Raw genomic sequence first — 144,179 nt, 5'->3', positions numbered from 1 at the left:
CTCCCCAACATTAGAATCAAAACCCCTTTAGGTTAGGGACACTTTCATTTTTCCCCCTATACCCAGCACCTAGCACAGTGTCATGTGTGTATATTGTTTACTTGCTCAGTCTTGTCTGAATGTTCATGATCCTATGGACCATACTGTGTATAGTTTTAAATTTTTTTTATAAGGCATTATTAACTGACTTGTCCAGGGTCATACAGCTAGGAAGTGTTAAGTGTCTGAAGCCAGATTTAACTTAATTCTCATGACTACAGGGCCATTGCTCTGTCCACTGTGTTATCTAGTTGCTCCCCCCTCTTTTGGCAAAGATAATGGAGCTGTTTACAATTACCTTATCTAATAGATTAAGGCAAATAGAGTTTAAAAGACTTTCCAAGGATCACTTAGCTAGATTTGAGCTTACTTCTACCTGATTCTATGCCCTGTACTGTATTCACTGAGACACTTGGCTATGTCTTATTCTTGGACATAATAGGCATTTTTAAAATGATAACTTGCTTATCTTATCTGAGCTTCCCAGTATCTGTTTGAAGTAGATCCTACAGAAATAATTTCCTCATTTTATAATAAAAAAATTGATAGAGAAATTAGGTGATTCATTCATTTTTTGGGCAGCAAAGAAATATTGTGGGAAGTATCTGAACCCAGGTTTTGCAGTGTTATTTATAGTACAAAATACTTAACCTTGAGTTAGGAAGTCAGGAAGTCCTAAGTTTAAATCTCAATGCAAACAAAATATTAGCAAAGAGATTATAGCAAGTTATTACCAGGATAACATACCATGACCAAATAGGATTTATATTAGGAATTCAGGGTTGGTTCGATATTAGAAAAACTATTAGCATAACTGACTATATCAAAATCCAAACTAACAGAAATCATATGATTATCTCAATAGATGCAGAAAAAGCATTTAACAATATCTAATACCCATTCCTTTTAAAAACACTAGAGAGAATAGGAATAAATGGAGTTTTCCTTAAAATAATCAATATCATCTATCTAAAGCCATCAGCAAGCATCATATGTAATTGTGATAAACTAGAAGATCAGGGGTGAAACAAGGTTGTCCACTATCACACTTGCTACTTAATATTGTTTTAGAAATGTTAGTTTTAGCAATAAGAGAAGAAAAAGATATTAAAGAGATCATAGTAGGTAATGAAGAAACAAAATTATCACTATTTGCAGATGATTTGATGGTATACTTAAGAGATTACTAGAGAATCAACTAAAAAACTACTAAAAACAATTAACTTTAGCAAAATTGCAGAATACAAAATAAATCTATGTAAATCATTAGGATTTCTATATGTTACCAACAAAATCCAGCAGCAAGAGATACAAAGAGAAATTCTATTTAAAATAGTTGTAGATAATATAAAACATTTGAGAGTCCACCCATCAACACAAAGTGCGGAACTATAAGAACACAATTACAAAACACTTTTCACATAAATAAAGTCAGATCTAAACAATTGGAAGAATATCAAGTGCTCTTGGGTAGGTCAAGCTAATATAATAAAATTGACAATTCTATCTAAATTAATCAATTTATTCAGTGCCACATAAACTAAATGGCCAAGGAATTACTTTAAAAAGCTAGAAAAAATAAGAACAAAGTTCACCAAATAAAATTGTTTTGAATTAGTGACTCTAAGTTCAGCCATCTTGCTTTACATTCCTCTATTTTTTATCTTTTACCAGATCAGAATTTCTAGAACATCACTTTCAGAAAGTTTATCCTCAATTTAAAACCCTTCAACCACTCGCCATTGCTTATGGCATCTATTTTATCTTGCTTTTCAAGATACTTCACAATGCAATTTTATATATCTAATATTAGCTTCTTTTAAAAACAAATTAAATCTATGATTTTATTGGTATGTAGAAATCCTTAATGAGGAATCTTCTTCTTCTCTCAATTCAGGTTAGCACCCATTTTGTGATTTATCATCTTATAAAGTTGCCTGGAAAACTAAGGAATTAAATGATTTGCAGAAGGTCATTTAATCATTATGTCTGAGAGTCAGAAATTAAACTCTGACTTTCTGGACTCTGAAAACTTCTCCATTTACAACTCCATGTTGTCTTAATCCCTATTTAACACTCCCAATTAGCCCTTTGCTCTTGGGAGGTTAGTCTCCTGACTGCTGCCAAATACATACTTATTTTCACCTATATTGTTTTCTTTCCATCTGAAGAAAAATAACAAACCAAAAACAAACATAAAACAAACAAACAAAAAATCCCCCAGCCTTCTTCTGCTTCTGCACCTGTCTAATTACTACCAGTTTTTGAAAATTAGATCATCTTACCTCATTCAAGATACTTTTACTTAGCAAATCTAAACCACTTTGATATTTTTCTTTGCTGATCTTGTAGAAATGTTACTTTCAATATTTTGTTACATCTGATCATTGTTTTTAAAAATTGTTCTCTAGCTCTGCTATATATATAAATCATGTTCCCACCAACACTGCAAGTTACTCAGAGACTAAGCCCAGTCTTATTTAAAATTATATTTTGCATATAGTAGACAATCAATAAATATTGAAGAATCCGATTGAAAAACATGCATTTCAGATGTGATTGTTTTAAATGATAATTTATGTATTCAGGCAAGTTTGGCAAAAAAAGAGAGCGAAAAAGGAAAAATGAAAGAAGGATGAATATATAAAAAGAAATAGGACAAAAAACAGCAAGAGAGGAAATCAAATCAAATCAAAATTAGAGTAAAATGATACAATTTTGCAGTTGTCACAGTGAAAAGAGATTGAAAAGTCTCAGCGCTGGACCTAATTTTCCTTGCCTGAAAAATAATGAAGTAGGACTATCTGGATTTTGACGGACCTGTATAATTTAAACCCTTTGAGCAGATAAAATAAATTCAGAGAATGGGGAAATTTCAATGTTGTTTGTGCATAATTCAAAACACGTCCTTTGAGTTTGAGAGGGAAATTATTTGATTCTTACAGGTAAAGAGGGGTTAGCTATCCACTTTGTTGCTGCTCATTTCTAGAATAACTGAATATCAACGCTTAGAAAGATGCAGCAGAATGTAGTACATTTATGGATTTATATAGACCTGCATTCTAGTTCTACTTCTGGCACATACTAACTGGGTAATCCTCTCAATGTCTGAGTCTTTCCCAATTTGCACAGGTAGAAATAGTTTCTTCTAAATTGGCTAATGTGATAGGAAAAGAAAATGAAAAATGTTCTAAGGGATGTGGAAAAAATAGGCACTATTAGACTAATGCACTATTAGTAGATTTTGAACTAATATAACTATTGTGGAGAATAAATTGGAATTATGCTTCCAAAGCCATCAAAAGCCAACAATGTCACTATTAAGTCTGTATCCCAAAGAGGCCAAATAAAAAGAAAAGGTATCCACATGTAGAAATATATTTATAGCAGCTCTTTTTATGATAGCAAAATTTGGAAAGTGAAGCAATGTCCATCAACAGGAGAATGATGTTGTGGTATAACATGGTGAAGGAATGTTAATATGGTGTAAGAAATGATGTTGATGTCTTTGGAAAAATGTGGGAAGCCATATATTGACTGATGAAAAGTGAAGTGAGCAGAACCAAGAGAATATTGTATACAGCAACAACAATATTTTAATGATGATCAACTGTCATTTAGCTGCTTGATAAATATACTGATGTGCAACACTTCCAAAGGACACATAATGAAAAATGCCACCCACCGCAGAGAGAAGTGAAGGACTCTAAGTATAACTAGAAGCATAATTTTTAAACTTGGTTTTCGCTTTTTTGGTAACATGACTATTATAGAAATATTTTTCATGACTTCACATGTATAGTTAATATTATATTGCTTCTCTATTTAATGAGTGAGGGAAAATTAGAGGGAGGAAGAGAATTTGGAAATTTGGAAATTAAAATGAACAACAGATGTTTAAAATAATGAATGTGAATGCAAGTTTAAAAATGTTTACTCATAGGAAATTCTACATGTGTGTCATTAAAAATATAGTTTTCTCAAAATGCTTTGAAAGGCAGCATGGTTTTGTACTATTGTAATAAATGTAGAACTAAGAATAATGGAGCTCAAATTCCTTTTCTTATAATGTTAATTATTTGGCCTTGGAATTTTCAATGACATCTCCAAAGTTCAGGTTCTTTCTCTGTACAATGGAAATAATCATATATTTAATTATTACATAATGCTGTTGGAAGACTCAGGCAAAATAATGTATATAAAGTGCTTTGGAAAACTTAAAATGGGTTATATAAATATCAGATATGACTTAAGTTTAAAAATTTAAAAGCCTTAAAAAAATCCTACACTAAAAAAAGCACAAAAAAAGTATCTGGCATTTCAACTGCTACTAATAATCTTTTCCAGCTCCTTCCTTCCTTCCTTCCTTCGTTCCTTCCTTCCTTCCTTCCTTCCTTCCTTTCTTCCTTTTTTCCTTTTACCTTTTGAAATTACAGCTATGTATGTATAACATATCCATCCCTGAGGTTAAGAGAGCCAGCTTGTAAAATGTATTCAGTTTTTGAATGGTTTTTATATGCTTTAGAAATAAATAGAAGTTAAGGAATGACCAATAAACTGCTGCAAGAATTATAATGGGATGAACTTAAGTATCAGGAAATTTCAAAATAATTCTCCTGTATTCACAATCATCTTTGTAAGCCTCCATTATCAGTATAGAGCCTAGTAAAAGAAGAGAACAAAAATAGCAATGCTTTTCATGTTGTCTAAATGTTGTCTAAAAAAATCCAACAAATCACAAGTCATAAATAGCAAATAATGCTCAATTTGGCAGATAAACTTAACCACATTTTTGACCCAATTACCATCTTAACGGGTGACAGTAGAATATGGGCTATATTTAAGGCCTTTCGTTACAATGTTTAATGCTAAAATAAAAGTGATAGGCTTCCTTGTGTACAGATGGCCAATATTAATGAACTTATTTTAGAATATAGTAGAAAACATAATGTTTTTTGTGAAACTACATTTCTAGCTTTACAATATTCACTTATTCACAGTTAAAATACATTCAGGGATGCCACATTTTAAAATAAACAGAATTTAAAATTAAACTGAAACATATTTGAAGGTTATCAACAAAACAATTTTAAAATAAGTTATTTTCTTTTTCTTTTTCTCTCTTTCCCTTTCTTCATTTTTTCCTCCCTTCTTCTCTTCCTCCCTCACTTCCTCCCTCCCTCCTCCCCCTCTCCCCTTCTCTTCAACACACGCAAAGAAGAAAGAACAGGGGTTAATGCCCAAAATAAGCCGATTCATAATCACAAAGATAATATGAAAAATAGGATTTTATTTTACTTTTAAAGGAATTATCCACTGTTTTCCTGGTATCATTAAACAAAGTGTTATCTATGTCTGGTAACTTCTGTGAACTATAGCACAGATTACAATACATTTAAAAAATTCAAATTCACTTCTTTGTGAATATTAATGACATCATTATATTTGATGTAATAGCTAACATTTATATAATGCTTCTAAGTAATTAAATTAGTTTATATACATCATGACTTTGATCCCCACAACAATTCCATGAGGTCAATATTATATGACTTATATAGGAGGAAGTTGATAATCTGAGGGTTGAAGTGCCTTTATCTATGACCATGATACTGGGAAATATCAGAGATAGGATTTGAATTCAGATCTCTTTGACCTGGGTTCTATTATCCTATGCTATCCTTCCTTCAAATGACTCTTAAAACCAAACTTTTTGCTTTCTGTTCCATGTCCTCTGCAATTTATAAATTCTTTAAAGACATCATCAATGGGAGGGGATTCCTAAAGCATAAAATAGGAAAAAAAACACAATTATTTATGAATGCTGGTCGGGGCAAGAAGGGAAATAACAAACCAGAATCATTTAATGTCTTCTTAGAGATTCAGAGATGTTTCATTAAGTGTATAAACTAGCTAGTACCTATAAAGAAATTTTATTTTATGTAATGTATTTTGTGTATAATTAAAAGAGCAGCAAAGGAAGTACTTCTGGGAGACAAGATTGATAGAGGAAGTAGCAAATTATCATGTCAGCCATAATCACCTCCCCAAACCATAAAATAGTGCTCCCAAACAAATCCTAGAAATAGCAGAACCAGCAAAAATAAGGGATGAAATAATTTTTGATCCTGAGAAGCTTGGAAGAATAGGAAAGGTTTGCCTCACTCATGTCAAAAGAGAATGCAATGTAGGACAGGAAGCATCCTGGTAGAAGAGTAATAAGTTCCAAACTCATCAAACAAGCGGTGGATCCTGAGCTCTCATGTGGTGGACTTAGGAAATGCCAATACAAGGACCACAATGTATCTGTCATAAGTGTCTATCAAAAACTTCCATCAAGCATTATCTGTAATGAAGATAAGCTAGAAACTTCCTAATACAATCAGGACTGAAGTAAAGAGGCTCATCATCACCACGATTATTCAATATAGTAAAAAGAAATGTTAGTTATAGGATTAAGAAAAGAAAAAGAAATGTAAGGAATTAAAATAGGCAATGAGGAAACAAAACTATCACTCTTTGTAGATGATAAAATGGTATACTTAAGAGAACCCTAGAAAACCAACTTAAAAACTACTTGAAATAATTAACTACTTTAACAAAGTTGCATGATATAGATAAACACATATAAACTATCAACATTTTTATATGACCAACAAAGCCTAGTAGCAAGAGATAAAAAGAGAAATTTCATTTAAAATAACTGTAAATAAAATAAAATACTCAGAAGTCTACTTGCTAAGGCAAACCCAGGAACTATATGAACATAATTACAAAAAACTTTTCACACAAATAATGCCAGATTTCAATAAATGGAAAATATCAATTTTTCATGGGTATGTCAAGTTACTATACACAACTGACAATCCTGCCTAAATTAATTTACTTATTCAATGTCATACCAATCAAACTACCTGAAGATTATTTAATAGAACTAGAAAAATAACAGCAAAATTTATCTGAAAGAACAAAAGATAGAGAATATGAAAGAAAATAACAAAAAATATAAAAAGGGAAGTGGCCTAGCTGTACCAGATGTCAAACTATATTATAAAGCAATAAATTATCAAAACTATCTGGTATTGGCTATAGAATGATGGATTAGAGAATAAATTAAGTACACAAAGTATAATAGTCAATGATCATGGTAATCCAGTGTTTGATAAATCCAAACCTTTTGGGATAAGACTTCACTATTTGACAAAAACTGTTGGGAAAACTGGAAAACAATAGGATGCAAATTAGGTAGAGATCAACATCTCATACAGCACACCAATAAAGTAACAAAAGGGTGCATGGTTTAGACATAAATGGTGACAACACTGGACATTTATAAGAGCAAGGAATAGTCTAACCTGTCAGCTCCACAGAGAAGAAAAGAATTTATGAGCAAATAAGAATAGAGGGAGTTGAAAAGTATAAAACAGAAATTTTTGATTAAATTAAATTAAAAAGCATTTGTATAAACAAAACTAATGCAACCAAAATTAGTAAGAGAATAAAAATCTTGGAAGCAAGCTTTTAAAAAAAATTATTTATTTTTAATACGTATTGCTCTATGAAGCATATTGGGAGAGAAAAATCAGGACAAAAGGGAAAAATCATGAGAAGAAAAAAAACAAAAAAAGTGAACACAACATGTGCTGATTTACATTCAATCTCTATAGTTCTTTTTCTGGATGCAGATGACATTTTCTGTCCAAAATCTATTGGGACTGGCTTGGATCATTGAACCATTGAGAAGAACCAAGTCTTTCATAGTTAATCATCTGGTTCTGCTTGTTTTGCTCAGTATCAGTTCATGTAATTATTTACAAGCTTTGCTAAAATCAGTTTATCATTTTTATAGAATAATAATATTATATTAACTTCATATATCATAACTTATTCAACCATTCTCCAAATGATGAACATCTACTCTTTTTAAAATTTTTTGTTACCACAAAAAGAACTGCTACACATATTTTTGCACACATCGGTCCTTTCCCCTCCTTTATGATTGTCAGCATCTGAGAGGTATGAGGTAGTACATCAGAGTTATTTTAATTTGCCTTTCTCTAATCAATAGGGACATAGAGCATATTCTCATATGACAATAGATGGCTTTAATTTTGTCATCTGAAAATTGTTCATATTCTTTGACTATCAATTGAGGAATAACTTGTATTCTTACAAATTTGACAAGTTCTTTATATTTTTTAGCAATGAGAAATTTATCAGAAACACTGGGTATGATGTTCCCCCAGCTTTGTACTTTCCTTTTAATCTTTTTTCTGTTGGTTTTGTTTGTGCAAAACCTTTTTAATTTAATGTAACCAAGTTGTCCATTTTGCCTTTTGAGTTCTTCTTTGGTCATAAATTCCTCATTCTTCAAAGCTCTGATAGGTAAATCATCCCCTTGTTCTCCTAATTTGTTTATAATATTATCCTTTATGCACAAATCACCTACCCATTTTGAGCTTATTTTGGTATAAGGTATGAGATGTAGGTCTATGTCGAGTTTCTGACTTTATTTTTCAGTTTTTTTTCAGGAATTTTTATCAAATAGTAAGTTCTTATCCCAGAAGCTGGAATTTTGGGGGTTTATCAAATACTAGATTACTAAGGTCTTGGTTACTGTGTTGTGTGTATCTAATCTATTCCACTGATCCACCACTCTATTTCTTAACCAGTACTAAATGGGTTTTAATGACTGCTTTATAATATAGTTTAGGTTAGGCACTGTTAAGCCCCCATCCTTTGTATATTTTTTTCATTAATTCTTTTGATATTCTTGACCTTTTGTTCTTCCATCTGACTGGGAAACAATCTTTACCTAAAAAGTCTTTTAAAAAATTCTCTCTCTCTCTCTCTCTCTCTCTCTCTCTGCCTCTGTCTCTGTCTCTCTCTCTCTCTCTCTCTCTCTGTCTCTCTGTCTCTCTCTCTCTGTCTCTCTCTCTCTCTCTTTCCTTCAATAATTAATCCTCTTTGAATAAGGTCCTAATTAATCTGCTTCACTCATTTCTCCTCTCCCCCCCAATACATAATCCACACAGTTGACCAAATGATATTTCTAAAGCATGGATCTGACCATTTCATTTCCACACTCAAGAAATTCCTTGGTTTTTTTCTTTCACTGGAGAAGGTGAAAGCAAAACCGAATTTCTCTTTTAGCAACTAAAAACCTTTCCAAGTCTGGTTACACTCTAGACAAGTTCCTATGAATATGTCTACTTTTTAGTCTACTCATGACGTTCATGGATTTGACAGTGTTGCTACTATTTTACAAAGCAAGAAAAACAATAACAGCATAGATTATGAAGTATAAGGGCCTTTTAAACCCTCTGGTCCAACTCCCTCCTTTTATAGTTAAAAAAATTGAGGTGGAAATTAAGGGAAATTTTTCAACTTCACACAGCTAGTAAATAAATTACGGTCAGGTTTGAACACTGGTCTTACAATTAGGAATTTAGTGCTCTTTTAACTATATTTCTTTGGGTAGGAAGCCAAGAAGTCTAATCAGGGGCACTCAATTGAAATACTTCAACATCTCCCTCCACACAAGTTTAAAATAATATCTCAAATCAAATTTTGAAGAGACAGAGCCAAGAGAAACTTAGAGTAAGACATTTTTGCAGCTTAAGAAAACAAACAGTTGGCAAAAATCTGTGACAATGGGGGTAGAGACCTTTCTGTAGCCCAGACACTCAGTGAAAGTAATAGAAGCTACAGCCCAGTTTCAAGAGCTCTCATTCCAGAGATGGTAAGGGGATCAGTCAACTGGTCAGAAAAAGATTACTTTGTTTTTACTTGATATAGTCAGCTGTGACTGGCAACTTTGTTGTTCACATGCAGTTTTAGGTCACAGTTCTAGAGGAAAGTAGGAGAATTGGTAGTTGTTCACAAAAGAGCAGGGCCCCTGGGGTTTTAAAGCAAAGATGAACATGTGTGCTTGTGAATATAGTGCAGCAGGGCCCCTTCTGCATAAAGGTCAAAGTGTTCACTAGGAGAACAGTAGTCCTCTCTCCCAGTATCACATTACCTTGGAAGCACCAAAATTGGAGACCCCTAAAACTACCTCTGAAAACAGCAGCATGAAAAAGTCTGAAGATTGAGAATATTTCCTCTCCCCATCCTTCAATCCTCCCACCTTCAGTGAGCAAAGCACAACATTAACATAAAGTTTAGAGAAATAAGTTGGGGAAAAACAAACAACAAAAAATATTTGGCCATGAAAAACTCAAGGGTGTGCTGGCTCCTTCTTGTTCAAGGCTATGTCCTGGTATGATATGGAAGATTCCAAATAAACTCTAAGAAAAATAACAATATGAAAATAGACACAGAAACCCTTAAAATGCTAATTGAGCCTAAACCCAACAAGAATCTGTGGAAGAGTTAAGAATGAGATAAGAGTGGTAGAGGAAAAATTGGAGAAAGAAATGAAAGTGATTCAAGAAAATTATGAAAAGAATACATAGCTTGGGAAAAATACACACACACACACACACACACACACACACACACACAAATACTGAAGAGCATAACACAAGCAGAATTTTCCAAATGGTAAAAGATGCACAATAATCTTTTGAAAAAAAAAAAGAATCTTGAAATAGTAGAATTGACCAAATACAAAAGTACAAAAATTAATTAAGAAAAGGATGCCATAAAAAAAGTTTTGAACAAATGGAAGAAGAAGTACAAAATCTCACTGAAGAAGATAATTTCTTAAAAATAAATTTGAATTGGAAACAAAAAAAATTGAATTGGGGTGGGCAGCTAGGTGGAGCAGGTGGAGAACTAGCCCTGAAGTCAGAACTGAGTTCAAATCTGAGCTCAGACAAATAATACTTCCTAGCTATGTGATCCTGGACAAGTCACTTAACCCCAATTGCCTCAGGGGAAAAATGAATCAGGCAAGTGAAAGGTAAAACATCAAGAAACAATAAAACAAAGACAAAAGAATGAACAACAACAACAAAAAGAAAATGTGAAATATCTCATCAGAAAAACAACCTGGAAAATAGATCAAAAGGAGATTATTTAAGATTTATTAGAGTACCTGAACATCATATTTCAAGAAATAATCAGATTGTTTGCCCTGATAACATAGATCCAGAAGATAACATAGAAACTGAAAGACTTGGCTTATCATTTCCTGAATGGGATCCCCAAATAAAAACTCCTAGAAATATTATAGTCAAATTTCAGAACTCCCCAGGTAAAAAGAAAATACTTAAGGCAACTGAAAAGAATCATTTCAAATGTCATGGAGTCAAAATCAGTAAAACAGAAGATTTAGCATCTTCTATATTAAAGAAGTAGAGGAGGAAAAATTCTGGGAAGATGGCAGAGTAGGTTGATAAATTTCAAGCTCTCCAGAATAAATGTATGCCTCTTGGTGAAACATAGACTAGTAAAAATTCAAAAAGTCTTGGAGAAGAACAGAGGTCCTCCTGGGACAACCCAAAAAAATCTGAAGAAAAACCCCAAGGTGGGGATTAATCATGTGAAGTACAAATACCTCCTGGCTAGCTCAGCAGACACATCAAGTGGGGAGTCCTGGGGAAAGCTGTATGAGGCTGGAGCCTTAGCAGGAACCACTGAAACTCTCATCTCCTGGACAGTGTAAGGAGCAGGGGATCTAAGCCTGGGAAGACTGAATAAACCTCAGCTAATTAGGACTGCCAGGCCCTCCTGTGCTGGAGGGACATATCCTTGAGCAAGAAGGAGCCAGAACAACTATGAGTTTAGAGGCAATAGGGCAGGAATGCTGTTACCTGTGGGCACTTGTGTGAGGGTAGAGCTTTTGGTTTGGGGTTCTTGATCAGAGGGGAGAGCTCAAATGAAGCTAGAAGCACTATCCCTCTACCTCACAATTAGAGGTATTTATACTAATACCACTTAAAAAAAAAGGAACCAGCAAAGAAGAAAGACCTTGACCTTAGAAAATCCCTATGGGAACAGATAAAACCATGGTTCATCTTCAGAGAAGGACATTGAAGTAAAAAAAAATTAAAGCTTTTATCCCCAAAGAACAACATAAAATGGCTCTATGTCCAGAGAGAAATTATAGAAGAACTCAAAAAAGAATTTAAAAATCAAATAAGAGACATTGAAAAAGACTAAAGAAGTAGAAGACTTAGAATATGATATTCTGGAAGGCAAAGGAGCCAAGATTTAAAATAAGTATAACCTAGCTGGCAAAACTAAAAATAATCTTCCAGGGGGGAAAAATAAACATTTAATGAAATAAAATACTTTAAAGCACTCCTGACGAAATGACTAGAATTGAATAGAAAATTTTACATTCAAGAAAATCATAAAAAGATAAACATGAAAGAGAATCACAAGGGACTCAATTAAGTTTAACTGTTTATATTCCAAAATGAGAAGATGTAACTTCTAAGAATTTGATCATTATTGGGGGAATTAAAAGAAGTTTACATAGAAAAGAGAGTAAGCATATAAGTTGACTTTGTTGGAATCATCATGGAAAAAAGTGAAGGGCTGAGAAAAAGGAATCCAGTCAGAACAAGAAGTGAGAGAGAATATTGGGAATTTTTTCTTATATAAAAGAGGTTCACAAGGAAAAGCTTTTACATTGGAAAGGAAAATGGGCTGGGTGGGTAATGATTGACTGAATCTCATCAGAATTATTTTAAAGAAGAAAATATGTCTATTGAAATATAATTTATAAAATTGGCAGGGAAAGCAATAAGAGAAAGGAGGAGGGTGATATGAGGGCAGACAGATTAAGAGACACAGTAGTTAGAAGTAAAATAAACTTTTAAGGAGAGAGTGGGGAAGGAAAAAACAGAAAAAAAATAAGATAGAGGGAATACACAGTAATCATCTCTGTTAATGTGAATGGGATGTGTTTATGCATAAAACAGAAGTAAACAGAAGAATAGATTAGAAACCAGAATTCAACAATATGTTGTTTATAAGAGACACTTCAAATAGAAAGACACATATATTGTTAAAATAAAGGGATGAAAGGGAATATAATATGCTTCAGCTAAACTTAAAAAAAAGGCAGAGGTAGCAATTATGATCACAGACAAAGCAAAAGCAAAAACAGACCTAATTAAAAGAGATAATCAGAGAAACTACATTCAAGTAAAAGATACCATACCATAGACAATGAAGAAATATGAAAATTTACAATCAGTTTTCCTGATAAAAATGTTACTTCTTATATAGTAAGTATAAAATTGAGTCAAATTTATAAATATGATAGACATTCCCGAATTGGTAAAAGGGGGGATATAAATAGGTAGTTTTCAGAAGAAGAAATCAAAGCTACCTATAGTCACACAAAAATTCTCTATATGTTAGAGAAAGGCAAAATTAAAACAACTCAGAGATATCACCTCATATCAGAAATAATAAATGCTTGAGAGGATGAGGAAATAATAGGTACACTAATGTACTGCTGCTGGAATAGTGAACTATCCCAACTATTCAAACTATATTCCAACTATTCTAGAGAAAAATTTGAAAGTATTCCCAAAGTGCTAAAAAGCTGTGCATACTCTTTGATCTACAAATGTCATTATTAGGCCTGTTACCCAAAGAGATCAAATAAAAAGGAAAAGAATATATAAGTACAAGAATATTTTTAGTAGTTCTTTTTGTGATAGGAAAAACAGAAATCTAGGGGATGCTCATCAATTAGACAAAGACTGAACAAGTTGTGTTATATGATTATGATGGAGTACAATTGTTTTATGAGAAATGATTGGAGGGCATGATGGTTTCAGAAAAAAAGTCATGACAATATTTGTATGAACTGATGCTAAGTGAAATGAGAAGAAACAGGATATCATTGTGCATAGTAATAGCAATATCGTAATGATGACTAATTCTGAAAGACTTGGCTACTCTTATCAATACAATTCCAAAGAACTCATGATGAAAACTGTTACCCATCTCCAGAGAAAGAACTTATTTTCTATGAGTGAAAATTAAAATATTTGTTTCACTTTCTTTCTTTTTTTGCTTTTAAAAATATGACTAATATGTAAATGTATTTTGCATTATTTCACATGTCTAACTGATATCATTTTGCTTGCCTTCTCACTGGGAATGGGAGAGCATAAGAGGGAGGGTAAAAGAGAATTTGGAACTCAAAATTTGAAAGAAAAGAATGTGAAAAATAAATAACCATTTGAAAGTTAAAAAAAGAAGAAAGCAAAAACGAAGCCTTTATACATAGAAAGTTAAAGTTGGATTGCACTCATCATCAAGTCTATTTTATGGATGAGAAAATTGATACCCCAAGAGGAGAAACCACTTGATGAAGGAAAACAAACTAGTAAGTAAATGAGATAGGATCAGAGTGAAGTTCTTCTGCAGGCCATATTTTATTATTCCATGTTCTGTCTTAAGAGGTCGAGTGATATTATACATTGTCAGGTACTGATACAGCTGTTATTTACTCCATAAATAAAGTCCTTTTCATATTCTTATGCATGTCTTTGTGTAGGCTGTACATAAAATAATCTATCTTGGCCTGAATTGAGAATATAGGAAAAATCTAACCTTTTACAAGAATATTGATATGGCATTTAAAAACGATCTAGTGTAAAAACGTTTTTTTAAAAATCTTCAATTGGAACATTATCTCATTGATTAAATACTAGGTGAAGAATTATCAGGTCAATTATTCACTTATAAAATTGCATGTGCAGATAGATTGTGGCAATCATGATGTGCATGGCTGCAGGGTTTGAGTTTAGGTCTCATTACACTTGATAGCTTTGTTAATGATCTTTCCAGGGCCCTTTTAATTTAAACATATAACAAATGACAGGTTTTGAAAATAGTGTCCAAAGATGGACAAAATAAAGAATCCTTAGAGTGAGGAAGATAAAGAGGTAGATGGATTTATGTCAACCTTGAAAATAGAAAATTAATGCCTTAGAGGGTTAATGAGACACAGATACTCAATGAGAAGGAAATACTTGGAAAGCAATAATGCTGAAACAGATTCCAGGGTGAGAGTGGACAGCAAATTAGATGGGAGCTCACAGCGTTACGTGCCAGGAAGGAACGCCAATGTTATTTTGAGCTACAGAGGCAACAGCACCATGGCACAAAATGAGGGCAGGTGGCCTCCCTTTCTATATTTTTGGAGTTTACATATAAAACAGCATATTCACATCCAACCACTTTAAGCTTAAAATAGACATAGTGAAGATGAGAGACATCATAACCTAAATACAATGGAGAGGACAGGATGATGCTGGCTTGTAAATCTCCACATGATAGTCATTTCCCTGTTCTTTCTTTATACAGAGCATAGGCTCTGTAGAATGCCAGCATCCTTCATGAAACACATGGAGCTGAAGAAGTTGCAAGGAAAACACAAGCTATGATGATATTCAGAACTTCCTTTACTAGTGCTGTGGTGGAGGAATTCTTGCTGTTTTCACTCTATCAGATCAAGAAGCATTCAAATGTGACCTTGGGTTGCTAAAATCCAGGGAGGTTAAAGGAATCACAAAGATCTGGGATTATTTCCCTAAAATACAAAAATTTTGGTGGTGCCAGTAATCAGGAGAGGCAAAATAGTAAGCAGAAAAGCAAGAAGGAGACACAAAGGATAAAGACATAGAATAAGTGATAAAGGAAATAATGGACACATGGTAGAAATGGGCTGGAGCTAAAATAAGGTTTAACCAAAAGTTGTAACAGTCTGTAGGAGTGCTGCCCAATCAATGTGTTGGGTGTGGTTTTTTCCACTTATTTTCTCAAAGCACAGTAAATGACAAATTCCATTCACATTTAAATATCAATTGATTTATTCAACAATTTAACCTTTTGGGAGCTGAATGGAAGAAAGAGACAAAGGGACAAAGAGGAGACTCTTGCTCTAGGCTCCAATATAGCCTTCTATATGGTGTTAAAATATTATTTTATGGTTCCTTCTTAATACAATTAACAAATGACATGACTATTGGCAGTGATTTTTTCTTAGCCTGCAGACCTCTAGTTTGTGATTGAGATAGGGCAGGGAAGAAGGCAGATTATTGATTTTCCCAGGAGATGAAGGCTGAGCCAATTAAAAATAATTTCTGACATTTCGTTAATTCTGAGATAGCACAGAGAATACCAATCATATTGCCAAAGAGACTGGAGACCAAAAGAGAAAAAATTGATAAACAAGCCAGTGACAGAAATTGGTGGATATTGGTAAAGCAATTCCTTGAATATAGCTGGAAGGCACTGTGTTATACATCCAAACATCAGATCAATATACAGAAAAAAGACAAAAGGATGAAGTTGGTCAAAGAAAACCACAGAAATGGACTAATGCTGTCAAAGAAGACAAAGTCTAGTGAAGATGCTATTCAGAAGTCAAATTTAAATCACAATTCATAGAAATAGTTTAAAAATTCTTTTAAAAAGAAATGATTGTATTGAGCACTTGGGCACAGATAGTGGAAATTTATCTACCATTTTTATACATGTCATACAATGAATATGGATAAATTTTCATAAAACTGTAGCATCTCTTAGAGGAATAAATAAGTAGATTTGAAGTAGGTACTGATTAGGGAATTTAGAGGCATAGATTCCACTTCTGGCTTTAGTCATTACTTAAATATATGACCCTACATAGGTCATTTAAGACTCTCTGAATCTTAAGAATAAGAACTTTAATATGATAGAAAGCAAAATGCAAATGATAACTTTAAAACTAACACTTATTCTTTGAAATCCAAAATTTTTTATTGTTGCTTTTTTTTTTTTTCTGGACCAGACCTTTGATTCTATGGTATAGGGAATTTTCACAGAGAAAATTATTTCTATGAATGTAAATCAATATCTGGTCTTCATCTTATACTCTTAAAGAATTGTAATAAATCTGAAAAGTTATTTTCCTACAGTCAAAAATGCAGCAGATATCAGAGATTGGCTTCAAACACAAGTATTTTGAGTCTCTATCCATTGTAATCTGTTTCCTCAATTTTGCCAATAATCTACTTAAAACCATGAATCTCTATCCATTGTAATGTTTCCTCCAATAATCTATTTAAACCATGACCACAGTTAGCTAAAAAAAAAAAAAAAAAATCACCAGAATTCACACTTCAATTCAAAGAAACTCTTGAAAAACAATATAATATAATTTTCTTTTTTTCTCCATGTGATACTTTACCATTTTGACTAGAAAGTATGAGGGGATAGAGTAGAAAAAAAAGTGTTTCCCACTCTTTTGTGCTGAAGATGTTAAGTTCCTATTAATCCTTTATTAATATTGAATACTAGTAATATATTTCTATGCCACTAAAAGTTTACTGAATACTTACTATATGTACCTTCATGAGGCAGTGTAGTTTTATTTTAATCAATTTACAGATGAAAACACTGAGATTTAGAGACTGCAAAAATTCCACATTTAGCAAATATTGGTATTAAAATTTGAATCCAGATTTCTTTTAACTCCTAATTTAAGACTCTTTCCATTACACCACAGTGTCAATTTTGCCAAAGAACCAATTACCTAACAGGGTTCAACTCTTTAGGGGGAAAAGCAGGTTGTTACTTAAGATCTTGAGAATTAGACTATTTGATTACCCACTAGTGACATGAAAATACAAAAGCACAGAAATATTGCTCCATTTTTACTTTTTCCCAAATATAAGCGAGAAAGACAATTGAGAAAATAAAAACATCATATTGCATTACTGTATGTGAACTCTGGAATGCAATTTCTTTAAGACTGCTCAGGGTTTTCCCCTAGTCTTCGAATTGAATATTATATTTTAGAACAAGGCAAGATGAAGGGATCTTCAAACTTGAAATTCGGAATTCCCAAAATAGCCATTTATTATACAGATAAGCAACCAGCTAACACTAGGGTTAAGTGGTTTCTGAAGCTGGGAATATAGTGTTTCAAGGATTCATGGATGGCTGAAGCCTTAGTAGTATGGGGCATGCTTCTCAGTCTTTCAAGTGGACACAGTCACATCTGTGCAGCTTATTTCTGAAAGTCTTTGATGAAAACTTCTCTGTCATGGGGGATAAAGATCATAGACTCATAGATTTAGAGCTTAAAGGAATGTTAGAGGTCATCTAGATGGATCTTCTTTTTTGACAGATGAGGAAGTCAGGTTCCGAGAGATGATATAAAATACCCAAAGTCATACAGGTAGCAAAATTCAAAAAGAGATGTAGGTTTTTATAAAAGAACTGGAAGGAAAACAGATGCCTATTGCTTGGGAAATGATTCAGTAAATCATAAGGTATAATTCTAGTGTCAGGAGTCCATCCAGGGCAAATCCCTCACTTTAGAGTTGAGGAAATCAAGGCATAGAAAAGTCATATGACTTGCCTAGACTTGCCTAGCAGTTGCATAATGTAGGATTTGAACCCATGTCTTCCTGATAGCTGCAATATTATTGGGTTGGTTTAAAACAAAGCATATTAAGAATAGGAAATTTTAGAAAAAAGTTTATGAAATGTCACAGAAAGAAGTAAGTGGAACTAGGAAGAAAATTTATACAAAACAATAATTATATAAAGGAAAACTATACCGAAAGATTCAGAACTATGACTAATATGGTTCTAACTGCAGACTTAAACTGATAGTAAAACAGGTCTCCTGCTCATTGGTAAAGAGTAATCAAAAATAATTGTGGAATAGTCATTCTTTTTTCTCGCCACATGGCCAGGGTATTTATTTGTTTCACTTGTCTTTATTATTTGTTGCAATAGGGAGTTCTACTGGGGAAGGGTAGTTATTGAGAACAATGGTACAAAAATAAGTTTTAATAAAGAATTCACCCCTTCAAAAGTGGAGTGTGTATGTATGTGTGTGTGTGTGTGTGTGTGTGTGTGTGTATGTATGTGTGTGTGTGTGTGTGTGTGTGTGTGTTTGGAGATTTCTTGGGATTCCTCTCTGGAAACTTACTCTATTTTATTTTCATTTTTAAAAACAGAATCTTCATTCTCTACTGAATTTTCAAGTTCTATCCTTAGCATTTACCCAGATGCACTGAAGTCATCAAGAACTTGGCTTACCATTGAAATGCTCAAGCCCAGGAATAGTTTGTCCTGGGACACACTGGCACTGCAACAAAGACAAACTCAATTATAAAATAGAATTGTTGAAGGTTGCTTTTGACAAACTAGTGTTTCAGGATGGCTTTCAATTATAAAATAGAATTGTTGAAGGTTGCTTTTGACAAACTAGTGTTTCAGGATGGCTTTAGTGTCCAGATTAAAGAAGAGGAAAGAAAAATCTTACATGCTAATACTACTGGATAAGTCAGAGAAATTGATGTCCCCCTTTATCTAAGGATGTGCCTCCCTGTCTGTTTATATATTCAAACCTGATTCATTGCTTGATTATGGTGAAAAACCACAGCAGTCTAGATTACATTTTACATGCTACTGATGCATCCACGTGTATCCTTCCATTTGAAAAGCTTGGACTGAAATCCAAAGTCTATATGGGATCATTGAGCTTGTCCAGTGAAGACCATAACCAACTATTTTTTGTTGTTCTAGGTATGCTTTTCATCTTCAGGAAAATCAGTCTTATGCACCAGCACTTATTCACAGATCTAATATAATTCTGATAAAGTTGCCACTGGAAGGAAGCTTATTAAGATTACAAAAGAGCTAAGGGCTGAGATAGACCTTAGAGAAAGTGCAAAATCTGCACAAATCATAAAAAAAAGATGGGATACAATTAAAATTCAGTACATACTGTAACTGGGACTCTAGGACTGCACAGGGCTTTTCCATAATCTTAAAACTGAATATCATTTTAACCTAAACCACGATAAAAGCATTGTTCAAAACTCACTGCCTTTGTAGTAACATATAAGGGTCATATTATTATAGCTCTATAATAGACTGCACATCCTCCTCCATTCTGTTTCACATGCTTAGAATAGATTTCATTATCCTTTTCAAAATCTGTGTCCTCTAGCAAGTCTAACAAGGTCAAGTGGGAAAGGTAAAACATCATTGATTTCTACAATAATAATAATAAAAAGGCACAGCAGCCAATCAACTCCAGTATTTAATATATCCCTGATATAGATATCAAAGAAATTCAAGAAAGGAAAGAAAGAAGTTATGGAGATTAGGTGGCTTCTGACTGAGACCCATGACTACAGAATGACTAACACCTTTTCTCCAAGAACACCAACAGTCCTCAAAGCAATCAATCAGCCAATCAATCAAATAATAAATATTTATTTAACTTCTATTTATCTTCCATCTCTCTAACTATTTAGCTTTTATATGTGTGGCATTTCTCTATCACACACAATTCTTATTTCCATTAATCAGGTTAAGACAAAAATTAAGGCAGTCTACATATAAACAGTAATTAATAATACAAATATACATGTTTGTCCTCTCTCCCTTTCACCCTTCCCTCCTGGGGAGTGTTTTGCTTCTATCACCTCCCTTAGTCTACCCTCTCTTCTGTTAATTCCACTCCTTTACTTAAAATCCTCTCCACACACACTTGCCTGTCAGATAAGATAGATTTGTACATTCAACTGATTATGTATATCATTTCATTTTTGAGCCAATTTTGAAAATGATATTCAAATAATGCCTATCTTCCACCCTTCCATCTTTCCCTCCACTGTAGTAGGATTTTTGTTCCACTTTGGGTGAAATAATTTACCCCTGTTTACCTCTCTCTTCTTTCTGCACCCAGTGTATTCCTCTTTATCATCCCTTAATTTTTAAAATTTTTAAATTCCCACTTTTTTTCTGAGACAATTGAAGTTTAAGTGACTTGTCCAGGGTCACATATTTAGGGAGTGTTAAGTATTTGAAATCAGATTTGAACTCAGGTCCTCCTGACTTCAGGGTCAATTCTCTATCCACTGTACCACCTCGCTATTCTAGTTTTTAAGAATTATAAATATCATCTTCCCATGTAGGGATGCAAGCCATTCAGCTCCATTGAATGTCTTGTATTTTCTTTTTCCCTTTTCTTTAGACTTCTCATGGATCTTGATATTGGAAATCAATTTTTTTTGTTCAATTCTGGTTTTTCCTTATGAAAGCCTATAATCCTTCTATTTCATTCAATTCCCATTTTTTCTCTTGAAGAATTATGTTTAATTTTTCCAGGTGGGTGTTTCTGTAGTTCCAGTTCCTTTTCCTTCCATAATGTCATGTTCCATGAACTCTGATCTTTTAATGACACAGCTACTAAATCCTATATAGTCCTGATTATGGCTCCACAATATTTGAGTTGTTCTTTTTGACCACTTGCAATATTTTTTCCTTGACCTAATGGTTCTGAAATTTGGCCATAATGTTCCTTGGAATTTTTATTTTGGGATCTATTTCCTGAGATTATTAGTGGATTTTTTCAATGTCTATTTTGCCCATCAGTACCAGGTTATCAGGGCAGTTTTACTTGACAGTTTCTTGAAAGATGCTATCCAGGTTTGCCTTTTGATAATGGCTTTCAGGTAGTCCAATGATTCTGATATTATTTCTCCTGCATCTGTTTTCTAGGTCAGTTGTTTTTCTCATAAGACATTTTATATTTTCCCATTTGTCATTTTTTGAATTTTTTTGATTGACACAATGTCTCATAGAATTGTTAGCGCCCATCTGCCTCATTCATTACTTTTAAGGAGTTCCTTTTTCATTTGGCCAATTTTACTTTATAAGAAGCTTTTCCAAGCAGTTGATTCTTTTTTCATAACCCTCTTACATCAACTAATTTCTTTTTCCAATTTTTCTTCTACCTCTCATATAATTTCAAACTCCTTTTTGAGCTCTTCTATGAGTGCTTTTTGGGCTTGATATTACTTCCTGTTTTTCTTGGGGGATTTGTCCACAAATGTAACAAGATCTTTTTTGATCTTCCCTGTCATCATAATAGCTTTTTAGAGTTTGATCTATACTAAAGTACATAAAAATATGGCCACTGGAGGCTACCCATTTGCAGGAGTCCATCCTAAAACACATGATGAGAGTCTGATGATGGCAGCTGCTTGTTTGCAAGCAGCATATCTGTAATGTTGTCATCTACCTGTTTGCCCAGGGTTACATTGAAACACATAAAGTTCTCAGAGCTGGAGTCTGTCAATTCTTCTGGCTGTGCTGAGGCATGTGAGGTATCCTGGTGTTGGCATTTACCTACTCCACTGCACTGAGTCTCAGATCTGCTAATTTGCTGAGATGGGTGTACTGCTGACTTGCTGGGATGCTTCCTGTCCTGGACTGTGCTCCCCGTTTATGTGAGTAAAACAGATCTTTATGAGCTTCCAAAGTTTCTTGGACTAAAAAAAAATTACCCCTTCTTTTTCTGGTTCTGCTCTTCTGGGATTTGTTTGGGGTCACATTTGGGGTTTTTTTAGATGCGAATGTGGGAAAATTATTGAGCTTTATTGTTTACTCTACCATCTTGGTTCTCAAAAGTCTCTCTCTCTCGATGAATATTTTTGATAAAAGGCTACAGAATACCAAAGTAGTAGTCCCCTGTTTCTCTATCATATAGGTGAATACTGTTATGTTCTGAGATCAATATGGATTTTTCATATATTCAGTGTTCAACTTCCTTTTAATTATCCTTTCATTAATATTATTATAGTTATTGTGCAGACTTTTATTTTGGTTCTGCATATTTTGCTTTGCAAATTTTCTTATGCTTTTTAAAATTCCTCATAGTCCTTATTTTCCCTTTGTACTCTACCTTCCCCAAAATACCTACAATAGTACTGAAGCTATAATAGATTCTTAGTGAGTGCTAAACATTTAAAAATATGGTAAAAATAGCTTATCTCTTAAGTTCTTCTGTAATATAAGTTTTTTATATTACTTTTTCTAGTTGGTTAATTAGTACATGATAGTGTTAGAAATGTTGACCATGGAACTGATGTTGAGTATGATTGGTGTCTTTTAAAATTTACTATCAGTTACATGATACTGTTCCTGAATAATAATAATCATCAAATATTTTTAGACATCAAATTTATTTAGGCCTGATACAGCTAGGCCACCTTCATTTGCATTTTCATTAATTCCCTTGAAATTATTGATCTTTTGTTCTTCCAGAAGAACTTTATTATTATTTTTTTCTAGTTCTGTAAAATAATTTCTTGGGAGTTTGATTGGTATGGCACTGAATAAGTAGATTAATTTAGGTAGCATTGTCATTTTTATTATATTAGCTTAGCCTACCCATGAGCACTTGACATTTTTCCAGTTTATTAGATCTGACTTTATTTGTGTGGAAAGTGTTTTGTAATTGTGTTCATATAGTTTCTGACTTTGCCTTGGCAGGTAGACTCCCAAACATTTTATATTATCTACAGTTATTTTAAATGAATTTTTTCTTTGTATCTCTTGCTATGGGCCTTTGTTGGTAATATATAAAAATGCTGATGATTTATGTGGATTTATTCTATATCCTGAAACTTTGCTGAAGTTATGAATTTTTTCTATTAGTTTTTTAGTTGACACTCTAGCATTCTCTAAGTATACCATCATATTATCTGCAAAGAATGATAATTTGGTTTCTGCATCTTACTTCTTAAAGGAGAAGTTAGACGTTATAAGTAATGATCAAATAATATTGGGAGCACTGAAAACATAAAACAGATAATTTTAATTATATTAAATTAAAAAGATTTTGTACAAAAAATCTAACGTAACCAAGATTAGAAGGAGAGCAGGAAGCAGGGAAACAATCTGTATCTCATGTGCTTTTAATAAATGCCTTATTTCTCACATTTTTAAGAATACAAATCATTCCCCAATTTAATAGTCAAAGGATATGAACAGGCAGTTTTCATATAAAGCTATCTATAGGCATAGAAGAAGTTATATAAGCCACTTTTGATTACAGAGATGCAAATTAAAATAACTCTGAGGTACTATCTCACACCTATTAGATTGGTTAGTGTGACAAAAAAGGAAAATGATGAATATTGGAGAGGATGTGAGGAAATAGGGATATTAATGAATGTACTGTTGAAGTTGTTTACTGATTCAATCAATCTGGAGAGCAATTTGAAAGTAAGTATATGTACTCTTTTATCCATCAGTGCCACTACTAAGTCTATATCCCAAAGCAAACAGAAAACAGGGAAAAGGACCTACACATACAAAAATATTTATAGGAGCTCTTTTATGGTTGCAAAGAATTGCAAATTGAGGGAATGTCCATCAAATGAAGCCTGATAAAGCTGTGGTATAAGAATGTAATGGAATATTATTGTGCAATAAGAAATGATGAACAAGTAAAACAGAAAAACCTGGAATGACTAATATGAACTGATGCAAAGTGAAATGAGCTGGGAACTGGGAAAACATTGTACACACTATCAGCAACATTGTGTGTTGATTAATTATGAATGACTCAGCTTTTTGTAGCAACACAATGATCCAAGAAAAATATCCAAGAAAAGTGATAACCAGATAAAAACCTTGTGGATTCTGAATGCAGAACAAAGTATACTTTTTTCATTTACTTTATTCTGTTTTGTGTTTTTCCCTTTTGATCTATTTCTCCTTTTACAACTGCGACTTATATAGAAACATGTTTCACATGATACCACATGTATAATCTCTATAAAATTGTCTACCATTTTTGGAAGAGGGGAGGGAAGAGAAGAATGGAGAAAAATGTAAAACTCAAAATCATATAAAAATACTAACAATTGTCTTGACATGTTACTGGGGGAAAATACTATTATAAAATATCAGTAAAATATGTTGCACTACCTTAAAAAAGTACTTATTGTGATAGATGTTTTTTGTACTCTTTGCCACAAGAGAGTTTTAAATAGTGAGGTTGGGAAATTTCCTTCTCTTACTCTTAGAATGTATTTACAAACATTCCTACACCATCAAGGTTAACTAGATGGCTTAGTGGATAAGGTTCCAAACCTGAAGTCAGACAGACTCATCACCCCACATTAAATGCCAACCTCAGACACTTTCTACGTGTCTGAGCCTGAATGAGTTACTTAACCCTGTATTTGTCTTAGTTTTCTCATCTGTAAAATGAACTGGAGGAGGAAATGGCAAACTACTCCAGTATCTTTAATAAGACAAACCCAAATGTGGTCACAGAGAGTCAGACATAAATGAAACAACTGAACAAAAAAATTCATCACTAAATGCACACATGCTTGTGAATGAGTTGCTACCAAAGCAAAATGCATCAATAAGACATTTTTATTTATTTGTAAAGTTTTATTGATCTGTTTTGTTTTTATATCATATAGTTACAAATCAACCCCATTCATTGAGAAATCTTAATAAAACAATAAGCAAAGCTAAAAAAAACAAATAAGCTATAGTGATCTTTTCTGTCAGTTCTGTGTAACATCTGACATCTGTATCACCTCTGCCTCTCTATTTCAAATTGTTTTCTTTAATTAATAGAAATATATTTATCTGCTTTCCATTCCTCATTCTATTGAAAATAAAAACAGAAAAGAAATACAAATTCCTTATAAAAAATATGTATAGCAAACACAGCAAATTCGCTCATTGACAGTATGCAGAAATAAAAAAAAACTTCCTGTTATGAAGTAGATAGTGTCTTTCATCATCAGTCCTCTAGAACCACATATGGTCACTATTTTTATTAAGCATCTGGTAGTATATTAGATAGAGTGCCATAAGCCTATGGTCAGGAAGAGCTGAGTTCAACTCTAGGCTTAGATACTGTGTGATCCTTGATAAGTCCTTTGACTGCCATTTACTTCAGTTTTCTCAACTGTTAATAGGAATAACAGCACCCTTGTCCCAGGATTTGCAAAGAGATAATATTTGGAAAAGTGCCTGACACATTAGCACAGTGCCTGACACATAAGTACCATAAAAGCACATATTCCACTGCCTCCCCTCTGCACATATACTTTTTGTAGTTCTTATAGCTTTCAAATTTGTCTTTAAATTGTTTTTTTATTATTCTTTTACTTCTGCTCATTTCACACTTTAAACATTCATTAAAATCTTCAAAATTGTTCATTTTTATAACATTGATATTTTTTCATGAATTGGTCTCTCTGGTTCTCCTTATTCCACTCTGCATTAATTTGTATACAACTACATTTCTGAAATCATTTATTTCCTCATTTCTTACAGCATGGTTATATTCCATCAAATTCACATCACAATTTATTCATCTATTCCTAAATTGATGGGCATCCTTTTAGTTTCCCAGATTTTTTTTTTTACATCACAAAAAACTGCCATAACTTTTTTATATATGGGTCCTTTTCTTTTTTCTTTGATCTCTTTTGATATTGGCCTAGAAATAGCCTAGCTGGACCAAAGGGTAACTTTAATAACTCTTTGTGTATAATTACAAATTGCTTTCCAGAAGGGAAACCCAGGCCACTAGGGCCAAATGAAAAAGATAAAAATTATTACTAATTAGAGAAATACAAATTAAAGAAATTCAGAAATTCCACTTGATACCCATCAAATGAGATCTCTTTTTTAGCCTAACTCTGGAGAATTTGAATAATTTTAAAGAACAGGTAAATTCTTAGTTACAGACAAGCAGATAAGAAAATATTTTGCTGTAACTTTGTGGTGATATCCTTAGTCCCACTATGATTTGGGGAATAGATTTTTATTCTGCCAAATTTGAATCAGTTCCTTATATACTTTTGAAATGAAATTTTTATGAAGGAATTAGCTGTAAACATTTTTCCCCTAGTAAATTATTTTTTCTTTTCATTTTATCTTTATTGGATTTGTTTGGACAAATTTATTTTAAATTTTATGTGATATTTCCATTATTTCTCTGAAGATTCTTGGTATTTTTTTTTTGCCTCTATATGAAATAAAAGTACTTTAAAAAGTCAAGTGAAACAAATGATATAGATGTTGCCTTAAATATAGCCTCAGTTCTAGCTCTCTGGGAAAAGAAATTACCTATAAAAATTTCCTCATGATCTCCCTTAGAGCTATAGTAAGTCAAGTGTATCTATTTGGATCTCTTTTTAGCCTAACCTGGAGGCTCTGAATGCTTTTAGATAAGAGGTAAATCCCTAGTTACAGGCATGTATATAAGAAAAGGTTTTGAAAGGGCTAAGAAACATAAGTAGTTTGGAAGAAGGAAGAAAATTTGTTTTGAATGAAGGTTGCTGATACCCTGGGGAAATTATCCACAGAAGGTCAGAATGATGTAGCATGAGCCAGTTTGGCCGAAGATAAGCTGACTGTTCTCCCATCAGAAGGAGAAAGTGGATCTGCATAAAAGCAAATGAAATAATAAAAGACTGATAATTAGGAAGTTATAAATTAAATTAGCACCATTCCCTTTGGATTGTGATTACAAAGGGAAGAGATTTTGGTCTGAAAATGAATATATGGTCATTATGAGTTTTTATTTTTAATCACTTTCATTTTGTACATTGCCATATTTTACTGGGCATACTGAATCCAATGTGGAGCCACATGCTCCTTAGTAGACATGTAGAAGACAAAGTAGAATAAGATTTTTTTAAAAAGCAAGAGAATTACAGAGATGGAAACTAAAGGAAAGGAAAAAAGACTTTAGGAATCAGAACTAGCTAAGCATGTAAAATAAATTAAAATGGGGATCAATTATCTTGAAACTTAACAAGACAAAAAGGAATAAATCTAAGTTTACATCAGACAGAAAAAGTCTCTGAATAGGCAATACAGGAGGATGTAGTTAGAGGATTTTTTTTAAACGATTGTACTTTTCCCTTCTTATATAATGGGCTTTGAAGTGACATCCAGGTCAACATGTCCAGTTCAGGAGCCACCTTTCAACATGAAGTCTTTCTTAATCCTTTCCAACAGCTTCTGGTTCCTCTTCCTGGAACAATTACCTTTTATTTACTTTATATATACTTATGTAATTTAGTGTTTGGGGGGAAAGGTATGATGTTCAAGGTGATTGTTGTTCTGGACTACAACTGGGAATGCACTCTGGTCTACAGGAAATGCCCCAATCCAGCAGATGAAGTGTAGCATGAGCCAGTCTCCCCACTGATTGTCTCCCCAATAGAAATGCATTGTGTCCTCTGATTGAATGAGTCAGAGGCTGTTTCTATTTCCTTTTTCTTTGATTCCTAAGCACCCAACATAATTTCTGGCATATAATAGACACTGACTGATATGAAGTAAACAGAACTTGAGCAAGGACCTTTGCATGGAGGTGATAATTGAAGCCAATGGAGTAGAAGAAAATAGCTGATATAGCAGTTCTGTTTTATATCATTATAGGATATGAAAGGCTTATCCATGTGATGAAAAGGAAAAAGACCTAGATTTTCAGGAGTTCTAAGATCCAGATCCAGCTATACCAGTAAGAACTATGTGACCTTAGGTGAATTGCCTAAGTGTCTCAATTTAGTCTCCTTATGTGTCATATGAGGGAATTGGATTAACTAGATGATACTTGCAGAGACTTCATTTTAACTATTGAGCTCTATAATTGTATGATATTATCAACAATTTTAACATTGTTAATGGTTATGAGTAAATCTTAGATGGGATATAGATTCCTATAGCCAGGAGTTCAGTCTCCAATACATAGGTTAAATTATGAAACAGCATGGTATAGTCAAAAAAGGGCTAAGAAGATTTAATATAAATCTTACTTCAGTGAATTTTTAGTTATGTGACTTGAATAACTCATTTAATTTCTCTCAGCCTCAGCTTCTTCATTTGTAAGAGTAAGGAGTTGGACTAAATGTCCTTTCATGTTGCTTTCAACTCTCAGCTTATAATACACTTTAAAAATTACTACATTAAATATAATTATATGAAATAGTATTATATGGCATATTATTTTATATAATTGTTATATATTATATATCTAGATTTGTTTTTACATCATTTTCATTTTCAATATCTGACTCTACTTTTCTTTTAAGTTTACCATCCCTTGGAACACTGAATGATGGGGTGGAAAGAAGAGTAAGACAGAGTATGGGAAGGGAATAGGACTAGGATGAAGGAGAAAAAGTAGGGGGAAGGAGGAGAAAACAAAAGAGGATGAGAAGAAGGAGAGGAAGAAAGACAAAGAAAGGATGAGAAAGAGGAGAATAATGAAGAGGAGAAAAGGAGGAGAAAAAAGATGATAATAAGAAAAAGGGAAAAGAGCAAGATGGAAGAGAGAAGAGAAGAAAGAGGAGAAAAATAAGGAGAGAGAGAGAGAAAGGAGGTAAAAAGCAGTTTAGAAAAATTAATCCACGCAGCAGCCAAATCTGATAGTCTATATAACAATGTCCTTTGGCCATACTTTATGTTATTTAGAGTTTGTATTATTCTTAAATATTTCATCCCCTCACTTTAAGGTGTTGGTTTCACAGTTACCTCTTTTACATGAAATAAGATGATTTGTTGGGAAAATTACCATTTGTAAAATAGAGCACAGGAATAGGGTAGCCAGAGGGTCTTTGTGACAGAGCAGGTATGTATTTCATTCCTAAGGGACATGCTGTTTCTCAAAGCTTGATATCAAAGAAGATAGGCCATTTATCTATGTGAGTTAATTTACCACTACATAGTTCTTAGAAATAATAGACACCTGGATGGATAGAATGGAATAAATACCAGGTGGCTCCTGATGCTGCAAAAATCCATTGATTGGCTCCTCTGCAAATAGCATACAGAAATTGTGACAGCAAATTCTGTGATTCCAAAGGTCAGTGATGTAGATTTTGATTCAGATATATGAGTGAAACATAGCTCTTATGTTCCTTGCAGTTTAAACTATCTACTTAAGGATACAATTTGTCTTTTTCTTAACTTTTTTTTTTTATAAAGATCATTGATCAGCTAATTTTCCAATCTAACAGTTCTTTGATATGAAGACCGACTTAGCATCCTGGATACCTTAGAATCATCCAGAGTCAGGATAAGCAAAAGTCCTTGGTCTTTATTCTTGGTCTTTAGGGGTAGAAGTGAAGGGAATGGACACAGGATCTCTGAGACTTTCCTTTTCCACCTCCACTACCCAAGTTACTCTGGCTTGTCTTACTCCACCCCCCTAATCCTTCCCACAATTCTCTGTATACACCAAAAGACTGAACCAGCACAGAATAGTGGGAAGGGCCATTTCCCAAGCATATGCTAATAGAGTATTGTCCAATCGGTAGTTAGCCTTAAGTGCTCAGTTGTCCGACCTCAGTGCATCAACTCAAGAGTTTCAGTCCTTTACACTTTGAGGTTACTCTAATTATGTTCTAGGTCCTAGGGAAATCCAGGGAAATTTTCTAAAAACTTTGTTAAGTGTATCTCAGTGTAATTTTCTTTACATTCCTACATATGTTATTTTAAGTATTTAAAAATACCCTTCTCCCCCCAAGAAAGGATTTGCCAAAAGGTAATACAAAAAAGGTTAAAAAAAACCTTTACTGACTGAGGACATTCTGGAAGTATCTAATATTAAATGCATGATAGTCAACTTCCTAGTTATAGATTGTCTCTAAATCCAGGGAAAGCATAGTTCTTGGAAGCAAGATTCTCAGAATCCAATATATTTGGAAGCATGGAGCAATGGAGAAAATACTGGGCCTATAGTCAGGAAGATTTTGGTTCAAATCACATTTAGACACTTGTTTGTTAGCTGGGTGACTCTAAACCAGTCACTTACGTTCTTTTTGCTGGTTTCCTTAACTATAAAAGGAAGGAGTTTGATAGGCTTGCTTCTAAAATTCCTTCTAGTACAAATCTATCATGCTATGAATGATGTTTAAGGGGTACAGGACTAATTAAGGAACTGAAATCTGTTCTTAAATGGATTTAATCGAGTTAATTTTAAGAGATTTAGGATCACTTATCCTTTGTTGGAGGAAAATCAAATCCCTTAATTTTTTCTAGAAGTGATTTGATCTCCCAGGGGTCCTCTAGATATCCTAAGGGTGACCTAGGGCAATAATGAACATACCTCAGAACTGAATTATTTCCCCAGGCCTGCAGAACCACACTGGTCACTGGGAGATAAAAAAGAAAGTAGCTACATTAATCTAGGCATTTGTCTCATTTTTGTATTTCTAGGCTAGTATAGGTCAGTTGTATAATACAAGAAATTGCTATCAGAATTTTATAATGTACATTTTATTATCTAGCTTCTTGAGAGACACTTTTCTTTTGCTTCTTATATGCTTGGGATATATCACTCTATCTTTCCCTGATAAATGTTTCCATTATATAATTTTCTTACTCATAGATTTTGAAAGAGCCCCAAAGAGCTCTTAAATAACTAATTTATACCCCCAAGTATAGTCCTGCCCCTTTGGTGAATGATACCAGTTGCATCCCAGAATTCTCATTGTGCTTCATTTAATGTAACTGAATCTCTTATGAATAACAAAATGTTCTAAATACATAATCAGTGCCTGCCTTGTGCCAACATTTCTGAAAGCATGCTTTTCTGGTGAGAGAATATTTCCCATGATCAGGAAACATACATCTTTCAAAAGACTTGGAAAATCCTTGTCCACCCTTATTTTCCCCTTGTTCCTGAGTCTTTCATTGCATACTAAGGGTTATTAAGGGTATAAATCAGAGAGCAGTGCAGCAGATTTTTAACCTGGAGAAGTAGAAACTATTCATTTTCAGCTATATTCTTTCCTGCTCATGCCACTTGGCCACCCAGAGTCCATTTTTACAATTTTTTTGTCGAGTCTGTGCACACAAAGGATTAGATTACACATGCAACTGACAAACCCTCTCCTGCAATGCCATAGATATCAGCGCTGTAATCACCTGAAAGATAAGACCCATCAATCTTGCTCTGGAGCTATAATTCTCCCTTTCTTCTTCCTTCAATCTTCCTTTTAGCCACATACCCATGAACACCAAGTCACCTCCTGTCCTCCATTGCTCATCCCCCAACACATTTCCTCATCTATTAATGAATGTCTTTGAAGCGGTACCTTCTAAATGAGAGTTTGGTAGAAGTCCGCCTTTACAATTGTTAGCATGAGAGCTGCTAAAAATCCCTTCTCAATCATGATGGAAAAAAAGAAGGACATATCTCTAAAGTGGCAGCAGGAAAGAATTTAGGTGGAAAGATGGGGCATTTTTAGTCTATAAGGGCAATAGAATAATGGGGTTACTACAAGTGTTCCTCTTTTAATGTTTTAGAGGATAATTGACTGATGGTTCTAAAGCATCTTTATCCCTTGGCATCAACTGCATAAATATTTTCATAACTGGACATGCCATTCACAAACATTTAAAACCCATGCAGGATTTTTAAAGTAATAATTCTCAATCCTTCATCTGGGAAGAAGCAGAGTAGAGAATATTTTATCTCAGATTTTTTTTTCATTACTAGCTGCCATTTTGGTAGCTGCAGGGTCATTGCAAGGGGTTCTTATCTTTAAATGGCTCGTCTTAATAAATAAGCAAACAGACACTTGGCTATGGACAAAATAAACTATATGACTCACAAAGATATTATAAGATAGAAGGAAATCAAACTGTAAGTGAGCCCAAAGATTACTTAGATCAGAGGTCGGGAATGTCTGACTCGTAGGCCATATAAGGTCTGCAAATCATTTGGTTTGGCCCTGCCAAGGGAATTGCAGGTGATGATTGAGCTGAAAGTCAGGTAAAACAACCTCTCACTGCTTGAGTTTTTAAGATTATAACTTTGTACAGCTTTCTATATTATATTATGATGATGTTATAAATATCCAAATGGCTCATGGCAGGAAAAAAAGGCAGCTCTGATCTAGATAAACCAATCGTCCCATTTTATGGAGAAGTAACTAAGATCCCCAAATGATATATATATATATATACATAACTATACATATATATATATGTGAAGACTGGAAGGACTTCACAGAGTATTTCCTAGACAATGATTGAGCTATGTGCCACAGAGGGTACATATGTATATATTTCATTTTTTTCTTTTCTTTTCTTTCTTTTTTTTCTTTTTTTTTTTTTTTTTGCTGAGGCAATTGGGATTAAGTGACTTTCCCAGGGTCACACAGCTGGGAAGTGTTAAGTGTCTGAGACTAGATTTGAACTCAGGTCCCCCTTACTTCAGGGCTGGTGCTCTATCTACTACACTACCTACCTGCCTCTATATGTATATATTTCAAATATATATGTAATATTATTGTGAATCTAATGAGGGGACTAATATATCTATTAATTGGGAAGTTAATATGATTCTTTAAAAAAGTATCAATAAAGTATAATGTTTTAAGTTGTTATAGCAAAGAGATTCATCATTATATATTTGCTTAATGGGTTGGAAAGGAAAGAAGCACTGGCTTATTATTAGTATTTCATGAATAATATTTCATTTAATCCTCACAAAAACTGTGGGAAGTAGGTACTGATATTGACATTTTACAGATAAGGAAACTAAGGTAAACAGGCTAAATGACACGTAGGGACACACAATAAGAAAATGTCTGAGGTCAAAATTAAACTGGGCCTGATCCAGGCCTAGCTCTCTAGCCACTGTGCCAGTAGCTGCCAGACATATGAATGGTATAATTATTATAATGTGGAGATCCATGAACACTTTTTACTTTCAAAAGAGAGGCCTTCTCTCTCCCACATCTGCATAGCTGAGGGCAGGGATGTACTAGTATGAACAGGTTTAGATGACCAGATTGTCAGCTTTTCAGTATGACCTTTTTTACTTTGGAAAACTGTCATATATTACAAATTAGGGCTTTATTTATTCGTTATTGATTATCTAGATTTAAGAAAGAAATAACAAAAAAGTTAGTGCAAATTATGCTTAAAAGTGTGTTCTGTGCATTAGATTTTTTTTTGTATTTATTGTAGTTTAACATTTACCTGTATACCTTTGGGTAGAAAACTATGTATTTGAAACATTATATGAGATTAGACTTTTCTGATGTATAAATAGCTTTTCTGAACTGTCTCATTCCTTTTTAAATTCTTTGCAATGAAAGATAACTAGCTCTCTAGGAGGAAGAGAAGAATATATTGGCAATGAAATATCAATATTTTTTAATATTGAAGATTAAAAATAAATTATCTGTTATAAAGGGGGAAGGCATTTCATACAACAATAGAGTAACAGCCAGAAAGGAATTCAGAGCCCAACCTCTCTAATTTCATAGATAAGGACACTGATATAGAATGCCTCCATCAGCAGTAACACGTCCACTGTACTATCCCTTAAACTATAAGTTGGGAGCCATTTGTTAAGATGTATTCCTGCCTGAAATGCTTTGATCAATGGAATGTATTTCATAGCCCAACCAAACCACACAATTAGATTTAAAACAGATGTAGCAATATCCCTAATTCTATTGCAAAGACAAAAATCTATCTGGAATCTCTTCTACCAAAGCCACAAAAATCTTATCATGATAAAGAGGGATAATTACCCATTGCGAAGAAAGGGATCCCCAGGAGGGTGGAATTGTATTTTCCATCAGTGATGAAGAATATCCCTGCCGCAGTTACACTGGATATGCAAACTGTTAGGACACCCAGGAGGCCCAGAAAGGGCTTGCTCCGCAGGCAGTCTTTCATCGAGCTGGAGAGGGTGGCTGTAGTCAAGATCAGCATGAGGCTCACCAGGATCTTGCTCCTGGCCAAGATACTGGTCTTATGAAAGTCTCTCCAGAGGCTAAACGATGCTAGAGAGAACAGCTGGAAGTCCTGGTGCTCCTCTTGCAGCTTCCTCATCAGTTTGCAGAACTCACTCTCCCACTTCTCCCCAATGAGGTCTTGGGTAGCAGAGCCATAGGTCTGGAGGTAGTAGGTGATTTGAATGGCTCTGGCTGACTTGACCCGCTGGTCTTTGCTGTTGGGCACATCGACACCACCCAGTTGGTGTCCAATAAAGGTGCTCCTCCCATCCTTGGAAACAAAAAGAGACTATATTACGGTGGGGCATAATATAGCTGTATTTCAGACTCCAAAGGAAGGAGTCCAATAAATTGTGAGCTCCTTGAGGGTGGGAACGGCCTTTTTTTTTTTTTTTAACTTCTGTGCTTAGTACATAGTAGGCACTTAATAACTATTAATTGACTGACCATTAAAGGGGGAGATTAACTGGGATATAGAGTCAATTTAGGACTAGGAAGTAAATTGAGCCCTTTAAAAATCAATATGGAATATACCATGTAGGATTGTCAGTATTACAAAAGACTGCTGCAAAGTCACAGATCTCATTTCCTACTACCCACATGCACATTAATAACTTCACAATCATCCCACACTTTCATCCTGAACACTTTCCTTCTTTGGGAGCCAAATGTAAGCTCCTAGAATAGAACACTACATTCCCGGAATCTTATTTCACCTAATAGGCAACATGTCGTGAAAGGCAGCGTGGCCTGGTGGTCTGAGAGTTGAATTCAGTTCAAGCTCCACTTCTCATACATATTAACTTAGTGATCTTGAATAAATCACTTAATTTCTCAGTGTACTGAGCAACTTTCTAAGTTTGTAAGCTGTTGAAAATAGTTCTGACCTCTATCTATAGAGGGATATTAGTCAGCCAGGCAGTTCCCTGTACCAATAAAATCATAAGTCTAGTCTCTGTCCCCAAGATGCATGGAATAAGTTATTAGCAACCAACAACAGCAATCTAACAACTACTTAAGTTAGTATTCTGCATTTTTTGTTCCTTAGCTAAAGCATTTGCATTTGTACAAAGGAAGAATCATACCATGATTAGACAAGTAGATCTCAGAGCCATATTCTCCCCTGTGATAGAGTATAGCCAGCCAATTTATGGTTAAAACTAGGTTAAGGAGATCAAGAATAAAATTAAACTGAGGATTGTAAAAGTTTAGGAAGATGAATGGGGAATAGAAAAAATGTTTGAAGAAATACAAATTTAAGAGATTGAAAAAGATATGTTGAGCTGGAATAGTAACAAACAGGTGATTGAATCATTTTAAGGTTAAAAAAAAAGGACTTTATATTTGGGCAAGTTGTTCTAGTTTCCTGCTTAGACCAAGCATTTTTTTCCTTTATGAAAATACCATAGTTTGTTGAAGTTAGCAATACCAGCTCTGCCTATAGACCTTTGTTGTGATGTCAGTCTTTCTAAATGCAAATTGATTAAATGAAGTTAGGGTTCTGCTTTTACAATCAAAAACACCATTATGCCATCAACCATGTACACAATTTACTCTCTCTCAGCCAGAGTTCCTTAGGATAATTCATTTCTGGCCATTTTTTTTTTCCCGAATAAGAAATGAACATATAAAACATTCCAAATTCTAAATGCCACCTGTGAATTTTCAAGCAGAAAATAAGTAATAAATGTTTCATGAGTGGCCTTAATGCCAGTAAAGGCAACTAAATGATACAGTATAAGTGCTGAATCTGGAATCAAAAGCCTGAGTTCAAATCCTGCCTCAGACACATACTATCTCTGTGATCCTGCTTCCCTCATCTATAAAATTGATTGTATTTGATGACCTCTTCAAAGTCCCTGCTAACTCTAAATCTAGAATTCATTGCTCTGATGATTGGTATTCATTGGGGGAATCAAAGTAAGAAGAGAAGGAAAGTCATTAGGTAAGAAATTACTTTTTCCTCATGGTCCACTTTTAGAAAATTAGGATGAAAAGTACTTGAGTGAGCTTTCCAACAACACAGACTGCATTGCCCCTTCCTTTTCTGCCCTTTCTCACTCCTCATGTCTTAGTAGATGACTTTCATGAATTCTTTGGCCAAAAAAGGGGAAAAATCATAGTACTAAATCCCGTAGCTGCCAGTCTTTTGATGCCTGAACTTCTCCACATTTAGATAGTCTAAGTATTTCATATTGCAGATACATATTCTATTTATATTAGTTCACCAGAAAAAGTTTGTGCTCTGCTGACACTGATTTTAAGAACTCAGGTTCATCTCCATGATATGATGAAGCAATAGTATAGAATGTCAACAAAGATAGCAAAGAATAGTATGAGGCAGCTAGGTGGTGAAGTGGATAGAACATTGGACTTTGAATAAGAAAACCCTGAGTTAGAATCATGCCTTAGACATTTATTATCCATATAACTCCATGGACAAGTCATATAACATTTTCAATCTTATAACATTGTCTGCAAAACCTTGGGAATAATAACAGCATCTACTTCACAGTGTTGATGTGAGGACCAAATGAGATATCATATGCAAAGAACTTTGCAAATTTAAAAGTATTTTATAATTGTTAGCTATTATCACAATACCTAAGATTATTAGAAGGAATTTTAATAGAACAAGCTAAAATACATATAATAAATGCTTCTAAAAGGGTGCTTCATATAGATTCTAAATGTTGAGTTGGAAGGGACCATAGCTACTACAGACCCTTTGTTTTACAGATGACAAATCTAAAATCAAGGGAGATTAAGGAATTTGTTCTATGTGACACAAGTAGCAAGTATTAGAGATGGGATTTAAAGCCAATTTCATTTACTCGTTAATAATTGTTGCCATTTATGCCAAACATTGTCCATTTCTTCTCCCAAACTTAAAAAATAAAGGTGAAGGACACATTATCAATCTACTCAATGAGTCCATTCACTCAGCTTAACCAATCTAAACAAAATTGTATTATTCTGAGCCAGCATTTGAAAGGTTTTCACTTTATTTTCTATTGAGGTATCAAATTTTGACCTTTTTTCCCCACTAATTTTAATCTTGGATTCACTTTCCAGTATTTTCATCTAATAGCATCACTAATGGAACTCTGAGGTCTCATATGAGTCTTTTGATTAAGACATAGCATAGATGTTTGGAAAAAGAACTGACGTTCGAATTAAGGGACCACAGTTCAAATCTTGTCTTTTTTGCTATCCTTGTGACCTTGAAAAAAAATCACTTAATCTTGCTTCCCTCATCAACAGGGAATTAAACAAGATGTCCCCTAAGATCATTTTCAGCTATTATGCCATGATCCTATAGTCTAAATTCTGTGAAATGATGAGGATAAATGAAGATGCATTAATCATAAAGAAGATTAGGTAGCACAAAGTAATTCACTTTGATGCACTAGAAACTCCCCCCCCCCAAAAAAAATCAAGATTCTATTTAAGCAACTCAGTCTCAAATAATCAAGTCAGATAATCCCCCAAGAATACAAATTTATTTACTTAAGTTTTTATGAGTTTTCTCCTTTCCTCCATTCCTTCACTTCCCTTCCTCTTTTCCTCTCTCCTTCTCTCCATTCCTTTCTCCCCACTTTCTTTTCTTCCCTCCCTCCCTTCTTCTTCCCTCCCTCCCTCCCCCTCTTTTCTTTCCTTCCTTCCTTCCTTCCTTCCTTCCTTCCTTCCTTCCTTCCTTCCTTCCTTCCTTCCTTCCTTCCTTCTTTCCTTCCTTCCTTCCTTCTTTTTTCACTCTCTTCCTCTTTTCTCTGTCTCTGTGTCTCTCTCCCCTTCTCCCTCTCTCTCCTCTCTCTCTCTCACTCACTTCTCTGTCTTTCCCCTCTGTGTCTCTGTTTCTGTGTTTCTCTGTGTCTCTCTCTGTCTCTGTCTCTTTCCATCTCTCCCCCTCCCACCCCCCGCCTGCCTGTCTCCCTGCCTGCCTCCTTCCCTTCTTTCTTCCTGGCCTCCCTCCCTTTCCCCTTTCCTGTTCCCCTCCTTTTCCTTCTCCCACCTCTCCCTTTCTCTCCTCTTCCCCCTCTCCCTCTCTCTTTGTCTCTGTTTCTTTCCCTCTCTCCCTCCTTCTCTTCCTTCCTTCCTTCTCCCCATTCTTTCCTCCTTTTATTCCTCCCTCCCTCCCTCCCTCATAGATAACTTGTTTTTGAAACTGATTTGCCCTTCTGGGTATTTGAAAGGGAAAGTATCATAAAAACTTACACTATGTCATTCAGCATGTGTTGCTCTGACTGCCTGTATGCATTTTAGTCATGAAAATGATTTCTGAGGGATTTTTAACAAGTGAATAATCTGAAGATTTATGAGTCCCTCAGGAGTCATTTTGCATATTATAATGGATCAAAGAAAATGCTGATAATACAGTTGGCCAAAAATTTTTAAAAAATTTAGGAAGTCTAAATATAGGTTTTTTTTTTTAAATAACAGGTTTTCATTGGCTTTGCTTAGCAGTTAAAATCCCTATTTTGAAGTTATCTGATTTCTTTCTTTCTTTCTTTTTCTTTTTTATTAACAAAAATTACATCCAAGAGGACATGCTTTTTATCTTTTTCTTATATCTAAATGGATGGAGCAAAGAGAGCAGATTTCCCTCTCCTATGAAAACAAACAAATACAGTCCAAGGTCCTTTGAGGTTTTCAAATAGAAAATGTTCCCAAAAAAGTTAGCCTGTTTTTATTGCAGTTTATCCACTCTAATTTTTGCAAGAAAGCAAGAATGATCTTCTCACAAAAACCCTTGGAGCAAAACCCAAATATTATTTTGCAAGGAGCCTTTGAAGGAGAAATAATATGAAGCCACCTAAATCAACTTTGGCTAAAGGCCTTGTCCTTTAAAGGGGCAAAAAATGGTGTTTTTATTGACTTAAAGTATAGAAATCTCTGTGTAAGACAAAGTATCCTCACAGCAAAATTGGTCATGGCTTAAAGAATAATTCTCCTTAGCTGTTGTCCTCCTCTTTCTCTTCCTCCTTCTCTTCCTCTTCCTTTCCCACTTCCATGTTATCCCTTTTCTTCAGCACTGGTTTCCTTATTTTGAAAGTTCACTTGTTCAGTGGTTACTCAGGAATGACTCTACTACTGATATGTAAGGGAGTTTTGACCTCAGTTTTTCACTACCCGGGCCTGTTTGCCCCTCCTTAAGCAACCTCCTCCCTTGCATTAAACATAATTGAAATAGAACAGTTTCATCTTCACCCATTCCAATAGCAAAAATTGTGTAATCTTTCAGTAAATCACTACACCTGACTCTGGACAGTGATTAAAAAAATGTGTAGAGTTGGAAGGGATTGTATAGGTCACCTGGATTCACACTTTTGATTGTCAGATGAAGAAAATGAGTCCCAGAAAAATTAAGTGACTTGTCCAATATCACATAGTTCATAATTCACTGAGCTAGGATTCAAATTAATCACTGTTAGCTCCCAGACCAGGACTCTTTCCTCTGTGGCATACTGACTCAATCAATCAATATTTATATTATTAAATTTTAATGTTAAGAATCAATCAATACTATTAAATACTTGTTCTAGGTCAGATGTTTTGCGAGGTGCTAGGTATACAAATTCAAAGAATGGTCTTGTCTTCCAAAATATTTCATCTTCCTTCTTCCTCCTGTTCTCCTTTAGATCTATGTCTAAATCCTTTCCTCTTTTTGTCAGAAACAAGCCTTTCATTCCACAATTAAAGATAAAAAGTAAACAGTAAATATACCTGGTAATATAATGACATGAATTCATAATAATGAGTCAATGATTGTATTAGAACCTTAACTTAGAGAAGATTGAGGAATTAAAATATGAGGGAAAACATTGGGCTTTTAAGGTATGGAACGGGTAACCCAAATGAAGAAGGAAAGGAATTCAGAATAAGAAATCTGGGGGCTCTAGAGACAAATGACTGCCTATTTCATAATTTGTTTTAGGGCCGACTGTGTCACTGTGACTTCAAGAAAACTTTCTACATATTTTAAAAGCATGAAGGTTAATTCTCTTTTAAAATTGGATATCTTACCTTCCAACTTCTTTCTTAGTGAAGCATATTTAAATAAATGAATATAGTCCTCTACAAAAGTTAAACAAATCTATTTGATAAAACTACCAATAGTTTTAGGACTATGAAGTATTGTTGCTCGCCAGTCTCAAATCCATCATTGTTTCCCTTTGCCCATTCTTCACACACTATTTCTCATGCTACTATCTAAGGAAAACTAGATTTTCAAATGCTGGTATTTGTATCTAACAAAAAATTAATCACAGAAAATCTGACCAATATATGGGAGAAAGAAGAGGCAGTCTATATACTTTTGTTGTAGCTTCATTATGATTTCTCTTAGGTTTTCAACCTAGTTTCTTTCCTGCCATGGGCAAGAATTTCATCATTCATCATTAGGCAATTTTCACTTTCTTGAGAAGCTAAATGCTAGTTACCATCTGACATTCATCACCTGCCACATTTACCAGTTTATTATTAAGACTATCAATATGTCAAAAGAATATCTCTTCTTAGTTCATGTCCAAAGGCATTTTGGAATGTACATTCAAGATATCATCCTTTCCACATATTCCCAGCACACTAGCAGAATTTTGAATCCCAATACTCAAAGAAAAGTTCTGCAACCTAACTATTCCTCCCTGTCTCCTAGTTAAGTAACTGCTTTTATTACTCATGTGCTACTGATGAAAAGAGATAGGGATGAGAGAATAAAGACTGATCAAATGTCATTGGGGAAAATAATTTATCTTTCATTGTCTCATCCATTCATTCATCATAAAAGCAATTGAGCACAAGAACAATTCCAAGAAATTTGTATAAAATCACACAACTAGTGGCAAAAGCACAAACCAAAATACTCTGTTCAGCCTTCTACGATAAAGCAAACACTCGTGATTCTTTATACATATAATTTGTCCCAATGGAGATGATGTCAGAGGCACATAGAAGAATAAGAGTTAAGTCAATCAGTTGTCAATATTTCAATGATCCCTGATTGTGGGGATATGAGTCCTATTGGCTCAGATAGCAATTCTATCTCTTCCTTAAAAGACGGTCTTTAAGAGCTCTAATAAAAAAAAATTCAAAACCTGAAAGCCAACCTGTTAATTAGACTTTTTAAAATGAGTTACACTGGTCCTTAGACAATTCAATTCAAATCTAGTCAAAATTCATCTATTGAGCATCTACTAGAAAGGCAGTAAATAAAGCAGTAGGTAGAAACTCTACCTTAGAATTAGAAAGATGATTCCTCTTGACTTTTACTTATAATGTCTTTGTCACCCTGGACAAGTCACTTAAGCTTTCAGTATCCTTTGGCAACTGGAATTTGGAGAGCAGGCACCCTCTAGGAATTCCCTACACTAATTAAATCATAGGTATGGTCTCCTCTCCTCCATGCTGGAGAGAGCAGTGAAAACCTTTGTGAGGCACTATATTAAGTCTGGGAATACTAAAAGGGAAATAAAACAAATCCCTACTATCAAGTAGTTTTCCCAGTGAGGAAAAATAACCAGAGCTTGACAATGAATAGTCCAACACTAGTTCTTTCCTCCTTAAATCATTTTTCATTCACTAGAACAAGCAGTTTGACCAAAAGAAATTTTCTCACAAATGCCAGAGGTTCAATCTTCAGCTTAAGCTGAAGAATAGTAAAATGAGTGATTTCAGTGGGAGATGAAATTTGGTTTCAAATATTATCTTTGACTTTAATTGTACAAGTAGGGCAGTCAAATAATTTCTTTAAACCTTAATTTTTTTCATTGGTAAAATGCAGAAAATAAACGAAAGTATTGCACAGATCTCAAGAGTGCCAGGTGAATCAGCTATTTTTATTAACTTGTTTCTTTCAGAATGGTATGATTTTCATTATTCTATTCAGAATCATATCCAAGGGAAGACTTGACACCAATATGTTTTAGTGAGTTTTATACCTCTAACCAAAAATAAGGGTAGGTTCAAGAGGAATAGTAGGTTAGTCAGCTGGTATCTTTTAAATACCTACTATATGCCAGATACTGTGCTAAGCCCTGAAGATACAAAGAAACAGTACTTCTTTAAGGAAAAGTTACAATGGGAAAGAAGGGAGAAAACCAATTCGATTCGGAGGGAATGAGGCCAGAAAAATGGATCTAGGGGTCAGAAACTAGTCCTTCCTCGGTCATTAACTAGTGACACAGTCTCTCTGAATTTTAAATTCCACTTCTATATGAAAAGAAAAGAAACTTCAGGAAGTACTTTGTAACCATAAAACATTAACAATGTGACATTGGAGCATCTCACTTCAACTATGTCTGCTTCAGTTTCCTTATGTGGAAAATGAAAATAATAATAGCACCTATGTTCTGGGATTGTTGTGAGGATCAATGAGATAATGTTTATAAAGTACCTTGCAAACTTAAAAAGTGCTATATATTGTTGTTGTTCAGTTATATTTGATTCTTCATGAATCCATTTGGGATTTTCTTGGCAAATATACTGGAGTGATTTGACACTTTTTTTTTCCTAGCTCATTTTACAAATGAAGAAACTGAGGCAAATGGTGTTTAAGTGACTTGTCCAGACCATAAAACTAGCGTCTTCTAGCTAATAAAAACTATTATAATTATTATTACAAGCTACATAAATGAAAACTATAAATGTTATTGAATTATTTGGAACATCTGTAGGAGACATTTAAATTCATTCATTTATTTATTCATACAGCCAATTTTTTTTAAGCATTTAGATTTTGCAAATCACTGTCAGCCTTTGTGGGTGATAAAATGTATTTATGTGATCAAGTGCCTGACTACATGGAACCTACAATCTGTGAGAGGATTAGACCCCTACAGTGATAAAAAAAATGAGCTTTTATCCAGTAAGTACATAAATAAGGGTTATATGTGGGTTCAAGTGAAAGTTCTTAATGCTTTCTTGCATTTGTACTTTTTAATTCAAAGTAAATTATTCTCAAGCAAGGTAGTGTGCTGCAGTAGAAAAGGTACTTAAAGTCAGAGGACCTGGGTCCAAATTCTGGATTTGTCACTTGCTACTTTTATGACCTTGAGCAAAACAACATCCCTGGGCCTTAGTTTCCCCATAAATAAAAGGAGAAAGTGGAACCAAATGACCTCCAAATGACCCTTCCAGTAGGAATACTAGGAATGAATATATTTAAAATTCTCTCCTTGTGGACAAAATCCCTCAATGCAAACTCCCTAGAAATAGGAAGGAATTGCATGAGATTTCTTCTTCCACCTGAATCTTCAAGTGAAATTCTGAGCTCCTTCAGCTTATGTCATAAGCTAAAGTAATCCCTTTTGCAGCATTTGAAATTTCCCTATTTGGTTTCCATCTTCACAGTTGGGAGGAGGATTCAACATTCACAAGCAAAATCAAAGAGCAGATTCCAATAATCAGCCTGGAGGCTGAACCATTAACATCAGAACAAATTTGAGGTTGTAGAAAATCCCCAGGTGATGCTTTGGAAACAGAGGGGAGAAAGGGCCATATTTACTCAATGTATATCTATTTGGTGTTGACATTCAGATGCTTTCTGTCACTGCAGGATAATTCAGCAGCACAACCCCTGCCTAAGACAATATATTGTAATTCAGGTTCTATCGATTTTCAATGCGGCATAGACTGCAAGGTTACTGGAAACTCTTGGATGGTCAGCTGCCTCTTTTGCTAAACAGAAAAATCTCCTCATGAAAGGTAGATGATGAGGTGTCTAAGGAAGCAGGGAACTTCTTACCACAAGAGCATTTTCTTATATTTAATATCTCATTTATAATTTATTTGAGACATATCAACTATGAATTCTAATTAAATGGAATTCTCAGTTACTTAGACTTCCTCCCTACACCCATTACTTCACTTTCAGGAGAAAACAAGGGTTTGAAATGATTTTGTCAAAAAAAAAATTCCAATATGTGACTTAGGTTCTATACCTATGATCTAATTTTTCATACTTCTATTAACACCCGTTGAACTGCACAATGACTATTTGTATTCCAAATAATGACCCTGAGACTGTGTGATGTCCATAGTCTTCAAGGAAAAATTTACTTGTAGCCATGTATTTTTCAAAATGTGCCTTGAGCACATTTTGGAAAGAATGTCGCTAGCAAAGATAGAAGCCAAAAGGTATTCCTATTTAACTACAGGTGAATAAGAAAACTCAATCATCCAGCATCTCTGGGGTGAATTGGAAAAGAAAAAAAAAAAACAACCTTAGATTAGCATCAAAATATCTGGGCTAAAATCTTAACCATGTAATATTTATAAGATCTTGGGCAAAGCAGACTTTCATTCTGGGTCTGAATTTCCCTATTTGTAAAATGAAGTACAGTGATTTTCAGATAATCTTTAAAGTCCCTTGTAGCAAATGATACCATGATTCAATTAATAGATGTTTGAACAAGAATGAGCAAACATATATGTATGTTCACACAAGTGTATATAGAAGTGAGCATACATGTATGTATAAGCATCCCTTCTTTATATGCATATCTTTTGGGGATGGAAGAAGGAGATCTAGACCTACGATAGCAGTATATCCTGTAGTCAATAGATTCAGAATCAGAAATTTTGAATTTTACTTCTAGACTAGGTAGGTTGTACAGTGGGTAGAACACTAACCCTGTAATCAGGAGGACCTGAGTTCAAATCCAATCCTAGATAATTACTAGCTGTGTGATCCTGAACAAGTCATTTAACCCTGATTACCTCCAAAAAAAAAAAAGAGAGAGAGAAGAAGAGTTGATTCTAATTCAAACACTTTCTATATGATGCTGGACAAATAGGTTAACATTTGTTGGTCTGTTTCCACATATTTGTAAAATGGGGATAATAGCACCTACCTCACAGATATTAGTATCAAGTAAGAATACAAATGTGAAAAGTTTTGTAATCCTTCAGGCAATATATAAATGTTAGTTATCATTATTAATAATAATTTCATTGTTATAGAGCATTTCCTATTTAGAAACTTCCTCCACTGACAAAAGATTAACAACTCCTATGTAACAAAGTGGTTTTATTGTATTAATACATAGTATCTAAATAATTCATCCATCCCAACCAATACATATAGTTATGTAATTCTGATCAATATCTGAGGAATATTTTAATCTCATTTTCTGTTAAGAAAACAAAATTTTATGCTTTTTCCTGATACTATTTCAACCTTGGAATAGTCTTGGAGAGCTGTATGGGACTCACAGAGGTTATGTGAATGGTCTAGGTCACACAACTAGTATATATTAAGAGGATGAACCTGAATTTATCTTTTCCTGATTTTAAGACTGGCCTTCTTATGAGCAAAATTACAGACCACTTTTCACACAAATTAAGCCTGATCTAACCAATTGGAAAAATATTAAATGCTCTTGGATAGGGCGAGCAAATATAATAAAGATGACAATATTACCAAACTAATCTATTTATTTAGGCTATACCAATCAGACTCCAAAACTATTTTAATGACCTAGAAAAAATAACAACAAAGTTCATATGGAAAACAAAAGGTCAAGAATTTCAAGGAATTAATGAAAAAATCAAATGAAGGTGGCTTAGCTTACCATATCTAAAATTATATTATAGAGCAGCAGTTACCAAAACTATTTGTATTGGCTAAGGAAAGATTAGTTGATCAGTGGAATAGATTAGGTTCAAGGGATAAAACAGTCAACAAATATAGCAAACCTTAGTCTTTGACAAACCCAAAGATCCCAGCTTTTGGGATAAGAACTTACTGTTTGATAAAATTGCTGGGAAAATTGGAAACTAAATGGCAGAAACCAGGCATTGATCCATACTTAACACTGTACACCAAGATAAGTCAAAATGGGTTCATGACCTAGGCATAAAGAATGAAATTATTAATAAATTAGAGGAACACAGGATAGCACTCCAGACCTGTGGAAGGGAAGGTCTTATGACCAAAAGAGAACTAGAGATCATTACTGATCACAAAATAGAAAATTTTGATTATAAAACTGAAAGTTTTTGACAAACAAACTAATGCAGACAAGATTAGAAGGGAAGCAATAAAGTGGGAAAATATTTTACAGTCAGTTCTGATAAAGGCCTCATTTCCAAAATATATAGAGAATTAACTCTAATTTATAAAAATCGCATTCTCCAATTGAAAAATGGTCAAAGGATATGAACAGACAATTTCAGATGAAGAAATTGAAACTATTTCTAGTCATATGAAAAGATGCTCCAAGTCATTATTAATCAGAGAAATGCAAATTAAGACAACTCTAAGATACACTACACACCTGTCAGATTGGCTAAGATGACAGGAAAAAATAATGATGATTGTTGAGGGGATGTGGGAAAACTGGACATTGATGCATTGTTGGTGGAGTTGTGAACGAATCCAACCATTTTGGAGAGTAGTTTGGAACTATGCTCAAAAAGTTATCGAACTGTGCATACCTTTGATCCATGAGTGTTACTACTGGGATTATATCCCAAAGAGATTATAAAGAAGGGAAAGGACCTTAGTGCATAAATGTTTGTGGCAGCCCTTTTCGTAGTGGTAAAACTGGAAACTGAATGGATGTCCATCAGTTGGAGAATGGCTGAATAAATTGTGGTATATGAATATTATGGAATATTACTGTTCTGTAAGAAATACCAACAGGATAATTTCAGAAAGGCCTGGAGAGACTTCATTGAACTGATGCTGAGGAAATGGAGCGACCAGGAGATCATTATATACTTAACAAAATACTATATGATGACCAGTTCTGATGGACCAGGCCATCCTCAGCAACGAGATCAACCAAATCATTCTAATGGAGCAGTAATGAACTGAACTAGCTATGCCCAGAAAAAGAACCTGGGAGATGACTAAAACCATTACATTGAATTCCTAATCCCTATATTTATGCCACACCTGCATTTTTGATTTTTCACAAGCTAATTGTACTATATTTCAGAGTCTGATTTTTTTGTACAGCAAAATAATGTTTTGGTCATGTATACTTATTGTGTATCTAATTTATATTTTAATATATTTAAATCTACTGGTCATCCTGCATCTAGGGAGGGGTGGGGGTAAGAGGTGAAAATTGGAACAAGAGGTTTGGCAATTGTTAATGCTGTAAAGTTACCCATGTATATATCCTGTAAATAAAAGGCTATTAAAAAAAAAAAAAAAAAAAAAAAAAGACTGGCCTTCTAAATATCCATTATGCTAGGTTGCCTCTCCAATGTAAATGCTTATTTGTATATTATATGCTTGTTTTCAAAAGAGCTGTTATGAAAGGCAGGCAGTCAACAAACATACATAAAACACCTACTGTGTGCCAGGCACTATGCTAAATTGTGGAGATACATAGAAAGGCAAAGATAGTCCCTTCTCTTAAGGAGCTCATAGTCTCCTGAGGGAAGACAATTTAATAATACCTATATAAAAATAATATATATATGTATATATATATATATATACACACACACATGATAAACTAGAGAAAATTTTGATATAGTAGATAGTGCACTGACTTTTGAGTTCAGAAGATATGGGTTCAAGTCTCACCACTGACACATACTGGCTGTATCACAGTGAGAAAATCTTTTCGGCTCTCTATGTTCCTAGCTACTCCCTAAGTCCATAAGTTACAAGGCAGGTGAAGACCTACATTGGGAATGGGGGTTTCCTCACCAAGACTTTTCAATAAAAATTTCCCAGGAAAACATGGAATCAGTACAGTTATTATGCTCAATACTCATCATGACAAGCATACATCATTACATATACTTATTTATATATTATACATACAGAGATATTGTCTCTACTTGACAATCTAAGGTTGTGTTCTTAAAAAAAATAGAAAAAAGTTTACAATAGTGAAGTTTATAAAACAATGCATTCCTGGAGATGATTTCTGAATAGGAGAGAAGCCTATTTATATGAGATGACATAGAACAAGTCCTAATGGGACACAGTGACTCATATTCTCCCACTCCTAAATATTCTCTAGGTTCACTTTCAAAGAATTACAGTTGTGTCTTCTCTTAAATCTCATGCAGGTGTTGTCAACACTTGACTGAAGTGCTCTTTTTTCCCTTTCTTTTCCTTTCTATTACTTTTAAGAGACCTCTAAATAAGGCAATAGACAGTTTGACTGGACAGTTATGAAGACTGAAAATGTCCCATTTCAATTCTATGTATATTATATTCCACTAGCACTGATAATTCCCTTCAGTCCCAAGTGCAGGTTTAAATTTATTTCAATTCTAAGTCTCTTTGTTGTTACTATTTCTTCTGTTGTACTATAGTTCTCTGTTTAATACTATCCACTGTTCCCACTAAAATGTTCTACAAAGATTTCCATTAAATGTGCATGTTTTTAATGATGATTGTTTCTGAAATATTCTCTAATATCTTCAAAAACAACACACTATATCTAATTATTGTGATTTACATAAGAAGTCATATCAGCAATGACTGATAAGACTTTAATGAATCTTTCATGTAAGGATTTCAAATGTTCCATTTTATATAAAACGTAATGCTAATGTTGCCTTTAAGTATGGGCACTGCTATGTGGTTTGAAGATCATGACAAAGTCCTGATTAAGCCCACTCATTCCCACTCATGGCCAGCAGCAATATCTGAAATTGACATAGGTATAATTATTACTTTGGAACTAGGAATTTTCTTTAGAAGACTATTGTTTGATGTTATTGAAATTGTTTCAAGTTCAGAATAAATTTTTAAAAAAATAAATAAAAAGAACAATTGTTCAACAAACATTTCTAAAGCCCTTAACTCAATAGCATAAATTAGTTCATCAAATTATCTACATGCATGCTAGAGCATATCAGGGTCCCTAGGAAATAGAATATAGAAGAAAGCTTTATTTTTTTAAGTAAAAGGAAAATATTTATATTAAAAGAGTTAGTAGTAGAGTAAAAAAAAAATGTTTTTCAGAATGAAAGCACTGTGTTCTGGTTATAACATATTGGGAGAAAAGTTGTGAGAAAAGGAAGAGACCAAAAGAGAGGTAGAAATAGGGGTGTGCTGGAGTCAGTTTTTATAGGCTATAGCCAATTGTTAAATTTTCATCATAAGCACTTACACTAGATAAATCAGCAAACAGTGATTCAGGGCTTAGGGAAAGAAAATCGAGACGATTTATTTTTTTATTGATTGTCAAGACTCAAGAAAGTGGTAGGAAATTTAATAATGAAGATTAAAATAAAAAAATGTGTTGATAATATCCTCTCCTACCTCACACCAAAAGTCAGTCATTAAAACATTTTCTATTCCACCATTGAATTGTAGGTAGCGAGTACCTGAAATCTGGCTTTTAGTACTAACCACTAATTTACCATATAATCTTAAGCAAGTCATATGTTTTGACACTGAAAGATTAATTCCTTTATTTTCATTTACAGACAACTAAGAAGTAGAATGACTTGACCAAGATCAAACAAGTAGAAAGTAGGAGAGCCATGATTTGAACCCAAGTATTCTGACTGTTCATACCATGCTGTCAGTTTGCTCCCTATGAATGTGACAAGTTTAGAGTAATGATTGAAGTCCTTTCCTTTATTGCCACATTATCAGTATTAGCAATGTTGCCCACTTCAAAATCATGATTAGGGATAACACTAACAAGTCCACTGGAAAATCTCAAAAATTCGTTACCATCATGGAACTATAATTCCTATATCCTATATCCTATGAGAATTCCTTTTTTCCTTGTAGTATAGAAATATACTGCTATATGCAGAAAGATAAATTATCTTCTATGTGGGATGTGGAATACCATAACACATTCAAAATGACTATGTTGCCTGACTATTAAAATCATACAATAAAGAAATTAGGAGAGAATAAAATTGTGTAATTCCATTACTGTATAAAAGGTGAGTTCTTAGCTCTACAAGAGATAACAGCAAGGACAAATGATGAATCAGATTATTTTGTGCACATGAAAAAATAATTCATTTTGGATAAGAAAGGAAGTATTTTACTACTAAAAAAGATCTTCTATCATCCATCTCCGAAAATGATCTGATTGATAGTTAAATTATATGGAGAACTAATAGAAGACCAAAAGTAATCTCTAATAGAGAAGTGGTCAAAAATATGAACAAACATTTTTCAAAAGAACAATTTTAAAATATCAATAATCATGTGAAAAATTTCTCTAAATCAACATTAAGATCAATCCTATACTCTCTTCAACATTGAGATTATTCAAACCAGTTCCACTTGTGCAGTGATGAAGAGAACCATCTACACCAGAGAAAGAACCATGGGAACAGAGGATGGAACACAACATAGCATTCTCACTCTCTCTGTGTTATTTGCTTGCATTTTTTCTCAGTTTTTCTTTTTCTTCCTTCTTGATCTGATTTTTCTTGCACAATCAAATAACTGTATAAATATGTATACACATATTGGATCTAACATGTATTTCAACATATTTAACATGTATTGGACTACCTGCCAGATGGGGGAGGGGGTAGAGGGAAGAAGGGAAAAATTTGCAGCAAAAGGTTATGCAAGGGTCAATATTGGAAAAATTACCTATGCATATGCTTTGTAAATAAAAAGCTTTATTTAAAAAAAAGGGAAAGAAAAAAAAAAGATCAACCCTATACCTAGAAAACTGGCCCTCCAATACTTTTCTAATTACATTGTGTATTAGTACAACCATTCTGGAAAACAATTTAGAATTATGCACTTAAGTCATTAAAATTTCCATGCCTTTAAAATGTCAAACCAAGAGATTTTATTGTTAGTTCTCTACACCAAAAATTAAATGAAAAAAAAAACTTCATAAACACTGACATATGTGTAGCAGAAGTTTTTTTTTAATGAGAACAAATAGCTAGAGAAAAAATAGATGCCTATCATTTAGAATACAGATGTAATATTACTGTGAAATAAGAAAATATAATGAATTCAGAGAAGCATGAACCAATGTAATACTAAGCAAGCAGAAATAGGAAAATGATATACACAATGAATACAACATTAGAACTGGAAAAATAACAAGAATTAAATAATTAAAGCAGTCTTATAATAATTTAAATGATAAAACTTTGCCACAAAAAAAAGAGATATGAGAAGGCACCTTTGCCAAATCCTTTACAACAAGGAATATCCAAAGGTGGGGAACACCACAAAAAAATCATAGTCTTTTTAAATGTATTGATTCATTTTGTTATTTTTTCTCTTTTATAGTTCATCATAAACGACAACTTTATAGGAAGGAATAGAGGAAGAGATAGGGTGGAATATAGATGATGTAAAAACAAAATATATTTGTAAAAATATTTTTTAAATAATGGCAACTAGTATTTTACTCATGCAAAGTAGTTCTTCGTTGATATCTGCTAAATCAATTAAAAATTACTGATGATTGATTGAATGAATGAATTCTATTAAGCCATCATTAAAAAGAATAATCTCCTTTAGAGAAAAAAAATCTCCTAAAAGAATGAGAGGTATTTGCTCATACAGATGATCATATTCTTTTTAAATAGTCCAAGAAAACAAAAATAAAGAGAAACCATGTCAGTAAACAATAATTTACTAAGTCCTTATGTGTAACCTTATGTTAGGTGACAGGTGAGAAAAAGTGCAGAAAAGGAATAAAGTATGTAATTTGTTCCATTCTAATTAGAAGCATAACATGACTTGAGAACAATTTAAAAAATAGCAATTCATATAGAATCATAGAACCTTAAAGTTGGGAAGAACCTTAGAAACAATATCATTGTGTACCTGGATAGAAATTCCTTTTAAAGCATCTCCATCAAGTCTTTATCCAGTCTCTGCTTCCGTAAAGGTAGCATCACAGAGGGTACTGCTCAGTGCAAACAGGTATTAACAGTATAAAAGAATGATCAACGTGGCATGTGATTAATCAAGACAGGGTCACCCAAGCAAGCAATTTCTGAGAATAGTGTCAAAGCGCTCCAATTTCTAATCTTGTATTAGAACAGTGGTCACCAAAGTCAAAGTCATAAAATGTTTTCAAAGGGCCTATAGCTGACTCCCAAGGATTATCTTATTAACCAACCAAGGGTTATATTATTAACCAATCATAAGGTGGAATGATGGGCCAAAAATATGGCCCTCCCCAGTCAAACATGGATATCTCTAAGATAATTAAATCTACTTTACCTTTTCCTCTTTGCCGGTTGGAAAAAGACCCACATGTCCAAAACAGTTTGTGGCTGCCCTTTTTGTAATGGCAAGAAATTGGAAACTGAGTGGATGCCCATCAGTTGCTATTCTGGATTTCTTCACCTCACATATCCAATAGATGCCGAATCTTATTCCTCCCACTTGTACAATCTTTCTTACATCTGGCTTCTTCTCTCAACTCATACTTTTCATGCCAATACCTTTTTTTAAGGCCTTTACCATTTCTTACTTGAGCAACTTGAAAAGCCATGTTAATCGGTCTTTCTGTCTGAAAACCCTCCCTTTTCCAATCTAGCCTCAAAACAACTACAGATTGATTTTCTTAAAATGAAGGTCTTACCATGTTTCTCTTTCCTAACTAATTAAGTTCTAGTGGTTCCTTATTGATTCTAGGATCAAATATGATTTTTATGATAAAAGAATATCCTTTAAAGTTTTCTACATTTATTAAGTTTACTACAGAAAAATAATTACTAGAATGATGATGCATATAACATAAGTAAGCAAAAATACACATTAGGGAAACATAACTAGTTTTTTTTTAATTGACAGTAAAGGACATTTTTAAAAAATTTGGCAAACACTGCCCTAGACAATTTACTTCATTATTTCCAAGTAAACTTTTTCAATGTTGATTTATTTCTGTTTTTTTGATAAACACTTCTCTCACTGAGATACTTGGCAATGAAAGATAAATCATATTTCAGATGACAGGCAAATTACTGTTGGGGCCTATGCTACTTGACTACTAACTTGCATATACTTTCAGGTTTTCCCTTCATAACAACTAGTTCACTTCCCCTTTAAAGAAAACCAAAAAGTCTGAGGAACTTATGTACTTAATATGGGTTCTGATTTACATATGCATTCTTCAGAGGAAGGAGTTTCTTTTCTAACTCTCCTATCCTAAACAATCCTTTCCCCTCCAGTTACTTTGGATATGAAAGCCAAATCAATCAATAAATATTTATTAAGTACCTACTATGTGCTGAGTAATATGTCAATATGTTATACCAAAGTTGGATGAGGTACCCCCAAATCATCAAATATTTATAGTCACAGAGGACTGGCTTGAGAAGCTTGCCAGTCCTCTATCCCTATATTTCATTCAGAGATCTTAGAAAAATTGGTGATTTGTCTCATGTGGCAGAAGAGGTATTAGAAATTTTAGCCTCTATTTTCTCAAAACCTTTCTTTATACCTGAGTCATCTAATGATTAACATAAACACCCTCCTGAAATAAACTCTGGAGACTAGAGATGGATGTAACACTGTTCCAGAGCCAAAAAAAGCTAATTTGAAGCTTCTGTCTCAAGGAAACTCAGTGACTTGAACATATTTTGATGAAATCAATTGCATATCCTCTGATTGCAGATGCATCTAAGAAGATATCTCAGAATTTAAAGGTGCTCATTTCCCTAAGAGAGCAAAGCATACCATTCCCATATTTCTACTTAAGATTGTGCTGGTTTTTTATCATCATACAGTTGTCCTTCAGAATGGTGCCTTTTCTTTTCTTTTCTTTTCTTTTTTTAAAGAGACATCTCTCAGGCTCAGTGAAAGATAATTACTGGACAATGTCAATAAAATACACAGATAAAGAATATGAAGGAGGTTTAATCTTATTTTATCTTAACTAAATTACCTTTTCTTTTTAATTCCCCAAAGGACAGACAAGGTTAGGAAATATTTTATGTGGTGTACATTCTAATGTGATCCACACCATTGCTCATCACTGCTACCTAACCATCCAACCTCACAAAGACATTAACATAATTGAAAATAGTGAGTGTTTTTTCCCCTTTAGGAAAGGACTTGCCTATCTTACAGGAAAGTGCAGGATTTAAATAATAAATCCCTTTCTTTGTAGGAGATAAAGATAAAAATGTATACTTTTTTTTAAGATGTGATAACATTTCTTTTAGGTTGATAGGATACATTTTCACTAAGTGCACTTAAAAATATATTCAATGTGTTAAATTGAACTCAAGGTAAGAAAAGAGTTCCTGTACTTCTAATAAATTAACACTCCTTTCTCGCTGTAATATAAGCAACAAAATTTGTAAAAAATATTTAAAAATATCTAGAGTCAAAAGTACTTACTGCAACAGAAATACTTTATTCACATTAGGTTAAGGGTTCATTGTCTAATTTAAGGATGATAACAGAAATTATTTTTGAGGATACCTTTAATTAAATAAATTCTCTAATGCCTCATGGCAGCACAATGGGAACTTTATGATCTCAAAGCTATGTTACTTTGAGTAACATAAGTAGAATATAACTCTACTTACTAAGTTAGAAAGGCAGACAGTCACAAGTCTGTAGGAAATGGCCTGGTCCAGCTAAGGGTAGAGAGGTGCTACCACATCACATATTATCTGGATAAAGTTCATAAATGATTCTTAAAGTGTGAAGATGTTACGACTTGTCTTGGTAGAGGTAATGAACAGACTAATGAAATAATGGGTATTTTGAAATATTTAAGTGTATTTGCTGAAGTTAGGATAGCTCAGTGGATAGAGTATTGAAGTCAGGAAGACTCATTATCCTGAGTTTAAATTTGACTTCAGACACTTACTAGTTGGGTGATTCTGGACAAGTCATTTAACATTATTTGCTTTAGTTTTCTCATGTATAAAAAATTATCTGGAGAAGGAAATATTATTCCTTTATCTTTACCAAAGATATTCCATTATCTTTACCAAGAAAATACCAAAAAAAGATCATAGTCAGACATGACTGCAAATAACTCAACAATAAAACCAAGTTAGTTAAATTAAACCAATAAGCATTAATTAAGCTTTTATTATTTATCAGTTCTGAGAATACAGATACAAGTAGGAAGACAGTACTTATTTTCATGTGCTTACTTTCTAATAGAGGAAAGATTATACATAAAAGGTAGGTGAAAAAGGGAAGAGGTAGAACTCTGCTTAAAATGGAAGCTTTGAGAAGAGAGAGAAAAAGAGAGGGAGAGAAGAACAAAAGGAAGGAGGGAGAGAGAGATGAAGAGAAAGACAGAGATAGATACAAATAGACAGAGACAGAGAGAAAGACACAGAGGGAGACACAGAGACAAAGATGGAGAGACAAGAAGAAAGAGAAACCGAGAGAGAGAGACATAGAGAAACAGATAAAGACAGACAGATTCAAAGACAAACAGTCAGAGAGAGATCATATGGTAGAGAGTTCTTCTAGTATTTGAAATCTAGGAATAGAATGAGCTTCTAAAGTTGAAAAGATTTCAGGGATATTATGGAGAAAATTTGGGAAAATTCAGGAGTGAAATTCATCTATTTTCCAAAGCTGAACTTCAATCATCCCAATCCTGCCACTGTTTTCTGTTTCTTTGTCTTGTGGCTTGGAGAGGTGCAACTACTGTCTAATCCACATTATAGCTAATCCTTTTTCATAAGTTCATTACATTTCAGTCATCATATTAAACACTCAAGATACAAATAAAGCAGCGAGACAGCCCCTGCTTTCAAAAAGCTCACATCCTGGAGATAGAGATAATTTACATAGATTTCTGCTGCAAGACCATTAGAAAAGAGTCATGGTTATTAGAATGCAATGGCAGCAGACAGTTATGCCCCTTCTTTGATATTATTTTCACTAATTAAATCATATTAATTCCTTGTGTTAAACCATTTAACAATTCCAAAACCTGGTGGAAAGAACTTTCTTTTCTAAGTCTTCAATAGATGTAGCTACAATACCTTTAGGAACAGTTGCCAGGCTTCATCTCTGTAAGAATTATTTATCAGGATGATGCTGAGAGCAGTGGGATGAAATTATTTTTTATTAAAACTTTTTATTTTCAAAACATATGGATGGATAATTTTTCAACATTGACCCTTGCATACATAGTCTTGTGTTTCAAATTTTCCCTCCTTGCCTCCACTCCCTCTCCTAGATGGCAAGCAATCCAATATACCTTATGCATGTTAAAATATATGTTAAATCCAATATATAAACATTTATACTATTATCTTATTGAATAAGGAAAATCAGATCAAAAAGGAGAGAAAATGAGTAAGAAAACAAAATGCAAGCAAACAACAACAAAAAGAGTGAGAATGTTATGTTGTGATCCACACTCAGTTCTCACAGTCCTCTCTCTGGGTATAGATCACTCTCTTTTTCACAAGATCACTGGAACCGACCTGAATTGTCTCATTGTTGGAAAGAGTCATATCTATCAGACTTGGTTATCATATAATACTGCTGTAGCCGTGTACAATGATCTCCTGGTTCTGCTCATTTCATTTAGCATCAGTTCATGTAAGTTTCTCCAGGCCTCTTTGAAATCATCCTGCTGGTTGTTTCTTACAGAACAATAGTATTCCATAACATTCCTATACCATAACTTATTTAGCCATTCTCTAACTGATGGGCATCCGCTCAGTTTCTGATTTTTTGCCACTACAAAGAGGGCTGCCACAAACATTTTTGCACATGTGGGTCCCTGTCCCTCCTTTAAGATCTTTGGGGATATAAGCCCAGAAGAAACATTGCTGGATCAAAGGGTGTGCACAATTTGATACTTTTTTGAGCATAGTTCCAAGTTCCTCTCCCAAATAGCTGGATCAGTTCAGAACTCCACCAACAATATATTAATGAGTGGGGTGAAATTATTGCTATTCCCAAAACTGCTTGACTGTCTCCATCAGAATATCAGGCCATGGTGATGATGGGTTTGATTTTTGGCACTTGCTGCCTCCTATCTCTCAGGCTGCCTTGATGCTTCAGATAGAGTGGCTTGTCTGCTCTGTAAGGCAGTTGGTTGGGATGACTGTTCCCATCTTTACAGTAGTTATTGATCTAGATGATGTCGTTAAAGGCTGGGTTAAAAGCAACACCAATGGGCACTTTTTTACCCCAGGGTTTTTGTGCCCAGATAGTCAGCAGATACTTTCTAAAATTCTTGAGGAAAGATAACAAATGGAGCACAGAGCATTGACTCTGAACTGCAGTTAGAAGACCTAAGTTTGAATCTTGACTTTCATCTTTACTAACAAAATAGCTTTAGATAAATCACTTACACTCTCTGAGCCTCAATGGACTCATCTGTAAACAGTGATATTAATAAAGAAAGTAGGCTTTTTCTTCACAACAATTTCCCCCTTCAATGGTAGCTCCAGGAGCTGAGCTAGACACAAATCCATTGGCCTGGGGAGATGCTGCTATTCCTAAGGCTTTAGGGTTCAGGATCTTGTGCTATTTCTATCAAGATCTGAAGAAGATGATCAGTGAGTGGTGTTAGTTTGACTTTCTTCATACATATTGCTTTCTATTTCTCCCTTTATTCTCCCTCCAAATGAAAGGTATCTTAATTTGAATATAAATCCCCTTCTGATTCCAAAGATAGTGGTTTTTTCCTATTAGAGAAATGTAGTTTTTGCTTCTTGTATACTTTTCTGTTGCTACAGACCACAACCTCTTCATGTTTTAAGAGATACTATTTATGAGTTACTATGTTTGAAAAAAATCATTTCCTCATAGGCAATTTTCTAATGAGCACCATATTTGATTAATTGGTCTTAGGATGGCAGGAACAGATACTGCCACCCAGTTATCAGAATCTTTCTAGTTTTCAGGAGACAGAGTATGTATTTTGAAGCTTGTTATATGCCTGTTGAGACTACAGGATCAATTCAATACCCAAAAGGGAGAATGAGAGGAGGATTTCAGCTGAGGGTCAATTTTAATATTATTTAAATTAGCATATGCCTCTTGGAGATATACCTTCAGTTGGATTTGGTTTTCTCACAGGAGTAATGAGTTTTATCACTCTCACTCTTATTACTCTAACAACAAGTATTTTGTCTTCACGTTTACTTCTGATATCAAGAAATTACAAAATAGATACTCCAGCTATCTAATTTTTTACTCTCCAAGTGGCAGATACATGACAAACTGTCCCTTGTCTTTCTAATTTTCTGAAGGCTACAATGGGGACTGAAGTATAACCATGTGCCTTGCCCAGAATTAAAAAAAAAAAGATAACTTGTTTTGGAATTAGAATAGTCTAACTATTGAATCTTTGAAAGACACTGAAACTTCCAGATGTGGCGTAAGTGAGCCATTACACCATCAACAATCTTCTATATTCAAGGAAATGGTGATCTTTACAAGCTTGTATTTATAATGCTAAGATTCCCCAAAGTTCCCTGAAAGAAAGATTTTAAGTAGAGCAAAGAAATTTACTGTGTAGTCAGAAGACCTAAGTTTAAAATCTGACTCTGATCCTTAATAGCTATATGGTTTTAGGTCAGTTATTTTACCCCTCAGGCCCTCAGTTGCCTCTGTAAAAGGAGATCATAATATTTGTCTTTTACTTCCCTCAAAGGAATATTATGAACATCACTTTTTTTTAAAGACATATCCCAGAGGAGATATAGAAGAATTATTTGAGTCTAATTTTCCATTTTTTCTTTGCCCAGGATTCTGTTCTATTTTTATTATAGCACTCAAAGTGTAATCATTAGGTAAATCAATTTTGTCTGGGATACTTTCATGGCACAAATTTGTTTAGAGTAAGTATGATGAGTTTGGTTGAAATTGGCCACCTCTAAAGCACTCTTTTGGTTCATAAACTTTTGAAACCAGTAGTTAGTTCATTTCTGAAATTTGACAAGGACCTATCAGCTGAGATATGTAGAAGATATCATATAGTAGAGTATGTCTATTTTTGTACTTATGTGCTTTTGTATTTGTCCAATGTTCTGAGTGCAAAGAGAATCTGAGACATTGGGCCATTCTCTGTGAACATTTTGACATAATATTAAATAGAACTAAGGATGAACTCCTTAATCAGCAAATTTTGGCATACAAAAGCACAGTGTAGTCATGTCCAAATGAGAAGTGAGGGAGAGAAGTATCTGCAGACCTTTACTATATCTATGATAACTAAACATAGAACATGGGAATTACATCACATACAAACACAAAAGATGATTATGCTCTCAATTATAGCATATTCCAATTGCCCTTCTGTGTTTATTGTTATATTATTTATACCCAACATGACTTTTTAAAGAAACATGTTTGAATATCAGAATTTAAAAGATAAAAGGGAGCACATCCATCATCTAGTACAACCTACATTTGAAATTACTTTTTACAGTAACATACTCAACAAATGTCTAGCTTCTGCTTGAAGACCCTCATGAGGAGGAAAAAGATCATCTACTAAGGTAGCTTATTCTACTTTACTAGAACACTAATAGTTAAGGGTTTTTTTTTTCTGATATCAAGTCCCTTTTGCTTTTTTACCCATTGCTCCCACTGTTATTTGTGGTTAAACAAAATAAGTCTATTCACTGTTCCATAAGAGAGTTCTAATATTTCACTTCTCCAGGATAAACAACTGAAGTTCCTTTAACTCTCATTCAAATTAATATGTACTTAAGGCCCTTCACCAACCCAATTGCCTTTTTCTGTGTGCTCTTCAATTTATCAATGCTCTTTTTAAACTGTGGTGCCCACAACTAAGTGTAGTATTTCAGATGAGATCTTAGGGAAGCAGAATATAATGAGGCCATCATTACTTGTTCCTAAAAGCTGTCTCCTTTAATGTAACTTGACACAATTTTCCCCTGACTACATCATAAAGCTGATTCATATTTAGCTTACTAAAACCACCAGATCATTTTTTTTAGATAAGCTTTTGTCTAACCATGCTTTCCCTACCTTTTGTTTGAGAAGTAGATTCTTGGATTTGATCTAAGAGCATTTGTTATGCAAATCTTAAAGTTTACATGGTTCCTATTGATCACAATCACAGAATCAGGGAAAGGACTGAAGTCCCATAGACAGGTCACCTTGTTCAATCTACAATTGAAGAATGGATTCTTCTCTATGATATCCCAATGCATGCCTATGTATCATCTCCTTGAAAACTTCCAGTAATGAAGAATTTACTACCTCTCAACCTACTACACTTTTTATTCAAACAAGTTTAATAGTTAGTACATGCTTTTTTTTAAAAAAAAAAGTATTTTATTTTTCCCAATTACATGTAAATAGTTTTAGTATTCATTAAAAGTGTGTTCCATATTCTCTTACTCTGTGATATGATAAGCAATTTGGTATAGGTTATACATGTGCAATCGTGCAAAACCTATTTTCTATTAGTCATATTGTGAAAGAAAACACAGAACAAGAATAAAAGACATGAAAAAATAAATAAAAAATAGTATGCTTTGATCTACACATAGACTTCATTAGTTCCTTATCCAGAAGTGGATAGCATTTTTCATTGAGTCCTTTGGAATTATCTTGATCATTGTATTGCTGAGAAGAGTTATGTCATTCACAGTAGATCATTGTACAATATTGCTGTTTTTGTCTATAATGTTCTCTTGGTTCTGTTTACTTCACTTTGCATTTAAATCCTTCCTAGTGTTTCTGAAACCATCCTGCATATCATTTCTTAAAGCACATTATTATTCCATTACAGTCATAAGTCATAATTCAGCCATTCCCTAATTGATGAACACCCCCTCACCTCCCAAATCTTTGCTGCCACAAAAAAGTTGCTATAAATAGTTTTGTACAAATAGGTACTTTCCTCTTTTTTGATCACTCGGGGATACAGACCTAGTTCTGATATTGCTGGATCAAAGGATATGCACAGTTTTTATACTCATTTGGATATAATCCAAATTGCTCTCTAGAATGGTTGGTTCAGTTCATAATTCCACCACTTAATGCTTTAGTATCTTGATTTTCTTATATCCTATCTTGTCATATCAGATAGTCTGACAGGTACCTCAGAGGTGTTTTAATTTTTATTTCTCTAATAGTAATTTTGAGTGTTTCTTTTATATCATTATAGAGAGATTTAATTTCTTTGTTTGAAAACTGTCTGTTCATATCCTTTGACTATTTATCAATTAAGGAATGACATGGATATTTAGAATATTCTTCCATTTATTTATCCTAGCTCTGCTCAGTTGCTCTTCTCAAGTTTTTTGATGCCTTTGCCCATCAACAAGATCATGAGGCACAATTTCAAGCCTCTCCAACATCCTGGCCCTTGTTTTCAAATATTTCCGTCTGTCAGCCCAGACTGTGATTCTTTTCAAAACATGGTACTCAGTACTAAACATTACTACCTCCTGTCTTCGAATAATTGTAGTAAGATACTTTACAACTATTTTCTTCATAAAAACCCTCCGAAGTAGGCAAAGTGTCATTACCCCCATATTACAGAGAAGGTAACTCAGGCATAGGGAATTTAAGTTTGTTGCTTACAATCATACAATTAATTCACAGTAGAACTATGGTCCAATCTTTAAGTATCTAAGATGTTACCTAATGCTCTTGCAGTGTTTCTTTGTATTTGACTTTTAGGCCATCTCCAATATAAGTTCACTGAAATAGATATTACTTTGGTTTTTTTGTCTTTCTAGTACAGTGCAGGGCACACTATGCACTAAATAAATCCTTGTTGATTTGAATTGCCCATAGATAACATATATATTTTGAAAGATTCTATAATATATTTTTTAGGTATGACTGATACTTGCTCAGCAACTCTGAGATTTAAATAGAATTGAAACAAATTAAAACTTTTCTGTCAAAAGCAAATATCTTCCTTAAGATGTCTCAAAAGACAAAAACCAAGACAGTCAAAACAAAGAAAAAGAATGAGTAAGTTGAGAAACAGATATATCTACTATTCTCAAACTAAAAATTCTAGTCAACAAATATTTATCATTAAGCACACAGACAGTAAACAAATTGTCCTCTTCAGTCATAGAAGACTTGGGTTGAAGTCCCATTTCTGTTATATGATATTTATGTGACCCAGAGAGTTCACTCAAACTCTTGGCTTCCTAGGCAATTCTGCATGATTATAAATTACAGAACAGTTGTTGACTTTGTGGGAGTATTTTTTACTCAGGGGTCTACCACATTGCAATCACCAAACACATACACACACACAAAGAGACACTTACAATATGCTGACATTGCTTAAGGAGAACACTATGGAGTTCTGATAGAAATACAAGATATGCTACTACTCCAGCTGCTACTAATTTTTCACTATCCTCCTCCTTCCTTTGCAACACTTCCTTAATGTTCTGATGAAAAGTCAATAATCTAAAGTGAATGTAAAGTTGCAAGAGAAGGATAAAATAGGAGAGATGGTTTTTAGGTTCAGGTTTTGCAAAGAAAACAATCCAACATTTCTGATTTATACAAAGGCACTCAATGGCAGTGCAATTAACTTTGAAAGTGAAGTTGTGCTTTGCCTGAGAGATCAAGGCTATTTGAAGCCACTGCAATCAGTTATATAAGTAGATATTTCAGGCAGATTTTTCAGTTGAATGTTATATCAATGAGCTGTTAAAAAAACACTCCAATATAAACACACACACATACATACATACCCCTTCACCACCAGCACCAACACTGACAATAACACTCCTTCAGAACCAGAGATTGGCAATTACTAAAACTTACAGAATCTAATATGAGATATATTTGTAACAAAAGTATTGAGATAAGGAGGCTCAGGGGGAAAAGCAAATAAAAAATGACAGTAGAAGTGGGATAACTAAAGAAGAAATAAGGGAAAACGTTTTTAACTTGGGAGTAAATGAGGCCCATGAATATATTTCAGAGGTTCTGAAATTTAATGAGGAAGATTGAGGGTAATTATCTTTATTTTTACTAACCTAACTAAATGACTAACTAATTTAACTAATATATACTTATATAAAGTGATTGGATGTAAAAGAGAACTCAGTTATTTAGAACCAAATGAGCTGGGAGCAAAAATTAAGTTGGAAATGTAGGATTTCCTTCAATTGCTTTAAAACATTCTGAACAGGAATCTATAGGTTTCACCAACCTACCAATGAAGCCCACAATACACACAAAAAATTAAGAACCCCTAAATTAAAGGAGAAAAATAGTGTGGATAGATTTGACAACTAGTATTTAGATTATCAAAAATTTTAATAAAGAACCAGAACTCATTCTTACTGAGGCACAGAAGAGTATATGAAGCCCATGATTTCCCATTATCAGGACTTTTGGATAGATTGTTAATATCCCTACAAATAATATGTGACTCTGATCAGGGGTCTGTTCTTTATCTAAATCTTTATCTATCTTTATCTAAAATCTTTATCTATCTTTATCTAAAATCTTCTTTATCTTTATCTAAAAATCCTGGGAGGAGGATGACAAAACAAATAAAAAAGCAATAATGACAACAAAATGTTCTGAAACCATCATAGCACCTGATTTTCACTCATTACTTATGTAACTTTAGACAATTCAGTTCACTTCTCTGGACCTCAATTTGCTCATCTGGAAAATGGGGGGGGTGTTAGATTACATGAATTAGAGGGAGCATAATATAGTGAAGTGGGTATTAGACATGGTGCTAGGAAAATCTGTGTTCAGGTCCTGCCTAAGACACTAGTTGTGTAACTTTGAGAAAGATATTTAATATCTCTCTATTTAGTTTCCTCATCTAAACATGAAGGATTTGAATCTTCTGACTCTCCATCTTTGATTCTCAGCTCTTTCAAGTTATTTCCAGATCTTAGTTTATAATTCTATTAATTAGAATGGGGGGAGGAGCAATAAAAACAAGTATTTCTCATGAATTAAATCTTGATGTCATAAAATTACCAAAAGAAGTTAATTTGCAACCCCACTCTTTTCACAAGCCCCTAAAAGGAAAAGGAGACAGAGGAGTTTACAGTGTCAAGGAAGAATAAGAGGTCAGACACGTTTAGACAAGATGATTTTCTACCTAATTAGATAAAAGGTTTAGTGAATGAAATGTGAATCCCCAAGAGTGACACAAGAATACCAAGGTGATGTGACCCATGAAGTAAATAAATATCAACATTTCTCACTCAAATATTACACAGAGTATGGAGTCGTCTTTGCTTAATAATAAGTGAAATAGGAAAGGAGGTATTATTATAAAGACTGACATGACTGATAAGATTTGCTTAACACTTGCAAAATGAGTTCTATGAGGTTTATACTGAACAAAAAATTATCTAATGAATAATCAAATGAAAGTGGTGCAAGTACAAAGAATATTCAAATGTTGGATTTTTCCACAGTGAATTAAAAGGGCATTGTGTCTGGTTAAGTTAAAAGGTACTTCCCTTTCAATTCTCTGAGATGAATAATTTACCTTTTAATAGAGCATATGCATTTCCTTATAAAAACATACCCATTTTCTTTGATATAGGTATTCTCTACAAAAGAGTAACAGAGATTATAGTAAATGTATTTGCCATATAAAAAATAAGACCTATGTAATTAATGAACTACATCTGTCACTTTTGCAAATGTCTGTGGAAACTATAATCTCTACTTCCATTGATTGAGTGCCATATAATAGAAATTCTCAGAACTGACACTACTAACTTCCTATTTCACCCACAAATCATGTGGAAAAAGTGCTGGGTTTGGGTATGAGAGACCCTTCAGACTCCCATTATTCCATAATTTCTGTAGGCTTTTATTTTTTGCTAGTAATAAAAGAGAAGTAGAAGACTAGGTGATCTCAAGTACACCTTCTAACTCTAAATTTTTATTTCTATATTCTTGAAGTATAGAAGCAGAGGAGAAGGACACAATTTTATATAAAGTGATTGGATGTAAAAGAGATCTCAGTTATTTAGAACCAAATGAGCTGGGAGCAAAAATTAAGAAAAATGATAATAAATATTTTATATAATGTTTTAAAGTTTCCAACAACACAAGAGATATACAAGTATATTATCCCTATTTTAAAGAGAAAAACTGGAGGTCATAGAGATTATTGTTCGCCCAAGTTTACCAAGCTAGCAAATGTCCAAATCAAGATTGAAGCCCAAATTTTTTCATTCCTAATCAAATACTCTTTACACATTATTATTATAATAATACTGATAATGATTCTAATACTACTAATAAAATAATTAACATTTATATAATTCTTTAGGATTTGTAAAGCCCATTTACAAATATTTTAGTTTCACAATAACTTGGAAGAATTAGTACTATTATTATTGCCATTTTACAGGTGGAAAAACTGGTAAATAGTTAAAAAAAAAAAAAACAACTTGCCTATGATACACAAATAGCAAGTATCTGAGGTTGGATTTGAATTCAGGTCTCACTGCTACCAGGTATGGCACTCTATCTACTGTACCACCAAGATGCCTTATAGAAACTTTAAGGATCTATAACAAAAATATTGATATATTCCTATATCAAATCATCAGTAATTTTTTGAATTAAATGAATATTTCTCTAAAAACAGTATAGCAAAGGAAGTCAACTGAAATTGAACTTTCCCATCAAAAATTCTTGGAACATTAAGTCTGAATCTCTCCTCTTTATATCTATTACACTCTAACTCATAGTATATTTGTTGGTAGGCATATTATATCTCCTTCCAACTGGTGAGATCCTTGAGAGTACGATTTGTTTTTCATTTTTCATCTTTATATCTCAAATGCCCAGCATATACTATTGTAAATATAGTAGACATTTTAATTTATCCCATTTAATAAATGGAATAAGTCATTGAAATCAGTTGAAGTGCACATGAAATATTAATGCTACATTTAAGGAAAGAAATATCTTGATCAAGTTTTTGCTTGTTATTCCATTTAACTGTTTGAATCTAATAATACTTGATGTAATAAGATTGTCAGAAAACGTTATTATTCTAGCTCTTATTTTCAAAGCATTTTATTGCTACATTAAAGTTCCCATTTAAGAGAATGTAAAATTAAAAAAAAAGTTCCCATTTATCTAAATAACTTGATCTATTTTAAAATAAAATAGGACCTGAAGAAATTTTATAAAATTCTCTCAGATTTTCACTGAGTTCTGAATTTCTTAGACACTTTCTGGTAGCTTTTGGCTTTCAAGTGTTCTTTTCTGTCCCTGACTATCTAGAATAGTATATCTTTGTATTCTATGTCACATATTTCTTCCTTGTCTCTTTCCCTCCTGCCCAGTTCTAATACATTATGGGAAATACACAATGGGGGGAAAACATACATAAATACATTATGTGAAAAAAACCCCAACTATACAGAGTTGTATTTTGTAATTCTAGAATCTGTAGTCCTTTCACTAACTACTCTTTGGGATCAAATAAAGTGGACTGTTGTCTAACTCATTTTTGTAATGTGGCAAAATAGAAAATCACCTTAATGTAAGAAAAAACTTTTTAACAAGTAAAAATGCCTAAAAGTGAGTGGGTTTCAATGGTAAGAAAGTAAAATTTCCAATACAAAGGGAAAGGTTACTGGATAACCACTTATTTTGCAGCTGAGGAAACTAAAGCTGAGAAATGTTAAGTGAATTTCTCAGGATCACATAGACAGTAATGTTCAAGGAAGAATTTAAACTTAAGTTCTTCTGGACCTTAAGTCCAGCACTATGTCACCTAGTTTCTATATTTTTTAATCTAAGGGTATTCTTTTTTACATAGAAATTGCAGTAAAGGGCCTCTGAGGTTCCTCCTAACTGTGAAATCTTTTAAAGCAGTTTGTAAGTCTAGAATGATTTCATATGAAACTGGTTTCACTGTATATTTATAAAATCAGGACCAATTTATCACAGCTTGGAAGAGCAGGTTAGTTTTTAGAAACATTATTCTTTATGGATTCCAGAGACCTATTGAGGCAGGTGATATCTATCCAGAAATGAAGGAAGGATATGAAGAAACAGGAGTTGTAAGTAAATGAATAAATGGACAGTCTCCACATATTCTCCACTCCTCCTCCTCCTCTTCTCCTTCTTCTCTTTCTCCTCCTCCTCCTCCTCTTCCTCTTCCTTCTTCTTCTTCATTTTCTTTCTTCTTCCTTCTGCATCTTCTTTCTTCTTTGTCTTCTTTTTCTTTTTCTTGCATGCGTTTGATGTAAAAGAACATTCCTTCTCTCTCTCTCTCTCTCTCTCTCTCTCTCTCTCTCTCTCTCTCTCTCTCTTTCTCTTTCTCTCTCTCCCTTTTGCCACCACATCAAAGTTTCCTATTTCACCATTATGATCAGAAAATAAAATTCCTTGGCCAGAAAATTAAGGCATCTGCAAAAATGTATCTATTATCTCAGTTGTGGTGCTAGGTGTTATTCCAAGCTGGTACCTAAATACATATTAGTTAAATGTATTTGCTAACTTTGAAACTAACACAGAAAAATAGGTGTCAAGTAATGGGGCAACTAAATAAGTATTACTGCAAGGTAGTTGCAACAAATATAGGAAGAGGTAGTAGTGGTGGAGAGATCCATTTGAAATTCCCTAGTTTATAGGATATTAGATCTAGGACTTAAATGATCTGAGAAGTCACGAAGTACAATCTTTTAATTTTATAGATGAGCTGATAGAGGGTTCTGTGTCCTAGAAAGGATAGTAACATGGGAACAATTAGCACCTATAGAAGAGGATGCATATTTCCAAATTTGGATCAGGACTAGCCCTGTAACCCCTCTTATATAAAAGTAGTGAGTAGGATTTGTGTTGTACAAAGATGGACACACTAGTATTGAAAGGTAAAATATAAATGGGATATGAAATAGATTACCTCTAACCTCAAAACGAAGAATGATGACAGATGAGAATGTATAATTTCTTGGGATGTGACTTGTGGACAATCTTGCCAATTAGTTTATTGGGTTTTTATTGGGGGGGTTCCTTTGTCACCATGAGCTTTGTAATATATAAAGAACAGATTTAAAAAAGATTGCTTGCAAAACTATGAACTTTTGTTAGGCATAGTATTATTGAACTTGAAATTTGAAGTTGGTAGGAATGGAGAAAAAATAGAGATAGAGTTTAGAATTTGGTTGATCTAACCTCCCTGGAAAAAATTAAGACCACTGAGAAGACTAGGTAAACCAAATGACCAAATGTGTCTTGGTGAATTGAGAACACACAAATGGAATTTTTAAACTAATTTTTAAAAACTTTAAATTAAAAACAATTAATTCCATGAAACTACTGTCTTTTTTTTCTTTTTGAAATTGTCAAAGTTAAGAGAGAGGGAATTTTCCAGTGGGATGTTCCCTTGTTAATAGGTTCTCTATGCCAAGATAGCTTTCTCTTACTCCTTAGGCTACGCTTCCCTGATCTGTCAGCAGATCCATCACTCAAGGCATAAGTGCTGCAGGCACCATCACTTCTCAGAAGAAATACCCATGAAGTCAAGGAGCATTTTATTTTCACCCTGTTTTCTAAATCCTTGCTCTAGATGGAGAAGTAAAATTAAAAAAAATACACAAAAAAGCAAGTGATTATTTCTTGTAATGATGTAAAAAAATTCTAAGAAGCATTGAGATCTGTATCCAGGTATAACCTATCTACCTTAAAGATGCCCTCACCAGTAAACATATTTGACTTTTATTGTCACAAACACGTTATGTTTTTTATTGGCCTCTTTCTCTTAAGAGAAAGAGAAAAGACATTAACTAAAAGGGTTAAATAATGGAAAAGCAACACTGGTGTTCTTTTGCATTTGTAACACATATTGTAAATGTAAAATATAAAGCTTTCAGTTTTTGTTATTTCTTATCACTATCCTTTATGGCAAGATTTTTTGTCTCCACTGTGCAGAGAATGGCACTGAAATTCTGTCTCTTTTATATTTACAGAGAAAATAACTGACATCACATAAACCGTTGCTCACAGTTCTGCCATGAGCTACCTTGGACTTGAGGCCTGAGTCACATCCTAAAAACAGTCCAATATATCATATTAGTAAAAAATAAAAAAAGTATGCCTCTAAGGCAATAATGTATAGGAGAGGTAAGTTTTTATGGTCAGAGGTAGGTAGGAAAGGATCTGGAAAAGTCTGTCTTTTCCCTGAGTGGGGTACAATAATGAGAAACATGAATACCAGGGGACAGCATAAGGGTACTTTGGGGAGGTACATAAGGATTAAGCAATGAAAGAAAACCTGCAGTGGGAGGGTGAACTGAAGAAAACTAATCTATAGGTATATGAAAATTGTAGATAGAACTACCTTTATTTTCATAGTAGGGAAATTAACAAGTATAAATTAGTTATTTTTATTTCATTTTAACTAAAGAGATGTCATCACTATTATATTCAGACCATAGCTACCACATGTACACTGTCAAAAATAAACATAAAAGTGACCTAATAATGCAAGGGAAAAAAAGAAGGTTTTCTCTCATTTCAGATTCTATGCTCACTCTGACTCCTAATATGGTCCTTTCACTTCATATCTTTTCAATTGCTATGCTCTTTTCTCAATAACTACAGGAAGGGTGTCCACTTGGCATGCTGTCTTATCAATGGCTGCCATAAGAAAATCTGATATTCTCAGATTTATAAACCTATTAAGAGACTTTAGAAATCATCTAAAATATCAATTCATATATTTAAAAAAAATCTACACTCAAGCATAGAGGGAGAAAGGAAAGGAAAAATCCCTATTTTTGTTTCAAATTTCCATTATCCTACTTTTCCTAGTGATATTATTGATTCCACATGAGAATGTAACAACAATCCATTGACTGATTAATGACTGGACAAACACAACACATTTAGAGGAATACAAGAACTGATGGAAAATGAACTAACAAGAACTAGGAGAACAATGGACATGACATAGATGAAAAGAACTAAAAGACTGAATTTTGATTACTTATAATGAACAATTTTTGCTCTGTGGTACAGATAATGAAAAACATTTACTTTTCAGTACACAGATAGGGGAACATGTATATAAAATTCTGCCTACCCTTTTAGATATAGCTGCTGTGTTTGTTGGTGTAATCCCCATTTTGAGCCAATGTTAGAGCATTTTCTATGAGACTTTCATATTTGATTGAAAAAACACTGGTGGAGTGATTTTGTGTGTGTGTGGTGTGTGACTTTGTGACATTCTTTATTCTAGACTCTGAATCAGACTTCAAACATGGAGGGGGAGAAATAGTGGGAAGAAAGAGAGACAGAGTCGGCGAGAAAGGAGGAGGCAAGGAGGGAGAAAGAGAGAGACAAAGAAAGAAGGAGAGAGACCAAGAAAGGGAAGAACAGAGAGAGACAGAGACAGAGAAACAGAAAAAAAACAGAGAGGAGAGGGATAGAGACAGAGGCAGAGATAGACAGACAGACAAAGACAGAGAGAGATGAAGAGAGATCGAGCTACAGAGAAGGAGAGTCAGAGGCAGAGAAAGAGACATAGAAAGATAGAGACAGAAAAAAGAGACAGACATAGAAACAGAGACAGAAAGACAGACAGACAGACTTTGGAAGTGGCAGATCTGTAGATAAGGCTGATGTCTTCAATATGCCTCTCTTATTTCTAGCTTCTTTCCACCCCAACAGTTTAAAAATAAATGAAAACTTTGAAAACAATTTATATATATGAATATCAGTCTTTCAGAGTTGTTTTCATCTATGTGGTCATGTGGATTGTTTTCCTAGTCCTGTTTACTTCATTCTCCATCAATTCATGCAAGTTTTCTTATATTCCTCTAAATTTCTTGCATTTGTCCAGCCATTATTCAATCAATGGGCTTGGTGTTACACTCTCATGTAGAATTAATAATATCACTAAGGATAGTGGGAAAATGGAAATCTGATTCAAAATCAGGGATTTCGCCCTTCCCTCCCCAACCTCTCCATAATAATAATGACTAAGATAATATATATGTGGACGAACAAGAAATCTGCAAAATAATATAATTCAATGTGAAGAAATCAGATTCTGAAGCATAACAATAAGACCATGAAAACTTAAAATATATATTTTCACAAATGCAGAACAAATACAACAGAAGAAAATGTAGAGGTTGTGACTAATATGAGATACTGAATATGTTGTACATTTTAATTATTTTTAAGATTTGAACAATGTTAAGTTTGGTGTATCTAATTGTGCTGTTCATTAAAGTATGATATTTTTTTTTCAAAAAAGAACCTGAATATTCACGCAGCTATGTCAAAAGCTTTCTACGTGTCCTATTTTAATTAGAATCCTAGCTTCACCCTCTAAGGTGGGAAGTCAGTTTTGTAGATTATCACAAGACTGAATCTGGGTCCAGAGAACATTCCCTGGGGAGTTCAACACCCACTGATTCAATTTAGTGGGAAGTGTTAGTGCTTAAACTATAGAAAAGGACAAAAACAACAAGCATCACAGACATTTTTGTAGCAGAAAGAAATAGACCTTTGAGTGGGTCGTATGGAATCTTTTATACCCAAGCCTAGATAGAGGCCACATTCTGAGCTTCTACAATGTAGACCAGGCTTTCAAAATTTTATTTTTATCATCTTAAGGACAGCAGGAGCTGGCAAAGACAGGCTAATGATTTTTTGGTGAGTATTGTAAACATCATTTACTCTCATTAACCCTAAGAGCAGAGAATATGATCATTAGAGTTAGACAAATTCTTTGAGACCAATTTTTTTGAACTTTTCATTTAATAAGGAAAGTGAGATCTATGGGGATCACAAAACTGATGCTACAAGATACCTCAGAGATCATCTAAAACAGCTCTTTCATTTTTTGCTTGAAGAAACTTAGTCTAAGGAAGTAAGGTTATAGGTGGGGAGTATCAAGGTAAGATGTGAATCTAGATCCTCTGACTAGAACCAATGCTCTTTTTGCTGAATTGAGACACTCAGCAAGCATATAATTGAGTGTTTACTATGTTTCATTGTGTCAACAATGGAGGTACAAAAGAAGACAAAAAATGATTCCAGCCTTAACAGAACTCATTCAGTAGAAAAGATAACATACAAATAACATGTCTTTTCTATTTATACACACACACACACACACACACACATATATAAAATGTATGTATACATAAAGAGAAGGTTATATATGGGAGGAGGGGTGTACACATAGAAAAGATGTGATATATATGTATACATATATATGTAAGCCATGTATATGGTACATGTACACGTATGCATGTCTATGTAATGTGTGTACATAGAAAAGACAGTGACGTGGGTATATGTGTTTTGTACATGAACATATACACATATGTGCATGTGTGTAGTCACCTGAGAGAGAAAACATTTGATATATATTGAAGGACATAGAAAGAAAGAAAGGAAAAAAAAAAGAAAGAAAGAAAGAAAAGGAGGAAGGAAGGAAGAAAAAATAAAGAAAGGAATGAAGGAAGGAAGGAAGGATAATGAAAGAAAGAAAGATTCATAAAAGAAAGATAGAATTAAAAAGAGAAAGAATAATGAAAGAAAGAAAGAAATGATAATTTATCAAGTATCTACTATGTGCAAGGCACTATAAAACATTATCTAATTTCACTCCCATAACAACCCAGAAAAATAATTTTTATTTTCCAGATGAAGAAACTGAGGCAGACAAAAAACAAGCTACTTTGAAAGGGTCACATGGCTTTTATAAATCTGAAGCTGGATTTAAACATAACTCTTCCTGACTCTATGCTCAGCATTCTACCCACTGTACCATATAACTGCCTATAACTGAGCAAAGTCTCCTATAGAACGTAGGAATTTACCTGACTTTGGAAAAAAAAAAAGCCGAGAGAACTAAGAAATCCAAGATGAGAAGGGAGAGCATCCCAAGCATGTAAGAAGGCCACTGAAAATGCCTGAAGTTAAGAGACTGATTATCCCAGGTGAAGAACTGCACATAGGCCTGGACACTTGGAGTGTTACTTCTTATGCAAGATCCATAGCCATTTTTGAGAACCTATTACTTACTAGCCATGGAATTCCCAATCACTGCCAATCCCTTGTTTGGTTTGTTTTATATCCAAAGCTTCAGGGGCAGCTAGGTAAAAAAGTAGATATAACACCAGTCCTAAAGTCAGGAGTACTTGACTTCATATCTAACTGTGTGACCCTGGACAAGTCACTTAATCTCAATTGCCTTGCAAAACAACAGAAATAACAACAAAACCCCCAAACACAAGCAAAGCTCCCAGATTAGAAATAGGCATGTTAACTTTATAGTTAATAGTATATATATATATATATATATATATATATATATGTGTGTGTGTGTGTGTGTGTGTGTGTGTGTATGTATGTATGTATGTATATAGATAGTAGCTCATGGGGCCCAAAGCTAGAAGGGACCTACCTCAGAAACTATCTAGTAGGGGAAACATCCCCTACATACGATAAGGAAATTGAAGCTGGAGAGACAAAGTGACTTGTCAGAGGCCAACAGCTAGTAAATGGCAGAGTTGGTATTTAATTCCATGTATTCTGATCTCTCAAAAATTTTTTCTTACCACAACAGCCATGCTTTGTTTAAATAAGAGGCACAAATATAAAGCTCTCATACTTTACATTCTTTTATAGTCTGCACATAGTTTAAAAAAAAGCATATCTTTAACAAAGTTTAGTTGGTAGACTACCTATTCATTATCTGAGTGCAGGCTACCTACTCATTTTTGAGAGCTTGTATGCCTTATTTATGGTATTTTGTACTATGATGGAATATGTCTAAATATCATAATGTTAAACTGGAAAGGTTCTCAAAATCTGAGATGGGAATAAGAATTGGTTTTATGGCAAGATCACTGAACTAGGTATCAGAAATCTTGTTCTGATCTTGGCTCTGATACTTAATATATGTATGATCTTGGGTGAAATACTTCAGAATTTGGAACCTGGGTGTCTCACATGCAAAATGGTAAGAGTGGACTGGTTGGTCCCTTCTATTCCTCAGTCAGAGATCCAAAGAGAGTAAGATAACTGTCATTTATATCTGTCCCATTTTTTCTGACTTCATTCTTTGCTGGACAGCTGCTCCCCCAGGCTGACCTGCCTGGGCCCACTGCACTGCAGTTACTTCTCTCCCCTTTATCCATCTAAAGCCTGGCAGTTTCATTCTTGGGCAGCTCTGGATGGTTGCTTCTGTCCATACCCTAGGCAGGTGCCTTGTAGATACAAGATAAATATTAAATCATTCAATAGAACAATGAGCCAAAAAACCCAAGTCCCAACAAAATGTCAGCAAAAATTGCTAATGGGATTTTCCTCTTTTTCTTAGTTTCTATCCAGAGAATGTTAGCCAGAGGAAAGTCCTAGTACCTATTTGACTTCTACTGTGCTTGTTATTGATATGCCAGTAGTCTTTTGCCTGTCATATCAAGAAAAATTAGGGTTTGCTGTCTAATGGAGGGGGGGACTCAAAGATATGCCCCTTGACAGAGACCATGCCATCTATTCAACAAATTTAATGCCACAAATAAGTACTGAGTATCAGGGATTGTGCTGGATTTAAAGGATACAAAGCTGAGACCAAAAATAATATCTGCCTTTAAAGAATTTATAAACTATTAAAAGACAAAGGCAACATTAACATCTCTCAATACATCAGACATAGCCTAAGAATATTATGCAATAAAATGACTAAAATTTTCTACCATTTTATTCAGAGATTCTATTACCTAACATATACTCTAAGAGAGTCATTAATAAAAAGAAAGTTCCTATACATACAACAAAATATTTATAGAAGCACTTTTTGTGGTAGCAGTGCCCTGGAAGCAAAATAGACGTCCATTGATTGGAAAATGGCTAAACAAATTGCAGTATGTAAATGTATAGGAATACTACTAAGAAATTAGAAACCACAAATATGATGAGCACTGTAACAGACAAACTATTAGACAGGTTTTGAGAAAGACAGTTCAAATCCTGCCTCAGGTAGTATTAGCTGTGTTAACCTGGGCAAGAAGCCTAATATATCTGTGCCTCAGTTTCCTCATATGTCAGACAAGGTTATGAACTCTGTGGTTCCTCCCTGTTCTTAATCAATGACCTTATTATGCCATACACAAAAGTTTATGAATACAAATACATTTCAAGGCTTGGGAGATGGCCAGTCCTATGCCAGCGTCTCCCATGTCATACAATCAATTCTAAAATTCTTTAAAAAAATCTCTATTCCAGTTATTCTCTAGGCCAAACCTCCCTTCCCTAGGTCCAAATCCCCTTAATGTATTGCATTCTGTTATTAAAGTGAGAGAGGCATGGTATGTCTGAATTTTGTGTTAGAATCCTGAGCACCTGAACCCTTATCTGACACATAATAGTAGCTTAATAAATGACTTTTCATTCATTCATTCATTCACTTATTCATTCAGAGATTCATTCTTAAACTATTTAATCCATTCATGCTAAAAAGACCTTTTATAACATTCAAAATCCAGAAGATAGAAATCTAAATTTTAAGTTTCTGCTTTTTATTCTTTTTCTATCATTGTTTCAAAGTTTTGCCTTAAGCACTCATTCAATCTTTTTATACCTTCCTTTGGTCTTACTAGCATTCTAGATGTGATAAGGATTGTGATAAGAATGAGTTAATCTTGGCAAAATACTAGATGCTATTTCAAATTTCTTATTTTTGATATTCAAATATCTGCACCTGCATCTGTATGTTATTTCTTCTTTATGCAGTATAACATCCACACCCACATACCCACCATTACCACCACCACACCACACCATATACAAGGCAATTCTCTAGGAATGAGAGAGAAAATAAGAGATAGAGAAAGAGAAAGAGAGTGTGTGTGTGTGTTTCTGGAGCCTGCTAAAAAGAATAACAGGCTGTAGCAAGGAGGAAGAGGATATTATATTAAAAAAAAAAAAAACAAAACTAGTACATTTACATGTCATTTAAACTAGAGTTACAAGGTGATTGTTTTCATTCTTCATGCCAAAATCTAGGCTCAGCCACCCCTCCCCTAACATATAAGATTTTAAAAAAATTAAATAAATGGAGGATCTTGAGGAAAGCAAAGTGGGAAGATTGACAAATCACTGATCTCAAAAAAACTCATCCTTTCCATGATGCTTATCCTTCCATTTTCTCTTCCTCCCCTTCCCTCTTTATCTCTCTAAGAGGCCCACCCCCAAGGGGATTTAATGCAACACTAACTGTAGCCATTTTATGTATTTTCATTAATATTTTAATTTGGCACTAGCATCCCGAGGCAGTTTCATGAAGGGAACAATCTTAAACTCTGAAAAGGAAAGAAAAATACATTTTGAATTTCTGGGAGTCTAAAATTTCTAAGACATCACAATTGCAGGATCTTTCTCATGTAATTTTCTCCTTTTCTAGGCTAGTCCATCAGAGGAAAAAACAAACCAAAAAAACCAACCACCACCACCACCACCAACCCCCTCAAACACTCCCCCTCCCCGAACAATGTCTAGTAGTTGGAGTATAACTCTGTGATTCATCTTGACACACTTGTCTCATTTTTGTTTGCCTTTGAGTCTCACTAAAGGAGCATCTTTGGTGCTACAGCCATTATCAAGTGACATTCTGAGAAACTGACAGTTGAAAGATGTTCAAAGAACCACTGGTCTGGGCGCTAAATGGGAATCTTCATGTCTCTTCTCCTCAACTGCTAGTTTTCTCCCTCCCAAACCATCTTCTATTTAACCAAGTAGTACTTGGCATGTATTTATTTTTATTCATATGATATTTTTGCTGCAAATATTTATATTGTACTTGTCTTCTTCTTAGAATGTTAGCTAAGGGAAAGTTAGTATTTCATTAATTATTTCATTCCTTTGTATCTGTAATATCTAGCACATTGCCTAGCATGTAGTAAATATTTAACAAATACTTTTTAATTGATATAGAGGTCTATGACTATTTAATGCAGGTGGAAAATAAAATAAAAGGCTCAATTTTTTCCTACTCCTGAGAATAATTACATATTTAAATCAATTTCTCCATCTTTCACATCCTCTCTTTTCCTCCCTCGTACTCTTTTATCCTCTTTTCTTCTTGCTTCCTCTCATTTCCTTCCCCTTATATCTTTCTGCTTATTTGTCTTTCTCCTTTTCTCTCCTTCCTATTCCATCTTTCCATAATGTTCCTTCCCTTTTCTCCCTATCACCCCATCTCCTTCTCTCTGTCTTTGGCTCTGTTGCTTTCTTTCTGTTTCTCTGTCACTCTATGTGTCTTTGTATTGCATTCCATTATTAAAGTGAGAGAGCCTTGAGGGCATGATATGTCTGAATTTTGTGTTAGAATTCTGTGCATCTGAACCATTATCTGACACAAGTACGAGCTTAATAAATGACTTGCAATTCATTCATTCACTCATTTTTTTTATGGGATTTTTCATGTCTCTGTCTACTCTCTCTCTCTCTCTCTCTCTCTCTCTCTCTCTCTCTCTCTCTCTCTCTCTCTCTCTCTCTCTCTGTTTTCTGTCCCTTTCTATTTTTCTTGTGGTCCTTGTGGTCAAATCTTTGCACAAAAACGGTCTTCATCACTTTTAAATGATTGAGTATTTTCTGTAAAAAAAAAATCATACATTTCCCATCCTTGTGTGTGTAAGACTCCATAAGTCCTTTCCCATTTAAATGGGCAAATTATAAATTGTTGAAAATGCAGACACAGAGAACTTAGAAGGATGAGATTTCTGAGAGTTCTTGACATGCATTTCAAATGACAAAATCATCAAAATTCTGTCAAACCGCATCTGATTGATTGAAATGGGAGCATGGCTTCAGAGGAAGAACAGCAAGGGACATAAAGGCCAATAATATTAAGGATGCTTGACTAATAACTTATTGTCCAGTGCTTTTATATCACACACATTCTTTTTAGAATATTATTTCAGAGAGTGATTAAGATTTCTTGCTACTTGACTTAGAGATTCCACTACTAGGTATATATTCTAAGGAAGCCATCAATAAAAAGAAAGTCCCTATGTATATAGTAAAATATTTATGGCAGTACTTTTTCTGATAGCAAAGAACTGGGAACAAAATAGATGTCCACTGACTGGGAAATAGCTAACCGAATTGTAGTATCTAAATATATTGTAATATTATTGGCTATCAATAAATCTGATGCATGATTCAGAGAATCATGGAAAACTTACATGAATGGATGGAACATAAAATAAGTAAATTTGGTGAAAATAATACATACAAAGACTGCAATGATGTATTAAAAACAACAATCACAAAAATTCTAAAGTGAACTTTGCAAAATGTTAAGAACAAAGAGAGATATAAGAACACACTCTCCCTGCACCAATGCAGAGATGAGAGGTCCCTTCCTTTGGAACAATGCACATATTTTTAGTTCTTTTTCTATGTATTCATTATTTTGCTGATCTTTTTTGTTTAATTTGTTCTTTATTGTATGAGACGACACTCTGGAGATATGGAGGAGAAAGGATATGGGGGGGGGGGAATTATCTGAGGTAAAATTGAAAGATATCAGTAAAATGTATTTTTAAAACTACAAAAAATTATGCAAATTTCCACATTTTGGGATATTTCCAAGCCCACCAAATCTTACAAATTCCTGCAGAACACGTCTTCTGACCTTTTACTGTTTCCTTTCCATCTCTGCCAGAATGGTTTATTGTATAATGTCAGCTCGGTATATCCTCCCTGCATCGATCATGAGATAGGAAGGGACCTAAATAGACTATAAAGCCAAGGCCTCTGGCTCTAGTCAGGCCAACAGCTAAATCATCCAAGCAAGGCTGTGCATATTCCTAAAATTTTCTAGGGAAGGGAATTCTAGGACCACCTTCAACAATTAATTTCACTGGCATATAATTGTAGTACCATAGATTGAGAGCTAGAAGGAATTAGAAGTCTTTCAGGCCAAACCCCTCGTTTTGTAGATAAAGAAATTGAGGCAAAAGAGGTTAACTGACAGCTAAAATCACAAGGGCAAACTAGGTGACACAGTGGATGGAATAACAGGCTTGCCATTAGGAAGACATGTTTTCCTGATTTCAAATCTGGCCCCAGACACTTACCAACTGTGTGACTGAAGAAGTCACTTGATCATTTAGCGCCTCAGTTTTCTCATCTATAAAATGAGCTGGAGAAAGAAATTGCAAATCACTGCTGTATCTTTGCCAAGAAAATCCCAAATAAGATCACAAAAAGTCAGACATGATTGTAAATAACTCAACAACAAAATCAACAAGTTCAAATGTGACCTCCGACACTTCCCAACCATGTTTCCTGGGCAAGTCACTTAACGTTTTTGTGCCTCAGCTTTCTCAACTACAAAATGATGATCATAATAGTACTTATCCCAAAGGGTTGTGAGGACCAAATGAGATAATATTTATAAAGTACTTAGCACTTATTTCTTGTGTTAGAATTCTGTGCATCTGAACCATTATCTGACACAAGTACGAGCTTAATAAATGACTTGTAATTCATTCATTCACTCATTTTTTTATGGGATTTTTCATGTCTCTGTCTCCTCTCTCTCTCTCTCTCTCTCTCTCTCTCTCTGTTTTCTATCCCTTATTTAATGCTTGCCCATTCCCCCCAGGATTTGAAACCATCTTATTGACTCAAAGACTGGCCCTCTATAGATCACAACATATTTTCTTTTTTTTTTTTGTGTTGCCTAAACTAATTTTATTTAATTTTTTTTAATTTTTAATTTTTATTATTATAGCTTTTTATTTACAAAACATATGCATAGGTAATTTTTTCAACATTGACTCTTGCAAAACCTTATGTTCCAAATTTTCCCCTCCTTCTTCCCACCCCCTCTCCTAGATGGCAGCTAGTCTAATACATGTTAAATATGTTCAAATATATGCCAAATCCAATATACACAACATGTTTTCTTAAAACTATTTTCTTTATTTTTTATTCCTGTTATCATTCATCTAATTAAAATATAATAACAATAATCACCACATTTTAAAATAATTCTTGACAACTTATATAGAGTTTTATTATCTTTTTTTTTATAGATTAGGAAAAATTGAGAATAAATTTCACAAGAAGTCTAATTCTTCAGGCTTCAAATTGTTCAAGGACAATAAATTAAGGCCCTAATAGTCATCATCATTCAATATTGATTCCCAGTCTCTTCTTTCTAGCAAATTTGTCCTTTGAATCTCTGGTCCAAACATAGTTACATTCTGGCCCCTTGGACACTACAAGGAGTTGTGAGCTCTGTCCAGTCCCTGAGCTCCTGAAAAATTCTTACAAAGGTTTCTCTTTTATATCATCTAATAAAAGGAGGTTTCTAGAATAAAAATGAAGTCTCTAACTTGCTGGTTACTTTTTAATTTAGTTAAGGTAGTGCTCACTTAACTAAATAGAAAAAAAAACTTTTTCTATTAAAATCAGAGTTATTTTTAAAAGGAGCTTTTAGCCCAAGGCTGTACCTACTCTAACATGGCTATATCAAAATTATCAGAACTAAGATATTAGAATAAGGTCTTCTGAATCAAAATACTGTATTCTTTCCAGTACAAGAAATGATGCCTAGTAGTTTTCAAGCAAATGAAGAATCCATATAGATGCCTCTGTATTATACCTGTGAATTATTATAACCCAAAGTAGGACTAGACTTTTGGCTTCTGAAAGGAAGGTATGGGATGATGATTATAAAGAGTCCATCATATTGGGGGTGTGGTATAGTGGAGAATTTCTTGAATCTCTAAAGACAAAATAAACCTGCAGAACTAAGAGATCTCAAGAGACCATCTAGTCCAACCCTCTCTTTTGACATATGAGAAAATTGAAATTCATGGAGGTTAAATAACTTGCCCAAAGTGACAGGTAAAATATTTGCAGAATATGTATTCAAAATCACCTCCTCTAAACTTCCAAATCAGTAACCCTTCCCCTATAACAGGGGCTTATACCAACAAATCATCTCTTGGTCCCACTGTCAGAAACATGAAACATTAATTCAATCTAAGAGAGAATTGTTTTAAAGGTATTCTTATGAGATAAGGGATAGATTTCATCAAATGAGCCAACATTTAGGTTTTGTTTACTCATATCTGGGCAGATTCCAGATATATAATTCAATTTAATCCATCCATGTGATCTGTGAGATTTCCTTAGGATAATGTAATTAAATTAACATTAAAAACATGCATTGCATTGATCATCCAACTATCTAGACACAGACTTTTCCCATTGTTTTTCTTCACCAAGGGTTAGAATTACTTTAAGTGGCTTTACAAAACCTGAAGAACCCAACTGATGGGAAAATTAGACACTTCATTATGTCATTATGAATATGAATTATGAATAAATGGACCTTTTGAACAGAGAGATAGAACAGACCAGAATTGTGAGACTGGAGACTAGACAGACCTGCTAAGTCAGGGAAGCCAAGCCAGAAAGGTCCCTATTGTAGGCATGGTCTGACAGGTGGAAGGTGTGTCAAGGGATTAGGATTGCAGGCAATAGGCAAAGATCCAGGAAGACAGATGGCTGGCAGCAGGGAAGTAGGTCTAGCTGTGGGCAGCAGGTGGGTGTCCTAGAAGGCTGGTAGAGCAAAGAATCAAAGTAGTATGGCAAAATTCAGAGGACCAGGCACTCAAGAAAATGATGTTAAGTTTTAGTAGGGGAGAGGAGGACTCTGGCAGCAGATGTTAACAAGTCAACCTCAGGAGATAGATTTCAAGGCAAGATCATAGTTCTAAAAGAATTGGAGTATACGTCAAGGTACCCTAATAGGGAGATAGAGCAAGACAAGGACATAGCTGCCAAGATTGATGTGCATGGTAAAGGTGTTGTCAACTTAAGACAGAATGAGAGCCCAATTATTAGACACAAAGTATTTTAAGGTCAAAACATGTGCAATATGTATGAGAGGTTGGTGGTGAGTTGTAGATCCATAGGAATACATTGCTAATTTGTGGTTCTGATTCCAGATCTTGAAGTATGGTTGACTCTGGTGAGATTTATGTGGGTAATTGGAGGAGTTGGTGGGCAGTGAGACAGAACAGAGAAATTTAAGTTTCATATGGGGAGAAACTTCCTAGAACTTAGAGATTTCTTAGAGTGGAACAGATTGCCTCAGGAAATAATTGATTTCCCTGAGTTACAGGACTTGGAATACAGAATGTATTGGGCTCTTGGCAGAAAATGATTTTTTTTTAGGTTTAGTACATATTAGATAGCTACTAAGAGCCTCTCCAATTCAGAGTCTGATTTTGTGACTATGGAATTAGCCTCTTGACCTCTCAGTTTTCTCATCTGGAGAGATGAGATGAGATGGAGCCCACCTCTATATTCTACCACCCACTAATCAAGATCAAGAATCAATAATAATTGACATGGATATAGTGCTTTATAATTTACCAATGACTAATCTGAGTCTCACAACAACCTTGTGAGGCAAGTAGTAAAGGTAGCACTTCCATTTTACAGATGAGGAAACTCAAACACAGAGAAGTTAAATAATTTGCTCAGGATACCACAGATTTTAAATGGCAGAACTATGATTAAATTCAGAATCTCATGACTATAAATCTAGGTTTCCTTTCAGCCACAGAAAATTCCTAATGTTTTATCATAATATATATATATATATATATATATATACACATACATATCTATATAAACATATTGTGCATATATACAATATGTATATGTGTAAATATCTATGTATGTAATAGATCATGGTTGTAGTTTTACTGCATTAGTAGGTCTACCCTTTGTCATTTATTGATAAAATTCTATTTATGCTATATAAAAAATAGGTGCTTTAGAAGTAATGCTAAATCTTTCAGGCTACTGGGACACCATTTAATAAATGACTTTTCCAGAATTCCCATTCACTGGAAAAATGCTAATGAATTTCCCAAAATGCTGGAACTTTCTCAGAAAGTTAGTTACTTCTGGCCCATTTTAAAATTGCTTCTTTAAAAAACTCTGCAGTGTTATTTGCATTTCATAAAGCAAATAAAAGGGCAAGGTTTCATGATAATTTCCAAAGGCCAGCCTGCTCAGAAATTATCATCTTGATAAAGGGTCCTAGTGGCAAGGAGTAGTTAGTGCAGCTTTCCAAACCCAGACACATAGTTTCTATACTAGAAAAATTTGATACAATATAGGCATACAGGCAATGACATGAATCCATACAAAAACTCAAAGAGAAATATTTATAACCACGGAATCACTCAAACCATGTCCTTTTCTTTTTTTTTAAAGTACAGATACTTTTCCTTTCTTCTTCAACAATTATATTCAGATTTCTGGAGATTTGTGGGTTTTTTTCCCTTTATTTTGTTTTTTAACAAGTCAAAATATTTCACTTTCAGACAGAATCCTGGCTATGAGTGACACTGTAATGACAACCTATAAAATGCAGAATGACTGACTTAGCTCCCCAGAGCTTCATCACATATTTCCTCTGTTCCAAGGGTGGGATGAAATCAGGCTACCAAATAGCAAGGCCTCCCCAAATTCTCCCAAAGCTGTGGGAGAATGGACTCCGTGATTTAGGAGACCTTTTCCATTTTTAGTACCAATAACTAGGTTTTGCAGTATTACCTTGAGATTTACAGCATCTCCACTCTGCAGTTTCTGATTCTTCATTCAGAGGAAGATGAATTATTTAACATATAGAAAGCACCAGCTGTGCAGTGTCCTAAACATGGAACTTTTCCTGCCCACTGGATTTACAATTGAAATAGGTTCCTAATCTAAATAAGCTTACAGCTTTGACAAGTGAAAAGAACTAACAGGGCTCTTCCTCAGTGTGAGAGAGAGGTATCTATGAGCAGCCATTAGTCATCCCTTTGTCAGTCCTCCAGGAGGTTCTGCACCAGGTACACATCATCCAGGTTTCCTGCCAAGGGAATTGCATCCTTTAAAAAAGGTCTTGTGGTTTCTATCAGCACTGAAGAAGTGTTTTAAAAACTGCATTATGAGAGGGCTATGATGTTCTTGATGATGAGAGACGTTCAGTGAAGAATCATAGACTTATAGAATCATTGATCATAGAATTGTAGCTCTTAGAACTGGAAGGGACTGCAAAGACCATATTGCCAGTTTCAAGTTACAGAGGAGAAAACAAGCCTTCCCAGTTAGAGTGACTTGTTCAAAGTCATACAGGTATTAGAAGTGGGATCTGACATTAGGTTATCTGATACCAGAACAATACACACACACACACACACACACACACACACACACTTTCCTCAGAAGCTTTTTAGAAAAAGAGTGGACAGCAATCTCTTTGGGCTGGCTTAAGTTCAGACCAACCTGAGGGAAATGGATTCATGGATCTCTGATGTTCCCACCCAATCCCAATATTAAAATGTAACATTGTAATTGTTTTTTTTTTATTATGTACTTATTTATTGCATCTTCCCAATAGACTAAAGGCTTTATGAAGGTCTCAGTCTTAAAATGTAACACTATAATAGTTACTTTCTTATTTTTAATTATGTATATGTTGTATCTTCCCAGTAGAGTATAGGCTCCTTGAAGGCAGAGGCTATTTTTTCTATTGTATCTGTATCCCTAGGAATCAGCATATTGCCTAGAACTCCTTATTTTGGTTTTGTTTTGTTTTTTAATCTTGCCTGTGATTTCATCTCTATGTAGATCTTTCAATGAGGAAATCTCTTTATTAATTAACTAATTAGCACCTTTTTGGCAATGTAGGGAAGAGAGGTTAAATGACTTTCCAAGGGTCAAACAGGTAAGCAATATGAATCAGAGACAGGACTTGAACTCAGGTCCTCTTTGGTCCAAGGCAGACTTTCTATTCACACAGCCAAACTGATTCTCACATATACTTTACATGTAACAAGTGCTTAATAAATATTTTTGAATGGAATAGTTTCTCTGAACAAAGGGAAGATCTAAGGAATATGGTACTTAACCCATCTATAAAATTGGTATTTATAATGTTAAAATATCTACCTCATATATGCACAATAACATTGTGAGATTGTTACTCACTCTTTCTGCATGAAATTCTGTCCTATCTCCTTTCTACCCACTGAGTCTAATAGTTCCTTTAATGCCAAACTTACCCTATTTCTTCCATGAAACTACAACAACCCAAAGTGCACTTTTCTCTGAAATCTTATAGCACACAGTGTCTGTGCCACTCTTTTTAGAACTTATCTCATACAGCCTTGCATTATTACCTTCCCATGTGTCCCTCGGCTAGTGTGGTATAATATATACAGAACTGGCTTCATAAAGAGGACAAATCTGGATAAAATCCTGTGGCTAACATGCATTAACTTCTCAGTGTTCTAGGCAGCTTTCTTAAGACAAGATACAGAGCAGATGTAGATTGTAGATCTACTATAATAGTATAGAATTTTTACCGAGAGCTGCCGATATCTATGTAATTATAGGATCGATAAAGGAGATATCATTCAGTAAATATTTATTAAAACTCTTATCAACATAATGGCCAACCACAATTTCAGAAGACTCAAGATGAAATATATTGCCCACTTCCTGATAGAAAGATGATAGACTCAGAGTTCAGAATGAGACTTTTTTTTTGACCTGGACAATATAGGAATTGTTTGTTTATGTGTGTGTGTGTGTGTGTGTGTGTGTGTGTGTGTGTGTAGCTAATATATATTTTATGAAATAGAAATTTTATTTTTCTTGTTTTATCAATGGGCCTGTGTGTGTATATGCATGTCTAGGGTAGTGAATGGGAGCAAGAGGAGGATCTCAAAGTGAAATAAAATTAAATTTTAAAAAAAGAATAAGGCAAGCTTTTATTAAGTACTAACTAGGTCCTAAAGATCATTGTTGTTGTTGTGGTTGTTTAGTCATTTCAGTCCTATGCAATAATTTGTGATTCAATTTCTTGGCAGGTAGATTGTGCACTGGATAGAGCACCAGCCATGAAGTCAAAAGGACCTGAGTTCAAATTTGACCTCAGGCAGTGAACAACTATTAGCTGTGTGACTTTGGGCAAATCACTAAACCCCAATTGCTTTGCAGAAAAAAATAATAATAAAATCAAAGATCCTGAAATAGCTTGCCATTTTCTTCTCCAGCTCATTTGACAGATTAGGAAACTGAAACAGTTAAGTGACTTGCTCAAGGTCACACATCTAGTAAATATCTGACACCAGATTTGAACTTGACTTCTGACTCCAGGCCTGGAGCTGAATCCATTATACCAAAGGAAAAAACAACAACAACAACAAAAACCAACAATAGCAACCAATGTCGATTTTTAAAGGTAGGAAGCTACATGGAACAGTGGATAGAGTGGTGAGCCTGAAATCAGTAATAAGTATATTTATGAGCTCAAATCTGGCTTCAGATAGTAGGTATATGACCTTATATATGATCTTTAATCCTATTTGCCTTGGTTTTCTTGTCTGTCAAATGAGCTGGAAAAGGGAATGGCAAACCACTCCAGTATCTTTGTCAAGAAAACCCCAAATGGAGGTATGAAGTCAGACATGACTGAAAAATAACTGAGGAATATCCTCTCAAGGAATGAACATACTATTAGCTATGAAAAATTGGACATTTTATTAACTATTTAAGGGAAGAGGTTATAATTTCCTGGATATCTGGGGAAAGAGAGCTAGATTAGAAGTCACCTAGGCTTAAAATCCAATGATGCTACTAACATCTATGGGATATTGAATAAATCACTTACTTTCTCCAGGCCTCAGTTTACCTTCTCTGTAAAATGAAGAGTTTAGATTAGATATCCCAGGTGTTCCCTATATTTTTCCATTACTATGCCCCTCGGCTTTCTATAAACCTCTTATCCCTTATTCAATACAAGAAAAAAATAAGTTTTAGTCTATCTTATAAACATGAAAAATAAATAAAATAAGATTAACTAATTCCTTATTCACCCCTTATAAGCTTCCCTTACCTACCCTCTGCATCCCAGGCCTATAAAATTCTATCAAGCTCTAAAATATATCAGTCTTCTACTTATTAAGGAGTCTGTAAATATTTGTTGAATATACTTTCATGTGTTTTGCGTGCCTATAAGGCAAAATCCTCCAGTTTGTATAAAATAAGGAGATTAAATTAGATAACCTCTAAGGCCCCTTTCAGCTCTAAATCTTATGATCCTAGCTGTCAAGTCTATTCTATGAGTTGCTAAGTGCAGTTGGGGAGACAGAGCTATAAACATCCAGAAGTCTGAATTTGGAGCACATCCAAGAATGTGCTGATAAATGGTTAACAATTAGCTCTCTGAAAATGTAGCAGGAAATGCTTTTTAGTTTAATTTGTATCATTAACATTTTCTACATTATTTTTTAAAATTTTAACCCTTTGAGCTAGTGCCTCTAATATTTTTATTCAACAAATTATTATAGAAGAAGCTAAAATTTTTGGATAAATGTGGGTATAGATTTTTTTGTTTGTTTGCTTGTTTTGGTCTTTTCAAAAACTTACATTTACTTATCTTCTTAGATAAAGGAGAATAGTTTGGGCAAAGTTTCTTGAATTGAGGTCTACAGGCTCCTCCCCTATACCACAGGACTCAAGGAGAGATTTTAAGTGGTCTGTGAATTTGTATTTTTCTTAATATTTTGGAATGCATATTTTAATAAGTGGTTGTCTTTATAATTTTTTATTAAATTAAAAACTTTTTGTCTATGCAATTTTATTTTATGAAATTAAAATCTTTCTGAGAAAGTCCATAGGTTTTACCAGACTGCTAAAGGGATCCATGATATACTCAAAAAAGATTAAGAACCTTTGGTTTAGGGTCACTCTAGGTAGCTATTATAATTAGGAATAATGGAATTAAATGCTAAAGAAAATAGCTCTAAATCAGCAAGATTTATTATGACTTTTCAATAGCACTCTAGCATAAATGACAGAATCCTCATCAATTGAATGAGATGCTCATAAACTGAGCTCTAATAAAACTGAGTAAATTGCTTGTGAAAAAAAAATTACCATAGGGAATATACCTTTATTAATTCTTGGGTGAAGATGATTTGCTGGTGCAGTAATTTTTTTTTTCATTTCTAATCTTTAAGTTTAAAGAATAATCATTAAGAGCAATATTAGGAATTTACACTGGCATATTCAATATGCAAGGAATTATGAGGCTAATCAACTAGTCTATTTCATTCATTTGAAGCAAAATTGTACTTATATATGATATTAATGAGTATTCTTTTTAGTTGTACTGACATTCTATGACTTGTAGAAAACCAGGATACAAAATGAGATAATTCATAGTTATAGTTTGTGCCTGTAAAGGCCTAATGAGATGAAACTTTTATCTCTTAACCTTGTTATCCCTTTTTTTTGCTAGCACAATTATCCTCATATGATAAATATTTTGTTGAAATTTGGAGGTAGTCGTAGTACTTTAAGTAATAGAGGCCACAAAACTTTTTTGTTTTAATGCAGGTAATTATTGTTCTGAAATACCTAGACTGAATGTCTAAGATGACCAAATCCCTTGGGTAATTATTCAAAAAAGCCTGGTCCCTAAAGTTCTTTCTAAATCTAAATTTAGATCATATGATAATAAATTGATCTCAGAATGAGAAAGAACCAGCATCAAGCAGTGCCTCTGACATACATTTATGGTATGATCCTGACTGAGTCATTTAACTCTTTGGAATCCCCCAGGCACTTCTCTCAAGAATTTAAGAAATAGAACTATTGCCAATCTGTATTGGTAGAAGGATTTCATCATTGTGAGTTCCCTAAACTAATTAAATTACAGATTTGGACTCTGATTCACAGTGATGAAAGGTATATCACTGAATAATGGGTAGGAATATTCTTGTCTCTGGTTTTCTTTACACAAAACATTTTTATTCCATGAGATGTACATAATCAAAGACTACATAGCCACCAGAAAAGCATTTATTTCACAAACTTTCAGAGAAACAGGTTTCAGTTTTTTTTTTTAAATCAAGATAAGCAATGTATCCAAATACTAACAAAATAATTAAGAAGAGGGATGTAATCTATTTTACAAAAGTGGATCTGGGTTCTTCATTCATTATACATATTAGAGATCATAGCTGTGGTAGAGTGTAAAGAACATTGGGTTTAAATCCCACCTCTTTCATTTATTTGTCATCTTGGTTTAAGTCATTTAATCTCCCCAAGCCTCAGTTCTTCATATTTACTAAAGGTATATGATTCATAGACCTCTGAGGTCACTTTAAGGTTTATGTGTCTGGTATAATCCAATATACTAATAGTTCTCAAACTTTTTAAATTTCATACCCTCTTTGCATTTTTAAAATTATTGAGGAGCACACCCCTAAAGAGCTTTGTTTATATGGTCTATATCCATCAAAATTTACAATATTAGAAATGAAAATGTATTAGTACTTTTGTGATTTTTGACCTGCTGAAAAGGTCTCCTGTTCCTCTAGGCCCCATTTTGGGAACTCTTGCAGTTTAATTCTTTTTTAGAGACCAGAATATTTCATTAATTTAAAAAGTATGACATATATTTACTTAAATCTTTGTTCCCTAAAATCTCCTGCATATATTTTATATTAACATACACATGCATTATGCTAAACACTTGTTAGTAATTAGTGAAGTAACAGTTAAATAATTTTTATTGGGAGAAGAAGGAATATTTAGGGTTTTTTTTGGGCGGGGCATGCAAATATCCAGTAATATCAATCTACCTCACTGAAACTGTGTCTTCTGGGAAGTCAGAGAAATAATTTTTAATTTTACATATTTATCGATATTGATATTTCCTTAGTCTATACCTATACAATTTCCCTGTCCTATGTTCATTATTTTTGCTTCATAATATCTGAGTAGTAACTTCATATTCTTCAAAGTCTGATAACAAAATATTTTCTTGCTCATAAGTCGAAGAGGCAGAACAAATCTTAGTTGACCTCCGTTTGAATGCCTACAGTTTTCAAAATGGAAAATATTTTATATTATTCACCCTCAAAAGACTACCTTCACTGGATAAGTCTGTTATATTTTCTTATAGTTTTTAAAAGAGAAGACAGAGGGTTAGGTTGATTATTCAGGTATTAATTTTATGATTCATGGATTCTTTGGAACTTTAGCGCTTCTGTTCATTCACCTTGGTCCTTGCCTTTTCTTGGCTCTCCTATATTCTTCAGTTGAGGAAGCACAAAAGAAAGGGAGGAAAAATAAGGAAAATGCAAGCTAATCAAGAGCCTATTGGATTAAAAAAAAAAAAAGGATTGTGTATCACTGAAGTATTGTCTTTGTCTATGCTCTATTAAACCATACAATTAAGAGATGGGTAGAGATGATATCTAGGCAATCCAAAGCTAGATGATCTTTGCTTTGGCTATATGTGCTCTAAATTCTTACATTAGTTAATCATCGTCATGATTCAAACTCTCCATTAAAAGTACAATGCCATGGAGATACTTTATAAAGATCAAATTTTCATATATAAAAACAATATTTTAGATGTTAATGTTTGTTAGAATCACAAGGTAACACAACCTAGAATTTAAACAAAGACAATGAACAATGAATAAAATTAGCTGAAGTCTGAGGTTTTTCAGTTGAAAGAAAAGAATAGTTTAATAATTTTATCTAAAGTACAAGACAGGCAGTATTGTGTAGTGATTAAAAAGTCTGTCTTGGAATCAGTGTAGTTAGGGCAGCCAGGTGTTGCAGTAGATAGAATAATGTACCTGGACTTACATTAAAATCTGTCCTCAGATATTATCTGGGTGATCCTGATCCTCAGTTTCCTCATCTATAAAATAGGAATAATAATAGAACCAATCTCCCAGGATCATCATGATGATAAAATGAGATATTTGTAAAGTATTTTGCAAACATTAAAGTATTTGTACTTATATTCAAGTCCACCTTATGGCTGGATGTCTGATTCTAGATAAATCATTTTAATCTCTCACTTTTATGATTATAAGATTCATATAAGTTAGTGATCTCCCTTAGTTGTGGGCATTTGCAAACTAGGACTAAGTGTTTTCCATAGTGATAAAATAATAGGTTTAAACTATCTTCTCCCTCTACCCTTCCCCCCATCTCACCAAAAGGGGCTTTGTTATTTAATTCAAAGAAGCTCAATATATAACAATTTTGATTAGCTATAAGGAATAATTTCCTACTGAGGATAATTGCTCAATATTAGCCTGATTTTCTGCACGAGTTATAAAATTTACACTGGCGATCTTGACTTGAAGGAGTAATAAAATGAGCAGCCCTTTTGGAAAGCAGAGGGATGAATTAGATGACCTTCCAAGGTCTCTTCCAGATAGTGCTCTGATTCAATGATCTCATGCCCATTTAGAAACCAAATGTGATATTTATTATGTTAGTAAATCTTTGAAGTAGGTCAGAATAACTCCACATTTCACAGATGAGGATGCAGAACATTAGTTGCCATCATATTACAAGAGAATGTAATAAGGAAAAAATCCCACAAGCATTTAGGTCTTCTTAGGTTATTTGATCTGAGAAAAGGTGTGGTATTTAAAGCAAAGGTTTTTAGGGGACTCTAATCACTTCTTATAGCAGTGGTCAGTCATGCAAGCTCATGCCTCCCACCAGCTGGCAAAGTATCATTTCTGTGCAGTGTAGGAAGTGATTTATAATTGCCATTTTAAAACAGTAAGAAGAGGTAGGCTATGATTTGTGAACTCACTCAGCTGCTAATAGATAAGCTTATTACTGACCCAAGAAGAGCATGTAGATTGTTATGTCTTGTAACTAGAATTCACTTCAAATATTCACTTTATTTGAATGAACACTTTTCTGTTAAACTGGACATTATATTAATTACCTTCTAATATGATTTGGAATACCACACTGGTCTGGGAAGCCAAGATGATTTTATGGATGAGTTGGGGGTCTCTACCTCACTACATTCATTAATTAATCTTGCCACTACTCATGCCTCAAGAGAGGTAGGGCAGTATTATTTTTCACAGGTGGAGAAACAGAAGATGAGAAATTAAGTGATGTAATTGAAGGTCATCTACAAAGCCCCAACTAAAATGGAATGTCAGGACTTCACAGGACTTGATGTGCTTACAGTGTTAAAAATGTGACTGCTGGAACCACCATTCCTTCCTTAATTCATTCAACAATTATTTGCGAAGTTCTTATTAAGTCATAATGCTGTGGAAGTAAAGGAAGGCAGGAAGGAAGGAAGGAAGGAAGGAAAGAAGGCAGGAAGGCCAGGAAGGCAGGAAGGCAGGAAGGAAGGAAGGAAGGAAGGAAGGGAGGGCAACAGGAAGGAAAGAAGGGAAGGAGGAAGGAAAGGGAAAAAGAGAGAGGCAGGGGACAGAAAAATGTGCAAGTATCATATGGTCTCAAAATCTTGTGATTACATTTAAAAACAGGGATTATGATGATAATAAATTTTAATAAAAATTTAAAAAAATATTATAAGGGATAATATGCCTCTTTAGGTTTCAGGGTCATATTGTCCTCTGATCACTGAGACTAAAATGTCACAGACCATGTGTGTGACTATGTGTGTGTGATGTGTGAACTGACTTATCTTGGTTTAATTTACCTACAATAATGAGTAAAGTAATGGTATCTTTAAAATACCATGTACTATTTTTACAATGACTCAGAATCCAGGACATCTTTTAAGCATAGCAAATGGATATACATTGATAAAGACATGACTATATAAGAGGATCAGCCAATCAATGACAGTTTGGTGGAGGCGTGGCAATGATTCAAGAAGTGGGAGTGGGAGTGGTGATGGAAGTTTCTCAGTTTTTCACACACTTCCAAAAGCTAGGCAAAGTAACTCTGGAATCAAGGAGAGGACACTTCTTCAATAAGGATCTTATTTTAAAGGGGAAAAAAGCTGTTACTCTTTAAAAATAATCTTCATGTTAAGCATGTGACTGTAGTACTTAGATGAAAGCATGGACTCTATTATGTGAATGGAGAAGGGAGAAGGGAGAATATCTTGTTCTGCAATACAATCAGGCTGCAGGCTGCCTTTTATGCAGCACCTATATGCCAAATTATAGGCAAGCTGAAAAATAAATAAGAATTATTCTGTGACAGCACAAGCACAATTAATAAAAATGCCTTTAAAACTTTGATGAATGATATAGTCTTTTAAGTCATTATACTGCAAAACCATTTGTTCCTGTATACGGTTTCTTTAATATATCCGCTTACTTTGCGAAGATTATATAAAACTGGTATGTCTGGTCACCTTAAACTGACAGAGGAAGGTGAAAGTTTGAGCTACATTAAAAACTATTTTTTCTCCTCTTTTCTTCATAAGACAGAAATTTATTTCTTAATATATCTCACTGAGCCTACTAAGAGTAATGTAAAATACCTTCTGACATCCCATGAATGCTTAAAAATTTATAACTAATAATGCCCAAACCTTTCCATAACCAACATGGAGGGGAAAAAACAGAAGAAATTAGGCTATAGTATTTTCCACTATATTCTAAATTTACCAAGTAATTAATGACTGGGAGTAGCTAAATGAAATCTTTTAATTGACTTTAGAATGGCATGAAATTGAGCCTGTAGAGATGAAAAAGTTCTCCTTCATATTTTTAATATCAGCGAGTAAAATCCCCATCTGTCAGAAGGAAAAAAGAAATACCATCATATGTATATACACATAAATATACATGTAACTATATACATACATGGGCATGTGTATATAGATATATACACACGTGCACATACATGTATACACATGCATGGCAATATATACAATGCTATGTCCAATGTATATGGACACACATTTTTGTGTCTACACATGTATATTTATTTATACACATATAAGCATAAATGCATATATTCCATAGGATACTTTTTTTGGAAAATATAGAATAATAGAATGGAAGATATAAAATTGCACATGATTCAAAAGGTTATCAAGGAAACTGTGACCCAAAGTAGGCAAGTAATCAGCCCAAGGTAAGAAAGGGCAGAGTTAGCTTTCAAACTCAATCAGATTCGGTGACTCAAAGCCCTTTTCACAGCCCCATCTTCACTAATTGTTCTCTTCTTATGAACTCTCAAATCTTCCATGTGTACACTAAGATAAAGTCATAAGATTAACTAGCATTTATTAAGTTCCTATTTCCTTTCTGATGATATTTATAATTATATCTCGACTGAAAAGCATTAAGTCTAGACATAAAAACCCAACATTTAACACAGGCATATCCTGGGTTACTAAAGGCATGATTAATAGGATTGGGAAGATGCCCATACCCCCCCCCAAAAAAAAAAAATCTTTCCCACCCACTGGCAGCAGCATGTAATTCCACTATCAGAAGTTCATCCCTTTAAGCTAAGTCTTTAATGCATTAAAATGCAAATACTATGAACATTGAAATAATTTATTGATCCCTATACCTTAGTGTAGGTGAAGAGTCTGGAAGTAGATTTTTTTTCCTAGTGGCAGAAGAAAAAAGTAATAGGACAAGCAGAGTGAGAATAAGATTACTAATGGGGCCAAACAACATAGAACAAGTTGTGTAAACCAAACCTGACCTAATTCACAGCTATGCTCCACCCTGAACCTGAATAAAGGTGATTCTCCTGCTAGCCCCTATGTTAGGGATCACACAAAGAAATAATGTGACTTAACTAGCATCAAATAATGCTAACATAAAAGAGATAAGTCTGGAATTCAGTCAGAGACAACTAATTTGGTTTTATTATGGAGTTAATGTTGCCCCTCAAGGTTGGTCCTGAAAATTAAAAATACCTTGGAAAAGCATTCTAAAGAAGTGTTATCAAATTCACACACACACACACACACACACACACACACACACACACATGTCATCATTAAGCCATTCATAGGGATCTCTGCTGGCTTCATATTGACTTAGAAAACCACATACTAACATTATCTGTGTTTCATTATATTTTTATTTATTTTTAAACTTTGAATCTGATTATTTGGCAATCCAGATTGCCAAATGCGACATTTTGATCAGGGTTTGACCCTTTTGACCTAAAGCATAATTTCTGAATCAAGACTGGTGAATAGTGAAGTTGCCAATTGATTGTGAAAGAGGAAATCATGGATTCCCTAAGGAGATGGTAAAAAAAAATTCCCTCAGGTGAACACTTGTGTGATGGGCTAAAGCCTATTGGAAAGAAAAGATAGTAAAATCTTGATTAAACAAACCTAGTGAAACTAGAATGCTTGTTTAACAAGACTTCCATACATTACCTTTTCCCTCTCTTTTTCTTGACCTTAACACTATTTTAGGGGGAAATATGATGAATTTGATTTTTATTAAGATGTGGAACAATGAGAAATTTTGAGAGGTATACCAACAGCTTAGATTATAGAATGGACTGTATACTGTATAGTAAACACTGAGAATCCCTTTCCAGAATGAAGACACAGAGAAGAGAATAAGATTTTTATAGCTCTAGCCCTCCCAAATAGCAAAGAGAAGGGAAAGGGACATTTATTAAATACCAACTAAATGCCAGTCTAAGAGAACAAATGTTTTTTCATTTCTACAATTCTGTGAGGTAAGTACTATTAAGTTCTCCTCTTTATAATTAAGAAAAAGTGACTTGTGCAGGGTCACATACCTATTAACTGTTTAAAGACAGCTTTGAACTCTTCCTAACTCTTGGCTTATACACTGACTGTCTCCATAAAAGTCCATACCTTTACAAAAAAAAACAAAAACAAAAACAAAACCAAAAAAACTTCCACATGATCTTCACACTTCTGTTCTCCTTTCCATACCAAAAATTAAAAATCCTTAAAAGTATTGAAGTAGAAAGCACAGGAAAAAGAGGCAGAATATCTAGGTTCAAATTCTATATTTGATGCTTACTGTTTGTGAGACACTGGATGGAAAATTTAACTTCATGGGTCTTGGTTTCCTCATCTATAAAATAGGAGGATTGGGCCATGATGTGTCTGAGATACCTTCGATTCTAGATTCATAGTCCTTGTAAGTTTTCAATTCTTGATTATTGTTATTTTATAATTATGGAATTTTTTTGTTTGCATTATATAATATCTCTCCAGTAAACTTCATGAAGACAGGGGCTATTATATAACTTTATATATCTCCTAGCACCATATTTTACACATAGGAAGCTTTACACATAAAAGACTGGTAAGTGAATGGGCTGAACAAATGGTTTTGAATTAAAATTTTATTAAAACAAAAGGTCAATACTACAATAATAAAATAACTTTCTTTTTATATAAACATATGGTATATGAGGTGGCCACGTTGAACAAATAGCTTCATCCTATAATAATTCTGTGTTTAATAATAAATATTGTATACACTCTACTATTTTTACTATAGTCTATTTCCACAAATATTCATTGATATATTATAACACATGTTATATATATTGTTATATAATGTAGTCAATATATATTTATATACTTAGTAAAATATATATTCATCTATTTATATAATCTTTTTGTTTTTAAAGATCAGCATTTTCCTCTGCATCCAGAAGCATCTCTAATCATCCTGAACTGTATCTTGTCACTGGACCCAGATGACTCCAGAGGAGAAAGTGAGTCTGGTAACTCTGCACAGCCCACCTTTACTTAAATCCAATTCACTTATAAGTCATGCCATCACCTTCCTGATGTCATTTATAGACGCTACATTAAGAATCCCTGATATGATATAAAGAGAACTGACATAAGAGTTTACCAAAGTTGAAAGTCTGTCTCTAACACCCATTTACTGTGACTGTGGCTTTAGGATATAAATAGGATATATATAGGATATATAAGATAGAATATCAATGTAGATATAGATGATATATCCATCAGGGCCAGAATTCTCCAGAAATCATTGATGCCTGTTCATGATTATCTATGCTTTTTTGTATTTTTGGATCACAAGAAGGGAGAAGCAGTGTCTGAATGAACAGCTACAATAATAACTAATTGATAATATCCTTACCCTACTCCTAACACCATCCCATAGACATGTGATATAAGAATCAATAGAAACAATAACCCTTGGAAGCAAGAGAAATAGAATTGAACCCACATTCATAAAGGCCTATAAGCTCTAGAAGACCAAGAAATATGGTTTCCTTTTTTTTTTTTTTAAAGTATTAGTTTATCATGATATAGTACAGGTGAAGGTTCTTCAAGTGAGAAGACTGATCTGAAAGGAAACATTTACTGCTCAAACACATCCTATGACTAAATGGGACCACAAATTTCCAGTGCTGTTCATCAAGAACCTTTCAGAAACCCCCAATTGCCTTGAATGACAGAAAATGAGCTTTGATTTCAATGAATGGTGGGGCAATAATTTTGTTTCAGGATCGCAGGGATTGGAGAGATGCTTTAAAAAGACATTCCACTTTAATTTTGTGCTTCACTTTCCCTAAAATACTCTTGCTCCTATGTAGAGCTGACATACCTTGGGTACTTACATAATATTAACATAATTTACTATAATTGACAACATAATGTTGCTGGTATTGTGATATAAAATGCAAGGAAGCTTGAAGAAAAAGATGCTGATTTTTTTTCTCCTTAAAGCAACGGTTAGATTTAATTTCAAAGTTTTCAGAAAATATTGAAATACAGTAATCAGTATGAAATTTATCCAGGTGACTATCATATCTCCAGCAAAGGTTGGGGGGAGGGCAGTAACATGTACTGCTGACAGAAATCCCACCAACTGTAGAAAAGCAGGTCAGATTCCAAATTGGGATCTAAGCAAAAATAAACCAGGGCTAGGCCAGGTCAAAAATCTGGTTTATCATAATGTCTACAAATAAAGGGGTCTAGATGGGTAGATGCAGGAGGGCACAACATAAAAAAAAGGAGTCTCAAATTTATGAGTTTGATGCCAAATGAGGTAAGCAAGCTACTAGGAATATCATTATAGCAAGAATGGCCAATTAGCCCTCCTCCCCCCATCCTCCACTCTCACCTAATTTTATATATGAAGAAATTAAAGTCCTGAAAGGTAAAAGTATTTGCCTGAAAGGTAAAAGTAAAAGTAGAATTTGAACCCATGCTCTTTGGCTTGAAATCCAAAATTCTTTAATATCCATCTTTCTGTCTACATGTATATGTCAGGCAAAACTGCTGACTATTAAATGTGGTCTGCCTCTTCTAATCTTCAGTATTATTTCATAGTACTGATGTATTCTCTTCTTTTATTATTGGTATTCTTTGTCCCAATTTATCTTTATATATTTAGAAGTAGCTGATAGTCTGGTAGATAGAATATGGGAACTAGAAACAGAAAGTCCTGACCCATACTGTCACCCTGGGCAAGTCGCTTAATTTCTGTTTGCATCAGTTTCCTCAGTTGTAAAATGGGGATAATAATAGCACCTACCTATAGGATTGTTTGTGAGGATCAAATAAGATAGTATTTGTAAAAGCACCTAACACTGTGTGGTACAAGGTAGACATTATGTAAATGGTTGCCTCTTCCCCTAATATGTATTGCCACACGGTAAATTGAAGCTACCATTAATTGGCTCAGTTGACTCATAGAAGGTAGAGATATAGCATCAGAGCAACAACAGGCTTAACTCCCATAAAAATGCAGAAAAATACTCGATTAAATATTTTTTGACATTTTTCAACTGCCACCATTTAAAGTGATTCATAGTACAAATGATTGGTTGATTGAAAATCAGCCACATTTCCTCCTGGCTCATGGAAGCAAACTGATCTTATTCTTGAGATTTCTCAGCTCTGGAGAACACTCCTTTTAAAAATCTGAACTTCACTTTATACCATGGATATTCTTCCCAAGTAAAATGTGGGGTACAAGGATATTATTTTCTCTCTTTCCTCTGAGAGCAGCAGTGATTTACAACAGAAGGACATGGCCATGGTAGACATGTGCTTGCAGAGTCTGAGAAAAGAACTCAAGTATATTGTTTCTGAACCCTACCGTCATTTGTGGGGAAGGGAAAAAGTTAAGATTATAAATTCTTTAAATCAGTAGTATCAAACTCAAATAGAAAAGGGAGTTGTCAATCTGTACAGAAGTATAGTAGTCGGCCACATATTAGCTTAGTTTTAAATGTAATATCTATGTTTTATTGCATTTTAATTTAATTTCCAAAATATTTCCCATTCAGTTGTAATTTGGGTCATACCATACACAAGAACGCTGTGAGCTGAATGTGGCTTACATATTGGACATTTTTATTTTAAGGTAACATGGTAATATAATCTAGCCTTTTAGCACAGAAAGGAATTTTCTTGAAGAACATCAGCTTTAAAAGTTGCTTCCGAGTTCAAGAATTCCTGAGTTTGAAAGTCCAAGCAGGGAGCTTTCTAGAGAAAGAATGAATTTCTTGGTTTATACTATTCTTTGCAGAAGCAAAAAGGTAGTCCACATGGTTCTTGCACAATATCTGTTACAAGAGTGAAGCCAGTGAATTATTCAGGAAGTGTAAATTTGATGAGCTTGTTCAGAAAGCTCCAAAACATGTTTACCCTTTGGGGTAGTCTAAAGTACAGAGTGACCCTAAGAGACTTGGGAAGAATGGTAGAATTCTGGGAAAGGAGTTACTAGAATTTATTTTTGTACAGATTTTCAGTCATTTTCAATTCTTTTTGACCCCATTTGGAATTTTCTTGGCATAGATAGTTGAGTGGTATACCATTTCCTTTTCCAATGTCTTTTCTTGCTGATGAGGAAACTGAGGCAAACAGGGTTAAGTGACTTGCCCAGGGTCACACAGTAAGTATCTGAGGTCAGATTTGAACTCAGGAAGATGAATTTTCCTGACTCCACCACTGGTATCTCATGCTCCTTACCACATAGCTGCCCCTCACTGGAATTAATTATACAAATAGCAATCACATCTTTATTTCCCTTTGAGAGAAGGTGGAGAACTGGGGAGCTAGGTGCTTCATAATTCTGAATTTGTTCATGGACTCTAGTGAGTACTTAGCTTTTTATAAATCTTCTGCAGAGTGAAATAAAGACTGCCCTGAATCCAATGACCCCATGGTACTTTGAGTACCTGTATAAGTTTTGGACACTCTTCTGTCACACCTGCAACATCCTAGACACATTATGTATCTAAGTTTTATTTAGGCTATTTTGATGGATTAATCCAGGTGGAGACAATAAGAGAAAGGAAATTAAATTGAAATTTTAGGAGCAAGTCTAGAGAATGGGATTAAATCTGTGTGAGCTCAGAGTATTTGGGTTAGCACAGTTTACACAAGAAACTAAGTTGTTGGTGCTCTCCCCTCACCATATTTCTCCCAGACCATCTCAGCAAGTCTACTTATTAATTGCCTCTTCTTTTCTTCCAGCTCCCAATTTCTAATTCTTGCTCTGAGCATTTTGTTGTCGTCATTTTTCAGTCATGTCTGACTCTTTGTAACCCCATCTAGGGTTTTCTTGGCAGTCACTGGAGAACTTTACTATTTCCTTCTCCGATTTATTTTATAGATAAAGAAACGGAGGCAAACATATTTAAGTGACTTGTCTAGAATCACCCAGCTAGTAATGTCTGAAGCCAAATTTGTACCTAAGAAGATGAGTCTTCCTAATTCTAGGCCTTGCACTCTATTCACTATGATACCTATCTGTTCCCTGCTCTGGGCATAGCATGTAAAATATTTAACCTCATTATATCTGTGACTTCTTAGACCAAAATTTTCCTTTACACTCTTCCTTTAAATGTATTGCATTCTTCTATTAGAATAAATTCCAAAAGAGCAGCACTGTTACTTTTTACATTAGTATCCCCAACATTTGTAAAAATAATTGTATTTATCTTGTGCAGTTTTTGCATTTGCTTAGATATGTATCTATTTTATTCTTCAATTAAAATGTAAATTCATTGAGGAATTTTTCAGTTTTTGTCTTTGTATTCCCAAAACCTAGCACAGAGCCATAAGAAACTTTGCTTGATGAAATAATTTGTTTAATTGATATTTGAAATTTTCTATTTCCATATCTATAAAACAAAGAGAAAAATTTCCTTATCTATTAAAAAAATCTCAAAAATACTCAGCATCTTTCAATAGTATGACTCCAGGGTTATTTTACCCTAAAACAATTCACCTTTTATTATCATTAATTTTGTCTTAATCAGTGAACAGCTCTATTATTTCCCGTATGCATTCTTCTACCTTCAAATAATCATTTATTTAGTACCTAGTATGTATCATGCGCTATGTCTGGAAATGGTAATGCAAAGATAAAAGCTATGAACGATTCTTACCAAAGAACAGGTCTAACTTTTTCTTAAAGAAGCGGCCCATGTTCAGAATTTGCAAGTAAAGGAAATGAGAGGAGAGTGAAATGGAAGGTATCTTTCTAATTATGACAGCTCAAATGTCTCTCTTCTTTTTTCCCCACTTAGTATCTGAATTCAAGGAATAGAAATGATTATAAATTGGCAGCTATTACAATATTTAGGCTGGTTTAAAATGTAGCTTGTATGGCCAAAGAATTTGAACAGGAAGTTTTCAGAAAAAGAAAGCAAAGCTGTCAATAGTTACATGAAAAAATACTCTAAACCACTACTAATAAAAATGCAAATTAAAACAATCCTGAGTTACCACCTCATTCATATCATCAGATTGACTAACATGACAGAAAAAGAAAATAATAAATTCTGAAGGGAATATAGGAAAACAGGTACACTAACATTAGATCTCCACTAGCTGGTGGAGTTGTAAACTGGTCCAAGCATTCTGGAAAACAATTTAAAATTATATTAAAAGGACTATAAAAGTATACACACTCTTTGATCCAACAATATCACTAGTAGGTTTATATCAAATTTTTAAAAAGGGATATACAAAAATATTTATAGCACCTCTTTTTATGATGGCAAAGAATTGGAATTTGTGGAGATGCTCATCAATTGTGGAATGGATGAACAAATCGTTGCATATGATTATGATGGAATAACTTTGTGCTATAAGAAATGGCAAACAAGATAGTTTCTGAAAATTCCCAAAAGATTTACATGAACTCATTAAATGAACAGGACCAAGAAAATACTGTACACAAAATTGTACAGCAGCAATTCTGTAATGATGATCAACTGTCAAAGTATTAGCTACTCTGATCAATACAATGATCTAAGACAATTCCAAAGAACCCCAAATTTTAAAAAACACAATTGACTGGATGAACTCTGAATGCAGATTGAAGCATCCTTTTTAAACTTTATTTATTTTTGCCTTTTTTTGCAGCATGGCTAACATGGAAATATGTTTTGCATGACTTCACATGTATAATTGATAACATTTTGCTTACTTTCTCAGTGGGTGGGAGAGGAACAGCAGGGAGAGAACTTGAAACTCTTAACTTTTTAAAATGAATGCTAAATAATAGGGAGCATTTGTTCATCAAAAAAGTATATTCTCTGAAAGGGCAACAGAATAATTTTTGCAGTTACTGAATTCAACAAAATTCCTGTACAGTTCTATTTATAGCTAAGAAACATTATTGAAAAATATCTTTCCAGAGCAGTTGAAATGCAGTTGTATTCTTCCATATTTTCCAGGGAAAAAGGGGTACTTATTATCTTGAATGCATATGTAGGTGTATTATGTATTGCACACATCTACTGACACAACAACAAGAGTAATAATAAAAAATAATTATAGCAACTATAGCAAAATTGGCATGAAGAATGAACATTATACAGGGCCTACTATGTGCCAAACACTATGCTAAACTACCAATGTTATCTCATTTGATAGTCACAAAGACTCTGGAAGGTAGGTATCTAAATTTTAGAACTGAGAAAACTGAGGCAATAAGAAATTAAATGATTTGACCAAAACTACACAGTTAGCACAATGTGGGGTTTGGGATGGGTTAGTCTTTAACCTAGGAGAACACCGAGCCCTGATATAGATGAAAGAACATGGCTTATTTCTTTGGACATGTGTAGAAATGCCATGTTTCTCAAGTTTTCTGCAACATAGGAAAAACCAAATTGTATTTTTGACTAAAAGATGATTTTTATGAGTGCTTTAGAAGCAGCTAAGATTTTATTCATGAAAACTTTGTTTTAGGAATTATGATTTTAGAGGTACTGGAACTACCTCTTAGTAAAAAAGCACTTCTTGTTTGTTATAATACAAACTATTGTGGGTCTTTTTTTGAAAAGAACTTGATTTACAGTTTCAGATATTTAGTTAGCTCTCCAAAAACATGCTTGTTGATGGACTACTCAGAGAAGGACCTTATTAATAAAATATAATTGAAAAACACTCTATCTGAAATCAAAATAACGTGGGTTCAAATCTCAGATCTGGAATTTGCTACTTGTATGACCTTAGGCAAATAATTTCACATCTCTAGGCCTCAGTTTTCTTTCATCTGAAAAAAATGAGGTTAGGGGTCCTTTTCAACTCTAACTCTTAAGGCCCTAAGACAGTCAGATTTTTATTCTTCTCAATAGAATATAGGTTTCTTGAGGAAACAGGTTGTTTCTTATTTGTCTTTCAAGTCTCAATCTCTAACACAGTCACATTTTTTTCTCTTATTTCCTTTCCTTTCTTTCCTTCCTCCCTCCCTCCTCTCTCCCTCCCTCCCTCCCTCCCTCCCTTCCTTCCTTCCTTCCTTCCTTCCTTCCTTCCTTCCTTCCTTCCTTCCTTCCTTCCTTCCTTCCTTCCTCCCTCCCTTCCTTCCTTCCTTCCTCCCTCCCTTTCTTCCCTTCCTTCTTTAATGGTCTAGATCTGTGATTTCATTACTGCAGGAAACTCCAAGTATGGAAACTTCTCCCACTGATGCTATTTAGCAACTAACTGTGACAGAATTTCAGAGTTCTTTGAGTACTCAAAAGTTTAAGTGATTTGCCTAGATCACACAAGAAGTTGTTTTTATTGGTATGGTCCAAACCCAGATTTACCCACATTTAAAGCTGGCCCACTTTCCATTAAACACCTGTCCCATAGTAATTTTTGATAAATGCATACTGAATTCAGTTTAATTGTATTATGATAAACCAGTCACAAAATAGGCACGGAGGTTCCCATTATAGTGAGATCCCATTATTTAATATGTATCTGAGATGGCTTAAGAATTATTATAATAATTCTTCCTTAGAATGAAAAGTTTACTATACAGAGTCACAATAACTCTTCTTTATCTCTACTAAGGGATAAAGATGAAATGAGCTTAAATGTAGCCATAGAAAAAGTTTCCAATATATAAGTTTTGTTGTGTGTTGCATTTAATAAGGTAGAGAGGGGAGATAAGCTGTGGATTTACTTTTCCTTGGTGATCTTTAAGAATATCAGAGACACTCATCATTCCATTTTATATTGCTCTAACTGATGGTGGGTGAAGGGTACACTAAATGACTTCTGGATATCTCTTCCAAATCTAAGATTCTAAGAATATGCCTGGGAATATTCTGTCTTCTGTTAAATAATGGGAAATTCCATCTTTGCAACGATTCTTGTGCATAGTACAAACTAACTTCATCACAACATTGACACTGAAATGTGGTTTTATAACTGAATTCAGGAGAACAAGGTGTAATAAAACCAAATCAACTTTGTCACTTTCTCAGTCAAAGTAGTATCTAGAGCTATGATAAAATCAATTATTGAGGACCATGATTTTCTAGGACTTCCCTCCCTTTCCTTTCTCCTATTGTTAGCACTATTTGTACCCTAGATGCTACTGTAAATTGCCATGTTTTGAGGCTCAAATCAGTGGATAAAAAGTCATGCATGATTGTGTCTTCCTAAAATACTACTGTGAGAAATCCCTTCATTTAAAGCAGTCTGGTATGGTGGAAATTTTACTGGACCAGAATGCACTTTAATAAAAACTGATTAAGCTGTAACAATGTTCAAGGGCAGAAGAGATAGCAAATTTAGTGAATAGAGCTAAATCTAGATTCAAGTCTCACCTTTGACAGATGATGGCTATTTAACCCTTGACAAGCCTTGCAGTTTCTCAGGGCGCTAGACAATTTTTTCAAGATTTTAAGTTGTAGAGAATATGACCTATATTACAGGTTCTTTCTCTATCCCTATCCTTATGTTCAAAGAACATTCATTTAAATTTGGGCTCTAACACTGTTTATGTGACTGTAGGGAAGACAATTCATCAATCCAAAATGAAGTCTTTTATCTGAAACAATAAGAATGACAATAGTTATACTGTCTACTTGTAAGGAATAATATAAAACACCACAGAAATTTGAGCCTTTATTAGGATTATTGCCATTTTGAAGTCAAGTGATAGGAAATGTTACCTGAAACCCAATGTACCATTTGAGCAAAAATTGAGACATAGCTTAGATTTTGGAGTAAAATCTATTTGGGTTTTCAGGATGCCATTTCAATCTTAGCAAAAGTATGGGATTTAAATATCATTTTAAGTATTTTGTTTAAAACTCAGACTCAGTGTCATAAATAGTACCAACTCCAACTCCCTCTTTACAAAGTTAAATAAATTGAGGCTTAGGGAGATCAACAGACTTATCTGAAGTCATGTTTTATTGTATAATATTATTTTGAAGTCTCAAGGTTAGAAAGTAAGTGAGTCTTATTATTGCATCAGGACTACAATAAAGAAATTTCAAAAGAATCAAGAAAACTTCTTAGAGAAGTATGGGAAAATTATAATTAAGGATATGAATTTGCTTTTCTGATTATGGTCAAGTTTTTAAAACAATTAGCTAATCAAATATTTGTGAGCACCTGTTATATAACATCAGTTTAATGGAAAAACTATTAAATTTGAAGTCAGAAGACCTAACTTTAAATCCTGACTTTTATCATGCTCTGTGATGTTCGGCAAGTGACTTTATTTCTCTGGTCCTCAGTTTCTTTATCTTTAAAATGAAAGCATTGGACTAAATGATCATTATAGTCTCCAAAGTTCTTAATTTTATGAATCTATGACTACCAATATTATAGACACTGTGGGAAAAGTAAAGGAAAGATAAGGCACTGTTCCTTCCCTGAAAGTGCTTAAATACACTTGAGGAGATGAGTCTGACACACATAAAATAAAAGAAAACAATGTAATTGTGTGATGCAAACATATAGTTGATATATAGTTAAGATTTTAGTCTCGTTTCCTACCCATCATTCATTTCCTTTAATAAAATTGTGATGCCTTTATATCAATTTAATTCAGTTGTTTTAGGGTCAGATTGAATTTTTTATAAAATTCTGCCTTCACTAGGTTAACTTAGTTAATTCATCGCTCATTAAATTTTGATTATGGACCATTTGAAAATCAAACTACATTTGGTAGATGCCTTTAAGTGTTGTTTTTTCCTTTAAATTTTCCCACTTTACACATAACTCCATCAATGTTAATTTAGCTTCAGGATATCTACAAATATATTCCTTCTCCTCCTCATCTCTGAGCCACTCCATCAAATTTCTGCCAATTCTTAGATCCCCAGTTTCCTTCTACATTCAACTCAAATTTTTTTTTTTGGCTTTTTAATGTTCTTTGACTATGGAAATATTTATGCTTATTGACCTCTGTCAAGTTCTAAATAATAAAAAGGAAAACAAAAGAACAGGAAAAAAATCAGCTAATATATCACCTTCCATCTATAAAGCCTAACACTCCTCTTCAGTTTCCAATGTCAAGTATTCTTTCTCTTCAAATTACTTTGCATTTGTTTTATAAATATTTTGTTAACATATACATGTTTATTGTCTCACTTGGTAGAATAATGTTAGCTACTTGAGGGCAAGAACTGGTTTACATTTGTCTCTGTATTTCCAGAATCTATCACAGTACCTGGCACATAGCATAATCACTTAATAAAGTTTTGTTGACTGATTCCAGGCAACTATTCACTGCATATCCCTTTCTTCAATCCCCAAACTGTCATGAATCTTAATCTTCAGTATAGCTAGTGCGTGAAGTAGATCTGGTATCAGAAAGACAGGAGTGTAATTCCAGCCTCAGAAACTTCCTAGCTGTGCGACCATGAGCAAGTCACTTAAGACATATCTACTTCAGTTTCCTCATCTATAAAATGGGAATATTAAGAACATCTACCTCCTAAGGTTGGTGTGAGGATCAAATGAGAGAATATTTGTAAAGTGCTTTGTAGACCTGAAAGTGATTTATAACTTTATCACTGAACTGTTCTCTATGCCTGGGTTTCCTTCCTCCCCATTGCTTGTGGAATTCTTAGCTAGTTTTTAAAGTCCAACTCAAATGCGGTTTCCTTTATGAAGTCTCCCTGCTGATAAGGGACTTTTCCATTTCTGATTTCACCTAACACTTAGTATAGTCCAAATCTGGTCCAAATCACAGCTCAGCTGAAGCAAACAGTTCTAGAAAGTTGCCAGAGTGGAAGAGATTAAATGACATGCTCATGATCATATCATACCAAGTGTCAAGAAAGAATTTAAATTCAGATCTTTCTTATTTTAAGTTCAACTGTGTACATATTCGGCTCTGTGATTGTTCTTCAACTTAGATGTACTGACATGGATTATAACTGAGCTTGTTTTTTTATTCCTTACTTGTTTTATTGTTATTCAGTTATTTCAGTCATGTATAACTCTTCTTGATCCCATTTGGGGTTTTCTTTGGTAAAGATAATAGAGTGGTTTGCCATTTCCATCTCCAGATGCTTTTGCAAATGAAGAAATTGAGTCTAGTGTCCCACAGCTAGTATGTATATGAGGTCACATTTGAACTCTAGCTCTTGTTTTCTATCAACTAAACCCTTTATCTGTTTTTAAACTAAAATATTAACTTCTCTAGGCTAGGGACCATGTCTTATTTACACTTGATACTTTCCCAATGCCTAACATTCTTTTCTATACACAGCAGAAACTCAATAAATGTTGGTTGTTGTTATATGGTTGTATTTTCCAGCCAGAGGTAGCATCTTTTAGTCCTGACAGTCTTTTATGAAAAGATAGTAGAAAGACCTTACAATTCCTGGAAAAAGTTAATAACTTTCCCCAAGAAATTGAAAGCACAAGAATATTTTGCTCTATTTTAATCTGAGAATGATGGTCCAAAACAGATTTTGAAAGACTTCTAAATAAGATGACTAGAAGTAGTGCTTTGGTTTATAAAGCTAATTTATAAATATTTTGTTTTATTATTGGTAAAATTAATTTTTACCTGATTATAGTATCATAGCTTAATCAGTTTAAAGCTAGAAGGGACATCAGGAACTATCTAGTCCAATCCTTCATTTTAGAGATGGGGAAACTGAGGCTAAAAGAATTGAAGTGACTTACCAAGGTGACATAAGTATATACTCTGTATATACTCTGATTGCTATGATCTTTCATGATTATTAACAGATGCCTATTTAGGTGTATATCATTTGGTCAATAAGTATTTATTGAGAACCAACCATAGGCTTAGTAGAATTATTTCAGATTCAAGTGTCAAGAATGTGCCCATTCAAGACATGGCATGTTCCCTAAAACACATCTGGGAAGGTTTTTATGTTGGGGGGATAGATATTTGCCAGTATAAGAAAAAAGGAATTCACCTGGAGCCCTGCCATTGCAGCTTTCTATTTGTAACTAATTATTCTTGATAATCGAATATTAAGTTCACTTATTTTTTCTGTTAGTAAAAAAAAATTGAAAATGCTACCAGAAACCTCCACAGAAACCACCCCAGAAAAAGTCCCAGCTACCTCATCCAGCTGCAGCTCTTTTTTAGAATTAAGTAGGTACAGTGGGGGTATAAACGTATGTGAGGTGATGTCCTTGTACAAAAAAAAAAAAAAAAAAAAAACTTTGGCCAGGTAGTAATTTACTTCTTATTCACATGTTCAAAAAGTTTTGGTCAGATAGCTTACTTTTCATTCACTAATTACTCCAGTTCATTCAGTATCTCCGTAATTTGTACAGTAGGCTTTGGAGGCAACTAAGTGGTATAGTGGATATGACACTGGACCTGGAGTTAGGGATATATATGTCCAAATTCAACCTCAGACACTGTTCTGTGATCCTGGGTAAGTCACTTAGCTTCAGTTTTCTTGGGTATAAAAGAGGTATAGCATCTACCTCCCAGGGTTGTTGTAAAAATTAAATGAGATAATAGGCAAAGTGTCCAGCACATAGGTAGGTAATTAATAAATGATTATTTCCTTCCTTCCTTACTAGGGTTTTGGTGATAGAGGTAAGGTAATAGCATTTATATAACACTTACTACATGCTAAGGCATTGTTAAATACTTTACAGATATTATGATCTGCATAATGAATGTAATATTCAGGTTCAGGCAATATTACCTTATTCTAAAGAAACTAGAATTAAGTCCCAGTAAAAATTGAATATTAGTAGAGTGTAAACTTAAGAAAGATTTGAAGTTAAAGAAAAAGTAGTTTCAAGGTCTATTTTACATTATATAGTCTATTTAGCAATGATCTATATATAAACTTTGCAGGCTAGGTGACTTACCTTCCAGTATGATCTATTTCTTTTGAAAGTGACAATGTTGATCTCAGAAAATTCAGTAATTTAAAAGTTACTACTGCACATACACATGTCCATATCCTTTTCTCTCCCTTTAGTGAATGGAGAAAGTACAAAGTCCTTACCTAGATTTAACACTGATGAATCATTTTTCTTGGTTCACTAAATCTCTTGGGGCTCCTCAGCTTTGAAAAGCTGACACCATGGTCATTCTCTAGATCTTTTTTAACCAGGACACAACACTTCAAGAAATCTGGTTAAGGGGCTCTCTAAGGGATTCCAAATGTCAGGATATCATGCCTACTGTATCCAACTGTAATTCAATTTAAGAGAAAGCCTTTTTTTTCCTGCTCACTTTCTTACTGCTTTCAAATTGGAAACCATCACTATATTAAGGTAAATGAATAAAATAACCAGGTTGGATGAACATCTTGTGATTTCTGCATGAACACCATGTTTTCTCTTCCATACCTACCTAGAGATAGTGGGAATCATTTAATTATATGAATTTATCATACCAATTAGAGAACAATTAACTTTTTTTTATTCGGTACACTACACCTAGTTCACAAGTTACTTTAATAACCAACAGTTTCAGAAGATTCACTACTTTAAGCCCACAAATGGTGCAATGACTCTTGGAAAGTCACATTTGTCCCTGAAACTTCAGTAGCCTGAAGGTTGCATGCCTCATTGCCTGCAGCTGATAAATTCTGACAATCCAGAAAAGGACTGAAAAATCTCATTTAAAGTTATAGAAATTGTAGGAAGTGGGTCAAAAAAGACAACCTATCTTATTGCTCATTTATTACTGAAATTATTCTAACTTTGCTAAATTGGATGAACAAATGGGTTTTGTTATTGTTGTTATTATTTGCTTCTTTTTTGGACACAAAACATTATAATCATTTTGTTTTAGTTTGAGGTTTTGTGGGAGGGAAAAGATAATGGGTCTTTGATATCATACAACCCACCAGTAAATCAGTTAGTGGTAGACCATTATTTTTGCCTACAGACAGAAAATTCCCAACCTTTTTTTTTATATGCAAATACACACTCCCACAATTCCTGGAACCTTACTACATTCATAACTCACTACTGACAGACACACAGACATAGATACAAACTCTTTGGGACAGATGGGAAGCCAGCCCTTACTGGGACCATGGCATCTATAGTTATGTTAGCAACTGGACTTATAATTAGTAATAAAAAAATAAATATTATCCCTCCCTCCAGGGGACAAAAGAAATTCCCCAAACTATTAAGGATTCCCACTCCCAATTCCATTCATTGATTTTTTTTAACCCTTAACAAAGATATAATTGAAGGGTCTCAGAAACTGCTTATTTGATTAAAACATTGTTTTCGATTTTTTTTTTGCTCATTTAATTACTTAATATCTAACTGTAAATTCATTGTTTCCTTCATTCAGCTCTTTCCATTTTAACTCCCTCCCTCCCAACCTCCCCCAAAATCCCCTTCAGATGAGACCTCTGCATTTTCTTTGCTTGTTTAGGGCAAGAAATGAAGAGCTTCCTCTTTAATTGGCAGAAGCATGCAGGAGGAGCATACCTTCAATTTAGTGTTGGGATACCTCACTTGCACCCTGGCTGTTGTCTTATTGGAGACGGCAGCCTGCCTGAGATCCTCTAGCACTGAAATTATATCATCCAGCACGCATTTCTTATCCTGATTTCTCAACGCACACAGATGGGAAAAAGTATAATTATAGCCCTTGTGGTTCACCTTCATTTCCAGCACGGCTCGGTGGGTCTGCAGGATCCCCTCAGCCTGAAGCAAAATATTGTGTCCGGGTGGGGATAGGAGGATTACCCTGCCATACCTCCCAGGGGTGTGCAAGTCCGAATACAGCTGGCTTTTGGACTGGTCCAGCGGGAAGAGGCTCCCCGCCAGGCTCCGCTCGATCTTCGCCAAGCTGTGGCTGGGAGCGACCAACCGCTCCAGGTCGCTCTCCGGCTGGAAGCGGTTGAGCACGCTGAAGCCGAAGATGATGGTCAGGACTGCAGGCACGGTGAGGAAGAAGACGGGGTGCCGGCTCACGCACAAGCCCAGCCTGTGGCAGAACGACTGGAGCCCTCTGCGAATGACCTGCCGCAGCATCCTCCACCCGATCCAGCTCGCAGACGCTCCCGGCCGTCTTAAAAAGCACATGTGACATGTGTAAGCGCGGGGCTGTCCCCCCTCTTCACCCCGGATTCCCCCCCCCGTTGACACCCCCCCTCCCTTTCGGCCACTACCACCGCCACTGCTGAGAAACCCCCTCCCCCTCCCTTTTCACCTCCCTAAACCACGCTGCTTCTTTCCCCATCCCCACCTCCATGCACTCCTACTACTCTTTCAAACACTGCAGCAAGTTGCAGCAAGGCGGGCACAAATGGATAGCGGGCGTGGGGGCGGGGGGGTGGGGAAGCAGGCAGACATGGGGCCAGGCGAAAGAGAGTGGGGGACTCAGGCTGGACGCCTTGGTGCGGGGGACCCCACCTTCACCCTCCTCCCTGGCGCCCCTCTCTGCTTCTCCCTGGGCCCCTAGCTCACCGCATGGGCAGCTTTCTTTTCCTTTCTCGCTATCCCTTCATCTCTCTGCTGCAGTCCCCCCGACCTCCCTCGGAGGAGGTGGTTCGGTGTGGAGCTGTCCCAGGGCTATCCTATCAGTTCGGTTGGATTTATGTACTTAACTAGAACCATGTGCCTCGGTGTTGTAAGAGGCAGACATGTGCCCCGGGAGGGGAGGGGTGGGGGGAGAAAGGAGGGGGCGGAGGAGGGAGAGAGAAAAAGGGGGCAGAGATGCTATTGTTTCTTTTTTTTAATTTTAAGTACCAACAGTTATTTTTAGAGTTTTTGTTTTGTTTTCTTTCTTTCTTTTTTCTTTTTCTTTTCTTTTTTTTTTTTTTCTTTTTACTACTAGCCCAGGGTCACCCAAATGAATGAAAGAGGAAAGAAGTGAAGGTGCGAAGACTCAGTTAGGCAGGGGGCTCATGGAAAGGCAGAGCTATTAGGAAGCTGGGAAAGCAGGTTAACCCATCGCTGCTATAAGAAGCTGCTTTCGTCTCCAGTTTCCTATGACCCGCGAATTTCGCGTTTCAGCTCCTGTGGAAAAGAGCGGGGAGGATGATGCTGCATTTTTAACATATCACAAAGCGTGCGAAGGATTTCCTCGCAACACCTCCGGGAGATGCCCTTCTCAAGGCGGTGCCTGCTGCAGCTATGAAGCTGCCTGAAGACCCTGGTCTCCTTGGTACTCTTGGGTGCCCAGATTCTTTGCACTCATTTTTAGTTTTCAGGTGTATTGAGAAGAGACATTTGGCGATAGAGAAGCCTGTAGCACGCACGGGTTGGTGGTGGTGGTAGGGGGCGGGGTAGCAAACCTAAAAATGTATGTGATGTATGTGATAACATTGATACACTACAGAATATAATAGTCAAGTGTTCTGGAAACTGAAGTTTAAAAATCAGAAGTTCTCAGAGTTCTCCTTAAGGACACACCCCCTCTAGATTCCTCCTTTCTTCAGGTCCCGTCCTGATTCCTCACATCTACCCTCAGGTACTATGCCAAGTAAAATCATAAGGTTAGCTCTAAGGGTCTGGAGAGATCTTAGTTGGAGCTGAGCTGGTTTCTTGGGTGAGTTGAAATTGAACATTCAGCAGTTGGGACACCCAAACCATTTGGTTGTAAGAGAAATCAGGGAAGTGGAAGAGGCTCACAACTGCAGTCACCTGATGTGAGAAAGGTGGAAGCAGGTCACTTCATCAAAAAGAAAAATACTTGGTCTTTTCTTACCATGGTTGTTTATATGATCTAGCCACTTACCGGACTCCCTAAAAAGGAGTGCCTGGGAAGTGTTATCTTGTAGAAATCTCAGCATCTGCAGACCTAAGAGTACTGATCTAGAAGTCTTGCTGTGTAGAAAAAACCATATTTTAAAGCTACTAAAATAATTAGCATTCATCATCCATGTAATAAGTATGTAACTCAATGAAGAATATGGAGAAATTTGGGAGTAAGATCTGAATGACCTGAAGACCAACTTAACATGTGAGTCCCCTTAAGGGTTTCTTTCTATTCTCTCTTCATACTTGTTTCAACTTAGTCATTCTAAAACCTATTTAATAAGCACACAATAATGAGCAAGTCAAGAATATACTAACTAGGGTGATGGTCACAAGAGATTAATTGTGAGATCTTTAATAACACATCAGGACATCTATTACTCCACTAATATAAATAAAAATAACTGGAAAAACTCAAAGAATGTTCAAAGAAAGAAATGATTTGACTTTCCTTTGGTAGAATTTATTCTTCCCTTAGGAGACCAATTATATTTTGAAGAATTTGGAACAAGGCAATAAAGATGAGTGTGAGAGTCATGGGAGAAGCATGGAATTAGTTTTAGATTTTGAGAAGGGACTATAATGATAATCCAGTAGTCTTCCCAATGTAGGAAATCTTTCACAGCATTATTCATATGATCATCCCACTTCTGTTTGAACACTATCAGTCACAGCATAGTCATCATTTCAATTCCAGTCAATTCAACAAACATTTATTCACATCACCGTACCAGTCAGTGGAGTTACAAAGACCAAAAAACAAAAAAAACAAAAAAAAGCTCCTGCTTTCAAGAAGTTTACATTTTATTGGGTATAGTAGAGATGATATAGCATATAGATAAGCAAGCACAAGATGCATACAAAAATAGAATATAAATTTTAAAGGGAAAATAGCACCAGTGGGATCACAAAAGGCTACTAACTCTGCTTTAAAAGTAGCTAGGAATTCTAAGAGTCCCAGGCAAGAACAGAGTGCACACATACACATGGCAGGGAAATAGGAGAGAAAATGCCCTGTGTGGATAACAGCCAGTAGTCTGGTTTGCTTGAAAGAAAAGTCTGTAAAAATACTAATATGAAAGAATTTCAGAAAGGTAGGTTGGAGCCAGAACCTTGAGGACTTTAAATGCCAAATGGAGATAATGCAATATCTCATTTGCAATAGGGAGCCATTGAATATTTTTAAGTAATGGAGAGATAGGTCAGATCTGTATTTTAAGAATATCAACTTGACAGAAAGTTGGCAATTCTAATAAAGGCAACTCTACCTTATTTTGATCCAAATTGCATCTTTCTAATTTTCATCAACTGATTGACTCTTGTTCCAGAGTGACAAAGAGTAAATATAATACTTTTTCCATTTGACTCTGATATTCATATTTCTCTTGGGAAAATAGTCTAGTGATTCCAAGAAATGGATATTTGTTTGAACTTTCAGGAAAAAGGAAATAAATATACTATTTTATTGTCCATTCTTTGTCACAAAGAGGGGATACTACATTCAGTTAGTCAGACAAAAATTACTTATTAGAGTATCTACTATATGCTAGGTACCTTAGACTAAAATATAATAAATGAAAAAATCTCTGTTCTCAAGAAGTTTGCATTCTAATGGCAATAAAGTAAGAATCTTATCTAGCTATCTTAAAATGAATACAAGTAAATGAAAGGCATTTTGAGAGGAAGGGAAGTAGAAATCAGGAAAGACTTTAAGTATAAGATAGTGTTTGATATTTGTCTTAAAGAGAATGATTCAATGAAGGAAAGGTAAGGAGGGAGGGTATCCAAACCCTGCGGGTTAGTCAATGTAAAAGCCTGAATATGGAGAGTACATTTTTCCATATCACAGACAATCTGTCTTTAGTCTTCAACATAAATCCTCTTTATTCATCAAAGTCCTGCTCCAAAGCCTTAATTTTTGTGTGTGGAGGTGATGCCAGAGTCTTAAAGATAATTCAGTAGGATGAAATTTCTTGTTATTTTCAAGATGAAATGATAAAGTAAAGGTATGAACTGACTCCCCTCCCTCACAATGGAAACTGAGGGGAGAATATGAGCTAGGATAAAACAAAATGGGCAGTCATGTATGAGCTATCATCTGCATCATTGAAGGGAATGTTGAAATAGAAGAGATTACAGATCATTTTGTTTGAACAAGCTCTTAATGGTCCACCAAGCTAAAAAGATTTAGAATTTAGAGTTAACTCAGCTTGACTATAGGATGCTAAGTTTTTTTGGTCACCTCAAATCATAAAGACAATCTATGAACCATTATTTGAGTTGGGAGTTATGGTGAGGGTGAAAAGGAAGCACAAGAATATATGTTGATAAAATTACAGAGCTTTCAAATATTGAATTATAGCATCCCTTGTAGTGCTGGACAGTTCCTCACAGATCATCTATAAAGAGCTTGACAAAACACTTTACTCCAAACAACCTGTGAAGTAGATAGTGCTAATTCCAAATTAAGCACTTGGAGCTCATATACCTTTTATTCAGTGATTCAGTCACATGTTTAAATACTGTTTTAGTCTTTAGTAAAATAGGCCATGAATCTGTTCCCTGAAAAAATTCTTCTATCTTGTTCATTATAAACCATGGCTTAATCAGGGCAGGGAAAACCATTGTGCCTCTGATCCCTCATCTCAAACCTCATATATTAGGTTGAGGTATTATGAAGTACTGACCTTAATTCCTGAGATGGTGTGCAACACAGCACAAAACCATAGTATTGGAGCCTGAAGACATGCATTGATTAAATCCCACTTATGTCAGTAGTTAGCAGAGTGATCTTGGAAAATCTATACAACTTCCCTGAAACTCAGTTTCCTTAGGTGTAAAATGGATATAATAATATTTTCACAACGTAACTTGCAGGGTTGCTGTGAAGGAAGCACTTTGTAATCTGGGTAACTAATTGGTTCAGTAGGTAGAGTATGGGACATGAACTCTGGAAGATGTGATTTCAAATATTGACTTAGCATTTATTAGTTGCATTACTAGAGGCAAGTCATTTTCCTCAGCAAAATGAGGATAATAATAGCACCTACCTCACAGGGTTGTTGTATAAACTAAATGACATATTACATATAAGGTATTTTAAAAACCTTAAGTGTAATATAATTGATAGCTATTAAACAATTAATATAGAAAAATTAACTATAAGTCATCCCCCCAATTGATAAATGGTCAAAGGATATGAACAGACAATTTTCAGATGAAGATGTTAAAGGCATCTATAGTCATATGAAAAAATGCTCTAAATCACTATTGATTGAAGAAATACAAATTAAAACAACTCTAAGGTACTACCTCACACCTCTCAGACTGGCTAAGTTGACAAGAAAAGATAATGATAAATGTTGGAGAAGATACGGGAAAACTGGGACACTAATGCATTATTAGTGGAGTTATGAAATGATCCTACCATTCCAAAGAACAATTTGGGACTATGCCCAAAGGGCTATAAAATTCTGCATACTCTAACCCAGAAGTGTCACTACTGGGGTCTATATCCCAAGAAAATCACAAAGGAGGGGAAAGGACTCATATGTACAAAAATGTTGGTAGCAGCTCTTGTTGTGGTATCAAAGAACTGGAAAATGAGTAGATGCCTATCAATTGGAAAACGGCTGAAAGTTGTGGTATATGAAGATAATGAAAAACTGTTATTCTATAAAATATAATAAATAAATATATACATACAATTTTTTATAAAAAATGAGGTGACTTAAAAAAGGCCTGGGAAGATTTACATGAATTAATGCTGAGGAAAATAAGCAGAACTAGGAATACATTGTACACAGTAACAACACGTTTGCATGATGATCAGCTATGAAAGACTTGATTCTTCTCAGTGGTTCAGTGATCCAAGTCAATCCCAATATACTTTGGTTAGAAAATGCCATCTGCATCTAGAAAAAGAACTATGGAGATTGAATGTAAATCAATACATATTCTATATTCACTTATTTTTTTCTTTTTTTTTCTCTCCCATGGCTTTTCCTCTTTTGTCTGATTTTTCTCTCTCAACATGATTCATAAAGAAATATGTTTTAAATAGTTAATATACATGTATAACCAGAAAAAGAAAGAAAAAAAGAAAATGTTGAGTTTGAGATAACTGTGAACATCTAAATGGAAGTGTCCAATAGTAAATATTTAGGACAAAGATTTATATTTGTTAGTCATCAGTATAGCAATGATAGTTGAATTTCTGGGAATGAATGAAGTTGTCCAAAAAAAAATGAGAGAGAAAAAGAAAGATAAGAAATTATTATAAGAAAGGAATTTCAGAGTTCAAAATAATACAGATAGCACATTGAACATCACATGATTGTGATACTTAACACATTACCAGCAAATTCAAGAATACATGTATATATAGGATCAATTACAGGTAGTTTTAGAAGGAGCATACTTGCATTAAAATGCATTGGGAAAGATTTCTTTCAATAGTAGTATTATATCTGTGACTTAAAGGAAACCAGGAAAATTGGAGATGGAAATGAATAGGGGCAGAATTCCAAGAGTGGAGGATAGTCAGCAAAAAGGCTCTGGTAGAGTTGAATCATCTTGTGAGAAGAACAGTAAGGAGACCAGTGCCACTAGAACAGAGAATACATTTAGGAGAAGAGGATACAGGAGGAATAGAATGGTACAAAATAATAAAGGACTTTGATTGCCAAACAAGATTTTATTATGATCTTATATATAAGAGGGACTCACAGCAGTTGAGTATGTAAGTGACCTGAACTTTAGGAAGATCACCAATAGCAAAATGCAAGATAGAATGGAGTGAGATGAGTCTGGAGAAGAAAGACCAAATAGAAGACTAGTATAACAATCTAGACATGAGGTGATGAGATCCTTCATCAGAATGGCAGTAGTAACAGAAAAAAGGGACACATATCTGAGATACTGGGAAGATAGAAATGACAAAACTTGGCAACTGAGTAAATAGAGGAAGTGAGAGTGAAAACTTGATACTTTTAAGCAATGAGGCTGTTGACATTTATCCATTGTTTAGCCACTATAATTTACATATGTACCAGCTCAGAGAATACAGGATGAATTTATTAGTTTGTTCTGTGTTTCTCCAGCTCATCTCAGTGGCTTCTTGTGGCTTTTACTCCAGTTCTCTGTCCCCCCCCTTTTTTTTTTTTTTAGTTTCACAAGACACATAATGTTATCACCATAGACATCATCTTGCTTTAACCATTGACTTAAAGGGTAACAGATAAGAAAACAGTTTTGTCCCAAGAAAGTGGACACACACCAAGTAAGTACCAAACTCTGATTAAAATCCTAATTCTTCAAAGTCTGAATTGAATATTTTCCCTTAAAATATCAAGCTGAAGTATATGGAAATTTTTCTTTCCACAATGATGCTATAGCACCATTGTATCCTGAGTTTGCTTGTGGTAGCTTCTGAAGACTGATCCATTTGGATTTACCTCAAATAGATTATAGAGTATTTCCAAATTATCTCTTGTAACAATGTTTTTTGTGGTTGATACTACAAGCATCTGTAAATTGTATTTTAATTCTTTAGACAACTCTTTTTGTTGCTATTGCATGTGTAGTTGGAAAGAACTAGGGGCAAAATATGTGAATGAAGAAATGTCATGGGAATATAGCTTATAGAAAAGAGTTTCTAAATGATCTATATATACAAAAATATTCTATATTATATGCATGTTTTATCAATTCTACATTTTACTCTAGTATTTATGGGAATTCTGCAATAAATGAACTAAATGACCCATGGTTGTAATTTGATTTTCCTGAATCTCAATTTTCTTTAGACATTTTTTTAAAGTAAAATTTTGTTTGTAAGAAGCTCTGATACATATTCGTATTGTTCTTTTCATTGTTGCTAATTTAAAATATTAATAAAATAATTTTAATAAGAAAAGAAATTGCATTTAAAATTAAAATTTCAAGTTTATTATTGTATTCATATAATCCAATAGTGGAAATTGGTCAATAAGGGATGGGAAGCTTTCAAGAATGAAATGTTGTGGGTTTTTTAATTTAAATTTGTTTTTTATTATGAATTTATAATACTCTAGAAAATCAGAGGATTTCTAGTCTAAGGCTAGATGATCTCTAATGAAATTTCCAAATCGAATGAACTAAGTTTCATGATATTCTAAGACATAGTATTATTGTGTTCAATGTATGGCATTCTATGCCAAATGTAAGTATTTCTTGATATAAGAGGGTTGGGGTGGGCTGGGTGGTCATATATGCAAAATAGAAACTGCTGGGATTATATTTCTGAACATTTTATAAGCTCCAAAACCCAAACTTTGTTCTGACAAAAGTTTTGTCCTGCATTGTAATCCTATATAGTTTTTCATAAATACAAATTTCATTTCTTCCATCTGTTCTTAGCTAGGCCCTCTTCTGGTTTCTACAATTCTTTTAAAATCTTGAGTTAGGATATTGCAGTTCTAATACCATGAAAATTTCCTGACACTTTTGCTTTTCTGACCAGGAAGGGTTGTCAGGGACTCAGCTAAACATTCCATGACCACTTCTGGACCACAGAGAAGGGAGATAGTGCAGGAGAGATTAGTCATCATTTTGTCCACATCTAATCATGAAATGGATCCTCTTCCCTAACAAGGCAGTTCTTCTGTCAGAAGCTCACAAAATATAGAATTTTATGAAGCCATTTACTGAGCTGCAGTAGGAATTAGAATGACAGCAAAAGGGATATTTTTAAGGGGAAGCAATGAGACCACAGGCCCATGTCTGAAATCCAAATTTATTATAATTATCAGACTTTGGCATTAAAATCATTAAAAAAGACAGCAACAAACTGCAATATTCTCTTGCTCTACTAGCAGCAGGGACAGGAGCACTGACATAGTCACTAGGCAAGGGGAAGATAAAGATAGATGAAGCATCTGGTAAGGTGTTTCTGGGAAGATGCCATGATCTATTGCCCCCAGAAACTGTCACTGTATTTGCAGGTGATATGTTATTCTGACCCACCAAATATCACAGGGCCATATTTGACTTAATTAAAGGAAAAAAACCATACACACAAAGGGCCTACTGCCTGGTAGGTAGTGTAGTTTATACAATTTGGAAGCAGAGACATTAATGAAACAATTCCCACCTTTAAGAAGCTTGTAAGCTTCTTAGGATATGTGTATGTGGGGAAGGCAGAATATAAGCATGTACAAAAATCAGGCAAGACTGTGGGAGGACTGGTATTTGACCTTTTCATTGACAGAAAATAAGGATACAGAGAAGAGATGCCATGTGCAAATGTAAATGAAGAAAATAGAATGTAAAGTTTGGGGAATAGTTCACAATCCAGTTGGAGTTAAAAATAGATTGTTGGAAAGGAAATAGTGTGAGAAAATACTGGCAAGGTAGGATGAACCTCTTTTTGAGGAGCTGTGACTACAAGGGAAAAGAGTTTGAATTTTATCTTAGAATAGGGGATTCCTGAAGTCTTTTGAGCAAGGCAGTAACATGGTCATCTTTAGGAAAATACTGGAAAGCATTTTCATTCTCAAGTTGGAATAAATCTTCAACATCCAATTACTCAACATATATATATATATATATATATATATATATATATAATAAATTTGCTGAGGCAATTGGGTTTAAATGACTTGCCCAGTATCACATAGCTAGGAAATATTTAAGTTTCTGGGGTCAGATTTGAACTCAGATCTTTCTGACTTCAGGGCTGGTGTGTTATCCACTGCATTATATAGCTGGCCCAATTAATATAATTTTGATCCTGAGATCTGGCAGTAATTTTTACTCAAGATGATTTAATTGCAACAGGAAACCACTGGTTTCTACATATGCCTTAATTTTCAAAAGGTTTCTCTCATAGGGAAAATGGATCTTTTGAGAAAGCAAAAAAAAAATTAAATGATAGGCAACAGACTAGCTTAGACTATTTATATGTATTTTTGAGATTCAGAGAAGCTATGCTGCAACCCGTCAAACAAAGAGAAGAATTTCTTCCTCTGTGACCTTTCAAAAAATATCAGCATTTGGACAGGAAGAGTCTGATGGGCAAAGTGAAAAATTCAATGAATCATCTGAAAGTATGGTTTACATCATGCTAAATATTCAGATATTTCAAAACATGTAGACTAAAAATTGTGATAGTTTGGCATCTTAGGTAAAATCAATATAGTGATGAAATAATTTTATATCTTAGCTATAAAAAACAAACATTTGTTTCAAAATTTCTTGTTCAGGAAGAAGCACAAAAAGCAGTTTTTGATACCAATTAATATTTCTGTAATTCCAAGCATTGGAAAAAATAAAATAAAATAATAGGGAAAAATTGTGATCATTCAAAGTTACTAACTTTTAAGTTATAGTAAAATATTTTATTAGAGTATTAATTTATTCTTTTACTTAAAAGCTACTTTCATTTTAAGAAAATCTAGAAATTTAATTAAAAATGTTTTGTGAATTGTGGTTGCTCTTGACCCCCTTTATTTGCTGCCTAGCTAATAACTTTTAAGTTATAGTAAAATAGAAAGTATATTGGATCTGGAGTCAGAAAAACTAGGTTCAAATCTTACCTCTGATGCCTACTATGGCTGTAACTTTTAGCAATTCATTTATTGTCATTAGTCCACAGTTTCCCCATTAAGGAACTGGACTAGATTGCCTCTGAGATCTCTTCTAATCTAAATCTTGGATCTTATGATCTGAAAAATCTATGTCTGGTTTACTCAGGATTGACTCTAATAATGGTGGGAAGAAGAGGGAGAAATAATCTTATGATATAAAATGTCATTTTAGTTTAACAGTTTAAAATCTGATGAGTTTTAGCAAAGGCATTACAGATATAGTACAAGCCTAATAATTCATATCAAGGGACCCTGGTATACTACTGTCATTTTGTGAAAATGCCCATTAAATTATAGGCAAAAATGTAAAGACAGGGAAGGTCTCTTGACTTAATGAGTTTCTCTAATCTTGACTCTTTTTGCTCCCTGATCTTATTATTATAATCTCTTCCTCAACCTTCATTATCTCCATCATTTATCCTCTCTGCATTTACTTGTATGCTGTGGAATTACTAATTTGTTCAGGAATTCACACATATTTTCACTGTAAATATTTTATCTTATCTCAATTGGGCTCTCCTTGCTGCATGGCAATCTTTTTACTTTTCCCTTATTTGCTCCACATCACACTATCTAGTATGAGTGTCATGTTTCCCTTCAAATCATTCCTATTGTTCCTCATCCATCCCTCTCAATTGAAGACTGCTATTCATAATTCAGTGGAAAAAATTGAAACCACTTGTTATATGTTCTTGTCTTTCCCCAGTGCTTGCCTAATTATCTTTCAACACCACTCCTTATTCCTTTCCCTTCTCCTTTTTTTTTTTAACACAGAGAATTTTCTTTTCTGCACTATGACCATTTTGCTTGTCTCTTGAATTCTTAAAAAATACTCACTAGACCTTATCATCCCTTCAAGCTATTTTCAAATAGCTTTCATTTATTTATTGTTTAATATATTATTATTTTTAATATTTTAATATTTAAGATATTATTTTTTTCCTTTAACAAATTCCTAAGGGGAAAAAATCCTCAAATATATATTCTTGTTGCCTCCATCTGTCTTCTCTCACTCCTTAATTCTCCAAAGTGTGGTATCCAACCTTATTTGTCAAATAAACATTTTTTAAAAAAAAGAAGTTACCATTTTTTTTTACTAGCACAATCTTGCCAAATATGATGGCACTACTAAATCTAGATATCACATGAACTTTGGAGCTTTAGTAAAATGAGAGCTAATTGTCTTCATTCAGTTGTTCAGAGATTCTTTGTGACACCATGGACCACAGTACACCAAGCCTTTCCATCTTCCCCTGTTTCTTGAAGTCTGCTCAACTTCAAACTTGTTTTCATGATACTCTATATCTACTAATTACTTGCCATCCCCTTTTTCTTTTGCCTTCAATCTTTCCCAACATTATAGTCTTATCCAATGAATTCCATCTTCTCATCATATGTCAAAAGTATTTGTTTAACCTTCAATATTTGATTCTTTAATGAATAACTTGAATTAATTTCTTTAAGTTTTGACTGATTTGCCCTCCTTACTGTCCAAGGACCCCTTAAAAGTTTTCTTCAGCCCCACAATTTGAAGCAACGATTCTGAGGGGCTCAGCTTTCCTTAAAATCAAACTCTCAAATCATATGTTGCTACTGGAAAAACAACAACAACAACAACAGAAAAAAGCATAGCTTTGACCAAAGAGATCTTTGTCAACAAGGTGCTGTCTCTGCTTTTTAGCATGCTGTCCAAATTTGCTATAGTTTTCCTTCCAAAAGGAAGTATCTTCTAATTTCATTTCTGCAATAGCCATCTTTGAACTCAAGAATAGAAAAATTGACATTGTTTCCATTTCTTCTTCATCTTTGTTAGGAAGTGATGGCATCAGTTCCCAAGATTTTAGGTTTTTTTTTTTTAATTTCAAACTTCATTCAGCTTTTTTCCTCTCCTCTTTTACTCCTCAGCAAGAGGCTGCTTAATTCCTCTTTACTTTCTGTCAGAGTGGCATAATCTGCCTATCTGAGATTATTGATATTCCTACCAGTCACCTTAATTCTAGCTTTTGATTCATCTAGCCTGGCATTTCCCAAGATGTACTTTACATATAAGTTAAATAGATAACTTGTCTTATTCCTTAGATTTCCTTTTCTCCTTTAGGATTCAACCCAATTCCAACTTCTACACGAAGCTATTTCTGAATAATCTAGCTATTAATGTTCTCCCTTCCCTTATTACTTTGAATTTTTCTTGTATTTATTGTGGATTGTGTTTTTCTTATGTATGTGTGCAATACTGTTGGGTGCTAAAGAAAATTACTTTTCCTTTAAAAAAGTTAAATCAATTGGTAAAAGATGCATTATGTGATTTCATAAATGAATGGCTTGATCCTTAAAAGAAATAGGAAAAGAACATAAATTTAATAAAATTGTTAGAATATAAGTAAACAGTTACATTTGTCACATGGGATTCAACAATATGGGACAGAAAATAAACTGTAGCATAAATATAAAGAGAACTTGCTTGTTAAAGGACATAGGGTAACTTTTCTTTTGTATTGCAGTGATTTAAAAGGCACACAAAAAAAAACTTTTGTATTGTTCCCTCAAAAGTGAAAGATATGTCACTAAGTAATAGGAAGCTATGACTTAAGCATTCACATTAGACTGGCATATGAGACTGAACTTGAAGCTGGAGTGATTAAAAATGAACCGGAAGGGAATACTTAGTAGACGTTCAAAAATCTGTTTTGTTCAAGCTTTTTGAATAAATTAACAATAAGAGCAGTTAGCTGAGAAGAAGGCTTTGATTGTTCAACTGAAACAACATTGTAGTTCCAGGTATTGTCAATTAATGCCATCTGGATCATAAGAGATGAATATTTCTCTAATGTTGGTTGATGTCCTTTCCCCTATGTGATTTTAAAGGGAAAAGCAGAAAAAGAAAAGAAGACCCATTTTATAGAATGACATGATGAGATTTATTTGAATGATGCTAAATCCCAATGAGTAAAAGACTGTGTGGGGATTTTGTTTGCCTCATCTACAGAATCAACCTGAGATATTTTGTTATGAATTTGGCTCTAGTTAGACTGATGTGTTCTACTTAGTGAATCTCTTGGTGAACTACTTTATAGCTTGATAAGGTTTGAAATTCTGTAACTTAAAAGTGATTTCTAACCATCTTAAGTATACTACTTTTCCAATTCTTTTCTTAAGGATGATTTTTAGTTGAAAGACCTTTTAAATGCTATGCCAGTTCAAGAATAGAGAATATTATTTTTCTGGCTGACAAATGATAAGGGAAATTAAATAAGTTAGAAGAGAAATGGCTTTGTGGAAAGTGTATTTTCCTGAATAGATCAATAGCATCAAACCCTGAAAACCAGAGTTGTGTGTTAGCCTGACTACATGGGATTTCTTTTCTTATGTGGTTGCACCACAGATTTTGGGTAAACATATGCTTGCTTTCTTCACAGATCTAAAATATATTGTTGGGAGGATGTGACTTAATTTAAAGGTAAATGCTGTGCTTGTTATTGCTGAATTTATTAGATATTTCATTGGTATTTCTTTTATTTTGTTGTTAAGTAAATGTTTATAAGATTTAAAAGTATCATCATTGTGAATAGTTGACTATATAAATAGAAGTACACTCATGGAGACTCAAGAGCTAAAGTGATGAGTAGGGGGGAATGCATTCTGTCTTAACAATTTGTCTCTTCACAGCTTTAACAAAGATGCAGGATATAAAACAAACCCACACAAATAATCATTTTTTCTATATATTATTGACAAAGCCCATCAACAAAAGATAGGAGGAGAAATTCCATTTAAAGTAACCATAGACAAAATAAAATGCTTGGGGAGGTCTACTTGCCAAGACAAATCCAAGAATTATATGGACACAATTACAAAACACTTCACACAAATAAAGTCAGAACTGAACAATTGGAAAAATATCAGTTGCTCATGGGTAGGCTGAGCTAATCTTATAAAAATGACAATTCTGCCTAAATTTATCAGTGTTATATCAATCAAACTACCAAAAACTATTTTACAGAACTAGAAAAAAAATAATAACAGAATTCATCTGGAAGAACAAAAGGTCAAGAATATGAAGGGAATTAATGAAAAAAAAAATACAAAGAATGCTGGCTTAGCAGTACCAAACCTAATAGTATATTTTAAAATGGTAGTCATCAAAACAATTTGGGACTGGCTAAAAAACAGTGTTGAATCAGTGGAATAGATTAGATACACATAACACAATAATTGGGGCCTATAGTAATCTAATACTTGGTAAACTCCTCAAACTCCAGCTTTAGAAATAAGAACTTACTATTTGACAAAAATTTCTGAAAAAAAAGGGAAAATAATATGTCAGAAACTCAGCATAGACCTACATATCACATCCCATACTAAAAGAAGGGCAAAATGGGTACATGATTTGGGCATAAAGAATGATACCATAAACAAATTAGGCGAGCAAAGGATAACTTACCTATCAAATCTTGGGAGAAGGGAGGAATTTATGGCTAAAGAATTAGAGAACATTATGAAAAGCAGAGTGGAAAACTTTGATTACATTAAATTAAAAAGGTTTTGTGCAAACAAAACCAACAGAAACAAGATTAAAAGGAAAGTACAAAGCTGGGAAGAAATCCTTATAGCCAGTGTTTCTGATAAAGGTCTCATTTCTAAAATATATAAAGAACTGTGCCAAATTTATAAGAATACAAGTCATTCTCTAAATGATAAATGGTCAGAAGATATGAACAGATAATTTTCAGATAAAAAAATTAAAGCTATCTATAGTCAAATAAAAATACTCTAAATCACTATTGATTAGAGAAATACAAATTGAGACAATTTTGAGGTACCATCTCACACCTTTCAGATTATTAAGATGAGAAGAAAAGATAATGATAAATGTTGGAGGGAATGTAGGAAAACTGAGACACTACTGCATTGTTGGTGGAGTTGTGAAATGATCCAACCATTCTGGAGAGAAATTTGAACTATGTCCAAAGGGTTATAAAAGTGTGCATACCCTTTGACTGCAGTGCCACTGCTGGGTTGGGATCCTGGCTCTGCTTTGACTTTTCATTGCACTATTCTCTTCTACCTCCTTTCCACCTATGTGACGACAGTTAGTCAGTTTCATTTTTTGGATCAATCACCTATGTTACATCTCTCTTTATGTATATTTCCTCCAGGTTTCTATCTTGGGCTCTCTTTTATCTACAATTTCTCTCCATGATCTAACTCATCATTTCTAAAAGGTTAAATTATCACCTCTATGAAGAAAACTTCTAATTTACGTATCCAGTCCCCATTTCACTTAATCTCTGGCCCTACATTACAAACTGCTTACTACCCATCTTATAGACATCTTATATAATATGTTCAAAAGCAAGCTCAATATTCCCTCAAAAATGTATCTTTCTTCTAACTTCCCTCTTGCATTTGAGAGTGTCTCAAATGTGTCTCAAATGTTCCCAGATAGCTCTGCATTGAGGGGCTTTTAAAATTTTAAAAGAAAACCCTGGTTCTTTGCCTAAAGATACTTCCAAAGTTATAAGGAAGAAAGCACCCACATGAATGCTTGAAAAACAATATTCATAAGGCAGGTTAATTTTATAATAAACTGTGGGTATTGAGAGATACACATATTTGTGCTGATGTTCCATTGCTATGCGTGGAAGTTCTTTGGATCAAATCTGGAATTTGAAGGTGAATAATTCTGGGAGGAATTTCATTTTTCATTTTAATTTTTTTTCCCAAATAGCATTTTTCCCCAAATATATGTAAAGATAGTTTTCGGCATTCTTTTTTGGAAGATTTTGCATTCCAAATTTTTTCTTTCTCATTCCCTTACTTTCCTCTCTCCATGACAGCAAGCAATCTGATATATGTTAAACATGTAACAATTCTTTTACATATATTTCCATATTTGTCATGTTGAAAGAAAAATCAGACCAAAAGGGGAAAAAAAGAATACAAGAAAGAAAAAGCAAACAGACAAACAAAAACGGTAAAAATGCTATACTTTCATCCACATTTAGTCTTCATGGTTCTCTTTCTGGTTGCTAATGGCATTTCCCATCCCAAGTCTATTGTAGTTGTCATGGACCATTGTATTGCTGAAAAGAGCTAAGTCTATGATAGTTAATCATCACATAATTTTGTTGTTACTCTGTACAGGGTTCTCCTGGTCCTGCTCAGTTCATGTAAGTCTTTCCAGGTTTCTTTGAAATCAGTCTGCTCAGCATTTCTTATATAACAATAATATTCCATTATACTCATATACCATAATTTATTCAGCTATTCTCCAATTGATGGGTATACACTCAATTTCTAATTCCTTATCTCTACAAAAGGAGCTGTTGCAAACGTTTTTGCACATTTAGTTTTTTTCCTCCCTCTTTTATGATCTCTTTGGGATACAGACCCAGTAGTGACACTGCTGGATCCTTTTATAGCCCTTTGGGCATAGTTCCTAAACTATTCTCCAGAATGGATGAATCATTTCACAACTCCATCAACAATGTATTAGTGTCTCTGGGAGGACTTTTAATGAAAATCCTCTTCTTTCTTATATTTTCCTTTGGTGCTAGAGGCAGAGGAAGCCCAGAGCCGCTTTTTCAAATAAGTATAATTTGGCTTTTTTGTATCTAGGATTTAATCAGTATTTATGATTGCTAAGAACCTAATCATCTTAGATCAGTTCTTTATTTCCTTCCTAACAATACTGAAGATAAATAAGCAAAATTATTCCTCCCACCTCCCATTCCCTACTCTCTTTTGTTACTTTCCTATCCAGCTATCCACCAAAAAAAAAAAAAAAAAAAAAAAAAAAAAAAAAAAAAAAAAAAAAAAAAAAAAAGGAAGTCACTTTGATATTTGCCATGTCAATCTCCTCCGGGTGGAACAGCAGCTTTCTAACTAGATCTCCTGAGACCACTCCCAGTTAATTTACTTAGCTTATTGGTCCTGATCAGTGAGTGTAAGTGTAAATTTACTTCACTATGTCCAATAGATCCTTTGTATCTCATCCATCAATCTACTTCCATGAAGCTTGCTATCTATCCTGCTACAGCAGGAGAAACTCCTTCCCTTCAAGTGTAAATTTCTTTTCCACTTAACAACCCATCCAAGCAGGATGGAAGAAAGGATCTAGCAGTCCTCAGGAGTATTTTGCAAGTGTTGTTTTCACACACCCACTCATTAGCTACCCTAGCCTTCCTTACTGTCCTAATATTAAGGTGCTAACCCAATTATAAAGACTCACTGAAAGGTCAAATGAGAAAAGATTCAGGTGATCACACAAGGAGATTTTGCTAGAGAAGATCCCATATAATTATTTTGACTATGGAATCACTTGGCATTACTAAAATGCAATAACCTTTCTCAGGAAGCTGAGGAACAATGGAAGGGGATGATCAGGTCAGCAGTGACATACTATTCCCTAACTTTGGTAAGCATAGTCCACAGCAGGGAAGACACATGATGAAAACAGAGTTCCAGCTGTGCTGCCTACATGGCTATTCTCTCCCTGCTGTATGCCAATGGTCCCCCTCCCTTTCAAGCTCTCAACTGTTGACCATAATTACATGGTAGGTATTGCTTTTGCCCACTGTGTATGAATTTACTTCCTGCTGGGCACCTTCCCTCTGGAGCCCCAGGGTGTTTCCCTGTCATCTGCAGGATGATTTTGAGCAGCTGACAGGAAGAAAGAAATCAGTGAAGAAGGATTAACTCAGAATTTTGTGTTTATGTATATCTTTTCCTTTTCCTTGGAAAAGAGCTCAGATGTCATATTTATCATGCACCTCCTGTCCATAGATCTCGGGAATCTCTTCCTTCTGTTAGAAAAGAAAATTTTATTCATGGCTTCTCATATGTGGTATTCATAGAATCATAAATTTAGAGGTTGGAGGAAACTTAGAGGTCATCTAAGGAGCAGACCATATCTGGTGTATTATATGATGCGTTTTAGGATGGACATTAGTGAGTTGGAGAGTTTCAGGAGGAAGACAATTAAGAAGATAAAGTGCTTTGAGATCATACCATATTAAGAAGGAATCGGGATTGTTTAACTTGGAGAAGATTAGAAAAGGGGCAAGGCCCACCATAGTTTTCTTCAACTCTTTGAAGGACTCTTATAGAGTCTGAGAGGATAGAATGAGGAGCAAAATATGAAAGTGTCAGGGAGATGTTCATTCTTGATGTAGGGTAAATAAAGCAAAATAACTAAAAATCCAGCTTTGTAATAATATTTACCTCCAAAAATAATAAATTAACCTAGGGCATAATGAATTTTCCTTCACTAATAATATTTAATCAAAGCTTGGATAGCTACTTATTAAATACACTGCAGAGATAATTCTTGTTCAGATATGTATGTGTAGATAGACAGTCTTTGACAATTCTCCCAACTCTGCCATTCTACAATCTAATTTAACTATCAATTCTACAGAGGAGGAAACAGAGGATCTCATAGGTTAAGTGTTTAACAACATTCAGAATTAGAACTTGGATTTGAACTTGTTTTCTGAATGCAGATGGAATGCTCTTTCCAATACACTAAACTATCTTTTCTGTTGAAGTAGGATTTACAGCACATACATTTAGCAAAGAGAGAGGGGAGGAAGAGGAGGGAAAAGGGAGAAAGAGAAAGACAAAGAAAAGAGAGAGAGAGAAAGAGAGAGAGAGAGAAATTCGAGAGTTCAGAGATTCATCAGAGTATATTGATGGATAGACTTTTGTCAGAGTTTGAGACTGAGTTCAATCAACCAGAGATCACAATATAGTTTTCCTCTGAATAGTTATTACAATATCTATCAGAGGTTATCAATTTTGTCTTCATTAGTATATTTATTTTTGTAGTCATAGTTTGAGACCTTTGATTTTCAATCAACTATTTAACACTTAATATTAACTTATTCTTCCTGAATACGATTGATTACTATTAGATATTATTCATCTTTCTATACAGCTGATTCAATCAATGATCAAGTCTATTCACTTAGATATATTTTAGTCATTTTGTGTACTATTGAAACACTGTATGTATTTCCCATCAGCTTTAACTATGCAACTTGGATAATAATCACCTGTCTAAAATAGTCTATTAAGATTTCACTATTAATATAGATTTTGAAATTTCAAAAGGCAATTGAGTTCTTTCTTCTTCTGTTAATCAATTGGACAAATATATTCCACTTTATAGTATTTCTCAATACTTTGGGCATCTCTATAATGGTGACATCTTTCCACACTTACATGACTCAACTAGGAGTCTAATAAGTGATGCCTTACTACAATCTGGTGACCTTACTTGAGTTAGAAGATAATGACTTTCATCTTCACTAAAAAGCATTGAATTTTAAATGCTACTTGAGTTATTTTTCTCTCCTATACATTCCTGACAAATCTAGTCACCATCTTCATATTCTGTCAAAGTCCTGCCTCTCTTTGATACATCTTTCAATTCACCTAGTAGGTATAACTACACTACTAGCCAGGATCATAGATAATGGGTATCAGCCTACACAATTTCTTCAGCTATGACCTATAACTTGAAGAGTAGAACGATAAGTTGACTTTCATCTTTCCTAAAATAGCTTATTTTTTAATGCTACTATGTCTATGTTTATCCCCCTAACATTCCTCAACTCTGTCACCCTCTTCCTTTCTGCAAGTCCCCTCCTCCCCTTTTGAACTTTTCATTAGCACCTCAGGGTAGGTATAACCTAACTACTAGCCAGGCATCAATGGCAATAGCATAGGTATCCAGTGAAAAATTTCCCTTCCCAGCATATTTACCCGCTAATATTCTAGACAATACCTGGTGACCCCTTCCCTCACAATTAATTTTAAGTGAGACTTAATTAGTCTATAGAATGACTCAGTGAATAGTCAACTGTAGCACAGCTTTTAATATATTCTCTTCCCCTTTTCATCTACCCTGTTCCCATGCTTCCAAAATTCATTATTTTTGATAAGGGCAGAACCAGTTACCCAGGTTCATAATGTTTGATTCCTTATTTTCTTTCATTACATATATGCAATAGATATAAAATGTCATTTTTACTTCAACATCATCTTTCACATTTGTTTCCTTTTTTTCATTACCAAATCACCATCCTAGTTCAGCTCCTCATCACCTCCCTCTTTGACTATTGCATATAGACTCATTAAATTCCTTTTCTCAAATCTATCCGATTTACAACCTATTCTTCAAATAACTACTAACATGATTTTTCAAAAGTGCAAGTCTGACTATCTCAGTCCCCTACTCAGTATTTATTATGCCCTACTCTCTATTTATTAGGGGATTAAATGTTATTTCATCTTTCTCTTATCCTTTTAAGTTTAGATTTTTATTTGAGTTTTGTAAAAGTTAATATAAATACAAGTAGAGTAATAAATGTATATAGCATATGAATATTATTATTGGGGATGCATGCTTACAATTGTTTACTAATTGGGTAAACAGTCATAATGGTTTGAGACCACTATTTTGGATAATAGGAATTCTTTTTCCATTTTATTATTCCTTTTATGAATGGGGAGATCATACTCATTTGAGGGATTATTGCTCTCATTTAAAAGACTACTGTAATCCAGAGTTTGGTACAATCAATACAATGTTACCTATAAACAGGAGAATCTGGAGGATCTTGTATTCTCTAAAGGATACCTCTTTGAAACACTCCACTGGATATTCTTTAAGATAGTGGGCAGCTTCCTTGTAAAACTTAGTGTTAATGGGCCGGACCTCTGAACTTGAAACAAGGATTCTTACAAGGTACTAACTAAGTGGGATTGATGAGACAATGGTTATCTAGTTTAGCATGATGATTAATAGTTCTCTAAATTCAGTATGATTGATTTAATCCTACAACAAATAATGGTTTCCTAGTGATATGATGATTGGTTTATACTCGGTGTGGAGCATATAAGCAGGGACTGTGAGCCACAGAAGAGAAGCTCTCAGAGCCAAGGAGATAGAGATTCATTTCCACCTTCAGTCAGGCTCCTAATGGCTCCCCTGGGGAACTGAGAGAGCTCGGATTCAGAGCTAGGGAAGACAAGCAGATTGGAGGCTGAAGCACAAGTCCTTGGACTCAGATTCATTCATCCCATCTCACACCACCTTGGGAGCAGGGTTGTCCTACTCAGCTTCTCCACTGAAACCAAGACTCCAGAAGGCCTGTAAGAAAGCTAGTTGAAGCCCCAGGCAAGGAGACAAGACTTTGAAGGAGATAATAAAGGATTTGGACTTTAAGCCCTGGCTACTTTTGTGGTAATTACTGAACTGAAATGAAAGCTGCTCCCAAAGACCCCCAGAGACCTCAGAAAACCAAACTGAGAACATTATAACTTAGATCTCTGTTTTATGACTGGATTGAGTTGTTTTATTAGAGGGTTATAAATCAATTAGAATTTAATGTCTACAATACTTCATTTTGCCAGGTGCAAAGGACACCATATCAAAAATGAGACAGAACCCTCACAAAGTTATCTCTGAGGTTGCATTTTTTTTCAAGGAATAATATAAGAATGACATAGGCATTAGATGAAGAAGATCCTTTGGGGAGGCATTTTATTCTGAACTTTTAAAAAGTGGTGGTATTTATTAATAGCATACAATAAGCACAGTGGGACATTTTGTTTCCTGCACCTTTTTAGACAACTATGTGAATTGTAAAGTCTGCTATTGAATTCCATTTATTAAACTCTGTTCTTTACAGTAGCATAACTTTATCAAGGATGCTCTCAATATACTTATAGATTATTTTTATAAAGATTTATAGAGAAGCAAATACAGAAATATACATGTCATTACTAATATTTTATTGATCAAATTTTTGGTAACAAGAATTTCTTTCCCCAAAAATTTTAGAAGATATTTCATTTTAGTATGAGGAAACTATGATTTAAGGAAATCAAAGATTATAGCCAAAATGGCTGAGAGAAGCTATGACACTGTTTGAAGTCTCCCCAGTTTCACTCAGAAACAATGTTAAATTAAGCCTCTAAAAGAATTCTGGAGCAGAAAAATCCAAAGAGAAACAATTTTCCAGCCCAGATTACTTAGCAGGACTTGAAAAAATAAATTTGTCTAACTTGGGTAAAAGAAGATTTTTTTTTCAGTGTCCAGGCAAGCCAGGGGGAAGCTCTTAGTCACAGAAAAGATCAGCAATTAAGATCTTATGGTCTACACTGAGCAGACTAGTGACACAGCAGGCTAGCTATGAGGCCTCTAGCCTCAGTGCAGCAGGCAAATTGCCAGCCCCATAATCCAGGGCACAACAGGTACAACTAAACTGGGCCACATTAACACAGTGGACAAGCCTCCAGCCCCAAGGTCCTGTTACAAAAAGCCAGTGACCAGACCCCAGAACTCACTGTAAGAAATTTGGTTTAGGATTCCAGGTCAGAGAAGAGAGCTGAAATGAAGCTAGAAGCATCATTCTCCCCACCCCATGATTAGAGCTGCTTATACCAATACTTTTCATTAAAAGAAAAGAAGAGAAAATAAATGACAAAGAAGAAGGAACCCAACCACAGAAACTTATTATGTGAATAGGGAAAACTGGGGTTCATTTTCAGAAGAGAACACAGAAATAAAAAAAAAAAGCTTCATCTACTCCAAAGAGTAATGTTAAATAGCTCCCTTCTCAGAGAGAATTTATAGAAGAATTTAAAAACCATATAAGAGACATTGAAGAAAAACTAAAATAAATATTTAAATAACAATCATCTGAGAAAAACAAGGAGATTGTGGGGGGGGGAGGGGAAGTTAACAGGAAAAGGAGATACAGAGTCTTTTTTTTTCTCTCTTTTTTTATTTAATAGCCTTTTATTTACAGGTTATATGCATGGGTAGAGATACAGAGTATTATAAATAAATATAACTCATTGAAAATTAGACCTGGGCAGAGAATAAAAGAGCAACCTATAAAGAAGCAAAGAAAAGATGGACACAAAAGATTTGATCATCAAATAAAACACTCAAGAGAAACATAAAAAACAAAAATAAGAAAGAAAAAAGCAAACAAAACAAAACATGGTATTCCTATACAGAAGAAAATATTTGTAAATCATAAGAACTCTATCTTTATTTTTATTTTTTATTAAAACTTTTTATTTACAAAACATATGCTTGGGTAATTTTTCAATACTGACCCTTGCAACACCTTCTGTTCCAAATTTTTCCCACCTTCACCCCACCCCCTCCCCTAGATGGCAGGTAGTCCAATACATTAAATATGTTAAAATATATGTTAAATACAATATATGTATACAGTATCTTGCTGCACAAGAAAAATCAGATCAAGAAGGAAGAAAAAAACTGCAAAAGAAAACAAAATGCAAACATATAACAGAGAGAGAATGCTATGTTGTGTTCTACACTCAATTCCCATGGTCCTCTCTGTGAGTATATGTGGCTCTCTTCATCACTGAACAAGTGAACTGGTTTGAATCATCTCATTGTTGAAGAGAGCCATGTCCATCAGAACTGATCATCATATACTCTTCTTGTTGCTGTGTATAATGATCTCCTGGTTCTGCTCATTTCACTTAGTATCATTTTCTGTAAGTCTGTTCAGGACTTTCCGAAATCATCCTGCTGATCATTTCTTACAGAACAATAATATTCCATAAAACTCATATACCACAATTTATTCAGCCATTCTCCAACGGATGGGCATCTACTCAGTTTCCAGTTTCTTGCCGCTACAAACAGGGCTGCCACAAACATTCTTGCACATGTGGGTTCCTTTCCCTCCTTTAAGATTTCTTTGGGATAAAAGCCCAATAGAAACACTGCTGCATCGAAGGGTATGCACAACTTGATAACTTTTTGAGCATGAACTCTATATTAAGGAGGTAAGAAGGAATATATTTTGACAGAGGATATGGGCATAAATTGACTTTGATGTGATTATAAAAATAGTGAATAAAGGATTGTACTGGGAGTACAGGAAAGAGGGAAGAAGAATGGGGCAAATTATAATCATATGAAGAGGCATGAAATAAATATCTGTTACAGTAGAGAAAAAGAAGGGAGGTGGTGAGCATTGTTTGAGCCTTTTTCATATTTGATTTAGTTCAATGAGGGAATAATATGCACTAAGTGGGTAAAGCAATATTTAGGAGGGAAGAAGAAAAGAAAATAAAGAGGGGAAAAGGCTAATAGAAGGGAGAACAGATTAAGGAAAGTGGTATTCAAAAGCAAAACACTGCATACCATGAAAGGAGAGAGAGAATAGAAGCAGGGAGAAAATAGGACAGAGAGAAATGTACAGTAATCCTAACTGTGAATGTGAATGAGAAGAACTCACCCATAAAACAGAAGTGGATAGCAGAGTGGATTAAAAAAACCATAATCTTAAAATATGCTATTTATAAAAAATACTTTTGAAGCAGAGAGACACATAACATGTACCTCTGTGTAAAAGACTGGAAAGAATACATTAAATTTCAGATGAAGTAAAAACAAAAAACAAAAACAAAACAGGGTTAACAATTTGGATCTCAGACAAAACTAAAGAAAAATAAATATAATTAAAAGAGATAAGATGATGAAAAAATTAATATAATTAAAAGAGGGAAGAAACTGTATCTTGCTAAAAGGTACCATAGACAATAAATGAATATCAATACTAAACATATATGCACCAAGTGGTTTAGCAACCAGATTTATAGAGGAGAATTTAAGTGAGTTACAAGAAGAAATAGAAAGTAAAACTATATTACTGGGGGACCTCAACATCCCTTTCTTAGAATTAGATAAACCTAATCACAAAATAAATAAGAAAAATATTAAGGAGATGATTAAAATTTCATAAAAATTAAAAATGATAGGTCTCTGGAGAAACTTGAATGGGGATAGAAAGGAATACACTTTTTCTGAAGTAGTATATGACAGCTACACAAAAATTGACTGTGTATTAGGGCAGAATACCTCTCAATTCAATGCAAAAAGACAAGAATATCAAATGCATCTTTTTAAAGATCATAATATAATAAAAATATGTGTAATAGAGGTTCCTGGAAGGATAGACTTAAAATTAATTGGAAATTAAATAACCTAATCCTAAAGAATGAGTAGGTCAAACAATAAATCATAGAAACAATCAATATTTTAATCAAGGAGAATGACAATAATGAGATTATACACCAGAATTTATGAGATGCAGCCAAAGCAGTACTTAGGGAAAATTTTATATCTTTACATGCTTATGAGAAGACAATAGCAAAAGAGCAGATAAATGTATTGGACATGACATTAAAAAAGCTAGAAAAGAAGTTAATTAAAAATCCCCACTTAAACACCAAATTAGAAGTTCTGAAACTCAAGAGGGGAGTAATAAAATTGAATGTAAGAAAACTATTGAACTAATAAAATCAAGAGCTAGTTTTATGAAAAATACCAAATAAAATAGAGAAACATTTGGTTAATTTGATTAAAATGAAAGAAAGAAAGCCAAATTACTTCTCTCAAAAATGAAAAAAGTAAATTTGCCACCAAATGAAGAAGAAATTAAAGCAATAATAAGGGACTATTTTACCCAACTGTATGACAATAAAACTGATAATCTAATTGAAATGAATATTTACAAAAATATATGTTACACAGATTAATGAAAGAAAAAATAAAATACTTAAAACCACATTTTAGAAAAAAAATTGGACTAGCCATCAATGAACTCTCAAACAAAAAGGCCTCTGGGCAAGATGAATTTACAAGTGAATTCTACCAAAAATTTAAAGAATAATTAATTTCAATACTATATAAACCATTTGGAAAAACTACTCAGGAAGGAAACCTACCAAATAATTTTCATGACACAAATGTGATGCTGATACCTAAATAAGAAAAGGCTGAAAAGAGAAAGAAAATTATAGAGTATATATACTTTTCTATAGTATATCTATACAAAATTTTTACATAAAATGCAGAGAATTTATAGCAATTTGTCACCAGGATAATACCCTATGATCAAGTGGGATTTATACCAGGAATTCAGATTTGGTTCAACATTAGGAAAACTATTACTATAATTGACCATATCAATAACAAAACTGACAGAAAATTGTATGCTTATATCAATAGATGCAGAAAAAGCTTTGGACAGAATAAAGTACCCATTCCTATTAAAAACACAGACAGCATAGGGATAAATGGAGCATTCCTTTATGTTACGGGCCAGAATTTGAAACAAGGTACTAAATGGAATTGAGGAGACAATGGTTAAATCTAGTTTAGCACTGATTTAATCCTACAACAAATCATGGTTTCCTAGTGATATAATGATTGATTTATACTCAGTGTGGAGCATATAAGCAGAGACTGAAAGCCACAGAGAAGAAGCTAGCAGAGGCAGAAAAAACAAAGGACTGGTGGCAAGAGCTCAAGTTCTAGAAACCAAGGAGAGAGATAGGCCTATACGGAAGCTAACCGGGTCCCAGGAAAGGAGATGAAACTTTGAAGGAGATAAAGATTTGGATTTTAACCTCTCACTACTCATGTGGTGATTAATGAACTGAAATGAAGGCTGCTTCCAGAGACACCATGAAAACCGAAACAGAGAACGTTACACCTTAAAATGGTAAGTAATATCTATCTAAAATCATCAGCAAGCATTATATGTAATGGAAATGAGCTAGAATTCTTCCTAATAAAATCAGGGATTAAACAAGGATACCTATTGTCACCACCATTATTTAATATTTTAAAAGAAATGTTTGCTATTGCAATATAAGAAAAAATGAAGGAATTGGAATAGGCAATAAAAAGACAATTAACTATCGTTTTTGGTGATATAATTAAAGAATCCTAAAGAATCAATTTTTAAAAAATTCTTAAAATAAGTTAATGCTAGGAGAATTGGAGAATATAAAAATAAACCCTGCAAATCATCTGCATTTCTATGTATTGACAACAAACCTCAGCAGCAAGAAATAAAAAACCACATTGCACTTAAATTAAATATTGTACAGACAATATGAACCATTTGGGAGTTTTCTTGCCAAGACAAATCCAGGAACTATATGGACACAATTACCCAAAATGCTTTTCATCCAAATAAAGTCAGATCTAAATATTTGAAGAGTATCAATTGCTCATGGACAAACCAAGCTGATACAGTAAAAATGTTTATTCTGTCTAAATTAATTTACTTATTCAGTGATATACCAATCAAACTACCAAAATTATTTTATGGAGCTAGAAAAAAAATCATAACAAAATTCATCTGCAAGAAAAAAGTCTGGAATATCAAGGCAATTGATGGAAAAAATGCAAAAGTAGGTTGCCTAGCCATATGAAATCTAAAACTATATCACAAATTGATAATCATGAAAACTTTTGGAATTGGCTAAGAAATAGAGTGGTGGATCAATAGAATATATTAGGCACACAAGACACAGTAGTGAATGACTAAAGTATTCTACTGTTTGATAAACCCCAAAACTCAGGTCCTGGGATAGGATCTCAATATTTTGTAAAAATTGCTGAGAAAACTGGAAAATAGTATAGTAGAAATTAGGCATAGACCAACATCTCATGTATACCAAGATAAATTAAACTGGGAGCATAACTTATACATAAAAGGTGTATGTAAGCAAATTAAGAAATCAAGAAATAGTTTACCTGTCAGAAATATAGAGAAGAGAAAAGACCAAATAAGAAATAGAGAATATTATAAAATGCAAAATTGATAATTTCAATTACATTAAAGTAAAAAGGTTTTGCACAAACAAAACCAACACAATCAAGAGAAGAAGAAAAGCTAAAAGATGGGAACAATTTTGATAGTATTTCTGAGAAAGTTCTTATTTCTCAAATATATAGAGAAACAAGTTATATTTATTAGAATACAAGTCATTTCCCAATTGATAAATGATCAAAGAATATGAACAGGTGCCTTTCAGATGAAGAATTTATAGCTATCCCTGATCATAAAAATGCTCTAAATCACTATTGGTTAGAGAAATGTAATTAAAACAGTTCTGAGGTATTTTATATCTATCCAATTTACTAATATGACAAAAAAGGAAAATGATAAATGTTGAGGGAATGCATTGGTGTAGTTATGAACTGATTCAATATTCTGGGAAGCAATTTGGAAATAAGCCTAAAAGGCAATCAAACTGTGTTTGCCTTTTGATCTAACAATACTATTCCAGGGTTTTATTCCAAAGAGATCAAGTTGTAGTGTATGAATGTAATGGGATACTGTTGTTTTATAGGAGATGATGAGCAGGGGGATTTCAGAAAAACCTGGAAAGACTTAACATCACTTGATACTGAGTGAAGTGAGCAGAACCAGGGGAACATTTTACATGCTAACATTGACACTGTGCAATGATCAAATATGATAGACTTAGTTCTTCTCTGTAATACAATGATCCAAATCAATTTCAAAAAACTTACGTTGGAGAATGCTATTTTTATCTCAATAAAGCACTATGGACTCTGACTAGATTAGATCATATTATTTTCACTTTTTTATGGCTTTCCCCTTTTTTCTGTTTCTTTTTTCATAACCTGACTAATGTGGAAATATATTTCCATTATTGCACATGCATAACCTACAACAGATTACTGGCCATCTTGGAGTAAGGGGAGAGAAGGGAAGAAAAAAATGAAAAAAAAAAAAAGTGAAACTTTCAGTCTTATAAAAATGAATGGTTAAAACCATCTTTACATGTACTTGGAGAAAATAAAATACTATTTCCAATTATAAATTAGAAAAAATAAACAGCAAACTTTAAAAAAACCTTAAGAAAAGATTGTAGATTTAAAATAGGACTAAGAGAAAACTTGTCTTGCTGTCGCATTTTTAATGGTGAAAAATAAAATCAAGATAAGTTAAATGACTTACTAAAAGACACACAGATGGTATGTAATGGGATCAGAATTTGAATCCAGGTCCTTTAAGTTTCAAGACAGTCTTCTCTTCATTATACTACCTCCTTATGTGACTGTGAATTGTTGATATATAATGAGCAACAAGAATGTGACTTAAAAAAAAAAAAGTTAAAATACTTAGTGTGCCAGAAAAGCAACTGCCTTTAGAGACAGAAAAACCTACGATCAGGTATGCCTCTGACAACTGCCTATGTGGCCTGGAGCAATTAATTTCACTGTACCATATCCCAGGTAACTCTTAAAGATTAGAAGTTGCCAGTCTTCCTAGATATAAGGAGGCAGCTAGGTAACAGTGGAGAGAGTGTTAACTTGGAATTGGGGTTCCTGAATTCTAATCTCACTTCAGACATTTACTAGTTCTCTGATCCTGAACAAGTTAAATATCCACTTAATGCCTCAGTCTTCTCATTTTAAAAATGGAGATAATAAAAGCACCTACCCCCAAAGTTGTTACGGAAATTAAATGAATTTTTTTGTAAGTGTTTTGCAAACCATAAAGCACTATATAAATGCATTTATGGTATTGTTGTTGATGATGATGATGATCATGATTGTGATGACTTATTAGTAATTCTGGAAATCAATGAAATCACAGATATCATCGAAGTGAAACTAACCCATACTTTGGTTGCTTATGGACTATGATTAAGACCCTTCCACTAGCTTTTCCTGTCTGAGCACGCCTTCTACTCCAGTGAGAATGACCTTTCTTGAAGTCCTTCCACTCTATGTTAACCTGGAAAATTGTTTCATTCTATATCTTTGTAGTTTCTGTTAATGGATTTATTTTGTATCCTGCAACTTTGCTAATTTTTTTTTAGTTTTTTATTGATTCTCTAGGATTCTCTAACTATACCATCATATCATCTGCAAAGAGTGATAATTTGGTTTCTTCATTACCTGCTCTAATTCCTTTAATCTCTTTTTCTTCTCTTACTGCCAAAGCTAACATTTCTAGTACAATATTGTAAAGTAATGGTGATAGTGGGCTACCTTCTTTCACTCTTGATCTTACTTGGAATGGTTTTGCCTTGTCCCCATTACATATGATGCTTGTTGATGATTTTATATTGAGACAACTAATCATTTTAAGGAAAACTCCATTTATTCCTATATTCTCTAGTGTTTTTTTAGGAATGGTGTTGGATTTTGTCACATGCTTTTTCTGCATCTATTGAGATAATCATATGATTTTTGTTACTTTGGTTATTGATATAGTCAATTATGTTAATAGTTTTCCTAATATTGAACCATTGCTGTATGCCTGGTATAAATCCTACTTGGTCATGTTGTATTTTCTTGGGCATGACTTGCTGTAATCTCTGCTAATATTTTATTTAAGATTTTTGCATCAATATTCATTAGGGAAATTGTTCTATACATTTTTTTCTCTGTTATACTGTTTTAAAAAAGAATTTTAAAGGATGATAAATTTAAAACTAGAAGAGAATTTAGAGCTCACTGAGTCCAAGATTCTAAATTTCTTTTTTTTATTATTTTATTAAAATTTTTATTTTCAAAACATATACATAGATAATTTTCAACATTCACCCTTGAAAAACCTTGTGTTCCATATTTTTCCCTGCTTTCCCCCTATCCCCTTCCTTAGGCAGCAAGTAATTCAAGATATGTTAAACATGTACTATTCTTCTATTCATATTTCCATAATTATCTTACTGTACAAGAAAAATCATATCAAAAAGAAAAAAATGAGAAAGAAAACAAAATGCAAGCAAACTAATAAAAAAAATGAAAATGCTACATTATGATCTACCCCCAATTCCCAAAGTCCTTTCTCTGGGTGCAGATGACTTTCTTTATCACAAGATCATAGGAACTGTCCTCAATGACCTCATCGTTGTAAAGTGTCATATCCATCAGAATTGATCATCATATAATCTTGCTGTTGCTGTGTACCATGATCTCCCTGTTCTCTCATTTCACTTAGCATCAGTTCATGTAAACCTCTCCAGGCCTCTCTGAAATAATTTCTGTTGATCATTTCCTATAGAATAATAATATTCCTTAACATTCATATACCACAACTTATTCAGCCATTCTCCAATTGATGGTCATCCACTCATTTTCCAGTTTCTTGTCATTACAAAAAGGATTGTTACAAATATTGTTTACACATGTGGGTCCTTTTTCCTTTTCTATGGTCTCTTTGGGATCCAGGCCCAATAGAGATACTATTGGATCAAAGGGTATGCACAGTTTGACAGCCCTCTGGGAATAGTTCCAAATTGTTTGCCAGAATGATTGGATCAGTTCACAACTCCACCAGCAATGTATTAGAGTCCCAGGTTTCCCACCTTTTCTACAACATTTATCATCTTTTCCTGTCATCTTGGCAATCTGAGGGTGTGTAGTGGTACCTTAGAGTTGTCTTAATTTTCATTTTTCTGATCCATAGTGATTTAAAGTATTTTTTCAAATTACCATAATTTATTCATCTTAAAATTCTGTTCATATTTTTTGACCATTTATCAATTGCAAAATGACTTGAATCAAGATTCTAATTTTCAGTTGAGTAAACTGAGGCCCAGGAAAATAGAATGACTTGATTAAGGTAATAAGTATTAAATCTAGGATTTGTACTCCAAATAGATGACTTTGTTCCATTATTTCATCCTGTTCCCTTTTTTGAGGAAGGAGCTGAAAGAGACTCCTCTCCATGAATTTTGATCAGTCCTTGGAGCCAGTTATACTTTAGCTCTTGCTTTTCAATTATGTCTTTGTCAGAATTTTTAGGAAAAGGAGAAGATAAAAATAATGTGTATTGGTAAGGAAATTAGAGAAATATTAGTAAAAAAGAAGGTAAAGTTCTTTGGGAGGGAATGTAGACAGTATATTATGGAGAGGTTTTGTTCTAGATCAGAAGAAACAAAGTAGATTGAAAGTCATTGAAATAAATACTTTCTTCATTCAGATAAATTTTATGAGTTACAATGTGTTCTGTCTTCCCTAGAAAGACATA

The 144,179-nt window shown here is 34.1% G+C and overlaps 1 protein-coding gene across 1 annotated transcript; it reads right to left on the bottom strand.

Moving 5' to 3' along the window:
• Positions 1-33,542: 33,542 nt before the first annotated feature.
• Positions 33,543-112,006, bottom strand: LOC100922655 (patched domain-containing protein 4). The gene is made up of 2 exons (XM_031964737.1): positions 111,578-112,006; positions 33,543-34,836 (listed from the first exon to the last, which is right to left on the bottom strand). Exons 1-2 carry the CDS (start codon positions 112,001-112,003, stop codon positions 34,336-34,338), a joined length of 927 nt encoding a protein of 308 aa, XP_031820597.1. The 5' UTR covers positions 112,004-112,006; the 3' UTR covers positions 33,543-34,335.
• Positions 112,007-144,179: the final 32,173 nt, after the last annotated feature.

The sequence above is a fragment of the Sarcophilus harrisii genome, chromosome 4 (genome assembly GCF_902635505.1).
Source record: "Sarcophilus harrisii chromosome 4, mSarHar1.11, whole genome shotgun sequence".
In the NCBI taxonomy this organism is placed as follows: domain Eukaryota; kingdom Metazoa; phylum Chordata; class Mammalia; order Dasyuromorphia; family Dasyuridae; genus Sarcophilus; species Sarcophilus harrisii.
The sequence above is the reverse complement of the archived record's forward strand: the minus strand, read 5'-3'. Positions and strand labels throughout refer to the sequence as shown.

What these genes read in the sequence shown, in the direction of transcription:
- LOC100922655 (XM_031964737.1), bottom strand. Translation starts at nt 112,003, where the DNA reads ATGTGCTTTTTAAGACGGCCGGGAGCGTCTGCGAGCTGGATCGGGTGG. An exon ending in GAGCCGTGCTGGAAATGAAG is followed by an intron (nt 34,837 to 111,577) that starts GTGAACCACAAG and finishes TTTGTTTCCAAG; the next exon opens with GATGGGAGGAGCACCTTTAT.